This window comes from Rhea pennata, chromosome 2 (genome assembly GCF_028389875.1).
Source record: "Rhea pennata isolate bPtePen1 chromosome 2, bPtePen1.pri, whole genome shotgun sequence".
NCBI classification, from domain to species: domain Eukaryota; kingdom Metazoa; phylum Chordata; class Aves; order Rheiformes; family Rheidae; genus Rhea; species Rhea pennata.
The window spans coordinates 119,801,329-119,923,224 of record NC_084664.1 but is presented as its reverse complement, the minus strand read 5'-3'; the positions used below and the strand labels follow the sequence as shown (position 1 = coordinate 119,923,224).

At 40.3% G+C, this 121,896-nt stretch overlaps 1 protein-coding gene and 2 long non-coding RNA genes across 4 annotated transcripts; 1 reads left to right on the top strand and 2 right to left on the bottom strand.

Moving 5' to 3' along the window:
* Positions 1-15,005: 15,005 nt before the first annotated feature.
* Positions 15,006-51,114, bottom strand: LOC134136365 (uncharacterized). 2 transcript variants are annotated; one of them, XR_009957486.1, is made up of 5 exons: positions 50,950-51,114; positions 22,730-22,935; positions 19,371-19,461; positions 18,621-18,736; positions 15,006-16,834 (listed from the first exon to the last, which is right to left on the bottom strand). It is a non-coding gene; the product is annotated as an uncharacterized LOC134136365 (long non-coding RNA). The 2 variants fall into 2 exon arrangements; XR_009957487.1 differs by having other exon boundaries at positions 18,621-18,695.
* A 929-nt stretch (positions 51,115-52,043) lies between these two features.
* On the top strand, positions 52,044-81,851 carry ZBTB10 (zinc finger and BTB domain containing 10). Its single transcript, XM_062570251.1, has 5 exons — positions 52,044-53,021; positions 59,628-60,525; positions 74,531-74,704; positions 76,859-77,034; positions 79,729-81,851. The coding sequence occupies exons 1-5, from the start codon at positions 52,044-52,046 to the stop codon at positions 80,032-80,034; spliced, it is 2,532 nt and encodes an 843-aa protein (XP_062426235.1). The 3' UTR covers positions 80,035-81,851.
* A 25,525-nt stretch (positions 81,852-107,376) lies between these two features.
* Positions 107,377-111,708, bottom strand: LOC134136364 (uncharacterized). The gene is made up of 3 exons (XR_009957485.1): positions 111,614-111,708; positions 110,926-110,997; positions 107,377-109,021 (listed from the first exon to the last, which is right to left on the bottom strand). It is a non-coding gene; the product is annotated as an uncharacterized LOC134136364 (long non-coding RNA).
* Between the last annotated feature and the right edge of the window lie 10,188 nt (positions 111,709-121,896).

The window sequence follows — 121,896 nt, the reverse complement described above, 5'->3', positions numbered from 1 at the left end:
TGCAAACACTGACCCAAATGCAGGTACACACACCTGTTTCAGGGCAATTGGACTTCATCTTCTCCCTTACCCAGTATTTCTGCATTGTGTTTCCACCCAGAACTGCTTGGAGGCCCTTGGAAGAGGTGATCCAGGGAGCTGCATGATCCAAGCTGCAGAAGCAGGTATTTGCGAGAGAAGCATTAAGGAGAGCAAGATCATAACTGGGTTCCTAGCAGTACCATACTAAGCAAAAGCCATAAAGATGACTTAGAAGCCAGGAATAAGAAAGCTGCTTATGGCATAGCCCATATTTTGGGCTGGACAGGATTTATTGGCGTGAGTCACACACTCTAATCCTCACCTCAAGCCTCTCACTCATAGCAAGCATTTACTTTTGAGTCTCTCTACCGTCATCCTATAGCTAAGCAGTTACTTTCTATTAAGATTTCCAGTAAAATCTTGAGAAAAAACATTCTTCATCCAGTTTAGAAGATGGTAAGTAGTCACACCACCAAGTCAACTCTTTTTCATTAAGAGAAAGAAATAAGAATTCATGCATTTTTCAGGCAAGCTGCATTAATATTGTTAAGTCCACCACAGGACTAACTAGACCTTGGTTCGTAACAGGAAAATGCTCTTTTCTACTAATGAACTCTGAGGCCTGATACAGGGGAGAAGTCATTGAAATGTGATTTCATCAGGCTACACACAAGCAAAGCCATCAATAAGCTCATGAGGAGGTCAACAGGCCTTATGCATGCAGTGAAATTTGTCATTTATTAACATAACTCTCCATTAGCACAGCTCCAACAGTTGATCTCCCCCTCATAATTTATCAGTAACAACTGGCAGCAATTAACGTATTTTGCCTGAAAAATGCATGAATTCTCATTTCTTTCCTCTAATGAAAAAGGTCTGACTTTACACATAGCATAGACTTTATGCTTCTGAGCAGAGATCTCTTGTGTTATGTGCTGACCCTGTGGCATTCATGCAGATTTCTAGAAAAATGGTGCTGTTGTTGCCTGTCATGCCAAGTCTTTGCCAGAACCATGTCTCACCGACATCTGTCTTCTTCCACTGCAAGATTAACTCGGCTGTAAAACATGCAGAAAGATGTCAGAAAGGGAGCAAGAGAAATATGCAAAAGGACTGGTGAGCAGCGTGGGAAGGGATGATGGTTTGAAATTATGCGAATGTGCCAAGGAAGGAAAAGAAAGAAAAAGCTGCACTGTATTCTGCAGTGGGCCCAAGCCAATACTTGAGCACAAGTTCATCTCTTGGCCGTACTGCATGGAGGCAAACCTACAACTTAGACAGAGGCTAACTCAGATCCAGTCTAGAGAGGTGAAAAACAAAACAAAACAAAACAAATAATAACAACAAAACCCTCCATACTTTTGCAAAAGCTAAGTATATACCCATTTGAAGGGTGGCTTAGGTTGGGAATGCTGGCTACAGCTGTGCTAGTTAAATGCACCTGGAACTAGCTCTTCAGATTGAGGCTAGCTGTGCAGAAAGACTCAGATCCACAGTGTTAAACTCTAACTACTCTGATCATACCATGATCTGGATGATCTCTAGCGAACCATGTGGATATGTAGAGCACGTTGCAGTGAGCAAGCTCTGTATTGACTTGTGCCTTGAGTGTGGACAAGGAAATACAAATAAAGCCTAAGTGACTGCAGGCAAGACCTTGTTGGCCCTACAAGGAAAGGAAAGAAAGGATGGGAAAGAATGGGTAGGAGAAAAAGTTAAAAGACAACACGGAGTGTATGTAATGTAATGAAATCTGTGTTGCAAACAATATGAAAAAGGTTCAGGGGAACTGGTATGAAGTTCAGGTTTTAGAAAACTGTCAGCAGAGGCCATGATGAGCGCTCGCTACACAAAATGGAGTAGGTGAAGCTACACTTAAAAGATTCACGATGCTATTGGAAGAGATTTCCCTGTCTCATAGTGTTTATTAAATATCCAATTTTAGAACAGTGATAAGGTCAGACATTAGTACCTTGCTACTAGGTTAATATTTAATATTTATTGACCCCCATTCTTATATACCAGTGGAACATGCTGGAAGCTGTCATAAAAATTAGATGGAGATTTGGTATATAAATAGGGAAAAGACTTGTTGCAGTACTAATTTCTTTAGTGCTTGAGACGGAATTGACTCGCTTCTCATCTGCAGCTTAGTAGGACCTGTAGAGCATAACAAATATTTATTTTCAGCGTAACACATTGCTGCAAGTACAGAAAGGTTCTGCCTGTTTTGCAGTGCTTGCCAGCTGCTGTGACCATGGTGGTGCCATTCAGTGCAGACAAAGAGAAGACAGATAAACAGATGGAGCATTTCTTTTGGCTAACACTACCAGGTTATAGCATGGTTTTTTTCCCTCTCGATTAAAATATTCTCATGTTAAACACAGGTCTTGTGACATGCTTTAAAATGTTCTGTAGGGGGAAAAAAAAAGTTACCTATCAGTAGAATATTTGTAGAAGCTGTCACAAAATGTGGATGCTGGGTGAACAATCACTTGGTTGCTTCGTCTTATGATTAAAATCAAAAATTTTTAAAAACACCAGAAAAAGAGTTCAATCACTATATTTAAAGGGGAAAGGAGAAAGACATAGGCTGCATATCCAAAGAGCATACACGTCAGCTGGGAATAAGCGGCCAGTTTGTGAGTCAAGGCCTCAGTCTGCAATATGTGAAAAAGCCTATGAACATAAGAGTTTCAAGAAACTACGAAGATGAGACTAATGAAACATTGTAGTATAAATGTTTTTCTTTTTGCACATGCTAACCTTTTAAAGACAGATTGGAGTAGAAATAAATAGTGCGCTTCAGTGTGACAGAATGAACATCGAGGTGCTATGCATATATTGGTGAGCTGCAAAAGAAGGTGATGCTGAAGGCTGAGGTGGGAACATTTGCCAGATGGCTACTTTTGTACATAAGTGGACCTTAGATAGGACGAATTTCTCAATGAGCTGAGAGACCTGCGTGAATCATAGCATGATAACAGACTGGAAAGGTTAACTTGAACTAAATCCAAAACTGTAATAAAATAAAATGCAAGCATTTAGCTGAATGTGGTGCTTGAAATAAAGCCATACCGGGAGACTTTCAAAACAGTGTCCTCCTTCCCCAGAACAGACACCTTATACACAAGCTATAGGCGTTTCAGGGCTGAGATGGCATTTATTTAGCATCAGGCTTAAAGGAGGCTACACTCCTTTCTGAAGCCCCTAAACACTTTTACAATACACACATACACAGCAGATAGCAGGAAGATTTACCTGGATAGCTTTTTCATCACACTTGGATCTGAAGCGGCTATTCCAGGAGTGGTATGATTTCAGGCACGTGAAACAGATGAACATTTGATTTCTCTGCCCAATCAGATGATGATGGTAATGATAACAATAATAATAATAGTAACAATAATAATAACAATAATAGTAATATAAACAAAACAAGAATAGCCTTTCTCTCATCTTTACTGATACTTCCCATCCATGTTGTATTGAACAAGACACAGGAACAGCACTGCATGAGCCACACATCCTCACCCTCTCTTCTGCCTGCAAAACCACCATGCGTGTTGAACTCTGTTCTTGCAAGCAGAGCTTGTGGGAATGCTCTTATTCCAGCTGCAGCTCTACTGTCAGTCCCCAAATGCAATGGGGTCATAAGCAGTAGATACAAGCACTTACAACTTGTGCTGATTTCTTGAGCTTCCTCTCAGCGCCAGAGCAAAGGAATAGACATGCGCTCCCAATTGCACGTCACTGATCAGGAGAACCTGCCCATCAGGTAGCATCTCCAGCTTGTAGAGGAAATTTTGGTTGCTCCTTCAAGGAAGATTCAGCCAAAAATGACAGCTGCTCTGAAGCCAGCTAAGCAGAGCAGCTGTCTGCTTAGAAAAACAGAGGACAAGAAGCCCCAGGCCTGCACAACAGAGTCCTCACAGCATGCTCCAGAGTCCTTGCTTGAGTCGGAGCAGAGGGCTTCTTTGCAGTTAGACACAGGTAGGCACAATTGCTCCTACCTCGAAAATACAAATTACATAACTCATGTGTCTCCAGCCTGTAATTTTATAACACCTCCCTCCTTATTTTAGAATTCTCTTAACTCTCTAGTTCCTGGAAATAACTGATCAGATGGGAATCTCAGTTTTCACTAAATCATTTTTTCTTCATCTTCACTGAAAGAGTTTGAAATACAACATCAAAGGCTCAAAGAAGTGAGGACAAAAAAACCCCAAAGTTCTTTGCATATTTAAGAGCCTAAATAATAGTTCTGAGGTCTGATTCAGTATCTGGGGGTGTTTGAGGTTAGAAATTATGAAATCAACAAACCTTTCAAGTCGAACAAGTACAGCAACTGTAATTACTGGGAAATTTGTACAGAGATCAACTTCAGCTGAGGAACATCAGCCTTGGGGCTATGTACAGATATATGTACATATATATATGTATCATAGAATCATAGACTCAGTAAGGTTGGAAGGGACCTCTGGAGATCATCTAGTCCAAACTCCCTGCTCAGCAGGGTCACCTAGAGCATGTTAGACAAGGTTGCATCCAGGCAGGCCTTGAATATCTCCAGAGAAGAAGACTCTACAACCTCTCTGGGCAACCTGGTCCAGTGCTCCGTTACTCGCACAGGGAAGAAATTCCCCCTCATGGTCAGGCAGAACTTCCTGTGCTTCAATATCTGCCCATTGCCTCTTGTCCTGTCACACGGGACAACTGAAAAGAGTTTGTCCCTGTCCCCTTGACACCCTCCCTTCAGGTACTTGTACACACTGATAAGATCCCCCCTCAGTCTTCTCTTCCCCAGGCTGAAGAGGCCCAGCTCTCGCAGCCCGTTCCTCATAGGGCAGGTGTTCCAGCCCTCTGATCATCTCTGTAGCCCTACACTGGACTCTCTCCAGTAGCTTCATGTCTCTCTTGTACTGAGAGCCCAGAACTGGACACATGTATACAGTTTTTTGTTAGAAGATTACTTCTGATAAACCATCCTTGAATGAGCATTTAAGTCTGAACAGGCTTAATCATAATTTTACAGTCCAAGTAGGTCATATGGCAGTAGTTAAATGTTCTCCACAGGTTTCCGTAGGCAGCGCAGTGCTGAGCCTAGTTGAACCTTGTATGTGTGTGTACATGTGTGTGTCTGTGTGTGTCCGTCTGTCTGTGTGTACCCAATCTGCATGGCAATGAGCCCCCACCTGGCTTTAAACAATGGTCATTGTCACGCTGTAAAGGTCTGCGAAGTACTGATTTACTGCCCGTTCTGCAGGGCCTTCTCTCCAGTCCTGTCCTGTCCATGCAGGATGGGAGCTCCCGATGTCTTTTATTCCAGGTGAATGCTGATAAAACCTTGTAAGGTTAAACACTTGCAACAGAAAAAGACAAGAGAAACCTACCACTGATAAAAGACAAAACCACCACATATACTTAACTGGGCTAAGCTTATCTTGTTATCTCTTAAATTAGCAGAGTTCAATCTAATTAAGTGCTCACATGGAAGAAACCCAAGTTGTGGTGTAACTAATCAGATTGCAGACTCTTCTAACCACAGTCTTGATAGGGCTCTATTGTGCTACAGACTGAAAAAAGATACAATTCATGCCCCTAATAGTTTACAATCTAAAGCCTACCCTTCAAAAGTGTTTGCAGGCAAGGAGTCATTTTGTGGATGCAGTTTGTATCCTTAGAAAGTAATTTTGATGGATTATTACAACTCTTAAAACAAAATCATCTTCTGCCTGTGCCCCTTTGCTGTTATCAGCTGCATTTACTCTGCCCGGAACTGTTGACTAATATACTTAAATTGATAAGTTATATTACATCCATGGCAGAAGCTTTTTATAGCAGGTAAGACCTAGGGAATTAACTGTATTGAGGTTTATACACAGAATATTTGGTACTGTACAGCTGTGGATTTTTCCAAAAAGAAGAATCGCTCAAATATGTAGTATAAAGATCAGACTGGGATCCCAAAGCTACAGAACAGCAGATTAAACAGCCAATGACAGGCAGGGGAGCAATGTGCCTTGCATTTGTATCCGATTGTTATTACTTGCTGCTCCATATAACCGGGCCCCTTATATCTAGGTGGCTTTTAATGTAAGCCTACACCAGAACTTGAATTCACAGATCGGATCTGACAATAAGGTGCAAGTGCTCTGTCACCATGCCCCAGACGATGGATTTGAACCTGTATAGATGGTTATAGCAAGTTTTTACATCCTATTACATCTTGTACTATCAGTGAAGCTATCTGCCCATTCCCAGGTCTTGATACCTCACTCTATGAATTAGCTGAAGCATCTTGAATGCAGCATGGGCCTTGGTTTTCTCTGCCCAAGTCTGCAGACAGTGCAGGTGTTCATCAGTAGGTGTGACCAGTGCAAGTAAGATACAGTCCAGTGCTAATGAACATCATCTATGTTGCAGCACTCAGCCTCTCCTGGCAAGTTATTGGAATTTGCTGTCTCGACTACACAGAAAGGGAGCCCCGGCGAGGAGGGGAACCAGCTCGCTCAGCTGGAGAGGAAAGGGAGCTGCTGTATTACTCTCCGTTTGCCTGGAGGGGGGGAAGCCTGCAAATGAAAAAGTCAACCAGCTCCTTCATTTGAAGAAACTACAAAAGGGAAATGAAAAAAGCTGAAATTGTAAACAGCTACAGCCTCCCACGCTGGTTCACCTCAGCTACTAAGGGTTGGGGCGGGGGACGGGAAACAGGCATCTGGTCTTCCTCATTATTGTCTGTGGACATACGAATTTAAAACCTGTGAAATTCAGGCCTGGGAGGGTTTCTCCAGGGAAGCTGCAGGGAGCCACTGGGAGTGATGCAGGGAGGGACTCCCGCCTGCTGAAAGCGCAGCTATTCACACCCCAGAGCAGGCGAGAAGGTGGCAGCTCCTTCACCCCCATCCCCACCGTTGTCATGCGGCCCTCACAGCCGGAGAGGTCCGAAACCATAGCCCTGCACGGGAGGTGAGAGGTCCTGCCCTGCACAAACCCGCATGCTGTGCCAGGCTGCCCGCAGGTCTGGTGCACTATCAGAGGGGTCGGTGCGGTTGGCCTTTGGTCTCTGCATGCTGCTGAAGGCCCTGGGGACTCTGAGCACCCCCTGCCATGCAATGTCTCACCATGAGCTCTGCTGTGCAGCTGTGGCAGTCACTGGCATGCAGGAAGCAGGGAGGAGGCAGAGGAGGGGATGGCCAGGAGCTAGGCCCCCACCTTGCCTCCGGTGGTGGCATCCCTTGGGAAGGAGGAGGAAGGCACGCACACCAGAGTAGCGAGGGGCACACACATACCCACAGAGGCATGGTGCTACCAAATCACAAGAAGAGCATATGGGTAGGAATTTGAAACGTGCAGCAGTTGCCACAGTTTGTATTATACACTCACACACATATCTGTTTCTTATTTTCAATCATATCTATGAAATCACTCCTCCTCCTAAAAAGAGGCGGGGGGGAAATGGGTCAGATATGTGTTGGGTCAGCTGGAGCACATACACCCGGTTCCTTTCCTGGTGCACCCATAATCGGACAGTCTCTCCATCAATATTTCTGGTTATCTTTAAAGCAAAATAGGTCAGTGGATTTTTTTTCCCTAAATAAGTTACCTGGAGGAGCTGCCTACGGAATATGTGTGTCACTACCCTCTATTGGATGCAAACTGAACTGTTCAGCCATGGGCTGGCAGCTCCGCTCCCGGCACTGAGCATCACTCAGGCTCACTTTACTCGGCGTTTGAGACTCCGGGGGGCCTCAAGGAACTGTGTGTCTCCTACACTAGCAGTTTTTACTGCCCCTCTTTACCTGCGGAAAACAGACACCACTTACTTAAACCATCAGCTTGCTTTGGGGCCCAAACCTTGAAAAGTCATTGCCAGAGTCTGATGGGCTTTAAAGCAGATGCTGTTACTATGCAAGCTGCTGACCACCAAATGCATACAACACTGTTGCAGGTAAAAAGCACAGCAGGAATGAAGTACAGTGAAATTTCAGACATTTAAAGTTTCTTACTGTTTAAAATAACAGTGCAATCCTTTTTAGATTTACCAAAGCATGGGTAGACAGAGAGTTGGTGGCAGTAATAAATTCATGTGTTTTACATTCCCCTTTTAACAGAATGAACCATAAGCTGCTGGCACAGGATAGGTCACGTTCTTGAGAGGTTAAAATAAAACTTCCTATAAACTGATATCCCAGAGGCAAGAGAGTGTCATGACTGCCTCAAAAAACTGTCCGTCACTGCCAATCAGCAGTAGCCCCAAAAGGTTACAGAGTCACAGCCCTGTAGTGGTTTGAGTACGTGGTTTTCCAGCAATACTTCCAGCACATCATGTATTATACCAAAGGCTGCCTTCAGCTGCTGGTATTTCTGATACTTGCCTGTTATCGTGAATGTGTGTGTTGCCACCACCAGAAGCTCTGGCTGCTGCTCAGGCATGTGAAGATGAACAAGACAATGCTCTGGTAAAGCAGCAAGTGATGTTAGAGGACAAGAAATAACACTCTGGCTGCTGGAGAAAGGCAAGAAACCTCGCAGCACTGCTGAGCAACTGTTTTGTTTGGCGCTAGATAACTTGGGATAAATCCTCAAAAATCTTAGCACCACACAGAAGCTTCTAGAAGCAGTGAGAATCTAGATAAATCAGGCTTACATTAAGCAGTTTTAGCTCCCAGCACAGGCAAAACAAGCACTTACAGAGAGCTAGGGACTACAGCTATCCCTTTTGCCTCTTCCAGCATCTCAGAAAGCCAGCTGTCTTTGGCAGACACAGCCTGAGCCCTTATTCAGAAATAAGAACAGTAATATTCAGTTTTGTGCCTAATGCTGAAAAAAAATTGAATTGACTCCTAGAATAAATTATTTCCTCTCCCATCACCAGAAGGTTGACCAAAATCACAGGCGCAGAACATGTGGGTAGGTAGCTCCTGGTGTAGCTTTACTGAAAAGTAGGAAATGAAGCCGATCCAAAATCATATTATAGGCTTGGAAAAAATACAAGCTTAGGAAAACGTCATGTGATATATGTGGATTCAACAGAAACTGGAGATTATGTAACTCCAGATATGGCTACCTAAGTTATCTTTGAAAAGCCGGTTACAGTTAGATGTAAAAGCATGTGGGTTGCTCCTCTGCCCTCCCCAATGCAGATAAGCGATCAAAACAAACACATTTATCTGAGGGATCTGTTAATCCTCTGCATAAACAACATTTCACCATGCAAGTTACAGAGAGCTTAGTGTTCCTTGAGCATTGAGAAGCTTAACACTGCAGTTCAGTCCTTATCCTATGAGCACAGCCGTAAAATCCAAGCCATGTTTGTATGTATGTCCTGAGGTTACCCAGGGCACGACAGCGGGTAGGTGCAATATTTGGCCTCTCTCTGCATGAAATGCAATGCAGGCTCCCCCACCGCCCAGCTTTGCAGGACCTGAGCTCCAGGGCACTAAAATGACAGCTGCTTGAGCACGATAAAAACCAGTAAGTAGAGGGAGGTCGGCACAGGCTTTGAGGGAGGTGAGGGATATATATTCACTCTCCCTTAGGTTAGCAAGAATATTCATGCAAATTCCTCTCTCCCAAATCAAAGGTGCTTGTTAGCTCATTCCCTCAGTGCTCTAATGTCGGAGCAACCGAGCCCTCGGTAGCTGCTGGGCAGAGAGCGGTGAAATTGTCTGGCACAGCCCGAGCGCTTGCCCCAAGGGCTTCGTGGGCGAAAGGTAATCAGCACTGTTTCGGAAATGCTGCCAAACCTGAAAGCGTGGAGGAGCCTGGGCAGCACTGACACTGCAGGCACAAACTGCTCCTGCTTCCTGCACGTTCTGAAAGGTGAATAAAGGAGTGTCACCCTCCTGGGAAATCACGGCATCTCTCTTCGCAGCCTTCGCAAGGGACTCCCGTGAGCCGGCCGCCTTGTCGGCGCGCACAGCACGCCCGCGCGCCGCTCGCCTGCAAGTCTCCCTGGCTCTTCCCCTGGCTTTCTCAGGTGCACAGATTCATTCTGGGAACGTGACTTAGGCAGACCCACAGTCTGCGTCACTGCCATGATCGAAGCTGAACAGGGAAGAAAAGGTCACATGCTGAAGGGACCCTTCAGGCACAAGCAGATTTTATTTGGAACCACATTTCTCCACTCTGGCCCTAACCACGTTAGTCATTCCAGGACTTTGTCTCAGTGGGAGCTGATTTGGCAAGTTAGCTGCTAAAAAGTGGAAGAAAAAGGAGCATTTCCAGAATACAGGAGTGCACTGGCATACACCCCCAAAATACAAAGTTTTTTTAATTCTGAAAGAGGAACTTGGTTAGATCCATAGAGAAGCTGAGGGAAAGGAAAAATAAAAGACAAAGTTTCTGTATATGCCACACTGGAATATAGTAAAGGTATTGCCTTATGTGTTACCCAGAAACAAGGAGCTGAAACCTGGTAGTTGCGTGTGGTATAGTGAATGTGAAGTCAAAGAGATCTATCACCTGCTAGCCGCTGCTGGAGATGGGCTAGAGGGACAGACGCTTTGCTGAAACCACTATGTACCTTATGTTCTATGTTGCCATTTCAAAATAATTGTGATCTCAGTGAGAAAAGACACTACAGAGAAAGCACTGAACTGGGGAAAAGGAAAAAGAAGAGGTAAGTGGCTGTGGGAGCCAGTCTCCTGCGCTTGTCTGGAGACACATGCATTGCATGTGATGCCCATGAAAGGCTGAATAGGCTTTAAGTAGCTGTTAGGTAAATCTCTTCTCCCCTCAGGGTACACTCAGCCAGTGGATTGGGTCTGGCAATCAAAGGTTGCTGTCTTACGTTCTCTCCGATGCGGATGTTATCATCAAGATCAGGGAGTGGATCTTCCTCTGAATAAAAAAAGTCTATTTGGCTTTGATCCTGTGGTCTGAACTAATCTTTCTCTATAGAGCACCTATTTGTTTTTTTATTTATTCCTGTCTTCTCCAGTGCTTATCCCAATCATAGCAATGTTACATGACATTCTCTTAAGTACCTCTGCATAAAGGTAAGGTATTTTCCAAAAGTAGAAGTCTGATTCCAAGTATGGGAAAAGATGTAATCAAAACCTTTGCAGATACCCTGTACTTAGTACTCATTAAGCAAATTCCATTTATAGCCACCAAAGGTAACTGTGATAATAGGCATCTTATCCTCAATTTAAAATGAGGAAACTGAGGCAGTGAAAAATTAAATGAGTTGCTCAGGGCGACATAGAAAGTCTTAGTCAGGGCTAGGAACAGATACATTATTGACTTCCAATCCCAGGCCTCCTTAATGTCTTAACTATTTTTTCCTAACAAAGTTCAGTCTCCATTGGAGATCACTGGAGATCGCTCTACTCAGCCCTGGTGCAGCCTCATCTGGAGCACTATGTCCAGTTCTGGGCTCTCAGTACAAGAGAGACATGGAGCTACTGGAGAGAGTCCAGCGTAGGGCTACGAAGATGCTCAGAGGGCTGGAGCACCTGCCCTATGAGGAACGGCTGTGAGAGCTGGGCCTCTTTAGCCTGGAGAAGAGAAGACTGAGGGGGGATCTCATCAATGTGTACAAGTACCTGAAGGGAGGGTGTCAAGGGGATGGGGACAAACTCTTTTCAGTTGTCTCATGTGACAGGACAAGAGGCAATGGGCAGAAATTGAAGCACAGGAAGTTCCGCCTGAACATGAGGGGGAATTTCTTCCCTGTGAGAGTGACGGAGCCCTGGAACAGGTTGCCCAGAGAGGTTGTAGAGTCTTCTTCTCTGGAGATATTCAAGGCCCGCCTGGATGCAACCCTATCTAACATGCTCTAGGTGACCCTGCTTGAGCAGGGAGATTGGTCTAGATGATCTCCAGAGGTCCCTTCCAACCTTACCCATTCTGTGACTCAGTGGTCATAAAATTCTGCGAGAACAGACTTCAGAAAGTTTTCTGTATGCAGAAAACTAATGAATCCTGCTTTTCCCACGGATTTGCATTTGGAATGCCAAACTTTTCATCCTAATCAGATTCCCATGACACCACCACTCTTCTACTGAGCTTGCTAGACTCCTGCTCAGGTGGTGCATGTGTTCTGACTGAGCAGCCATGACACCAGCTGGGATAAGGGGCTGAGCTAGAACCATCTTTCTCCCAGGGAAGGACATGACCTTGGGTCTCTCTCTCTTCCATGCAGTAGTTGCCTTTCACAGAAAACTCCTAAGCAGCTTTGTCTTGAATGTGGTTCAAAAGTATCTGGGAAAAGGGGGAGAAGTGGCAGGCAGAGGAGAAGCAAAATCATAGGCTCCAGCTTCTTTTGAAAAGCTGAAATTAGACTTTACCTAAAGCATTTATCACTATCTGGAGCTGCAGAATTAAACATAGCACAAATTTTCCTGCTCAGCACCCTGCTAAGTGGAGCATTTCAGAAATGGTGGAAATTATTAGTACTGTTCCTGTTTGTTTTCCAAGAAGTCACAGCAGGGATTGACCTACGCTACGGTGCTCCATCATGGGTGTTCAGAAACGCTCCAGCTCCCTGGTGCCTGTGTGACTGCAGGAAGGCCCTGAAGCCATGACAACCCTCAACCACTGACTAGTGGCTCAATGATGACCTTATTTCAGCATGTACCTTGGGGCAGGCTTCTAGCTGCTCTGAGGCTTAGATCCCACATTCATAGGAGTGCCACTAGAGCAAAGTGCACTTAAGACCTGGATTTAACAGGAGTCATTAAAAGGCTGTTAAATCTGTGGTTGTTTTCACTGCTCTCCATACAGTATCTTGTTTATTGGCTCAGACAGGGTAATAATAGGGTAGATATAAAAGGGGGAAAGTGGTCTGGATTTATCAGCCTGCTCTATTGCATTTACCCTGCTCCAGTGGATTTTGCCTGTCTCTGGATGTGACCATGGTTCCAATAGGACATATACCTTCCTTGAATTAAATGTATTATCTTTATCTATACCTGGTAAAGGATTGCCAGTACTCTGATTTCTGTGTACGTCGTACATCCTGTTTCATGTGGTAAAACATCTGTCTGAGGCTGCTTGCTGGAAGAAGCACAGCTTTGTGTGACCTGGCTATCATGAAAGAACCTGGCCAATTTAAACCAAGTAACACAGCCTGAGCAAGAAGCCTCAGCATCTGTCTCATGGCATCAGCATGATCACTCTTCTAAAGCCCTTCTTGACCACATCAAACTGTAAAGAACACACTGTCAACAGTCTAGTCCAATGGTAGAGGCTATGACATTTAAGCCATGTTTCCTGAAAAGTACTGAACAGGAATAAATATTGAAGTGAAAAATAATGAAAAAAATATTGAACTGCCATAGGAAAAAAAATCCCCATTTCCCCTTTTCCCAGTTCAGTAGTAACCATAACTGTGATAGCTGGTGACTGAGTGTTGAAAGCTTCAAAAATTTAAAACAAAGGGCTGCGACCTGCCACTTCAGAAGCTGAGATCAACAGGGAAAGATCTGTACATAGAAGTCAACCACAGAATGACTGAGAGACATCTCTGTAAAACAACTGTGAAAAAGGTAAACCACAATCTATTGAGGTATATTCAGGAGAAAAGGGGGAATATAAATACCATATAACAAGACCTTGCTTAGACATCCTCTGAAATCTTGAGTTTGACTCATTTCGCCAGTACCTATGATTTTAAACTAGACCATACAAAGAGAGGAACTACCAAAACTCTTCAAGAATGGTAGCAGAAACTCCAGCTTGTGGGCAGAGTAAGACCTTAAACTTTGATTTATACAGCCTGGCAATAGTAGGGTCTCCCCCACCATCTCTTTTTCTCCTCCTTTTCCTCATGTGCTCATTCGTTCTTCCACTGCCCTCTCTTGTCTCTCCTCACCCCACACAAGTGCCATCTCCCACAAGTCATGCTGCCCTTCACCTCCCACTCTATCTAGTGCTATTCCCCACTAGGAAATGAGTCACTCACACAGGAAACTGAGGTCCATCATGCAAGGGGACCAATCTGGAAATGAGATTCAGAGAACAAAGAGTTTAGCAGACTCTGCTTGGGGCTGAGGGGGACGCTCGGCAGTGTTAAAAAGCCGAATGGTGCTGCCTGTGCCGTTGCATGGATGTAAGGCAGAGACTCAAGTAAAGGATGTCCACTCCTAATTCAGAGGAAAAATTCCAGTGCAAATTCAAAGCAAATACCAAATTTAACCTTAAAATTATCCTAACTTTATGAATATGTATGAGTATGTGATGGAGTTGCCAATGATAAAAAGCAATTAGATTCATTGCTGTAAGCAGTCCCTTCCATTTGCATGTTTCTTCATTACCTCTCACTTATTCTTAATATCCTCAGATTTGGGATTTTGGACTTTACCATGGGAAAAATGAAGGCTTTAGTTTAAGAGGTGCTGCCTCCAGTTAATCAATTATTATGAATAAAACAAAAGAGCAACAAAAACTCAGCCTTGCTGTTGGGCCTTTTTTTTTTTAATGTCTAGATACTTCTCTGATCCTTTCAACAACCTTGATAGCAATCAGCTCGTTATTCATCCAGTGCTTTAAAGATCATTACTAACCTCTTGAATTCTCCCACCAGAGCAGAGATCCAAGCCCCCAATTTACATAGTCATCTTGGGCTGTATTATCATAGCTGGGAAGGGAAAACTTCAGTAACAGCTCAAAGTTGAAGACACTCATAAAGAACTAAATTTAGTCATAAAGAACTAAATTATGGCTGCATACAGCAAAGCTCACCTTACAGAAGAGAGCTGCAATCCCTTGACCCATCATAGCAGCTACAAGTGGTCTTGACGGATTCAGCAGGACCCATTAGCTGATCGGTTTCAAGAGTAATCTCTTATGGCTTATTCATGGCTTATATTACTGTATAGCCTACTGCCTTTGAGGTTCTCCATAAGAGAAGTAGAATGGATAAATCTGATACATCTTTCTACTCTGAAAAATAGTCTGTATTAGAAGTGGAAAAAAACCACTCAGAATAATTTTTCCAATTACTTTATTAACATATATATATTTTTTCATAAAACATTTGACAGATATGGCTTCTTACATATCCCTTTCTCACATTTCCTCTTTGGAAATTTAACTGCCATTTTAGCAACAGTTTGTGGCCATATACTTGTTTTCATTTCCTTTTCTCGTATAAATACTAATGCTGGTTAGTATTTATCAGCATACTGCTTATGTTTTAACAAAGAATGGGAATTAAAAGAAGCCGGAGGCCCCAGGCGATCTTGAAGTGCATTTCTTTATGACTGTTTCTTTTTTCTTAGTACCTCATTCCTCCTATTTACACACCTTCCTGAGTATTTAACAAAAGAGGGTAAGGTGGTTGTTAGCACAGCTTACAATCTTTGCTTATGTTTCAGTTTTATGCTTCCTCTCCATCTGCATAAGACATGGATGCAGCATCAGCAAAAAGCCAAACGGAGCAGCTTTTGGCTTAGACATCCTGAGCTTGCCACAAACTGAATGCATATATCATTCTTGCTAAAGCATCTTGTGAATTAAGGTGGTTATACTTGCTGGTAGTTAGGCAAGTGCTTTATCAATACTGTACTGGTACGAGTACATGCTACACAGCTCTTCAGTTACCTCTCAGCTGTCACAGTCATGTAAAGAAATTAATTACTTTCATTCATTCACTGGATAATGATTTACTCATGATGAATCTTTAGCCATTTGCTGCCACTTACTGGATAACTAGACATCCTGCTTCGTAAAAGGGGAAAAAAAAGACCAGAAATGGGCTGTTAGAAAAATTCACGGTAGGCATTGCCTTAAGCCTGTACCAATGCAAGAAAAATGTCAAGGGCAAAATGAACATTAAAGTTGTCCCACTCACTGGAGGCCAAGTTCTCTGTTAATAAGTTACAACTGTAAAATGCTTGTAAAATATACCACCCTATCTCACTTCCTCCTTCTCTGTACTGCTCTATACTGGCTAACTGGACCCGTTGAATCAGGAGTGCGCAATCTGAATATCTAAGTGAAAAGGAAATATACTTCATTTGCAGGAGACCTGGAGATGAAAATAATACAAAGTGGGAAGAGAAAGTAAATTTTAATATCTCTCATTTTATTTCCTCATGATTTTATTTCCTGATGATACTAATCCTTAATGAAATGGAAAGTTCATTTTATTTTGGTATATTCAAAGCATTTTAATACAGTTAAAAAAGAACAGTAAGGCAACGAGTCACAAACAGGAGAAGCCAGGATTAATATGATGGAAATAAAGAGTATGTATTTCCATTACGATGTAGTCTTCAGTCACACGAGAACATCCTGTTTTGGTGGAACCCTTGTTTAACAGGGAACTGGAATGTGAGGCACAGCCCATGAGCATTTGATTTCTTCACTTTTCAATTCCCTTCCTTTACCTATTAAACATTACTCAAACCCTAATCCAGAGACAGAATTATTAATTTCATTTCAGGCTGCTCTGTAGAAGTGTTATCTTATTATCTAAGCACACCACAAACATGAATTATTTTTCTCAGTGGAAGAATAGAATTGCTGTGAATATCTTATTTCACAACTGACAGCTGAGACACAAACAGCAATTCCACAATGTTTGCATAAATCAAGCAACCAGCTCTCAAGTAGATAGTCCGAAAGCGAGAAATACTATCAGCAGCAACTTTTGAAAAGCCTGATTTTACAGTTACAAGATTTCTGCGACAGAGCCAAGGAGACAGTACAACTCTGCATTGCAGCATCAAAGGTTTCGCTTCTCAGCTGTGCTCATTTCCACTTCTTCAGCAAACGAGGCCAGGGTCCAATCTTTTCCTCCACTGAATAAACCTGATCCAGCCCAAAACAGGTCCATGATGTCCATCAGATGAGCTGGAATCTTAGGCAAATACCAAGCAATCACACGCTTGCAGCCTACATACTATTCTGACCGGAAAGACAGCAGGTGTGGATAGCAGTCCATGGGCAAAACACCTTGGCATTTCCCTGCATCTCACTAGCTGAAATTCTAGGCTGGCCTTTCCTACTTCAAATGCCCAGAAACCTTCTTGACAGGCCAAGAAATCCCAGGTCTTGCTCTCCAGAGACATGACCCAGTCAAAGTGGGCATGTAAGGATGATCTCAGGTCAGTTCAGAATGTCCTCCAAGCTATGCCCATATACAACTGCCTTAAAATAAACTACAAAGTGTAAAACGTGGGATACGAAAAATGACAACTTTGTGGTTCAGAGCTTCCTGTTAAACCAGGGGACTGAAGGTACAGATTAAGTTACTCTGCCTTCATGACATGACTAGTAATCCATTCCTCTGTATTTATTTCTCACATCTCACTGATTCATCCATATTCTAAATCTCTCAGCATTTTTCAAAATTATTTTTTGCTGTTTGTAACAGCAGAAAAAGCTGGTGAACAAGACAAATCTTGTTTATTTTAGGGATCGTCCCTTAACAGAGCTGTCCCTCGTTCTATTAATGTACAACTTACCTAAGCTAAATGCTAAGAAACTGCAAAAAGTAAAAACTTTTGATGAAGAAAGAAGCGTGAAGCCAATTTTAGCTAGACTTCTTTCGGACAGGTTTACATCCCTCATCCTTGTCAAATGGAAAAGCATTCTAATGATGTAACCTCAGGTGTAAATCATATTGAATTTATCAGTTTCATTTCTTCATAGCATGATCATTTTTATAAAATTTTTTAAACCACTTCACTTTTCCTGTTGCACTTGACCATAAGGAGGGAAAGCAGCAGCATGGTGCTCGGTCAGTGCTGTGAGGTACGGCCGGCTCAGAACCAGCGAAGGTCCCGGTGGTCCTCACCTGTGGCCTTCACGGCTCCAAGCGAGAGCCTGCTGCAGCAGCGTGGAGCTGCCCGCGGCGCCGCTGCCTGTGTGGGCAGAGAGGCAGCGAGGAGCCCTGGAATGTGGTTTTGGGCAGGGAAGGTGGGGAGATAACGCCAGCCACCAGCGGGCATGTGGGAGGAGGGAGGCTCCTTTTTCTCCTTGTTGTGCCCAGCACAAGGACAGCCTGGTCTATAAACAGCATTGGCTCAGGGCGGCTGTTTGGAGAGAAAACGCTCCAAGTACATTGATGAGAAAGGGGGTGTTTGACTGTAGCCACAGCTGGTTTTAACATAGTGGCTGAACTGTTTTTCAACCGTAATGTGGAGAAGATCTTACAACATGACAAGCTTTATAATTTGTTGGATGCAAAAAAAAGCTGCATGCTCACTGCATGAGATGTTGCATTTCATGCCCTACATAGACCTAATCATAATATGCGATCAAAAAGCACTATAAAGAAAAAAAGGAAACCTCAAATCCACAACCCTTCTAAACTGTTTACTTTTCTTGCTGTTTTTAAAGTAAATCTTGAGTGAAAAATGAATTGTTGCAACTCTGCTGAGCTTTATTTTTTCCTCCTGCCAGAGATGTCATGGAAAAATGATTCTTAGCAGGCAGAAGCCATGGTGTTCACAGGGAGCAATATGTCTATTGCTACTCCCCATCTGTGGTACCCTTAGGAAGTGTGTTCTGCCAATAGATGCCAAAGGTAAACTGAACCATATGCTTGATACCACATCCACTCAGTTAAAACATTACGATCGGTGTAGAAGAGAAGGCATTTATTAAAGTAGAGAAGAAAAATAGTGTTAGAAACAACCTACCTGGTTAGGGGTCTCTCTGTGCATTGGCTACATTTCAGTTTTAGATGCAACTGCAGTGGCATGTAGGCTCAGGGACTGCAGGAAAGATCCATTACGTGCTGAAATCATGTGCTGCCCTGTTGTTTAGAAGATGCTCAAGGGAGCTGGAGTCTGCAGCGGTATCTTACAAACCACCTGAAACTATTTCAGAACCGCATATGGCCTGAAACCTACAGCCCGTCTTCCTGTAGCTTAGGTGTTGGTGGCAGTCTAGCTATTATTAACAATGCAAACATCGAATTGGCTGCCATGGTTTGGCAGATGGCTGTGTACTAAAAATCCTAGACCGAGTAAGGTCAGCATGGACTAGTCTGGATACAGATCTCGTTACGGACCCGCTCTGAGCAGCAGACGCAATTTGTGCGTAAAGTTAGAAGCAGAGGGCAGAGGTAGTCAGTATGCTGCAGGCTGGACTCAGAAGCCAGGCGTGAGGGCAGGTTCAGTTGTTTATCCCTTTAGTCGTAGCATACTTGGACTCGGACCGCTATCAGACCGGCTTTGTTTGCCGGCAGGGGTGATCTGCATGCGCGGTGCATCATCCCAGCGCAGCACGGGGACCGCATACTGCATGGCTGCTCTGAGCCCGGGCAGGACTGCACCTACGCACACGCTGCTCCCCGTGCCACCAGACCGCTTCCCATGGTCCTGGACCCACCTGCGGCATTGTGTGACAACTTTTACTGCAACGGGGTGGCAATGTGTTTTGCTCACCTGTGTGTCTCAGGCTGTGATGTTCGTCTTAGGTTTTCTACTTGAGATAAAACTTTCCTCCAGCAACTGCTTTCCTTTAGTTCTAGCTGGACTGATTTGACCATAATAAAAGAAATATAAACAGAAGTTATTACTTCTCAAAACAATTCTTTTCTATTTTTTGACATTCAGGGTTTCTCCTTTTTAAACAACTTTCCTCCCCAATTTTGGTATATTCTCTTTCTTGCAAACACAAGTGTACATGTACTTATTTGTCTGCAAACACACACACACACACAGGTATACAAAATATATATACGTACATACACAAAAATTCTCCATAGTATTCACTAAATTGCAAATGATAGTTCTTTCCTACTTGTATATATACTGTCCATTTTACAGTAGTGTATTTTACAGTGCATTTTACAGTAGGGGTGCACTAAATTACTGTTGGCATTGTAATTTTTATTTTCTTAGATTTTCAAGCTCCTTCTCTTTGCAATTTCTGATTAAAGTATCAATATGCAGAACGTGCAATAAGAGGTCTGCATAGCTCCATTTCTATTCTTTTCAGCTCTTTTAGAGAAAAAGTCACTCTGAAATGTTTGAACTCTTTCACATCTTGATTGTTCCTTTTTTCCGTTTTTCCTTGCCCAAGACTAATTCCATGCCTGTTTGTCTTTTATAAAAAACCTATTAGAATTAACATTTCAGAGCGAAAATGGTCCTATTAAGGTTTTGCATATTTCTTATTTTTGTGAATTCCCCTAAGTTCATTCATTATGCATTTCTGGAAGTCATCAATTCACAAGAAATTTTTTGTTATTACAAATCTGCGAGGTAGTATCTTAATTGGCCAACAGGTTACATGCCATTCCAGTGTTTTTTTACTTGAGTGTGAACACCCAGAATCAGCTTTCTACTGCAAATTATTGCAGTTAACCTTTCAGAAAATACTATTCTAAGGATGGATCTACTTCACAACTATTCTTAGGCATCAAATTTCAAAGGGGGACGTGCAAGAGGAATATATGATCATTAACTTAGGCATTGTCTTCTCTGCAAGCATTGATCATTTTATAAGAATTTTCATTAAAAAATGAAAGCAAAAGAGAACCAATCTCTAAGTAAATTTACATCACAGGTCAAGTGTATGTGTAGAGAATACTTTTGCAATTTCTTCTAATTCTGGGAGCAAGTTCGGAACATCATCATGGCAACCTTTTGCATGTTTGTTTCTCGAAATCTCCTTACAAATAGTTCCTAACATCAACCACGCAGCTGATCACCTCTGACTTGCTCTCCCTTACGCCCTTGATCTTGATGTTTCCTTTTGATAAGACATCTCTGAAAGCTTAGAGACTCAGGTGGCTTCTAGAAGACCTGCATGTGACTGCTTGAACCAGATCCTTTTCTTCTCTAGAGGTCATTTCTGCCACATGAGTAGTTCCTGGAGGCTGCAGACTGAAGGCTGTACCTATTCTGGTGATGTTTCAGCTGCACTGTGACTGCACTATAGCATATTCATGGGTCTTGGCTCCTCAGGTACTGAGATTTAGCACCCACTGAAGCACACTGCAACTCACATTCAGCCTGTGCATTTTTGTCTTGATCAAGGGAGGTGGCCAAGGCCACCCCACGTTGTAGGGGTGTGAAAACACACCTAGGTCCTTCATCTTAGGTGGAGTCCACATCAGCGTACAGAGATGTGACCGGAGTGTCCTTGTGCCTTGGCCAGCCCCGGCTGCCCTATTTAATGTCAGCCAGAGCTCCAGTCCTTGTCTAATTGTGAGTTCTGCAATGAACAACGGCTCTTTTGATTCCTGCTTCTAAGGGTGACTCAAGCTGCAGGAACTTAGGCTTAAAATAATTCATGCTCAGTTACCTTTATAACTTGTCCTTTAATTAACTGATGCATGCAAAAAACCTGTTCTCCTAGCTATTCAAAATGTGACTATTCAACATTAATCCGGTGGTCTTCTATTATATCAACAGTCACCAGCACAAATTATTGCGGCTACCTGACTTGATCAGTTTGGAGAGAAGTAAAGTCACTGGAAATAAAGGAACATTGTTTCAGATCAGCCTCTCATGTGAGCATGATCATAGATTTAAGGCCAATTCAAAACAGAGTCCCCACAACATCATGGGATACTGAAGTCTATTAGTTACACATATCCCGAGCTGATCAGACTATCTTGAAGCATAGCTACAATTTCTTGAGCTAAACTCTGGTGAGAGCATTTGCCAAAACACGTAGACTCAACACAAACTACCGAATATTGTATACTTAGATAATGGACTTGAGACTCTTCCTTCAGGATTAGTTAGATTCTTCCACTTCTCCTTTGCTTTTGTTCATTGTTACTGAATGTTGTTAACTGGCTTTTGGACAGTGTCATTGAATGTTATTAACTGGCGATTACATTTAATTCCAGAAATTATTGCATTACACTTATGGGTGAAAAACTTATTATAGTTTCATATTATGTTTTCTTCAGCAGCAGAACTGGCACACAGGTCTGTCCAGAAGTGCCCATTCCTAATTCTAGACAGTATCATGCTGCTCTCACAGCTGTGCCAGCACGGCTGCTTGCAGGGCTGCCATGTAAACCCAATCTGTGAACTGACGTTGGTTAAAAAACCTCCTGCAAAAAACAAAACAAAACATATGCAGGGCTGTAGCACTGACAAAAAAAAAAAAAAAAGTGTGAAACTACAGCCTGTTTCTTTCAGTTCTTCAAATGTAGAGCTGCTCAGAAACATTTGGTTAGAACTTTTTCCACTGAAAAGAAGTGTGATCCACCACGTGCAGAACACAGGTATTTCTGTGACATTTTTCAATAGAAAAATCTGAAACATCTGAAACATCAAGAGAAGGTTCATCATTAGGATCATTTTGATTAACTTCATTTTGACTCATCTTTTCTACTGTAATAGAAAAATTTAAACAAATTGTTTTATTGCTTTTGAAAAAAAAAGTTTGAATGCTATTGAAAAGAATTGCTTTAGCAACCTTCCTTCAAAAAAGTCCTTGAGGAATAAAATACTGTCTGTTTCACTATTATGGCTCTGTTTTAATTCTAGTTCAGTATGGAAAAACTCAGCATGTCAAGTTTTCATATGGAACAGAAATTCCATTTCCTGATTGGAGTTAATTAAGCACTTTGAGGTCTTTCAAAGCCAAAAAGAAATAAATTTATAATGGCAAGCAATGAAAATGGTGATCTTACTGGTATTGTTTTGAACCCTTTTTCTTTACTTGTTTTTCCATAACACTTTCCTTCTTCCTCTTTCACTTGTCTTGTGGACAGAAAACATGAAAACATGATAAGTATAAGCTGGAGGTGACTTCTCCCCTATTAGATCAGTCTTACCTTGAGGAAATCTTGAAGGTTTGACAGAGCTGAACACACAAGGAAGTGTTGCTCCTCCAGCCACTCTGCTATTGTATCAAGGGCGAAGTAGTCATCAAGGGCGAGGGTGATGTTCACAAAGAAATGAGCCCAGCCTGATCTGGAGATCTTCTCCCCTCCCATCAGTGTGACTCTTCAGAGGAATCCCAGTTACTTCAGATCTCCTCCTAAAATAATCCCAGGTTGAACTCTGTAACTCTGTTCTCCAGAGCAAGCCAGCTACAGCTCCTAACTCACATCCATCTCATTCTACCTCTTCTCTCAGAAAGGACTCAGCCCTGACCTGTCCAACCATCCAGGGCCTGGCAGCACCAGGGCTTTCATCCACCCACGTCTCCTCCTGCCAGCACCCACAAATCCTCGTCATTCCTCACACAGGCCTTAGCAAACAGAAAGCAGAGAAAATCCAGAAGTTGTACCTGCTCACCCCTCTTCCCCCCATCAACTCATCCTTCAATCGGAATACCCAGCATATCCAGTAGGAACCCCTCCCCCTTCTGCTTGCCCAGTGTCACAGCTTTGGGCAGCCAATTGCCTACCATAGCTCTGAAAAGACATATTTACTACAAGCTGAAGCACATGTCCATAAAAATTATTTGCAAATACATACGCTGATTCATTCGAAAATGAACATGAAATGCCACATGGGGAACTGCACAGAATTCAGCAGCCACATAACCGATGTCAGTCTGCCTCTGCAGAGAGCTGAAACAGTATGTTAAAGAGAACTGTTCTGGTCACTTTAACTCTGAAAACTGTTGCCGCCTTAGGAATGATGCTGTAACGTGTGAGTGAAGCCCAGAGATGGTAAGGGACAAGTAGGGTACACTGAAGTCCGAGAGTGCCTTGGGCTATGTTTTGCTTTAATTCATATTTGTTGAACGTGGTTTTCCACAAGTCGTGTCCCTTCTAAGATGCCTTCACTCCACCTAATACTGGATAAGGAGAAAAAAAACCCACCACCACCACCACAAAACAAAACAAAACACAACAAAAAAAAAAAAAAAAAAAAAAAAAGAAAAGAAAGAAAAAGAAGACAAAACAAAACCGATCCAAAGGCCAGGCTTTTCAATGTGTATTGCAGACAGGAATTTCTCCATAAAGAGAACTGAGTTTGGAAGTACATCAACAGGGGAAACAAGGAACTTTTACTTTCCAGCAAGAAAAACCATCTTGCAAAGAAGTATTTAACTGTCCCAGCTTCTTTCAGACAGACAGTCCAATGTGGGTGAGGACGTGCTTATTTTGGCGAGACTCTTCTGAACTGAACTGTTTTGTGTGTGGTTAGGAGTGTTGGATGCTAGCTCAGTAATTTGCTAGTGGCATCTCGTGGTAAGTAGTTCTTGCGAGGTTGACTAAACAGCCAAAATGTAGGTCACTGGTGGGTGGAGTTCACAACCTCCCAACTCTGCTTAAGTTAGGATGCAGAAGTAACTTCTCCCACAGAGTCTGAAAATCTAATTACTGATGAGGGCTGAAAGATTGGCCATCAAATATAAGCTTTTAGGGTGGGGATTTAACTGTCATTCACCTATCTGCAATGCTCTATAATCCTCAATCTGCTCTTGGCTTATCTGGATTTTAAGAAAACTTCAGGCTATGTCCAAAGAACTACTTTATAGGGTTTAAATGTTCATGGGCATTTGCAATTAATAAATAAAACAAACTTTGTTAAAACAAGTTGAAGTTTATTAGTTATATTCCCAGCGTGTCCTTCCTAATATGCTCATAGCAATTCAGAGTGATCTTCTGACTTTCAGGCTTCAGTGGCCACTTGATAGGCAGGGCTTGCAAGCTGTGGTAGGAGCAGCCAGGAAGCTCTCCATACCTGTCTCAGTTGCCTGAACAGACACTTAGCAAGTGCAACTGGAGGGATGACACATATTTCTCAAATGGCTATTTTAAAAAAAGTTATATAGAAATGTACTAGTCCCTGTCCCTCCTGCCGCACATCCTTCAGAAAAAAAAAATCTAAATAAAGAAGCCAAAAACCACACCCTTTTATGTATGCACACCCTCCATAGCCACCTCAGCTCCAGGCTAAAGCACTTCTGTATATCTGCATAATCCTAAACCTTAGCAAATTAGAAAATAAATATATGTGTATGCATTTGAACTAGCATATTCTCCTTAAGGCTTTCTCTCTTTGTAACTGCTGAAGCTGTCTGACAGGGATATTCCTTGGAGTGCCATCACACAGATCTGTGGTGAAAAGGCTTCAGCAGTCTGTAGTGCAGACATACCATTAGGGTTGTCACTGTGATGCTTCAAGGGGTTTGTTTTTTGCTTTTCCTTTTTTTTTTCTTTTCTTCTTTCTTTTTCTTTTTCTTTTTTTTTTTTTTTTTTTTTTTTTTTTTTTTTTTTTTTTTAAGAGACAGCTGCCCCTGAAGAAAATTGCTGTGTGAGCAGGTCTCTCCTGTGCGCAGTGGCTGCACAGGGACAACCTGCCTGTGTACAATACCTCTAATACAGCCTTGCAGAGCTGCTGCAAAAACAGTCACTTCAGCTGTCTTTCTGACAAGAGTAAAATCAAGCAGGCCAGTTAAAGAGTGGACTGCATGATGTCTGTGTGAGATGTACCAGCAGGATCTATGAAGCAAAGCTGTTTAAGGCTCTAAACAAGCAGGACTTATTCCCACCAAATAGCATAAAGAGAAGTTCATGCCACAGCTTTGCGCTTATAGTCCATTATCTGACAGGAAAAGGATTAATTGCACACAGAGGTATTTTATAAAAAGGAGGCACTGCTGATACCAAAACCAGTCCTATGTAAGGAGCCATTTTAACATAAATGCCTGCACTTTCTGCTGAATCCAAGCTGTCAGTCTGCATTAGACATACTCACCCTTCAGACTAGTCCCTTCAAAGGGCATACCCAGTTCATGGACTCAAACAAAGCTGGATTTAAAACAGCAACAAAATGAACAGTGCACACTAGCCCATGTGGCTGGGGAACTAATAGATCACTAGCACCTCCAAAACTTTGCAGGTAAAAACAGAGGTGTCCAAGCAGAGGTAGATGCTGTAGGATAAGGCAGCTTTGTTGTCACTTGGATTTAGGCAACCAAATTCCACCTAGGTTGCACATCAGGCACCTAATTGTTTTTCTGGATCAGACTGCATGTGGACATCCCTGAACTTAAACAGGAAATTTGTGGTAGAGTAGGAAACTGATCTCTGATTTTCCAAATCCCAGGCCAGTGCCTTAACCTCAGACTCTGACGACAACTCTGAGCTCATATGGGTGTTACTGTGCCATTGCTATTTATATCACTGGAGTTCTTCCAAATTAGCACTGATATGAGAACAGAAATAGGCTCTTCCAACACAAAACAAACATGAAGAGCTTGTAAAGGTGAATGATACAATGTAAGTGTCACTATTCAGTGAGTAGAACCTCCTCCCCCAAATGCTTACAGCTACCGTTTACCTTCCTTAAGATCAAACTGATTATTTTAATAAGCTTTGTCTCAGTAATCTATCTTAACATTATGATTAATCTCTGACAATTATGCTAGATTAACATCCAAGAGTAATGGAAAGACTGAGGTAAAGTATTCAGAACAGAGTCCGTAAGAAGTTTAACATAAAGATGTTTGCTGTGAGAGAAAGGATTTCTATCATAAACAAGTATGCTATTATTAATGTTCACAAACAACTATCAAGGGAGAGCAAATGGGCCTTTTGCAATTTCAAAGGTTAAGTAATTAAATTATGCAAAAGTTAAGGTTTTAAATGAAAAAATTTATTGGTGCTTCTTATGCAAAAAGTGGTAAAAGTACAGCAAAATCCTGAAATGCTCTGCCTCTTCTTGTCTTCCCATCATCATCCTTGGCCCTCTCAGCCTTTGTAGTTGCCCTGCCTATCCATTCAGTACATACATGTCTGGTCAAATGTTGACTCCAACAGAATCAAATTTCATAGGATGTTCTGGTATCTAAAGAATGATGCAAGAGTGAGACAATGCACAGAAAGGAATTTAAACCTGAATGAAAAATAACAAGGAAGAACCTCTTCAGCCTGAGAATGAACAGTGTGAAGAAGAAGCAGGATACAACATATTTTAAGTATATATTTGTGTTCCATTAAACTGATATTCAGTAAAGTACTTAAATAATAATCTTTTTGTATAATAAGCTGCAGGTATTGAGATACTGCAGACTTCTTATTGAGCTGTAGCCAAAAAGACACTTGGATAATACACATATAATATTTCAGGAACAATATTCCTCAACAATATCTTTTTTTTAAAAAAAATCTCTGTTGTTTTCATTGCTTGTATTTCATGAATGGTTAAGGAGGGAACATGGTTGTGTGTGATACGAGACAGTGACACAGGCATGAATTTCTACTTCTATTGTATGGCATAACCATGTCTTTTATGTTACCTGTCTTTTTACTACCTATTTTGCTTAGTACCACAAACAAATTATTCTTCTGTGATACTGATGACAAAGCCCTATAGAATAGAGACAGGAGATATCTTTGGATTGTTATTTGCTATGATTCTTCCTAAGTTATTTAATTAAAGCATTCATATCACATCATTAATACAGGATTTCCAGTGTGCACCGGTAACTTTCAGCATTCAACCTGTGGTTCCTAAACTCCAAGTACAACGATTTCACTGTAGTTATGCTGTCAGTGCTGCCATATTTAATCCACTTTGGCAATGGATTTAATAGAATCACAGAATCACTGAGTTTGGCAGGAACCTCTAGAGATCATCTAGTCTAGGCTTCTTTCTTCCTTTCCCCCTTTACACTGTAGTTCATATTTCAGATCCTAGAGGAAACACACTGTTTTCAGACTAGAAGACTACTCAGATATATCTGGTGCAGCTGAAATTGTGTTGAAAACACAGTTCAAGTATTGCGTTACTTAAACCGGAGAATCACAGAACAGCTAGGGTAGGAAGGGACCTCTGCAGATCATCTGGTCCAAAATATCTGTTCAAAGCAGGGTCAACTAGACAGGCTGCTCAATGCCATCTCCAGCCAGGTTTTGAGTATCTTCAAGGATGGAGACTCCACAACCTCTCTGGGCAACCTGGTCAACCACTCTTAGGGTAGAAAAGATTTTATGATGTTTAAATGCAATTTCTTGTATTTCAATTTGTGCCCATTTCCTATTACCCTTCCACTGGATACTGCTGAGAAGAGTCTGGTTCATCAAGCATTTATGCACAATGGTAAGATCTTCCTTGAGCTTTCCGCTCTCAAGATTTGTTTCCTTTTGAAAACCTGGTGCTTTTCTAAATGTTGGCCCTAACTTGAGCAAGCATTTGAGTTTCACAGGACTACTCTTCTCAAAATTACTTGGATGCATTAACATTGGATGGAACAGCAGTACTATCCTTGTTAGCACCTTGCAGGATCAAATCTCAAGAAAGACGTGATGAATAAGAATATGCTATTTTAAAATAGTTTATTTTCCTACTCGCACTGAAGCCTGTGTGTCTTTTCAATACAGTAAAGGTAACTGCCTTCCTTTTGGCAAATTCTGTAAGAGAGGTTCTGCGGGAAGGAAAAACAAGAGGCGGAATATAGATGCCACTTCATCATACTTTAAGCACTTGGCCCTGGGAAGCAATCCAATCCATATAACATATTGCTCAAATGCTCTATACAATCACTGGAAAGTAACCAAGTTCAAACACTTCCCCCTCTCCTCTGACAACATACTGCAGACACTATATACATCTCCATCAGCAATTCACTCTGCTTGAGTTTGTTGTTTACTTTCACTAGCAACATATGGAACTGTGAGAAAAGTTAGTTCCTTCTCTCCACTTGGCATCAGGTCCACAGAGCCTCCTTGGAGGATGGGTGCCTGAAAGACCACCACTGGATCTTCTACAGTATTCACAGTAGTCCCTTGAGGTTCCGTTTAAGCATTAAAAGTTGTAATTTGAAGCATCCCTCTAGTCCACAGACTCTGAATCCCCTGTCAGAAGAGCGCTTTAACTACTGTCCTATGGGGATACTCTGGGTGAACATGCTCTTTGCTCACCTTTGGAAGCCTGCCAGTCAGTAATTTAAATTTGAGGGGCCAGGTAGAAAGCTGGTATCTGGGATACTCACTGTAACCTGGTGGATAAGCCATTTTGCTTATGGCAAGGCAGAACTGATGTTCAGACCCACGTTATACTAGAAGATAAAAAGCTTATTTCTCTTCTTCCACTAAAACAACATCCTGTTCTCCAAACTCAGCCTTTTAAAAACTCAAAGCAGCCTCAAATCCCTAACTCCAGCTGCCACTTTTTGGTTATGAAGCTTCCTAGCATTATATATCAGAGGCTTCTCTGCCTTTTTCTAATCCCACGTGGTTTATGAAATGCACTAACTCAGTAAGATCCAAGCTATTTAAAAACAACGTTCTTTGGATTACAAGTTTGGGCACTCAGAAGTTAGGAAACACTAGATCTGTACAATCTCAATTCTGTTCTCTTTTCAGTCATTCCATACTCATTGACAGGACAGGCTGGACAGTATGTAAGCTGCTTACTTTAATTATGGTTCTGACATTAATGTCAGCACTATCCTAAGCATGCACAAAGGAGAAAGATTTATGGTGAACAAGCAGTTAAATAATTTCTTCTTTAAAGCACTTGTCTTTGCAACCTAAATAACAGTAAACCAATCTTTCTCTCTCCCTTCCTTCTTCCCTCCCTCTGTTCTTCCCTTCTCTGCCAGAGTAAACCTCCCCATTGACACACCAGCAGAACTGGAGCTCTGAACCTTCAGTACTGTTACATAATGACAACAATTGACCTTTAGGACTAACACCAACTAGCAAGAAGGGAAGTTGTAATCTGAAAGCCACAGAGAGGTTACACAGGCCAACAAAGAGATTGAGGCCTGCCACGTTTTCTCCCCACGTATCAAGCAACTTCTGCCATCTGTGTTGCTGCCACGCTACCAGGTGGTTAGGTACCAGGAATATGGGCCATATCCAGTTGATGTTAATCTATCAGTTCTGCTTAGGAGCTGAAGATTGGTATCTCCAGTATCATATTATTCCTAGAAAAGCTCCTAGATAGGAGCATGTGGAACATGTGAAGGAAATAACGCAAAATCTCTCTTAATCTTTTCTTTTTGCTTCACAATACATTTTGAGTCTCTTTCTTCTACATAAATAAATCCAGTACTTTACGTTTGGAGAGGAAACATATATTCAATTGACAACAAGTAACTCTTCTCAGTACAGAGATTCCTAAGTACTTTTTTATCTCAGTAAATAGGCTGACTAGTTTGGCTTACAATCAAGTAAAACTGGATATTTTAAATACCTTTCCACCTCATGATTTTGTGGGACATTACAGGTTAAAAACTAAGATATATGAAAAGCCAGAAAGATTTTTACAATATATACAACCCCAGCACCCACTGTTCATTGCATTCATTATCCTACTTCCCCAGGTAGTTCCACAGTATAACTACTGAAGCTCCTTGTCCTGAGGATTTTTCTGTCTTGATCAGCTGACTTGTTTAGATAAAATTTTAACACAGTTCTTTCCTGAAGATTGTTTTGTCAGCCATGAGCTATCTGCCAAGTTCTGCTATAGGGCCATGCCATCAGGAGGACACATGCATGCAAGTGACCACACAATTCTGCTTCCATAGAAATGATAGAGTTGTATGCTGAGAGAAAAGGATGAAAAAGATCATCAAAAAGGTTTTGTTTTTGTTTGTTCCTTTGCTTTCAGGTGTATCACACACATCAATGACTCCACTGGATGGTTATTCCATTGGGAGGGTTTCTGCTGCCAGGTCTCAAACACATCACGGCCATCTGATGATAGGTGTTAAAGTGGTCCAGAACCTTTCTTCCAACTCAGATTTGTTCAAAAAAAGCTTGAAGAGGCAATTGGTGGGTTTTCATTATTATTATTATTATTATTATTATTATTATTGAAAAGACTTTTTACTGATCAGGTCTAATCTATTCTCTTCCAGACAGCATAACCATTGCTGCTCTGGGCAACTCAGCAGAAATATCACTGTGCTTTCACACCTGATCTCTTTGAGGCTTGTAGTGGGCAATAACCCACAGTGTTAATGAGAGTGAAGCCATGCCCTCATACACAGTATAGTGTTTGTAGGTTCAGATGACTCAGAGGTCATGAGAAACAAGCTCTTATTTCCAACTCTTCCAACAACTGGACAATTCTACAATCACCATCGGCAGGTCACTGAACCGCTTCACCTCCCTTTCTTAATTGTAAAATGGCAAAGATAATTACCTTTCTGTGTAATAAGATACGGATAAAAAATAGGAAGTATTGGTATTGTCCAAATAAGTCTTAGCTCCTCAGTGTAAGTTCACATGTATAAATTTGTTCAGAAGTACTTTGTTAGTTTCAGGAGTTGAAAAAATGTCACTTAGGTGGGAGTAGGTCAGGATTAACTCTCCTGAAGTTAATAACAAAACCAGGCTGAGCAAGTGCAGAATCAGACCCGCCCAGTAATGAAACACCCCAGACCCACTCTCACAGGAGCTGAGATTTCTCAATCCATTTTCAGCACTATTATAATCATCTGTGACAAAATACACCTCTGTTTCAAGTTTTCTCTCCTTCAGAATCCCCACAGATTTAACATTTCTAAATCTGATGTTTCCCAACTCAACAGTTTAATTTTCTCACCTGGGAGAGCAATTAATTCACCAATTTTTATGTACTCAATTTTATTTCCATGCATACATATTTTACAACAGGAAGCTTTCAAAATCTTCACCAAGCAAGAATATCCCACATGATTAAGTTCAGCCATTTATCTACACAGTATCTACCTTATTCGACTATTAAAGGTAACAGTGAGAACCTCAAACAAGAGTGTCAGGGACTATACGGAGGACAGTAAGCACCATCTCTAGTATCTTTCCTATCCATATAACCTTACTGTCTTAAGTCAACCAGTTCTGTTGCACATTCTATCTTCAAGGCTCCTTTTTGGAAGTGGGAGAAAGTACCACATTTATCATACAAAGTATGTCTGAGAGAATTCGTTATCAGGCCTTCAACCTCTCTCGCACTCAGCAAGAGGAAAACTCAGAAGTGTAGATTTAGCTGCAGCTAAATCACATTGCTTCAGAGAGCTGAAACATAGTAGCATAAAATAAGCAAATCTCTCATACAGGTCTTTCACAGTACGTGGGTCCTGAATAGTTTTTTATGTGTATTGTATGCCATCGCAGAAAATAAAGAAAATACTCCAATTGGATTTCTATAATATTTTTAAGTTCTTTTACAGGTTTCCTATACAACTTGAAGTTCAGTAAAAATGTCTTTGTTTTACAGGAAGGTGGGTGTCTTTTTAAGTCTGTTTAGTATCTAGCATTATTTTCTGGGAACAGTCTGGGTAATTTGTTGCTCTGGATTCTCTATAACTCAAAAGGGAGCCCATAGCATACGGTGAAGAAGTGGGAGTGCTCCAGAGCTCAGATGAGCAACTGTGACCCTGCACCAGAGATGGCAAATATTTAGGGTGACTGGCAAGAAAAATATTTGAGGAAGGACTGTATCTCATCGTCACATCACTGGACTAATCCAAATCTGCCAGTGACAAAAGGGGCTCCAGTGCCCCGAAAGCAAAGGCTAAAGGCAAAGGATAGTGAGCCAGTCCTACAGTAGAGCATCATTCCAAATGCAGTGGAGTTTCTGGCTTCTGTGCAACTCTGAGACCACCACTGCCGTAACGCTGGTATTTTATTCAGCCTCTACTGCTGCAAAGAATTCAGGTTTCAAACTGCTTTTCCCTCTTTCTCTCTCAGCTATGTTCCAGCTTTTGTGCCTTCTGCACTACAGCTGCCATGGTGCCAATACGCAAGAGCTCAGCCTTACCTCTCTTGCTCCACTGTATATGCATGGGTTCCCACTTAAGTAAGTGTCAGCCAAACTCACCTGGCCTCTATTAGGCTATTTTGTTTACAGTGAGTAAATAATGCAAGAGCTTGAGGATCTTGCATTTTGAACACAGCTGCACAACAGAAGAGCACTGATTATTCCAGCTAGTACTATGCTCTTTATTTGGGCACATGGGAATTCTTGCCTTATAAAGTCCATTTTATCTCCTACCCATGTACCCATGCAGTGTATACATAAGCAGAAATTGAAATGTTCCAGGCTCAACTGTCATCTTATGAACAAAGCAATAATATACAGCTCTGCATCTTCTCTTCATCAAATCATAATCTTTAGTTTTGTTTCGCTCCTAGTACCTAGTCCTAGTAATATATCCTTCAACAGGAATAAGGGTGAACTGCTGCACTAAGCCTGACAAAAGTAGAAATAACACTAGCCTGATAAGCAAGTTGCAAAGGGAAGCAGAGTGAGATGGTTTTAATCAGTCTTTGAGCCATCTGTAATAGCCATTTTTTGCTATGACAACTGTTGGTTGAGGGTCTTTGTAAATAAGAAATGCTCTCAAATTCATGGCAATAGTGATAGCCTGTATAGTAGCATTTTGCTGTGAAAAACCTTTAATGTGGAAACATTCTGCAGCATTGATGGGCTGAGAAGAACTACTTCAATAGGAATCAGTTAACAAAAGGCTGAAGCTAAAGCTGGACTGTTGGCATAAATCAACTGATCTGGGAGTATACTAGTGTCAGAAAGGCTCACGTAGCCAAAAGGAAAAAAAAAACAAAACAAAACAAAACACTACTGATTTTACAATATACTGACCATTTGTATAGTCCCTGTAACAATCATCTATACTTTTGTCACCTACCTGATAATAAAGCTGTACAATTTGCTTGAGGGAATTACAGATGAAGATTACCCTGAAATTTCAGCCATTACAGGTCACATCTTTCTCCTTACAAAATCTGCAATAGCAAGAAAGACCAGCATTTGGTCCTCAGCACCAACTCGTTACGTATTTCATGCAGAAAATATGTATAGGAGAAGGGCAACATAACCACAGAACTGACATGCTGGACCTCAAACTCACTGAAACACCTGAAAGCAGCAAAAAGGCTGTTGCCACAACTAGAAATTAATCATATCTAACTTCTATTCAAAACAGTATTATAGTTCAGCCTGTTAATCAAGGTGGGACTGGCTCTCTGCCCGTTTCCTCCCAACCTGTGGAATTAAAGTGCCTTAAAAGAGAAATCAGGCTTGAGGGCTTTAACACAATGCCTTCCTTTATATTAATATTAGGAGACACCTGTTTTGAACATAAAAACATTCAACTACCGGTGTTAAAGAAATACTTCTGTTCTATCAATCTGTTATCATTCATTCCAAAAAAATGTTGTAAGGTCTGTGACCTAAACTTCTCCTCGTAAACAGGGATTTAGTCTGAATATATATTATTCCCCTCAGACATATTGCTTTGCCTATGCCAACATATGTCCTGTATCCAGTTCTAATTATAAAAGTAATGACCTCTTCTATTTACAGAAGGGGAAGCTGGTCACGCAGGTGGTTTTTTTTTCTTTTTGGCTACGTGAGCCTTTCTGACACAAGCATACTCCCAGATCAGTTGATTTATGCCAAAAGTCCAGCTTTAGCTTCAGCCTTTTGTTATCTGATTCCTATTGAAGCAATTCTTCTAAGCCCATCAACGTTGCAGAATGTTTCCACATTAAAGGTTTTTCACAGCAAAATGCTACTATAACCTCCCATATGCTCCATCCTATCACTCTTGAGACAGGGCTGTTCTCAATGACTGATACTTGGAATACATAAAAATAACAGTTCAGAGGCCCTCACAGCTTACTATGGTAAGCTTTTGCTGGTTTGCATTTCCTGGATCAGGTAGGAAGTTTGCCTTCATATCCCATTAATATCCCAGTGTGAGAGATGGGAAAAGAGAAAATTGAGGCCAGAAGGGTCTAACTCCTTGCAGATATTGAGGAGCAGGAAGACTAGACCACAGGAGCAGAACTGAAAGGAGAGGAGATCTTTACATGACACATTGTTAAATGTACTGCACTTCTAAGACTGAGCTTGGAAAAAACTGTATTTATACACATATAAAGAGGAAAAAACCTTTAGGCCATTTATAACAGACTTAATACCTTTGAGGTAAGCAGTCTCAGAGGATCTATGGGATCTTTAGCCATAGGGATGAGAGAACCAAGACAAAGCTCGTGATTTAAATTTATTTTGTAGTTGCTTATTTTTCCTTAAAGCAGCCATGTCTATTCTGCAACCTAGTAAAAGGCCAGATAGCAAGCTCTGAAGAGAAAAGAAGATAAACTAATAGTGGTTTAAATTAGCAAATCACTGATAGGCACACAGACATCTATGGCAAAACTGTAAGCTCTAAGGAAGAGGCTTCAAAAGGCAAAAAAGTCTTTTTGCCAGAAGAATTTTGCTGTAAGTAAAGATTGCCTGAAGCCCGGAAGAAAAGGCTCAGATCAGGAGCACCCAGTTCCACATAGCTGCTACATTTGCAAGACCAAAACTATTTTCTGCTAAAACCTTCAGACAGGTTAATGTGGGATCTACAGTTACAGCCCAGGCTTTGCAAACAAAAAATTTAAGCATGCTGAATACAGGCAGGTAAAATTTACTTCTTAGAATGGGGAAAAGAAGCTATTCCAGAAAAAAAAATCTTTGCAGTGAGTTCAGGTAGCAGGAAGAGTTGAAAAACATCTTCTCAGTAATAGGTAGTCAATTCAGTTGCCTAAAGAAAGGCATTTAGTGCCCTTGAGCTGCCCTACAGAGTCCTGTTTGACCCCGTCAGTTGTTGCAGTACAGCATGGGTCTTAGGCCCTGCACTTTACCTATGAGTGCATATAGGTGTCTCAAATGCCATGGGAGATACTCCAGGGTACCAGTTTATGTCCAAGAAATTGACTGTGATCCCCAGGTCTTGTTAGCAGAGCGCTCATGGTAGAAGGACAGGAGTCCATGAAGGCAAAATAAAATAAAACAGAATACTACATAAGGGTACAGAAATTATGGAAAAAAAATCACAGGCAAACAAATACTAAATTCATACAATTTGATACTACTAAATAGACTTGGAAAGGTTAGAACAAAGACTAGAATGCAGTGCTGCATATAGTATGTTAATGTACTTATATGATTTAGGATCAATGCAGTTTTGTCCACGGATAAGGAAAAAAAGTTACATATTGACTCTAAGTTATTATTTCTCCTATCCAGAAATAATATTGCACAGCTGATAAGCACATAATCTATGTTTTAGTCAAGGCACTTGCAGAAATAGTATATCAACAATGATAGTGGTAGACAATGGACCACAGCTTCATTCCCTTAAGTTTAAAAATCAAAACTTTTGCAAATCACATTTTACTTCAAGCACAGGATATTCAGACTATAAATATCTTGTGGGTAGTGGTGTTAAAGAGCTAATCATCTAGAGCCATTATAGTAGGCAGATTTTTAGGGAAGCCAGATGTTTAGTGAAAAATAACTGAGAAGATGTAGAAAAAAATCGTAATAATGATAGAAAAGACAGGAATACTCAAATGCCAGCAGCCTATAAAACAGCCCAAGGAAAATCTGGGGTGAGTTAGACCAAAGGAATGTGTGTGAAAGGAAGAAAAGAGAGGGAACATGACCACAGACAAAACTTTGCCAGTGCAGGCTATTCAGAAGGACTAGTTATAGTTAAATGTAAGATAGGATCTGTGACAAAAGAGAAGATAGTCCAGCTGAAAAAAAAGGTGGACAAAAAGCAACCTATGCTAGATGGTAGAAGCTAAAGAGTTACGAAATACATGAATAAAAGAGAAAGAAAATTTATCCAAGGAAGAACTGTAAAAGAGATGCAACCACATTAGAGAAATGTTTTGAAAAAAATCTTGCTCAAGGGGATCTCCAAGAGGAAATGGTATTAAAAAAAAAAAAAAAAAAAAGCTTGAAAATGGTAAAGCCCCAAACCTGAAAAGGAAGGAAGGAAGATTAGGCAATGATTGCTCAGTGGAGGAGAGATTTGGGGAAAATGGAAGGGCTCATGATTTGACTGCATGAGGCAGACAAAAACTGGACAGCAAAGATTCAGATGTACATACAAAAAAGTTTTAAATAATTGAAAAAATGTGAAAGTTTAACAAAAAGCTTTTTTTTTTTTTTTTTTTTTTTTTTAAGGCTAAGACTCAGGGAAAAGAATAGGTATGAGAGTATTTATTGTCCATGGAGAAGAAAAGCTGCCAAAGGACACAAGGCCAAGTTCATCTTTGTATCTGACTTGAGCTTGCCACAAAACTGAGAGATACTGTGAAGTCTATCAACTGTCCTAGCAACTGTGACACAAGAACCATTTCCTGACAACATTCCTTGTGGCAGCACCCCTTGCAAGGGGCATATTCTTACAGAGACTGTTACGCTGTCTCTGCATGTTGAAGTCTTTATTAGAAGAATTTCTTAGTAACTGCAGCTGTTTTATGATTATTCATACAATAATGATGAATATGGGACTAGGACAATCAAGTAAAACACAAAGAACAAAGCCTATGTCATAGGCCATAAACAGGACAGGGATCAGACACTGAAGGATGAACAACAGCTAAAAATGCAGCAAAAGGCATTTACACAACAGGAGAGTAGAAACACAGAAATAACCTTGGAGAATAGTGAAAGAAAGGCAGAAGAAAGTTTGCAAAAATAAGTTGTATCACCATTAATAAGGCTAGTATTACTATACTCCTTAGCCAAAAATAAAAGCCAACACCAAACCTGCAAAGATGGATTTGATTTGATAGAGAGAAGTCTGGACTTTCTTCAGCTGCGTTCAACAGCCAAAGGTGTGAGCAAGATGAAAAGCAGAAACCAATCAATGCCAGCGAGTGTCACAGATGCCAGAACGTGAAACAAGAAGAGCAAAGACAAAGATCTACAGAAGTTACACACAGAAAAGTCTGCCATCAACTCAGCAGAAACACTCCATACCTCAAATCACTGTGTTATTTACAGGAAATGATATTACAATGAGGTTGATAGAGTATTTCATATGGAAGTTTTTCCAGTGTGTGGTATCATCTAAAAAGAGCAAAAATCAAATGTATTTAAATCAGTGGCCAAAAGTATAACATTCTGAAGAAATGTGGCATTTTGCTCGTGGCCCTGCAGGCCACGCACCTCTAGTGCGGGCCATAAGCTGAGCACCAAGATAAAAGTATTTTACTGGCTTCTCAGAAGACATTTTGCAAGAGCCCATAGTGAGAAAAGGAAGGGGTCGGGGAAAGGTTTTCTTTCTAGCTCTAGCTCCTGCCTTCTTCCTACACAGATTTAATTGTTCTTTTCCAGTCTTCTGACCATGGGAACCTCCTCTCTGCGGGTTTATCAGGTCAGTTCGGTAAGCATCTAACCTTACGAACCACACAACAGCTAGCGTCTGTCATAAGTTATAGTATCTGCTAGGATTTCTGGAGAAAGCATCCGTGCTTACCAAGATTAAACTAGTTTATGTTATGTGTTGTGAGAGAGCTTGTCTACCTTTGCTGATCTCAGGGCAGAAAGGTTCTCTGTCCACCAAAACAGTTTGCTCACATATGCTGCAGATTCATGACACCTCTTCTCCCTGATGTCCCACGTGGGTCCACAAGAGCAGGCTCATTTGTTCCTGCATTTAGATATCGTGTTAATTCACAAGGATATAAATTAGACACACAGGATACTAAAGAGTACATGTCAGCAATGACATACGATCGCTGAAAGCAGGCTTTGATGACGCAGTCATGTAGTTTGGTTGGGGGTGTGACAGACTGAAGACAGCTGATGCAGGTTGTGAGATTTTTGTCCATGCTAATTCCCAACTTTGGTGCAAAGTCATAATCCCAAAGAAGTCTGAGCCCACTGTCCTGCAAACCTGAAAAGAGCTAATTGCATCTCCAAAACTTTTGTGTGATGTGTATAATCCAGTCATCCAGTCTCAGAACATGCTATGCAACTCAGAAACAGCTTGCTGTTGCTGTCTGGAAGCTTGCTAACCCAAACAGTCACAGCTCAGTGGCTAACCAGTTTAGTGTTGGCAAGTCAGCTGTGGGTATTACGGTGGAATATGGTGTCTGTTTTTAAAGACACAGATCTGAAAATATGAAATGTAAGCTATGTAAACACCAATGTGTGCACTTTATACTATGATATAGATGAGGATATTGAGTAAGAACAGCAGAGTAAATACACAAGTCCACATGCAAAGCAACAAAAATATCTCAGATTCATTGCAGACTAAGAAGATGCACACAGTGATCAAAGTGCAGCTGAGCTATTGACAGTTTACATCTTACCTTGTTTGTAGCAACTTGAACAGTAACCTATACTTCAAGCCACTAATTGTATAATTGGAATGGGACACTCTAATCTGCAATTTTATTTCTATTTACCTTGACAGTAGATCCTAACAACAACGTTTATTATTTCTTGGGAGAGATATACTTGGAGGGAAAAGGAAACAGGGACCAGCTAAGGGGTTTGTAGCCTTCTTCTCTCCCCATTAGCTTCATCTGATTTAACATGCAGTCCCAGACATACTACACTAAAACATTTTTGTGACTGTGCGTCCAGCACAGATAGCAGGTGCATTCAGTCTCAGATAAAAGGACTGAGTCTGCATCTGTGGTTTTTGGGTTGCATACACTGGCCAAAAGCCTTCTGGTAGTAAGTGAAACACACCTTTCCTGGTAGGTAAGGGAGAAAGAGTAAGGAAAATTTGTATGATTTTAATTTCCTATACCGCTTGACAGTATGATTTTGTTTTTAAGACAGAGTAAAAACAAAATTGTATTAGATCTGCAGGAACATTCAGCAACAATTCTTTTTTTGGAAGTCTGAAGCAAGATTTCCACTATGTAAAATCACACTACTATTGAGTATCATTTACAGATTAGTTATGCCAAATATGACTTTGATTAGACTTTCAGGAACAATCATGGGTTACTGCAGTCATATTATGTAGTTTTGTCTTCAAGGCATTGCACTAGCATAACTTAATTCATTTGGACTAATAGGAAAATTCATCAAGTATATTTGTTAATTAAGAAAGACCTAAAGAGGGCAAGAGGTGATGTTCTGGCCAAGAAGAAAGAGAGAAGTTGTTTCTCGAACAAGCATTTGAGTAATACAGAAACTCTCAGTAAGATTCACTAATTTCTGAAGAGATTTCTAGAAACACTAGATTGCCATACCCTTTTATTCATAAATGTTTCTGTCCATTTTCCATCATAATTTACTATCCTTTTACTTTCAAAGTTAACAGTTGTTCAGAAAGAGATTAACGTATTCAAGCTTCAAACAGATCACACCAACAGAATTAATCTTATTTTTTCCCCCCTCCACATGAACATTTGGTTGTGACTTCTATGTCTGCTGTAGATTTAACATCTTGGCTTTGATGCAAAACATGCATTACTTATGAAAGATTGGACAAGAGGCAAGTTACTGGTATCATTATTGAGCTATTGCTTAAAATATTGCGAAAATGTGACTAAAATGCCCTACTTCATACCCAGATCAGCTTTAGTATGAGCATTTAGCACCTGCAAAAAGTTAAGTGATAGGCTTATATGGAAAATTTATCAAGTAAGATCCTGTTTTACAACAAGCTAAATTCAGAATCTACATCCCATAGGAAGTTAGGAAATGTCAGTATCAGTTTTCATCTAGTTTTATCGTCCCAAAGAAAGCTGACATTTCAACATTTCCTACGTAAAACTAGGACTAACCACTACTTACTCATTACCAAAAAACAGACTTCAGCAATAGATGTAAATTCCATTGCAGTTTTATTTACTGTTACACTGGCCAAACAAGTTGTTCGTATTTTTCAGCAGTGGTTACCTCTCCCACTCTCAAAGGTATTACTGGCTCTTTTGTAGTTCAGGTCAAGCCCTAGAAGTCACTCGGTATTAGTAAAAATGGACCTTTCAGCAATCCCTTGAAACAAATTACTCTGAAAAGCCTCAAGTGCATAATAATTCCCCATTTTGCCCGAACATCACCTGTTTCACACACTAGCATAATAAACCCTTCAAATGACCAACTTGTTCTCACAGGAGAGCACTGCCACACCTCACCCCAGAGGTCCTGTAAGGTAACTTTCCTGCCTCCATATTCAACATCATCAACCCTTCTGCTGGAAGTCCTAATGTCCATGAGCTGTGCTGGGACTACCCTCTGGCATTTAGCCTGCTCCTGGCCAAACTAGCACTGGCCTTGGACCTAGAAGCCCTCCACAGGCCTTCTGCTCAGCAGTTCTTCTCTTACTCAGATAGCACTTTCTCGCTCACATCTGCTCCTCTGTCTGCATTACAGATCTTTACAGTACCTGACTGAAGAAACTTGGATACTATTAGGAAGCAAATAAATAGCCATAGGAACATCAGATTATTTAAAGATATACATCACCCTGGGAGATCACAGAACACAAATTTCAAAGTTTTTGATGAGGAAACATAATGGTAGAAAACCATGCTGAAGTAATACCAAAAAAATCTTTGTTTCCATCATCTCATTAAAAAATTTTATTTTTCCCTTGTGGTAAAGCACCATAACTTGAAAGAGCATGTAATTTCAAGCAACAGTGCCCCATTCTCTCCTACAAGAATGGTATGCTGGTCACACTACATCTTCCAGAACACAACAGACAGGGTGGTAAAAGGGAAAACAGTGTGCTAGAGAGAGAGATGTAATTTCTGATGAACACCAGCCCAAAGAGAAAGTAGTGACAAAATCAAAAGTCTCCTATAAAAGTTCCCGTTTTTCAGAAACTGCATTTTCACGTGTAAAATGCAAGTTCCTACCTCACTCTAATCACCTCTAAACCCTAGACTGCTTTCTTGTCTTTATCAGGAAAGCAGAGAAGTATGCAGCAGCTGGTCTCTTCTCATTCCTATATCCTCTGCAAACTAGATCCTGGGTGAAAGACTTACTATAGGTGAGGTAGGAGCATGTGGCCTCTGTTTTCTGGTACTTTCTGGTACACCCTTCAGGTAAAAAAGTACTGTGCCTTACCTTACTCCTGGAAGGAGAAAATGTACTGTCCTGTGTGTTAACCACATTTCTGAGTCAGAATATGTCTTTGAACTCATTTTGGGAGCAAGTAATTTACACCTTGATCTATATTTAGAGTTATGCCAATAAAGCTATCCAGCTTTAATGAATTATGACCCGAAAAAAGCCCCTTTAAGTGAGCTCAATAAACTACCCTATTTTATGGTCAGACAAATTTAGAGTCAATGATTTGTAGTAATTTACTGTCTTCCAAAGTCAGGAACCCTTTGCAGAAGCAAGAAAACAATACACAAATTCTGAACAAGTACTATCTGAATAAAAAATAAATGTATACTGCCTATTGATCTGAAATAAACCTTTAATTCACACTGGAGTAGATATTTAATCTCAAGTAGAAACATTAACAAATACAGCCTTCTAATACGTATTTATTTACGTTCCTACACCATGCTCATTGCAGCAAAACCCAATTGCTTTCCAGTAGTGCATTAAGCAACATGTTGTTTGTTCTCCCTTCCTCTGCCCCAGGGGAGAGGTTTGTAGAATGATTTGCTTTGTTAATTTGCGTGCTTTTCTTTAATGTATATGTTGTAATGTATTTATGTCACAGAAGTAAGTTAAAGAAATCTTAATTGCATTTGGGTGATGGTGTCTGTGATAGCCTTCAGCTCCTCAGGGAGTTCATTCCACAATCCTGAACCAGACCTTGACAGTCTTTCATGTCCTGCATAGAGTACAGTGAGGCCAAAGAGTTTTTTTTTAATTGATTTGTATCTTGAGCTTTAGCCCATCTCTCAGATAGTTCCCTGATGACAGTGCACCCTAGCAATAAAGACTAAGACCTTGAGCTTGGATCAGTATTCTGTAAGTCAAGGCGGAAAAGAAAATAGCCGCCAAATGTACTTATAATAACTACTGTTTATGGGGAGAGCTGCTACAACCTTCCCCAACTACGTGGATTTCTCTGGTGCCAACAATCTCATGCAGATATATCGTGTGGCTGTAATACAACCAAGAGGTGGTAAGCAATATGAGAATACGTCAAGACAGATCTGTCAGCACAGGAGGGAGACTCCTGTGTTAGCAGTAATCAAACAGAGATGACTAAAGCATTGCCTGCTTTATGAACTCCTGTTCTGGTATCAGCCGAAAATCCAGAATTTCTCCCAGGTTGTGGATTACACTGACCAACTGTAGGTTCGTGTATTCACACAAAGGAAACTACAGTGAATGTGTAAATTCTTGAAAACAAAATCTTTTATGAGCATAAATTCTGTCTTGCTAAGATTTTTGACTCAAGAGTTGAGAACTGCCTAAATGAGTACGGCGATATAGCAGGCTGAGCAGCTCTAGTATTAGCACCTAGTTTCGAAAATGTAGTCTCTGTAGATTAATCAAATCAAAATATTACTTAGGTGCCATTTGTAATTTTTAAAATCCACATGTATATGTGCATCTATCCATAGGGTTTGTTTACTCTAACATAATTAACATGATACATCCCTAATCATCAGGAATGCTAACAGTTTACACTTACAGAAAGTCAAGTAGCTACTTTGATTTAATGTGAATAGTACTGTAACTCCATCCATTCTCTCACACATAAAAAACAAGATATATTTTTTTCCTGTTTAATTACACCTTCTAGAAAATCTTGAACAATTACACTGAAGTAAGCCTAAATTTTCCCTGATTTAACCAGGATTTTACAAAGCATTAGATTTTAGTAATCTTATAAAAATACCTTTTTTTTTTTTTTAGAAAAAGTAAATATGAGTTTCTGAAATGTCCATCTGGAAACAATGACGTGCCCCACAGAAACATAAGGTTGTTACCTGAGGTGGACACATTCAATACAAGAGGACAACAGCCTGTTCATACCACAGAGAAGAGGAAAACAAGGGATATTAAGAATACTTTAGTCATATCAGCCGCAGCTCACAGAAGGATACAGAAAAGGATATCACCAGCATTAGATGCTGATGCTTCCAGGACAATCTCCAAGTCCATGCCATAGTGAAGGGTCAGTCACCAAAGTTTAGGTAACACTTTCCCAGGCACTAAACAGAGTATTCTAAGGTGGCCTTGAGCATTATTACTATTATAACATGAATAAAAGCTAGGCAGCAGGCATAAGCTCATCAACATTAGATTGTGGGAACTCACGCAGTACTCTGTGCAGAGAGGAACATGTTGATATGGTTGAAGAATTTGACAGTTTGGTAAAATGTACATTAGGTAGAGGGGTGGCAGAAGGACAATGCAAAAAAAGTAGTCAGTTTTGCTGTCGACTCCTCTCTTGCTTATGCTAGCCTGCTTAGAGAAGAGAAGAGAAGAGAAGAGAAGAGAAGAGAAGAGAAGAGAGGAAAAAAGGAGTGCAAGGTCAGCGAAAGGCTGTTGAAGTGAACAGGGAAATTAAGTAAGGACGAAACTGAGTGTCAGGGCCCTCCAGGGGGGTTGGCTGCCAGGGCTCAGGGCCAACTTAGAGATAGTGCAGCTGGTGACCTCGGGGGAAAGCTCTTCCCGAAAGCTCTGCTGGGAGGCCTCAGCAAGGGCTGCCCCTCTTTCCCTTGGGAGCTGCTTATAAGCTGAGACTCTTGCCCTTGGTCCCTGCCTGAATTATACTGCAGCTGTATTGGAGTCATATCTGTGCACTGCATGTGAAAGATTAAGAGATCTGCAGCGACTGTGTCTCGCCACCAATAAACTGGCAATCGTAGAAACTGCAACATCCCATAATGAGAACATATTTAATAACATTTGAGAGTGTATACCCTGCTCCTTACTGATTTGGCATTAGCATCTTTGCTAACAGATTCCACTCAATTTAAGAAATTTCATTAAATTCGATTTTCCGATTTATAAAAAAAACTACAAAAATATTTTAAGAAACAGAAATTCTAAGATTATACGCTCACAATAATGGTAATAATTGCTCACTAATTAACATCAGGAAAGTTAACAGAGATAGGCATTTACTATGAATTTTGGTAATTTAAGACAAAGGAAGAAGGGTATAATGTGACCAACTAGCAGACTTAGAAATAAGCAAAAATTTATAATGTTATCAAGAAAAACAAGGACAACAAGTAGCTGTTATAGCAAAGAGATGACTAAATTGGATTACCTATGTGAAGTCAGCAGTAAAACATGTAGGAGGAGGCTGTATCCAACAGAGAAAGCACTGATCAAAGACCCTGAGAAAGTGTGGTTGTTTAAATATCCAGAAAATGAGCCTCATTCTCTTTTTGATTATAGTGTATCTTTCACAGCTCATTCACTTCCTGATAAAGCACATCTGTCCTAAATGTAGACTGAAAAATAGAGGAGTGCTAAGGGGAACCACCAAAAAAACAAACAAAAAAAAAAAAAAAATCAAGAAGGTAATATTTCTTCACTTAGTTGAGAGTTTTTTCATCACCATTTTTTACATCATTTTTTCAAATGTTGAGATCCGATGACTTTAAGAGCTGACCTATATTCAGAGCAAAGACCAACAGAAAGAATCAGAAAAACCCTAATGAGAAAGGCTCACAAATGTTAGGTAAAACAAGATACTTCACTTCAGAAGAGGGCTAGAACAAACAGGAAATGCTTTGCATTTGCTCTGGTCATAGCTACAGCCATAGGAACACAGCAAAAAAAACCCCACAGCCTAAGCATTTGGCCCAAAGAACGAGCAGATTTCCACTTCCTAAAGCATGCTTTAGAACAGCTTTTACAGTTCTAATTCAGAAAAAAAAAATATATATATATATATATATAAAAATGAGAGCACACTTATCTAGAGGTAAACATGTGCTCAAGCACTTTGCTGAAGGAAAAGGTACTTTTTCATTTAGGCTACAGGTGACTGACCAAAACAAGTAACAATGCTGTCCATGTGTAGAATAAAACAGAAAAACAATGGTATGAAGCTACCATACCAAAATGATCTGAAGAGTAGAGGAAGACAGCAAAACAACTGTATGAACCTACCATACCGAAAAGATCTGAATAGCCCAAAAAAAAGGGAACAACTTATTCAAAAAGCAGCCATACAGTTAAGCAGTAATAGCAACAATAAAAAAAACAGCAGTGAACAAAGCACAATTTGTTGGCAAGGAAATCTAGAAGCCCCATAGAAATACAACAAACTATTGTTCCTAAAAGCCAGAGAGATGAGGAAAACTAAAATGGGAAGAAAAAGAGAGCAGAAAACTGATTCTATGATGAATCTGTCAAATAACAACTGTTCACCAAAGCCAGCATGGGGAATCTGTGAAATGATTGAAGCTGCTACAGGTCCTGTGGCTCCTTCAGACATGGCAATGGTGCAGCCAGAGGAGAAAGCTCTGCGATGGGAAGGACAAGGAAAGATGGTGATAAGGACAGCTGTTCACAGCCAGGCAGACAAAACTGTCTTTCCAGAAGCCTTTGTGCAACAGGGTCTCTCTAGGTTTAAGAGTAATAGCAGTCATGTACATAGCAACCATGAGAAAACGTGCAAATAAACATCAGACCATACTCTGCAATGCGAGTATCTCTCCAGTAATAGAAATCAGTGCAACACAAAGCCCTGGAACAGACTCTCACTTGGCTGAGGGGCCACAACATCGCACTGAATTCAGGGCTTTGAGTGCATCTGGAATCCTTTAACAGAACAGCTGAGGTTCTGGCCCAGTGATGAGAAAATTAATTCCACAGGACTACAGTTGTTGGTATTTACTTGTTAGTCCCTTTTTATGTTGTTTTGAAGAATAAGAAGGCCTTAAAAGGGGGTATAATCTAAATCTTTGAACACTTTCAAGTTGTTTTATGTTGCCAGAGCTATGTGAAAGTACTTAGTGTAAAAGGGAATTAAGCCTGGAATGTATAACACAGAAATCATGGACATGTTTGGAAGAGAATATCCACAGTGCATGCAGGACTACATCATGCATTGGCATTCATTTTGCAGACAGGTGTGCCAGTTTGTGACACTATCATTCTTCTAGTTGTTTCTTACCACTCCTCTGCTGAGTTTCCACCCCCACAGCTCTGTTGGCAAAAGGAATTATGTGAGCACTCCCTCATGTGCTTCCAACAAGTCAGATGAATTAGTCAATGAAGAGGGTTTAAACCAACCTTGCTCACTTTGCCTGAAGCAAATTAAAGGACTCTTAAACAAACCCTTTTGCCAGCAGAGCTGTGGCAGTAGTAACCACAACATCAAAGAGGTAGCATATAACCGCAGAATGGGAAAACCTTCAAATGGTAAACTTGCACCTGGAACACAATGTCTGTCCACAGCTTTACAAGTAGGCACAAGCTATAGCATCTTATATGACACAGTATCTGTCCATGTGTATCTTTTATTTGGCAGTAAATACACAGTAATGCAATTAGATTCTTTCACTGTGTGCTAGGTTAGGTTGCATTATCTCATAACTGCTGTGTGCTAAGAGTGTGCAAGGGAACAGTTATCAGATGATGGATGCTATGTTTTAATTTATGATACCGTCCTATCATGTCTAAGGTCAAAAACTGTGATTGTGCAATTAAGTGACTCGCTGCATATCCTCATAAGCATTATGATTTATCTTTCCAAGTATCAGTTATTAGGAATTTCAAGAGAAATAACTGTACAAACTCAAAGTGATTCAATTTACTACAGTAACTGCTACCAGTTCTTGTCCAAACATTCTACTGACACTTAACAAACCTGTGAGTTTCTATTATTGGGAATTACACTTCCAAAAGTTTTCTCTTAACTAATTTGAAAGCAAGGATCGTAACATGAACAGATGTGCCTGTGTTAGCTTGGACAGTAACGAAATCTCAGCTTAAAATCCTTCCCACAACACTCAATGCTCTCTAGGCAACCAAACCTAAACCACCCAAGTCAGCTCAGGTAGGTCTACCTCAGTTAAACCTGAGAATGCAGCATAGACATAACCTCAAATGAGTAGCAGTATGGAGGTTCCTGAGTCTTTGTGAGCTTCAACCATCGTTTTCCTTTCTTGGTACTTGTTCTGTGGAGTAGCTCTGTTTATACTACTTATTTTCTGTTACAGTCAATTTTTCCACTCTGGGTGTATCATGACATATGCGCATTCACTTCTGGCACAGTAGTAAGGCTCTGATTCCCACACTCCTGACTTTAATGGCTGCCCACAGCAAATAAGCCTACTCTGCAGAGTAAGCTTTTACTAGAGGCAAAAGAGCCCCTCTCCCATCAGTGAATTTCTGGCTTCAAAAATCCCTCTGTATGTAGGAATATCTGAAATACAACTTTCACATGTCGAAGAATATACATTTTCAGTAATACAAAATGCATGATACTGGAACTTCAGCTTAAACCACTCAACTCCTGGTTCTTTTTTTAGGATTCACCTGCTTTATGGCATGAACATTTACTGCAGAGATATGCTCTAGGAATTGGACAAATCACATCAATTTTAGAAGCTATCTTGGAAGAGTCAAACTCATCACGGAAGTGTTTGTTAGGTCATAGTAAGAATTCGGGGACAGATAATACATCTTTCCCTAGCTAACAAGCTGCTAGTGTCAGCACTATTTTGCTTAAACGCCCACACTTTAATTAAATATTGGACGTTTAGATCCTAGAAAACAAGAATAAATGACAACTGATGCCTTCATAAGGATGCCACACAAAGTAATCCCAGTGACTGGTAACTGCACAGTTTAGACTTGGGCTAGTGTAAAATGCTATGCTGCAATTTATATATAATATAATGCACTGATTATTAATTCCACTCTCTCATGTGAGATTGTTTGAATCTGCAAAAAGTCGAATTAGTTCATGACTCTTTCCCAATGAACCATGGGAGACTTTCATGTATTTCTGTAAGGCAGGAGAAGAAAGTGGAAAGAACTTAGGAACTGTATCACAAAAATATGGAAGCTGTACATTTTGTCTGGAGAATGAGAATTCACATTGAACAAAACAGCATTTGTTACCTACAGAACTAGGACAGCTCACTGCTGAAAATTTCTTTTTTATATTGTGGCATCAAAAAAGGGAAAAGGAAAGACGTTCTAGTTGTTGTACTAGAACGTTTGTAGTAAATACAATCACATCTCTCAAGAGAATAGGGGGGAAAAGGTATCCTAAAAAATTATAATGAGCCAGTGAGTTGTATATCAGTGACTTCTTTCAACTGTGAACCTTAGCAGCAGGAGGGTTTGATAGGGGAACTAGAAAAGACTTGATGAAGAAATAGTGAAATAATATTACCACAAAATAAACACAATCATGCTACAGCATTTAAGTCTGCTTGTTGAAATATTTAGTTCCATCAAGAAATAATATAAAACCTCATTTGCAACAAAACAATCTGAAAACAAAAAAAAAAACTTCTGCAACAGAAATAAATCATCTGAAAATTTTTGCAAATTACTCAGGGACAAGAAAGAGTTACACAAAAGTCAAGATTACCAGGTGATGTTTGTGTCCGTGAAGATACTCAATAAAACTGAATGATCCAACACACCAACGCAAGCTCAATTCTGGTGTCACAGAGCCATTACGTACCAATTAAATTATCCACAAAAGATTCAATTAGGTTCCCCATGCTGAGTGAACTGAATGAAGGAGGAATCCATTGTAGCAAGCAGGCAAAGCAGGAATGTGACAAGATTATCTTGGAGAAGCTATTACTAAAGGTCTTCTGAACAAACAACTCAGGAGTCTGAGACGCTGACCCCGAGTAACCCAATGTAACTCTGAAAGTGGCCCTGCTTTAAACAGAAAGAACTCCAGAGGTTTCTTCCGATCTGAATTATTTTATGATTTGTGATATGTTTACTTATTTGTGAGCTGCACTCCAATTACATTTCTTTCCACTCCAAAACACAGAGAGATGGTAGCACACAGCTCGTTATCCTGTAGCTCCTATACATTCTACCCTAGTTTATTATCTAGACCTCCACTCAGTAGGTTTTAACCTACAACCAGAACCAGTATCTTTACATGGCCACAACACGTCTCCTTCATAAATGTGAACTCTGTAGGGATTCTTATTAAAATTTTCTGTATATATTCACTGCAATCTGTAACAGCTCACTTAAGAAGTAATTTGCAATACCAAACACTTGCTTAAAAACAGTATCATTTCAAAAGAGGGAGCAGAAATACTAATGCTGAGGTGCAGCAGTCAATTGAGAAATACTGACAGGCGTGGATTAAGCACCACACGAACACAGAAACACAGAAATAAAGCACAAAGCCCCAAACTTCTGAAATACTAGTCTGTTTTGCATTTTACAGGGTCTGTATTCTGGGAATCCTTTGCTTTGATGGACCCAGATTTGGATCGCTATCTCCACCCTGTGCCCCAGTGAGGCACAGCAAATTTCAAAATTCTGTATCTCCCATTACTCTTATCTCCTTGTCTAAATTCACATCATCTTTGCTCTTCTCTTGGAAATCTGACACTGCCTTTTATAGTTTCTAAGTTTCTCCATGACCAATGCTCTCCCAACTACACCTCCTGAAATGTTACAAAGATATTCTTCATCTCAGTCAATAGAAGCTATTTTTCTACCTAAGGTCACTTTTCCTACAGTAACTTTTTGAATGAAGAATAGGACATTCCCGTAAATTCTTCTCAAAAGTTTATTACAGTTCTCTCCCACTGTCTTTCAGGATGCTGGAAAAGGTCAACTGTCCAAGCCCTCCTGCATACTTCCAGGCCAAATTACACAGAATTTTTTTTCATTATACAATGTAGTCGTAGTGTAATGCAGCTATATATACAATACAGTCTTTCTTCATCTGGAAGACTCTATGGCCCTTCCTCTCTGACATCTTCTGTTACCTGCTCAGCATCTCCTATTGCTCTTCTATACTTGTCTGGATTCAGGCAGTCTCAACTACTCTCTTGTACTTACAACACTACATTTTACCATACCTTTTTGACACTATGATCAAAGAATCTACAGAGCTATAAAGATACGCCTCCAGCTTTCAACCCATAAGCAGAGGGATCCAATGTATTTACAGAACGGACGAGTATTCGCTTACAGTCCTGCTTCCGAAGGGAGCTTCACAGGTTCGGTTTATCAGGCACATTTAACCGCTCTCCCTTCTCCATTCGTTTGTTGAACTCTCCGCGGAGAGCGCAGCAGAAATTCTCGGCTTTCCCCCGCGAGTTAGTTACTCGAAGCGCGCTGCCCCGGGGACGAGCCCACTGCGCACGCCGCGCCCGCGGTGCACGTGCACCGAGCTCCGACACGGCATGCAGCGACAGCCCGCACTTACTGCGCACCCAGCGGCCCCCGCCGCCGGCGCCTTCGAGGCCGCCCTCCTCCAGCGGGGCTGCCCAGGCAGCCAGCCGCCGAAACGCCGTCTCGCACCGCGCTCGGCGCCGCCGCCGCCTCCCCGGAGGGCGCAGCGGCCGCAGGACGGCTCCGGGAGAGCGCACGGCGCCTCCTCCTCGCTCGACGCCCTCCCCGCCGACACCGCCGCCGCGGGGACACCCGGCAAGGCCGCGCCGCAGCCGGGCGCCTGTGGGCGGCGCTGGGGGCCGCGGCGCAGCGCGACCCGCCCCGCAGCGCGGGCACGTGCCCGGCCCGGCGGTTAAACTGCCGCCCCTCCACGGCCGGCGCTCGCGGCGCTCGTTGGCGGCGGCCGAGGCGCGCGAGGGGCGGCGGCCGGGCCGGGCCGGGCCGGGCCGGGCCGGGCCGGGCCGGGCCGAGCCGAGCCGAGCGCAGCCCCGCCGCAGCCCCGCAGGCGGGCGGTCGCGCTGGCCGCCTCGCGGCCCGGCGCGGCCCTGCTGAGGGGCGGCCCCCCCCTCGCCCCCCGCGCGTGCGCGGGCGGCGGCCGCAGGAGGGGGGCGGGGGGCGCCGCGCGCTGCCCCCCTCCCCCGCGGGGCGGGGGTCGCGCAGGGGCGCGGCGCGGGCGGGGGGGAGGGGGGCGCGGCGCGCGCCCGCGCGCGGGGGCGCGTGACGCGGCGCAGCTGTGGCGCCCGCCCCGCCAGCCCCCCGCCTGCCCGCCCCCCGCGCGCGCTCCCCCTCCCCTGCGGTGGCGCTCCCGGTGCATTGTGGGAGCAGCCCGTTGTTCATTTGCCATTCGACCTGATCCGGGGCCTGTCGGGACGGAAGCGCCGCCGAGCCGGATCCATTGTGGGGAGCCTGCGGCGGTGATCTAGGCCAGAGCCGGGGGGGGCGCCGCGCCGCGTCTCGCTTCGCCCGGCCGCCCGCCCCCCGTTTCCCGCGGCGCCCGCGGCGGGCCGGCCTCTCCTTCCCCCTCCCCGCGGGCAGAGCCGCCGCCGCCGTCGGGCGGGCGGGGAGCGGCGGGCGCGCGGCGGCGGCGAGGGGCGCGAGGCAGGCGGGCGGGCGGGGGGCGCGCGCGCCATGTTCGCGGAGATGAACCGCCGGACGCTGGCGTTCCGCGGCGGCGGCCTGGTCACCGCGGCGGCGGCGGCGGCCGGCGGCGGCCCCGCGGGCGCGAGCAGCGGCGGCGGCGCCAGCGCGGGCGAGGCCTGGGACCGGCAGGACCCCGAGCAGCTGAACGGGCGCGGGGCGGACGAGGAAGTGGAGCTGGAGGGGCTGGAGGCCGAGGAGCTGGAGACCCCGGCCGCCGCCGACGACAAGGAGCTGCTGCTGCTGCCGCCGCCGCCTCAGGACGCGGTCTCGCCGCCGGCCGCCAGCGGCCCCATGTTCGCCGAGAGAAACCGCCGGACACTGGCCTTTCGGGGCGGTGGGGGGCTGCTCGCTGGCCCCGCCGCCGCCAACAATGGCTGCGAGGCCCCGACCTGGCCGCGGAAGCACTTCAATGGGCGGGGGGCAGACGAGGAGATGGAGCTGGAGGGCGCGGAGGGCCTGGAGCCGGAGGCCCTGCTGGAGGGCAAGGAGCTGGCCCAGGACGGGGGCTCCCTGAGTGACAGCAGCGACGACGAGGAGGACGGCGAAGGGGGCAGCCTGGGCGACGGCAGCGGCGCCGAGGGCGGCAGCTGTAGCAGCAGCAGGCGGTCCGGGGGCGACGCCGGGGACGAGGCGGAGGGCAGCAGCGTGGGCGCGGGGGAGGGGGAGAGCATCAAGCATTTCCCGTTAGCCAGGCCCAAGTCGCTGCTGCAGAAGCTGCACATCTCCTTCCAGGGCTCCTGGCTCAAGGAGTTCCCATGGCTCCACTACTGCCAGGAGACCGGCCTCATGTCGTGCGCCTGGTGCACCGCCGCCACCGCCCCCGCCGCCGAGCAGCCCGCTGCCGCCCCCGCGGCCGGCGGGCACGACGAGCTCTGCAAGGGCACCCGCAACTACAAGCGGGCCCTGCTCCTGCGGCACCACCTCTCCGCCGAGCATCGCCTCAACGAGCCCGTGAGCGCCGAGCAGGTAGGGGACGCGGGCGGGGGAGCGGCCGGGTTCCCTTCCGCAGAGCTTTTCTTGCCCACGTGCGGGAGCCGCTTTAACCGGCTTCCTGTGTTTGTTACTGCCCCGCGGGGCGGGCGCCTCCCGCTGCCCTGCGAGCGCGGCCGTGGCGGCGCTTTCCGCGCCGGAGCGGCTCCCGCGGCGGCTCCGCGCGGGCGCGGTGCTGGCAGCGCCGCCGCCCCGGGACGTGCGCCGCTGCCGCCCGCGGCTGTGCGTCGCTCGCGTTGGCCGGGCGCTCGGAGTGCGCGAGTGGCGGTCTCCTTAGCGATAAACGGGCGATGTGGGAAAAAGTTGCGTATGAATGCTAGTGTGACTGCACTGATTTAAAAACACTTAGTTACAACTTCCTCCTGCGGTACTGGTAAAGGGAGGGCAGTGTCCGGCGGACAGCTGCGTGTGGAACTAGTGTTTACCGGCATGAAATTAGAAGTATTCCGCTGTTTTTAGCCGTACGGACTTTGTGCATTAATAGGATAATTCTGTGTAGTCTAAACTTGCCTATTTAAATCCTTTTTTTTTTTTTTCACCTGAACGTGTTGCTTTAGATTCAGTTACTTTGAAAAAAGTCTGAAATTGCTTGGTGTACGTTTGAGATAAACATGTGGTTTCCTGAAAGCCATGTCAATATGCCAGCTGTCCTGTAATGCTTTTGAACTAGTGAAACTGTTTGCTTTCCTTGCCGAACTTAAAATTATCGTATCTCTTGTCTGCCTCTTACTTATGAGGCAGGGCTAACTGTAGACCTTGTGCAGATGAAAATCGCTTAAAGGATACTTACTCATGTTGAATCACTAATGTTTCTGTAGCCTTTCTTACTAAGGATATCTGTATTACAAAAGTTAAGTCGATTAACTCAGAATGGATGGATAGAGTTAACTTACCAGCAGACCAAGCTATCGTGCTTCTGTAGGTTGAATTTCAGCTGTTATCCTGAACTAAAATTTCTGATCAGTCTGGTTTCACTATTTTCATCTGAGTTTTGATTAAAACTCCTGTCTTGGTTGTATAGATGTAGTTAGAGTCAGAACTGGAGGGCAGGGCTTAATTTGAGCTTATCACTTGAGCACTTTCAGGAGCTAAGGGTACCTTGGACAAGAGCTGCTATTCTAATGTTTGGGCAGGATACCAGGATGACAGATAAAATGTCAAGTGAGCATAGGCTTTCTTACAGCTAGCTGGAAGAGGAATACAAGTTTTATGCAAGACTTATACAGGATTGCAAGCAAAACCTGACCATAGTGCATGAAATACTGTTTTAGATAACAGATTATTTCAGATTTATAAATTATGGTGTTCGTCTTTAAGACAAGTAATACCTTTTTAGTAAGTGTATTTGTGGACTGAATTTCCAAGGCAGCTATTGTTTCAGACATTCCGTGGCAGTAGGTCACTTTATCAATTTCCTGCAATCTGAGGTTTGCTATTCACTCTGAGCATTTTGGCCTGACTTGTCTTAAAGTGATTTCAGTTTCTATTTTGAAACTTTTATTTTTAATTTATTTTATCTCATTATGTTTTGAAAATGTTCCTCTTTGTTTAATGTTATTGCGGTGTATTTTTTATCTTCTTGCTTAGTTTATAACTTTGAGTTGTGAGTAATTACCATGTAAAATGTCCTGTCACTGTTTAGTCTCAGTGTCACTAGATACTGCTACTTTATGTCACGGCTGAAAGTTTCACTCCTATGAAGCCATGTGGAAATAAACATGTTCCAAACAATTTTTTTTTTTTTTGCTAAAATTACTATTCTTCTTTCTTCTGAGCCATGGTCTCTCATAAGACTATTAGATAGCTGATGGCATTTTGACTTGCATGTCACAGCAGCCTAAAAGCTAATAAAGGTATCATTAACATTTGAAGATTAGCCTTTTGTTGTGGGGGAACTTCTTAAAAAATGAACCAGTACTTCTGTACCACTGATAGCTTAGGAAAAATATTTGTGGAATCTTTCAGTAATTGTAATAATGAATTAAACAATAGGACAGATGAAGTGTATCAGTGGCTCTTTTGTACTATATTAATAATCAGGCATGAAAAAAGCAAGCTTCTGTAAAGGATTCTTAGATGGTGGTTTCAAGTAGAAAACAGTGCTGTCTGCATCCCTGTGTTACTACATTTTGGTTAAAGACTCCTTGCAGTGGAAGGAATTGCAGTTTTCAAGAATCAGTGTAATTTTACTTTGTAATGCACTTTTGGATTACATGTGCTGTATTGCAAATATGATGAAGAATTTTCTCTGCATTTTCATGTTTCATTTCCATGTACTTTAATGTTATTGATAGCACTTCCATTTTCTTTGATCCATACGCTTAATCAAATACAATAGCTCATTTTTTTTTCTTAATGCCATCATACCAGGTAGTTGGAACAAAAATAGGTGATTTGTACCCTGACCATGTTTTCAGTGTACATAATGAGGTGGCAAAGCCTTTTAGATTTAATTAAACTTGGGGGAGACCTTTTGGTCTTTGTCTTAGAGACAACATGGGTGTATTCTTGACTTGAGAAGCTTCAAGTGCAGGGCATGTTTAGCAGCTGCTAATAAACACATAACATGGCATAGTGCCACTGTTCAAGTGTGAAAAGGAAATTGTAGGTGTTAGACTGTAAAGCAGTGGAAATTTCTATAGGTCTGTTGGATATTACACTCATGAAGATATGAGTGGTGTTTTCAGTTTATTTTTGGGATATGTTTAATTTGGGATGCTGAAATACATTACAAGTGGTTGCAGCTGCTGTAATTCAAGGATACTGAGCTGTCAGTTGATGCTTCTTTCTAAGGCACAAATCTTGACTCATTTCTTTCTGTTTTGATTCTTAAAATAATCTGACTTTGTTAGAGTATAAGGAAAGGTGTGTTTTGCCTTGAAGCTGCCTTCATTTTTTAAGAAATGGACTCTTACATTGAAATAATCTTACAAACTAGACCTTTTGTTAGGAAAGCATAGCAATAGATCTTTAGTTCTGCAATGGAGTTAGATCCATGACAGATCATTACCAATCATTACAGGTTATTGGGGGTTCTTCCCCTTAAAGCTGCTTCTCTCTCTGTACATTGTTTGAGCTTTGGAAATACTGGCAGAAAAGCTTTCTCAAGCCTATCAGACATGTTGGTTTAAAGCAAAAGCTCTCTAAAAGGAGGAAGGTCTTTGATGTGATATTATTTTTTCCATATGAATGATAATTGTTTGCTTTGCATAAGCAGTGCTGAATACGAGTTGTGCTTCAGATGCAGAAGTTGTGTTACAGTATTAACTGTATTAAGAAGTTAACTTAACTTCTTCAATTACTCTTAACGGGGAGGGGGGGGGAAGTTGAGGAGGAAGTCAGATCTTCAAGGCAAGGACTGTTATTTACTGTATTTTTACGTAGTGTTTTTACTGGATCTAGAAATACTTCATTGGATGTTAGCCGTCTAATGTAACAATTTTAAATTGGCTGAGTTTTGAGTGATGTGCACACATGCATGTTATATAGCATGTAAGACAACAGTTGAGCATCATGTATGCAGCTGCCATCTTCTGAGATAATTTTCCTAGTTTACTGCATATGCTAACAAAAGTCTTGTTAACTCTCTTCTGCTGGAATCCACTCTTACACTGATAATTTTTTCCCCTTTTTTCTTCAGTGTTCTTCCTCCCAGGAGGAAGTATCCCATGACACAGGAGAGAAAAGCAAATTTCTAGTAGCACTTCTAGATTATCTGTATCTTCCACTGTTATTTTTTGGTACATTTACTTAGTAAATTATATATACTAAATAGTCATTTACCTTCGGATGTATTCAGATGAGCCTAGTTATTAGTTTCTCTAAGCAGTCCATGTTTTGTTAGATCATTTTAAAATCTCATTTACAAAGATAACATGAGAAGCTTTATAAGCTTACTATTCTATGGATTCTATGAGACTGGAGGAGTCCTGACTCTTATTCAATATTTCTTTTTTCTTTTTCCCTTAAAGGATAAGCTTGTTTGGTGTTGAAATAATATATGCTGGGGAATATTTGGTTTATATTCTTAAAATATATTAGCAAAAAAATCTGAGCAAATATTCTTTGAAAATCTTGTTTTTATCAGAAAAGTAGTGCTCTTGTGATTTCTATGAGCATGACATGAGTAACACAAGTTTGAAAATATACTTTCCTGGATTTTCTGTAATTATTTTCTGACTTCATAATGAATTATATTGCCCTTCTTCTGTACAACAGGGAGATGTTAAAACTCTGGGTTTTTTATTATTGTTTGTTTTGGGGTTTTTGTTTTTAACTTTTCTCACAGTAAATGTTAATTCTACTTGTCAGTTGATTTATGTAGACTTGTTCAAATGTGGGGGTTTTCTTTTGCCTGAGGTGCAGCACTAAGGTTAACTGCTTCCAACAGATAGTAATTACCTGCTGTGTGCAGCAATATGATTTATTTAAAGAACCAGTACTGTAAAGCTTTAATAACTCATCTCTTTCCATACCATCATCAAAGTATTTTGGACATTTGTTGCTTACCGCCTCTTAGTTTTACTCAAACTTCTGCTGTTCTTTTCATATTAAACACTTTAGTCTTGTTTTCTAGCACATAACTCTGCAAATCATTCTTACCTTGTTAGTCTGTAGTTTTCTTTAGTAAAAGGCACATTGTAATCTCTTTCTTTCTACCAGTTTGACTGGATACATAGGAATCCTCAGTTTTACTCCGTTGCCATCCTTTAAATTTAAAAAATAAACTGTGACGGGCTTTTTCTCTTTATAGATACCTGATTAACGTGTTGTGTTTAAACGTATTCTCAGATAATGGAGCTTTTATCAGATGTCATAGTAACTAACCTAACATTTCTTGTTTAAGGTACCACTGATGGTTAACTTTGAGTGTTGACTAGTGACCACACCTCAGGGTACAATCACTTTTGTCTTAATCTGATCTAATGTCAGTGTAATTGGTGTTTTGAAACTGTACAGTGCTCTGTTGCCGGAGTGACAGAAAAGTTGGTTGAGATCTGAAGTCTTCTGAGAACTTAAAGATATCAGACTTTGTTGTCATAAATGTGGGTCGTACTTCCTGTTTCAGATCTCTCAGCTTGGGGAGTACTTGGATATGTCAAAGGGCACACAAAGTAGTAAGGCAGGCTGGACAGAGATTGATGCTTGTTTTTGCGTGAACACCAAACTGTTTTTATTTCTACTTTTTTAACCAAAGATTTTTTTTTTTTTCTGAGAAGGGTAGAGATATAGAAGTAACTTGAATATGACATTAAACTGAAATTTGTCTGTAGGAGATACTAGAATAATACAGGATTTTTTTGAGTTATGCTGGGCATTAGTCACTGCTTATAGATGTAAAACTTCATTTTAGAGTATGTAGTTACAACCTCAGTTGTCATCCCAGTGATCTGCATTGGGATCATAACTTGAGGTGAGTACTGATACAGTGCACTAATTCCTGGTTGGTGGCAAATGGTCACTTTATGTAATCAGTTTCTGCCATAGCCACTTCTTTATGTCCCCAAAATAAGGGCAGTACTTTTCTGTAAGATATATTTTAGCTCCAGTAGGCTATGGGCTTGTGAGAGGATTCGTGTACCTGTATCTGACCTGTACAGTCTAGCTCAGATTTTTGTTACTTATCAGTATCTCTCTATCTGAACTAATCTTTAATAGCAATTTGTTGTTTGATGTTGGACTGCCCTGTATTACTCTTCATTAGTAAAATTTTCAAGCCACGTTTGAGATCGCTTCTTGAAAAAGCTGTTTAAAAACACTATAAGTACATATTTTCTGTGTAATAAGAATGTACCAGTTAAAGATGCTATTGCTGTGAAGTTTCAATGAAGTTTATTTGATTCGGGATACTTTTGGTTAAATAATGTAACTGAAACTTAATTTCTGTGGTTGGTTGCTTGAAGTAATCACTTTCAGTATTTTGTCTACTTGTCTTACAATACTGCTATTTAATCCAGTGTCCAACGCAATTAGAAAATAAAACTTAAATGCCTAACTTGTAAAACTGTGTAAAAGTGTGCCTGCTATTATAACTCCTTTATCTGTTCTAAATGAAAATCTGTTAAAGCTATTAGATATGATCTGCATAGTATATTTATAAACTTGGAGATAGTTTTTATCATTTTCTCATGCTGAGAGATGAGTCTGTAAGTCAGTTATCAATGGTACGTTCACCTGGAGATTTTTATGGAAAAAGAGAGAATGGATATGTGAGAACCACCTAGTTAAAGCTTAAGAGATTGTGGAATCTTTAATGTATGTGGGTTAACAGAAACACATACTTTACACTTGGCCAAAAATCTTCCCTTACTTTTGGCCCAAATTTCACTTCCTTTGTCCTTACGGGAATCCTGCTAGTTCTGTTTTTGTTCCAAACTTGGGGGGTGGGGGAGATGAGATCTCAATTTTTAGTTCTCAAAAATACTTTCTTTTATTACATATTCCAGGCTGCCTTTGTGACTAAGAACAAATCAAAAATTTAGCGTGTACAATGCTTTAAGTTTATTTTCATATACTGCTGATGGTGTTAGATAAGTAAGGAGAACACTCATTAAGAACTAATTATGTTTTTTCTAATTGCAGGAGTCAGAATTGCCATCAGAACTAAATAATGAAGGATACTGTGATTATAATAGCAGGCCAAATGAGAACTCTTACTGCTATCAGCTCCTGCAAGAACTGAACGAGCAGAGGAAGAAAGGCATTCTCTGTGATGTCAATATTGTGGTGAGTGGGAGGGTCTTCAGAGCTCACAAGAACATCCTGGTTGCAGGCAGCCGCTTCTTTAAGACTCTGTATTGCTTTACAAACAAAGAAAGCCGTAACCAAACCACTGTTACCTATTTAGACGTTGCTGCTGTTCAAGGTTTTTCTGTCATCTTGGACTTCTTATACTCTGGTAACCTCGTGCTTACGAGCCAAAATGCCATTGAAGTGATGTCCGTGGCCAGCTACCTTCAGATGACTGAGGTTGTCCAGTCCTGCCGCAATTTCATTAAAGATGCCTTAAACATAAGTATAAAATCTGAAGCTCCAGAGGCTGTTGTAGTGGATTACAACAGAAGATCTGTTAGCAGGGATGGTATGTCTCCAAGGGATCAGAAAGTTGCCACCTTCTGGGCAACACGAAACCTTACCAACTTGGCAAGTAGCATACAGACTGAAAACGATGGTTACTCCATTGATGAGGGCCAAATTGAAAACTACCAAATGAATGACTGTGGTTGGGTCCAGGACAGCTCACCTGAAACGGCTGAAAATGAATCTCAAGGTGAGGGAAAAGTTTTTGTGTGGAATGACATGGGCTCACAGGGACAATCAGTTCAAGAACCTGGAAAAGCAAGAAGGAAAAACCAAACGACAAAGAGATTTATTTATAATATACCACCTAATAATGAAGAAAACTCAGAAGATTGCTCAGTGTTGCAACCATCAGCCTCATATCCAGAAGAAGATTTGCAGTTCATTAAGGAGGAGGCAGGTAAATATTGTTTAATGTGAATCATGTCATTTGAGAACTAACTACTGAATTAAGTACATGACAATGCAATTTTTTTAGACGTATGTTTGATAAGATCTTCCAGTAAAACCTGCAGACAATTAGGATTATTTGATGAGCTGATTCTCCACCTTTGTACAGCAGTGTATCTTGCAGTACAGAAAGGAATGGCTATGCCATGCCATATGTAACATGCTATTTGCAAGTAGTGCTTAGACTGGGGATCCTTACCAGCTGGTACAAGCTAGAACCCTCACAGCTACTTTTAATGTGCTTCTGCAATTAGGCACACAATCAAGGAATGGTAACATGTGGTCACCCATAACTCATTAGCCATAACTCATGGCTAATGATGCTAGCTGGTTGCACAGACAGGAAAGACCTTTTTAATTCTTTTCCCTACACTAGAATTTTTTTTGTAGTCCTCTCTCTGGCCTGGAAGACTAGACTTTTCTAGAAAGTTGTGTTTTTTTTTTTTTTTGTAGGGGTGTCTATGAAGCAACAGAATAGAGTATTCCTGGCTAATATTATATTAACTCCTAAAGCAGATAGATGTGAGAAGCAGATGGGAAATGATGCCACAGTAGCATATAGTGGGGAGAGAATCTTTTTTTGTATAACTATTCTTTAAACAAATCATGAGAGATGATTTTGTTTGTAGGGTTTTTTTTCTTAAGGACCATTTGTTAATGTAAATGCTAAAATAAGATTAGTTATTTTTAAACAAAAGTATGGTCACAAAAAATTATTAGTGGACAGTCTACAATCTATTGGAAATTTGGGGCGATGTAGCTCGGTTGTTATATTTCAACTATTTATACCATATATAATATGGTCAAAGTATTTCTGTTTACCTATATTGGTTTTACATGAATTGTCAGTTGATTTGAAAAATGACTCCTAAATAGGGCCAAGTTAAAGGTAGATTTGTGGCATAGCTGTAACCAGGTTCTTTAGACATGTTCATTTCTAAAGCATGTAAGAATATGTGCCCCCTTCAAAGTCCTGAAAGGATTGTACATGTCCTTAGCTTCACAGATTTGAAATATGAGTGTAAGAAAGGGAGGAGGGAGGTATGTTAACTCATGGAACTTTCATCTGTAGGTATTGAATGTTTCTAGATCATTTTGTGAAAGTTCCTGGATCATTTTGTATTCTAGTGATTAAACTGGAGATTTGAAGGCAACCTTTCCCAGCTGCATTCTTGGGAGAATGTAGACATACCTTCATTTTGGTGGAAGGACAAATAGTCTTAGTGTTTTCCTGTATGCTCAGTCTTGCTTAAAAACAAAGCCAAAATATATCCTTTCTGTAGTGGCATGGGCAGGCCAGTTCTGCTGGGGCTATAAATTCCTACCTGCAGTCTCTTAGAAATCTGTCTCTGTGGCTGGTAGTTACTGAGGTGTGAAAAGGAAGTATGTGAATAGCAGTCCAGCAGAGGGCACATGGCAACTCTGCGGTGTTGTGCTAGAATATGTACATGTGTATTGTGACTATGTGTGAGAGCAGAGTAACATGGCATGGAGCTATAAATGTGTACTGGTAGAAGCATGGGAAGATGGTACAGGATATGTCTATATTGTTAGCAAGTAGTGTGGTGCAATAGGAGCAGCTCTGGAGAGAGAGAGAGAGAGAGCTATGCTGAAGAACTAATTCATTCTGTAAATGCTTTAGGGGCTTTGCTTCAGCTTAGCTTTAGTTTTTTGTCCCTGAACTCAATGGCTACGTCTATGTTAACTTTTCAGTTCAGGAGTGTGCTTCTGAAGTGAATTTCTTGATGATCTTCTCTTACTATACTTTGATTTACATTGTGGAGCTGTCTTGGTCTACACAGAAAATAAAAATTGGGTAAAATAAAACCTGGAAGCTGTGTTTCAGTCTCATACCTAGTATGTGCCTTATAGGTAACAAGCCTTGAGTCTACAGCACCAGGTCAGACCTAGTCTTAAGTAAAATGTCTTTAAATGTGTGTAGTGGGGATGTTCAGTTCTCAGCACCTGCTCTACAAATCTGCCTATGCTGGGCTGCACTGCTTGCTAACACACATTTAGCCACAGTGGTGTGAAAAAAGACAGCAGAGTCTGGAGCAGGAGTAGAGGGCCTGAGTTGCTCCAAGTTACACAGACATAAAGTTTCTGACTCCATTTGGCCTGCAGTTTCCTACTTCTAATTTATTTGGGGTAGATGGTACTTTTTTTACTGTCTATCACAGAGATCAAGCATGCATCTGTTAAATGATGTCTGCAGTAACAGAAATAAGTAAATGTTTGTGTTCCACAGAATTTGAATATATCCTGTGGAGTTTTCTTGTAGAAATAATGGAGAACATGGGCAGTCTAATAATGGTTGAATAAGTTTAATCTTTGCTCAGTTTGTTCAAACAGACACCAAGATTTCCGGTTATTAATTATGATAAAGAACTAAATTAAAAAATACACCCATGCAAGATCTTGAGGAAAAGAGCTGTGTTAGAGGCCAAACGAGAGGTACACGGAATTTTAGCTGTGGTGTCTGTCCAAAACTGTTGAAAGCTCCGAGATTGTAAAGGGAGATTAGTTTATTATTAAATTATAAAATAATGTCAACTAATAATCTTCTTTGGTGCTTTCAGACCTTGTCTTAAGTGGTCTCAAGTAAATAATTGGATTTTCTATCAGTTGTAGAGCTATTTTTAAAGCCAATGCCTAATATTTGTTATGACTTCTAATCCCGTAAATTTTTCATGTGTGTGCACGTTGTTTAAAACACTAAGAGGTATTGGAAGTAGAACTTGGCATAGCTTAATTTCAGCCGTAGTCTGTGCTTCAGCAGTCAGTGTTCTTTCTCTTCTGCTGCCATCCTACTATTTCTTAGTTCAGTAGATTCTGCAGGTGATTTCTGTATTTCTCTTGTAAAACACACTCTGCTTTCTCAGTTGAGCTGTTTTCAATTTTCTTTCTTCTACCTCCGAAGAAAAGATGTGAGCCAAAGAGGAAGAAGGAGTGGAGAACTGGAAGAATGACAAAAATGGGGTGTAGAGTAACCTGCGGGTTATATGATAACTTTTTAGTTGTGGATTAAATGTGTAGCTAAGACAAACTGCCAAAATTATTAGGCAATGGGAGTAAAAAGCCAAAAGATAAGAAAATATCTTCTGGAATAAATTTAAGACAAGGCTGTGAGAAGAAAAAGGGAGAATAGTAAATACTTCTGATGAAAGCTAAGCAGTACACTTTCCCTTTGATTGCTAAAAAGGAAAGAATGAGCTTCTAGTATTACACACTTGTAGTGTGCTGATGGGATAACTGTAACACTAGCTGTGGTTACTAGATATCACATTGCATGCAAAATGAGTTGTGTTCTTGATTATGGTTTTGGGTTGTTTGGTATTTTTGTGAGGCAGAAGAAACATCATAGTTGGTGGAAGGGAAGCCTATTTAAACACTGTTCTCCTTCCAAAAGTTTAAAATCAAACCAGAATTCAAGCTAGTGGTTTGGGGTTTTTTCTATACAAAATAGGCCTTCCAGTTGGGGTACTACTGCTTAAATATTAGGTAGTTCAACAAACTTTTATTACTGGTTATCTGTTTATACCTTTTCTGTCTCAGTAAAGCGAACATGTTAAACTACTTGCTGAACGTAAGTTTTCCTGAAAGTATTCACAAGCATGTGCTAACTTCTCCTTCCTTTCTCACCTCATGTTCCACTGTCATGTTCCCCTCTCAATTCTGTGTCCAATTCTGGGCTCCTCAGTACCAGTGTGATATGGAGCAGCTACTGTTGGGAGTCCAGCATAGGGCTACAAAGATGATTAGAGGACAGGAGCATCTTCCCTGCGAGGAAAGCTGTGAGAGCTGGGCCCGTTTAGCCTGGAAAAGAGAAGACTGAGAGGGGATCTTATCAATGTCTATAAATACCTTAAGAGAGGGCGTCAAGAGAATGGGGCCAGACTCTTTCCAGCAATGCCGAGCAGGATGAGGCAATTGGGCACAAACTGAAACATAGGAAGTTCCCCCTGAAAATGAGGAAAACCTTCTTTCCTGTGAGGATTACAGAGCCCTGGAATAAGTAGCCCAGAGAGGTTGTGGAGTCTCCTTCTCTGGAGGTATTCAAAACCTGCCTGGATGTGATCCTGTCTAACATGCTGTAGGTGACCCTGCTTGAGCAAGGGGGTTGGACTAGATGATCTCCAGAGGTCCCTTCCAACCTCAGCCATTCTGTGATTCACCCCAGATTGTCAGTGAGTTTGTCTTTAACACTATTCATGTAAAAATAGCACTTTGGAGGGATTCAACAAACTCGATAGATTTTTAGATAGATTTTAAATTGCATATCCCATCACTTAATTTACTTCTTACTGAAGCTCTCAAGCCTTCTCCAGTTTTAGCTATATTAGTTAAAATAGCTGGTTTCCTTCCCACTGAATGTTATTGTCTCACTGTTTTCGCTTCTAGTTAGTAATCTGTTAAACTATCTTTACTGTTTACAGCCCTGATGCATCCTACAATTAACCATTTACTATGTTGAAAATTTACTAAAGTCCAATCAATCCGCTGCTTTTAGCCAGTTTCTGATTCATAAGAACTCAGTGGTTCTAATTCATTAAATTTTTCTTGTCTACTCATGGTTACTTTATATATATATATATATATATATATATATATATATATATATATACACACGTGTGTATATATACATAATTTAATCACTTCTTGAATTTGTTTTTCATATTCATACTCAGTTTCTGGGCAACTTCTTTTTAGAGTACAAATGTCTTATTCTCTGGCTTCAGAATACAGCGGTGAAGTGCTATTTATGTCTTCTAGGGCTAACCATACTGATTCTTACGGAGACTTGTATGTCGTGTCCTGATAGTTTTAAGAGGCTAACACTAGATGATTTGTTACCATGATTTTCAGGTTAGATAAGGGTGTGTTGTATATTGGATTAGAGGGGACAAGTGCGGGATGAAAACAGAGCAAGAAGATTCTTGGATAACTTTCTAGGAGTCCTTAAAAAAAGGATTTGAATTCAGTCTGCTGTGAAAGCAGCTGCTTTTCAGAATAGTTCCAGTAGCATCTAAAGCTGTCTACAAAAGCGCAGTGCTGGTAATGGAACAAATTGAAAAGGGGAATGTCATAGTTTTTGTCATAAGACAACATTAATGTAACTTGGTCAGGACTTTACTGTAAAGATGGGTAGCTCTGTATTTCAGGAATTCAGGAATGAGATACTTACCTGGAGATTATACATACATGTGTGTGTGTATATAAGTATGTATATGTGTGTATATGTTTATGTATATAAAATTCTTATAAGGGATAAACTCACTTAATTGTTTTCTGGTACTGTGACTCTCAATCAAGTCCTCCTCAGACCTCCAGTTGTTCTGATTGAAAGACTTAAAAAGTTAAATGGATCTTTAAGCTTTTAAATTACCCTATTTCCTGTCTAATTTGGTATTGAGGGTTCTACAGGTTTCAAGTCATCTAGAGAGTATGCTATCTAGGAGTCAGTCCCTTTCCCATCCATTAAACTTCTCTCTCTTGGGGATGGTCCAAAAGATGGATGGATTCTCACTTTCCCATGGAATGTACGACCACTAACCTCACAACTAAAAGCAATCTTCTGTCCCTTAATATAAAAGGAAAGCAGATTTGGGGTGTCCACAGAGGATTGGACACGACACGAGGGAAGATTCTCACTTTTGCCATGTTGTCTAACTACCACAGACAGTTAGAGTTGAATTTTTTTTGCTTCTACGTTCTGCTTTGAGTTTTTTTTTTGTTTGTTTTTTTTTTGTTTTTTTTTTGGTCTCAATGCAATCAAAGCACAGGAAATACATTCACTTTTAAGAAATGATTATCAATTCAAAGTGCTCATTTGACCTTTCAGCTTCCTTACAACTATTTATGAAATGGTGGTGTTGGTAGCAACAGCTCTATAAATAAATAAAACCGGGGTCTACATTTTCTTAGTTGATTTGAGGGCTGTAGCACAGCTAATTTCTGTGGCTGAAGTTATTTCTTCAGCTAGTTTTCCTCCTACACCTCAAAGATCTGACTCAACAAGTCAAATATAATTATTTCTGTCCTATGCTAGTTGGTGAAAGTGTTTTTGCTCCAGAAGTTTCAGCGCCTTTTGGATTGTAGATGGTTTTCAGAATTACCCTAGAAAGTCTGGTTCTTTTTTTCTGCCAGCAGCCCCCCCCCCCTTATTTCCTGCGTGCTTTTCTGCACATGTCTGGTTACTCTCAGAATATTTATGAAGTTGAAGGAGACAGGTCAAAGCCCCCCCCCCTCCCCCCCCCCCCGATCTTCACTGGTGTATGGCACAGACAAAAGAAAATTGAGGCTTCTTATTTAATCTGTAGGTTTTCTGCATCAGTAGGCTTATTCACTTCAGTTACACCACCCTCTTTCTGTGTGGGTGTTTTTATGCTAGAGTAACTCTTCCACATAAGTTTATAGAAGTAAGAATTGGTCAATTGCTGTTCAGCTCTCCTGAGTTGACAAGCCTTAGTCTTAATTTCAGAGGGAAGGAGTAATGCAACATGAGTGTTGGTAGCTTGGCTTGCTTCTAAGTTGCATGTAGCCTGCCTAGAAGATGGTTCCTTCAACTATATTTTCATGTTCTCTTTCTTTACTGAGCTGCTTTACTTGTTGCCCAATTTTTAATTCTTTGCATATTGTATAAACTCTAGGTTTCTTATGTACAAAACTTGTAGCATTTTCTGTTTGGTGGAAATGAGACAGGCAGTTTCTTGAGCTAGTTTCTAACAGATACCAGTAAATATATGAAAACATTCCTGCTGTTGATAATGTAGAAAGTTTACATTATGTGTAGAATACTACAATGTAGAAAGTTTATACGAAGCATTTACTTCAAAGTTTATTGTGATACCTGTCCCTCCAGGGCAAAAAAAAAAAAAAAAAAAATAGCAGACACTCGCATCAAGCACTAGTCTTCACTGGTACAGCTTTTGTCAGTTATAAGCTTTAACTTGTCATATGCAGCAAACAGTACAGAGGGGAGTGAGGAAGTTTGGAATTACCCATTTTTACAATGAAATTTTAACCTTAATTGGGAAACTTTAGCCATTTCTCATGTTTCCAGGGCTAGGCGTTTTCTGAGGGGATGTGATCAGTAAAGCTGGGAAAAAAAAAAAAAAAAAAAAAAAAAAAGCTTTAAGGGGTGGTTGTCTTTCAGAATCAGGTAGAAGGTATGAAAAGTACGAGCTGTATAAAAATTTTGATTTTTCCACTTTTGTTTGCTTGTGACTTGAATTGATCCCCTTTCTAAGGAGAGCATGACAGCAATCTATAAACTTAGTTTATCTTGCACTCCCAGATCTTACCATGTGGAGTTTTGGAAGTATTTGGGAGGTTTTCCAATGGTTGGAAGGGGGTGTTCTTGCCTTTTTTTTTTTTTTGTATATGTATTTTAATGGAATTGCTTCTCTGTCCTGTGCCCTACTTTTCTATGAAATCCATTGTAAAGGCAAAAATTTCTCAGTATTCCAGAGGAAAGCCAGCCTTTGGCAAAGTCTGCTAGGAATGAATGATACTGAAGTGCTAGTTTAACACTGAGGGGTTTGGTTAATTATGCTGCTGCTAAGACTGCCTGCAAAGACTGCCTGCAATTAGGGAAGTTAACGTGAAGTGAAGATCTGCTTAGCACTACTTTTCAACTATATAGCATACAGTTGTTCTAACAAAAACAGTCCAAACAGACCACAATAATGGTATCTATGCTTATGTCTTTACATAAAAATAAACACAGATGAAGGCCTGTACTAGTTCTTGGTGTATTTAGCTCAACTACAATGGTCTTTGACATGCATGGTGATACTTACTTTTTCTGTCCATCAAGCTGATGTTTAATTCCATTTCTTCAAGGAAACATATTTAACTGAAGGTGATGTTACAGCATAGTACTGGTATTCCCAGACAGGATATGCAGCTGGTAAAAATGACAGCAATAGCAGCTCTGCGTTTGATGCAGGAAGAAACTTCTGACTTTACTGTTCAGAGAACCTTTGAATTAAGGCTAAAATGGACAGAAGTTTAATCTGTTCCCCCCACCTGCTTCTGATGCCTTTTTTCCCTCTTATTAGAAAGAAAAGAAACTGGCAACCTTTATTTCTTTGGATTTGTTCTGCAATTGCTTTTTCAGCCAAAGAGGTAGCAAGAAAATAGGAGCAAACTGTAATGCCAAGTTAATTTGGTAACTATTTAATTTGATTACTAGCGTATCTAGGATGGTTGGTGCTTTTTGTCAGATTAAAGGGTCTTAAGCCTAAATACCAGTTGGTTTCTAGAAAGTTTCAGGCAGCCTTTCAGGTGCATCTCTCCTTGAAAGTCTATTTCTATTAAAGAGATTTGATGAAAAGAGGATGTGGAATGTTTGTATTAGAAAGTCTTTGAAGTATCAATAAAGATGATACTTGAATACTTTACTTGAGAAAGTTCTTCAACTTCAAATCCTTAAATTAACCTGTTTACAGCATTCATGATTTAGCCCTTGAGCTCACAACATAGTCCAAAAGTTTGAGTGAAAGAATCTTCTTGATGATAAAGTCAAGAAGGGCAATTTCAGCAAATAAGGCTATTTCAGCAAAATAGCGTAATGACTCTCATACTGTTGAACATCTTCATCAATGACTAGGGCAGCAGGACAGAAAATATTATCAGCAACTTTACAGATAACATAGAACTGGGAGAAGATAGTTGATAGGCTGCAGGGACATGGCTGGGCTGCTGTTTAAAAGAATGTCAACAAAGTATAGGAGCTGGCCAGCAGGAAACCTCGTGAGGCTCAGAAAAGACTGTCAGGTCCTGCATCTGGAAGTAACAGGCCTCAATCAGTAGAACTGACCACTTACTGGATGGGTGGCAGCTGTACAGGAAAGAGCCAGGGCATCCTTTTGGACAGCAAGCTGAACGTGAGTCAGTAGTGCATCCTAGCAGCAATGAAAGCTAAGCATTCATTGAATGGTATTAGCGTGACTATAGCTATCGGGCTGAGGGAAGCGATAATTCTCCTCTACTTGGCACTGGCAAGACTGCTTCTGAAATACTGTGCCAAGTTTAGGGCAGCCCAGTGCAGGAAAGGTATCAGCAAGCTGGAGGGAGTCCAGTGGAGAGCTGCTAAGGTGATTAGGAGGCTGGACAACATGTTGAAAGAGAGGCTGAGGAACTGAGTTTCCCTAGCATAGAGAAGGCCAAGAGGGGATCAGAATGCAGTCTTCTGCCATCTTAAGAGGATTACAGAAAGGATGAAATACTTTTTGGAGATGCTTAGTGAAAGAATGAGAGTCAAAAGTCACAAGCTGTAGCAAGGGAAATTCTGGTTGGATGTAAGGGAAAAACTCTCTTGACTGTGAAAGTAGTTGTGTAGGAATATATTGTTTAGAGGAGGTATAGAATATTTACCCTGAAGATATTTGAAATTTGACAAGGCCCAAGCAACATACAATCCCACTTTGAAGTTAGCCCTGCTTTGAGTAGGAGGTGAACTAGGTGACCTTCAGAGATCCTTCCAAACTTACGTTTTTTTTCTTTTTTTTTTTTTTGAATATGTGACTGTTACTCTTCACACAAGTGATCTAGATAAGAAAGGTTCTCAAGTTTCACTGATGTGGGCTTTATTGAGAGATCAGTAAAATAGCTTTCTAAATAAAGGCATAATGAATGGTAGCTCTTTGTCAGGAAGCATTTTTTTGAGAACGTGTGATAAGCAACTTGAAAAAGCCAATATTATATATTTGGCAACAATTGATGGCAGTTGGGCAGGAGCATTTGATGACAGATCTGTCTTTATCATCAAGGTAGTAAATAGATTCCTTCATAATTGGGAAATAGTAAAAATTAAGAGCAATTTAGAGTGGCACACAGAATAATCAGAACAATGGCATGGACAAAATGTCTGAAGTTTGGCTGAGACTTTTGTTGCAAGAGGCAGTTCAGAAGTGATATTCTTTGACCCTTTTCAGAAGTAAAGTTAAGGATGTGAGTAATACCCTTGGAAGGTGGAAGAAAGAAAATACATTGCATTTGGTTTGTTCCAATAGGTCACTTGTGGCAGTGGTCTCTCTCTTTTTTTTTTTTTTTTTTTTTTCCTGTCATGTTTTTTTTCCTGTCATGTCATCCAGAGAGCTGGATTTGTTGCTTCAGTAGATTGTATCAGTAGATTACCACTTCTCTCTTTACAATGCTTAATAGCTATGGCCTAATTGCTTAATCTGTTGTCTTCTAAATTGACCTGAACAAGCACTAAATGTCAGAAAACTTGGTGAGGAAAATAGTAGTATTCCTTTTCCTCCTTTCTTTGGCACTGTTTTTAGTGATAATTAGTATAAAGAAAACAGCTGAAAGTCCATTACAGCCATCTATATCTACTATGCTCTTCTGTGTCCTTTCCCTCAGTGCACCATACCTCCATATCCCTTTCTACAATGACCTATTCAATAACTTCTATTACACTTTTTTTTCGCACTGATCTTCCTTTCACTATTCAGTAATGTTTCTTTTATTTCCTGGAAATTCTGCATATTCGTAGTTACAAAGAAAGAGCAAAACTCTTCAAAATGAGGGTGTTTCTACTTGCATGCTTTTGGTCATTCTTTCCTCGCTTGCTTCCCAGTACCACCACCACAACCTTCAAAAATGAAAATCAGCATGTTTAATTCATGGTTATCTTTCTTTCACAGAAGGAACAAATTAGAATATAAAAGCCTTCCATAAATTTTTTGTTGGTTATGTAGAAGCCTGTATAACTACTTTAGTAAATTTGGAACTGTATGCGTCTTTGCTTAGGCTAACATCTTGACTGTTTTAATTCCAGTAGTAACCATTTTATTTGTGTTGTGGTTTATTGCATGGGGCAGCTTTTTTAAGGTTGAATTACAGATATAAAGCTTTTCTATGTAGGGTAGAAGTGTGGGGCAGATGTTGCAAGCTAACTGACATGTGAATCATTAACTTACACCTGTTTTGGGAATGACCTAAACTGTAAAAAGGTATCCTTTGATCAGAGGAAAGCTATGGTCACATGAACTGTCTGCATCTTGGCTGGCCTAGAAGATTACCGCTTCTCCATTACCCCCCCCCCCCCCCTTTTAGAGCTTTCTCGGTGCTGTCTACGTTCTCCCTCTCAGATCTGCCAGCACATCTGTGTGTGTAGTTGCTTCCAATCTCCCATGAAAATCATCTGGGTTCATGTTTATTTGATAGGACCAGGTTAGCCAATGGCCATATCTGCTGTTGGGCAAGCAGGTTTGAGAGGTGCAGTACCTTGGGAGGAGGAAATGCTCTCTGTTGGGTTTCATATCCTCCTTTGTCTGGTGAGCTCCAGTGAGAAGCTGGTCAGGCGGTATGCTGGATGTCCACCTGCGAAACTAACGGAGGCTAAATGTTGCACTTTAGGTTCAGTCTTTGTATAATGTACTTGTCTTTCCTGTATGGATGAGCCATTAGACATGCTTTTTGTTGTTGTTTTGAACATGTTATATGTGGGCTTAATCTGAAAGGTAGCTTGCTGGATCAATTACTCTTTCTCAAAATAAGTATTAAGTTTAGTTCTGATATGCTTAGTCTTGTATTCTGCAGAGTCTGAAGTGTCTGTAGCAAACTCTTATCTCTTGTGGTATCTATGCCAGTGTTCTTTCGTGTTATGGCAGGTTGTCTTTTCAAATTGAAGGTAGAAGGATTTGGTAGCTGTTATTTATATTAAACTAAAACTCCTGAATCTCTCTGACTTTATCACAAGTCTTATGCTGAGATCTTGATCTAACCAGGGATTTGAATTTCTGACTTACCTCAAACTTCAGTACTAGCTGTGAGCATAAATGTTCCTGGTGGAATTTAATTTATGTTTTCTTAGATCCAGAAAAACTGTCAAAGTGACCAGTGCCATAATAAATGGGCTTAGCTTGGTAGATCTCTTATGGTCAGTCTTCAAAATATGTTTATTTTGAAGAAAGCTATACAATATTGCCTGTGCACAGTGTATATGTAACATATGTGAGCAGCCAAGGCTTGGTCTGCTGATCTTACGGATATTCCATATGAAGAAAAAAGTGATCAAAATACTTTGATCTTCCACAGTTCAATCAGAGATAAGGACAGGCCTTTTAAAGGGGAACATTTATAAAGAAAAAATCTTTAATTTTTAAGATTATAGCAATTGTTTTATTTCTCTCTGCTAGCGCCTGAAGTCATCTTTAATTTGGAGACTTTTATTCTCTATGTCAAGTCATCTTTGCTCATACCCAAAACTGCACAGTGCTGGTTCCTCACTCATCCTTCCTTGTATGTTAGAGAGGTTTTACTGCTCACCTCAAAGGAATGTGTAGTTCACATGTATATAGGATATTTGTGTTCTGTTGTCTGAGCTACTGTGAGATGCCATTACTGGAGTCTGTATCTCCAAATGAGTGCAAGGAGTTCTTTCTTCTGCTGGACATAATAACAGCTATTAGAATCTGTAGTTTAGAAGAACCATTTTGGGGTCGTTTGTTTTTCTTCTTTGGCTCTTGAAGAACAGGGAGGCTTAGTTTGTTTACTTCAGTTCCCTTTTGAACTGTTGCCTTGTAGATGCAGCTGCTCCTGCCAACCATAAGAGTGGCTGAGCAGTAGAATGAAACTAATGTATATACCTAATGCTGTAAGAATTTATAACCTGTATCTTTTCCTAGAAGAACTGAGAAGATGACTGGTTCTGTGTGCAATTTGTCCACCACTAGCTTTGTGAAACTGTGGTTTGTACAAAGAGCTTAGCTTTCACAGAAAGAATGAGCAGTGTAAGGGCACATGAAAAATTCTTAAGACTATTTAAAAAAACAGACTTTTGAGTTTTGAAAGTAAAATTGTATCTATCTGTTAACACTGTTCTCAAGATCTTTGGCAACAGTGATATTGGGAATCCAGTGTGTGGAGGACCTAAGCACCATCCAGACAAATGGAAGGAGATCTGCCAGTTTTCATTGCAGTTTGTTTATTTAACAGCTATGTGTGTGTGAAGAAAGTAAAGGATTTATGAGTTCATGTTTTCCAACAAACTCCTGTCTTGGGGATTGGCGGCAAGGGGTGGTGGGAGAGGGGAGGAATTGATTTGCTCTTTTGTCAGAAGAATCTTTGACCCACAAATATGATTCTGTCAAATGGCTAGTGCAGCTCTGTGCTATAATATTCATAGTTCTTTTCTCTGTGCTTATATAATAGTGATTCTGTATTCACTTGTGCATATTATTACTTGTGACAAAAGCATAGAATTAAAACAAGCAAGGGTCTCTCTTCTTTTTAAGGCATTGTTAACTTGTGAATGTTTTCTTCTTTGGAGGAAAGAAAAAGCTACAAGGACCATGCAGACTGCATGAAGGGCTTGTCTGAAGTGTACATGTAAATAAGCAAACTACTGTTATACTCTGGTATATTTAAAGTAATTGCAGTTTCTTGAATTGATGTGGTTATAGAGTAATGGAGATGATTATTCAAAAAAGGATTTAGACATAACTGTAGGATACTTTATAAACTGTTCTGCATACATTTTACATATACCACTGAGATTGCTTAAAGCAATAAAGAAAATCGTACCTCCAGTAGAAATGTGTACTTTTGTACCAACTAGACTGCCTGTGGTAGACCAGATGAAGTCACTGTACAAAGCAAGAGAAACTAGTGGAAAACTTTTTAGCCCTGTCATAATGATAGTGAGGCTATAAAGATACTTACCATGAAAGTTACTGTGGAATGGGAAAGGCTTTGACTTGTTCTCAGGATGTGGAGGAAAAGGGTGCTATGAGAAGTATTTCAGAGATCTAATTTTGCTGAAATTAGGAATGCATTTTCCTCCTCATTTCAGTGTTGAAGAGCATGTGAAAAACAATTATGATAGTTACTAAGTTAAGATTTTAAACATTTTTAAAAAAAAACTCAAAAAATGCTTTGAAATACAGCTTGACTGATTAAAAAGCAGGAAAATTAAAGTAACTCTGTATCTGTAATAGGTACTTCAAGTGACTTCAAGTACGGACTGATGCCGGGTACTTCAAGTGACTTCAAGTACGGACTGATGCCGGGTACTTCAAGTGACTTCAAGTACGGACTGCTGCCGGGTACTTCAAGTGACTTCAAGTATGGACTGCTGCCAGAATCTTGGCCAAAAGAAGCTTGGGAAAATGGCAAGTATATCTGATAGAGAGGAGGTTGGTTTTTTGCCTCAGATATGAGCTTTTTATTTTGTGTCACTGATTATGTATAAGCTATTTGATTAGCTTATACATAGATTTATAAGATTAAGTGTTTATATAATAACCTTCTGTCATACCATTTGCGTTCCTGGGTAGTATAAGTAGTACTGTTTCCTTGGAGAGAGAAAAGGGAATTCAAATGTATGGAAGAGTTAAAAGCAACATAATTTTTATCAGCTCTTGTCTCATGCCTGAATATGAAGATACCTGAAATTTCTGATAATGTAGACCCCCCTTCAATAAGCTGACTAAACTTCTTTGATGAAAATATAAGTTTAAATATAACTTTAAAAGTATACTAGATCTCTATATGTATTTCTCAATACATGAATAAAATCTTTATTATGTTAGAGGCTGGGAATTCAATGCAGCTGTAACTAAAGCCCTTTTCAGTCAGACCTGTGTTGCATGGCCTAGCTTCTTACAGTTTGTGCCTCACTTAGATAATTGTGTGCTTGAATTATTGTAAGTCTTCTGTCTGAAATCACTTGAAAAATACAAGAAAATATTATTGCTATATCCTTAAAATACACAAAACTTTTATTAATAGGAGGATCATAAGGACATATGAGATTGGGTGATAAGAATGCCTATCTTTTTTTGTAGTACTTAGAAATTACTAGGATGTGGTTTGTGTTTACTTCTAATATTTTTATTTTTACAAGAGAAGAAATTGAGTCATAAGAAGGTGAAATGCATTAATGGGCCAGATGTTAACACCCAAGTCTTCTACAGTCTTCCTGTTCTTGAACCGTTAAGTTGCTGTATCTGTTACAGCCCCAATGGCTAGGTCATACTTGCATTGATGGATACAAGACTACAGTTTGAAACTCTCTTTGAATTTCTTACCTTTCTGTTCATATAGGCCATTGTATTGTTACATAGGTGTGTTGACATTCAGCTTCCGTGAGTGCTCAGAAATAGCAAGGTAAATTTCTTGTATACTAGCAAAACTTCCATCTCATGATGAATTTCGAAGCTTTTTAACTGGAAAGTGGTGTTTTATCTTAGATACAGGCATACAGGTCTGTGCATATGCATACAGTTATTTTGGCTTTCCTCCTGCCAGCGTGAACTTCAGCAGCTCTTGTACATATAGTCACATGGCCTTATCCAGTGCTTTTTGAATCCTTTCTTTTGTAGGCAGTTACAATTATGTTCATAAGTTTCTGCGTCAACTATAGTAAATTGATCAATATCTTATCCTCAAAATAATCCGTGTATTTCTGTGTGACCTTCTGTATAACTGTCACACCATCCCATGCTTCTTTTATTTAATGCAATAACATGCTCTGATGGTAAACCTCAATTTTACACATATCCTTTGAGCAAGCTGCATTATTCCTGGTCCAAGGATATAAATAGCTCCCTTCCCTCATGAGAAAGATGAGATATTGCTACTTCCAGAAGTTATCTGCCCTCATTATTTCTTATTCTGTTAGACCAAATTAGATTTTGAAAAGGGTATAGCAAAGATGTAAGCCAGTAACTTTCTTTTTATAGCTGTTTCAGAATTATGCTACCTTTTACCATCCTATTCCTTTTGTCAAATTTATTTATTATTTGATTATATTATCCTCCCCACCCTCGTCCTCTGCAGAGTCAGATCTTGTCAGGCAGTTCCTATATGTAAGTCTCATTAAAATGTTGGGGGAGAAGATCATAGCTGACTAAATATCATAGACACCTAGAGGGTTTCTAATCTAGAATAAAATGTTTTCTAATATAGGTGACCTCTAGAAAATAGAATAGTGCTGGAGAAATTATATGAGAGATTAATCAGAGCATCAGAGAACTCTTCCTATTTTTAATTAACTTACTGATTCATGAAATCAGACTTCCCTCCAAAGAACTGATCTGTACTCTTGTACTAAAAATTCCTGGTTTACTAATAGGTATTTTTCTAGCAGAAGTGTATGTACTGGACCTACCAATTTTTGTGGCTTCTGATTTGGCTGATGAAAAGTAGTGTGGGAACTTTTGTTCTGGCACCTATTTGCTGCTGGGCATCAGGTAGAACATATCAAAATAGTTCTTCATTTTTTATCATCTTTTTTTTTAAATTAATGGCTTGTTTTCTTGTAGGCGATTCCTCTGCTTTAATCATGAACAAGTTGAAGTGTCCACACTGTAATTATGTAGCCAAGTACAGAAGAACACTAAAGAGACACTTGCTTATTCACACGGGCGTGAGATCTTTCAGTTGTGACATCTGTGGGAAGCTGTTTACTCGAAGAGAACATGTAAAGAGACATTCCTTGGTAAGTAACAATAAATACACATGTGTATATGTGTATGATTGTATGAGTGTATAAATATGAGCTTTTTAGTGTTCTCAGATATTTTAATAGTTTGCATAAACACTGTTCTCATTTGTCACCATATAGATAGCTTTATCTTAATCTAAAATGGATGAAGATAAATACATCTGTGTGGTAACTATCCCTCTTAATTTTTAATGGAAAATGCAGTATCGGTTAAGACAATCTGTGGAATTCTGATAGAGCTAATTTCAAGATGATTTAAAGTGACATGTAAAGAAAGGCAGTGTATTTAAATATTCTGTAAATAATAAAAGAAAACTTTGGCTTAGTATTACAGCTATAGAATAGCACATTAGTTCTGTGATGCTATACCACCATTTTCAGTGTGGGCACCCTGTTAATCAACTGTATAATATCTTGAGGTTTTTCTGAAATACTTATTTCACAGGCAAATGATGCTATAGTATAAAATCTGCTTTAAGATTTAGGTTAGAATGAAAAATATTCAAGATGCAGAGAGTAAATGTCCTCTTGCTAGTATCCTGCCAATATGAAAATCAACGCTTGAGTTAAGCCCGTACTGTGCATGTTTATAAATTGAGATTTGATTAAAGTTTTCTTTATCTGAGGATCCAGAGACGTATACCTGTACTGAGTATTTTGTAGGTAATTTTTATCTAGTTGATAAGGAAATTGATGAGACTTTTTTTAATTGTAAAAATAATAAGGTGTTTTTTAGGGGAGTAATGAAAGCAAGGTTCAAGCTGTGATCTTATGAAACTCGTTTTGAAAAATGTTTTGCAAATATTCAAAATAAGTTAGTATGTGAATTTGGATAAATGAGCCTTAGTTGTTTGGGGATTTTGATAGTTTTCTTGAACTCTGAGAGTCCATGGACCTCCTTGTTCCCTTATGAAGGTATTCCATAAGATCCCCCTCATCTAGTTGGCATTTTTGTTCATTGGTGAGTAGAAAGGAGCAGTGAACTTTCCAGTTTTAATGTGGATGCTAAAAACAACCAACTAACTATAACCCCTGTGCAATCACAAAACAGTCTTTCAGTTACCCAGTGATGTTTTTCTTACATGTCCCATTGGACTTCTCTCAGCTTAAATATATATGCTTATATTCTACCACTGCTGCTCTTGTCCCTGCTCTCATACCACTTGGTAAAGACTTAGATGCCTGACAGGCAGGAGGACCTATGGTATTAGTGAGTCTGAAGGACATTTTGTTCTATAGTAAATGTAGGCGACTGCGGTGTTGGAGGCAGTGATAGTACAGTGCAATTTCTCTTACTGGGCAGAGGGGTGAAGGTAGCTATCAGCTTATTGATGAAGTGGAGCAGCTACTCTTCTTCCTTTGTAGCTCACTAGAGAAGACAACCGCCAGCATTAGCAGAGTGAAACTTCAGGTTTCTATCCTGTAGTACCTGATCAGGTCTTGTAGCTGAAGCCTCTTTTTCTCCAGGGAAAAAGGTGAAGTCAGACAGATTTTTAAATAGCTATTGAGTGAAGCCCAGCCCAATCCTGTGCCTAACGTGAAGTGTTTTCATGCTGGATGGGTTCAGAATACTTGTTGTTTTTCTTCCATTCAACAAATACTTCACATAAGAATTTTGCTTTGTGTGTAATGTTATCATAACAAGTCTAGACACTGAGGGGGGGGGGGAATCCACAACTGGCCCTACAGATAATACAGAGGGATTGAAGTGACTGTATTTTGACCTTATTTTTTTGTTCATCTGGGTAATAATTTCCATTTTATTTAAAATGGCATCTTTTTCAACACAGTCTCAAGTGAGATATGTAAATACACAGCTGTAACTTGTTGGGACACCAGATGCAAGAATTTGTTCAACTTAAAAATTCTTCCAAGTTGGGTAACTAGAATTCACATTTAAGCTCAGTTAAACCAGTATATCTGGCAATATTCCATGTAAATAGCATTTCTTGTTAGAGCAACAAGTCCACTTCTGACTTCCTTTTGTCAAGTCCATTTCTGCCTTTTCTTAAAATGCATTTCTCAACTTTTTTGTAACAAGTATATTATTAGTTAAAGATAAAATTTATGATTGATCAAACTGGTGAACAGCAGTCTTCTAACTTTACACACAAACCTTCCTTACATACAGGACAAAAATAAAACTCACCAAAGTGAAGTGGAAAGGTGTTGTGGGGTTTTGATTGGTTTGTTTAAGAGTGAGTTTCAGGGAGGAGGGTGTTGTTTGGTTTGAGTTTTTTGTTTTTGTGGAAGAGTAATCTTTCTGTTTGTATAGAATTTAAACTCTTGTTTGTTCTTAATGTTTCTGGAGCTTAAAATTATAAAGGCAATTTTCTACATAAAGAGTATGTATGTACATATTATGTATGTACTGTGTGCAGCATAAGTGCATATACCATGCTTGTTGCCTCTGAGTCTTGTTCTGTTCTGAGTCTTGTTCTGTACAGTGTGAGCAGCCATGAAACGGTCACTGACCTGTTTTGAACACTAAGCAGGTAGTTTGGATGTGGGCAATAGTCCTGTTGTATTAATGGATCATCAGTAGCACTTCTCTTTCCCTGAACAGTGTTGGGGGTCTCTTTCTGTAAGGTTCAAGAAAATGTTTGTATCACTAAGTAACTAGCAATACTATTTTATGTGCAAATGCAATCTGATACAATTCCAGTTGTTAATATTTCTCTTTCTTAGGTGCACAAAAAGGATAAAAAGTATAAATGTATGGTGTGTAAGAAGATCTTCATGCTAGCAGCCAGTGTTGGAATAAGACATGGATCTCGACGCTATGGAGTTTGTGTAGACTGTGCAGATAAATCTCAACCTGGAGGGCAAGAGGGAGTAGATCAGGTGCAGGACACAGATTTCCCTAGAGATGAAGAGTATGAGGAAAATGAAGTGGGAGAAGGTGATGAGGAGCTTGGCGATGATGTGGAAGAACAGAATGACCAGTCTCGATGGGATGAATCTGGGGAAGTTTGTATGCCTTTAGATGACTGACAGAGCATATGGCTTCAGTGTGCCGCAAATGGACACTATGTGGATTGACTATTTGAATTTTTGGACTGAAGGCTTGCGAAATATGGTACAGGCTGGATGGTAGTTATGTTGCTGTGAAAAATATAGGGTCAAAGCCTTATAGCAAAAAAGGATTATTAATTTTCTATGATATTTGCACAGGACTGTACAGCATACAACCATTTGGTTGAATTATACAGAGTCCTCACATCTACAGTCAGTTATCAAAAGAAAAAATGTATTTTTTATTATTTATAGGATATAGCTATTTGGGTCCTAATCAGACATAGTAGTAACTGTACTTATTATGTTACACATTCATGTATCTGTTAACATGAATGAAGAAAATTGCAATTTGGTATGGAAGTACAAAGACCGCTTCCCCAAATCCAGTCATAGTTTGTCAGTGAACCAGTGAAGCTAATTTGGACTGATAGCTCTTGTTTCCATGAGCATGTCTTTGCCATACAAACCTTACCTCTCCCTTACTCAGATAGGTGAAAGCCAATCACTTAAGGATGCATCATGGATAATGCCAACTCCATACTGAAATTTGGTTTTTAAAAATTTTGGCTCTAAGCCAGCACGTGGTATAGGTGATAAGCACTGGAGAAGTTGATAACGGCATTAATTTAGTGTCTGCTTCTTCACAGTTTTGAATTTTAAAGGTTGTTATTGTTTCATCAGTTCCAAAATAATCTTGCAGAAAAAATGACCAATAAAAGTAATAGCTTGCCTAGAGCATGAGTAACTCTTCTCTATTTAGTCAGAAGAGATAATCATGCTGAAAAGTATCAGACTGTAGTAAATCTTCCCTTCCCTGTCTCACCCCTTCCCCCCACCCCCCAACTTTTTGACTCCCCTGGTGTATACCTCAGTCCCACAGGAAAAAAAAAATGCAAGGAATGGAGAAAGTGTCATATTAAACAACTCTTTGGTTGATAATTTCTTTCTTGTCCGCTTTTTGGCTAGTTTGTGATATGCATTGGACACTAGGCTATTATGCCCATTGTTCATCATTAAAATGAACACAAGATATTTTTTATTCTTTTGTATTTAATGGGTTGTTGCTAGTGTTTAATATAAACAAAATACATTTAACTTGTTGAATTAATTTGCTGGAACTTTTTTAAAAAACAAAAACAAAGTCCAAAGCAAAATAATGCTTTGAGTTGTCTACTTCTCAGAATGATATGCTCCCTACACTCTTTATTTTAAATTTTCAGTAGTCATTGAAACTTCAATTTTTGTAGCCATGCAGATTTTTTTTTTCCCTAAACTTATATTGTACCAATGATTTCAGACTTCTTTCATAGGGAGGGGAGGGCGTTACATGTTCAACTCCTCTGCTTTGTCTAGCCTAAGGCAAACAAATTCAAGTAATCATTGGAACGATACCTCTGATGTACTATTATGTCACAGTGAGTAAATACACAGAGCATTTATCATAACACATAGCTAGGCCAGTGTGACAGTACTGTATTAAAAAAAAAATTGAGGGTCACCGTATTTTTCAGCTTTGTTTTAATTTTGAAATAAGTATATTTTTTCCTATTTTATATCAGGTAACTAAATTATGCTAGTTGTGTGGATAACTTTGAACTATGCTTTGACGGACAGAATCATAATGGTGCTCCATCTGATCAAAGTTGGTATGTATTTAAAGAGACGAGCTTTACTGTTGTTGTCTTTTACATCAGTAGAACAGTAACGTAATGTTAAGACATTGTATTTGCCGATTGCAGCTGAGAAAAGTTGAACTACAGTTATTTGGGAATTAAAATGCTTTTTTTAAATCATCCATTTATTTCATTGGTAGTTTCCACATCATTGTAAACCAGACAGATAATTAGTTTTTCTTTCTTTCCTTTTTTTTTTTTTTTTTTTTTGGGGGGGGGTGTGGGATGGGAGGAGGTAGGGTTTTTTTTGTTTGTTTTTTTTTCCACTGAAGCATACATTTTATTCTCATTGTTCTAGACTGAAATGAGTAATGTGTAATTCTGGTGGGGTCCAAAGTAGAAATTAGTTGGACAAAGATGATATGAATGAAAAGTATTTTAAACGTTAAAGTAATGTTCTGCTTTGTGAATATGTAAGTATAGCATAAAGATTTTTCCATCCCATTTATCCCCTTTAAAACCATAGTTTACAATTGGTAGATCTGTCTATATATATAAAAAAATATATATATATATATATATATATATATCTGAAATTCACCTAAATCTGCTTTATTAGAATACTGCTCACTTAATGCTTAGAAACTGGACCTGGCTCTCCATTCTTAATGTATTTTCCTTTTTTGTTTTGTTTTTTGTTTTTTTTCCTCAAGATATGAACTTTTTCTCTTGCAACTGAATCTTCTTTTACTACTTAAATCATTTATGTATATCTGGTAAATTATGACCAAATTTGTTGTTAGACTGCATACAGTAAATTGAAATATACACTTGGTACACTACAGAATTGTTGTGCTTTTATTCTGGTTATATTTCGAAAAGCAGGATCCAATAGAAATCAGTGTTATTTATGACAACTCGGATATTATTCATTGGCCTTAATATTCTTTTGCATTGTGACAATCATTGTTTCCTTGGTAATACTTAATTGCTTGCCTTTAGGAGTTGCATGTAATTACCCTTGATGTAGGGTTGGAGGGAAAGGGATGACTATTTAAATGTGAAACTAGCTCTTTAGCCAATGGTGTGAAATAGTTTAATGGAGATCCACTGTTCTCATGTTTGAGAAACAGAAGAATTTGTCTGGATGCTATCTGAAGTCTGGGTTCTCTGAGCTGTTTGTTCAGAAGTTATTTTACATAGATTACTTTATGATCAAGTTAGCTCTACAATAATAAAAGTGAATTTCCTAAGAATTATCTGAAAAAAGACAGCTCTAATTTCTTTACTGTTACAAAAAGTAGGAGGAAATTTCTGCACTAAGAAGAGTCTTCCTCTTAAGAACTGCTGGAGTTATGCTGTAGTAAACATGGAAGTGGATTTTAGTAACAAAAGACTTCTTCTCTTAATGTGTCTCCCTTACAAATTAAACCTTCTAGAAAGCTACCCAGTTTTTCATTTTGTCTTCTGATGAAATAATTTTCAAAGCACAAGTCTGATATTGGCTCATTTGGTGTAATGCGATACATGCTGCTTTTTATAAAACTATTGTATTACAAAGACAAATGTAGAATTTTAATTTTGAGTTTCTTCCCTTTCTGTGGCTATCTTAATGTAGAGAAATGTGGAAGCAGTAGAGTTTTTGTTCTATTTTTTGCAGATAATGATTACCTTTTAGAAAAAAAAATGCACAGAGTACTTTTTTGGCAGGGAATCGTGATGCAGGAAAAAAGTAAGTAAGCGTGTGTATATTTTCATAAGGAAGTCCCTATCACAGTAGATGCATTTCAAGAAACGGATAACTTAAAATATAAGTTGATCGTTAACCTATGTGGAATTAGTTACTATAGTGCAATATCAAGCGTTTTTTTCAGTAGCAAGTCAGATGCATCTTGAATGCAAAATAAAATTTCCTTCTGTCACTTGCAGGTAGATCTCATAGTTAAATTCATAAAAATGGATCTTTTAGTAGAATTATTTTCTGAAGTGAAACTAGTATTGGAAACCAAAGCTGATAGTTGATTACCAACAAAATGATGCTTCACTAAGGAGCAAGGGTTGAAATTATTGGTCCCACTACTAAGTAATTACATTTTGAAATGCATACACTTATGCAAATGCACAATTTTGAGATACTATTACAATACAGTAGTTTCCCTTTCTTTTGAGAGGAATGAGCATTATCAGATGAAGAAAAGTTTGGGACAAGGGCACTGGTATCTGATAAGCTTCTGGCTGTGGGTTATTGGAGTAATTCTGTAAATTGGAAGGCACTTTCTTTGCCTAGCTTTAACTTGGTAAGCCTTTTAATAGGGTTTTCTTTAGTGAAGGTTGTCTCTTGAGTTTGAGTTCTGCATTTTCCAAGTTTTGTTTCACTATTTTTTTTTCCTGTTCTTGCCACTAAACAAAGCAAGTCTCACAGCTATTCCAAAATATTTTTGGAGTCTGCTGATCCTTACTGGTGCAGAGTTCTGTTTGCAAGAACTGCCTCAGAAGCTGGTTCTTTCTACTTCATCTATATTTAAATGACTTTGGAAACTACTAAGAAATGAAAACAAGATAATTCTCCACATACACTGAAAGATTTACAGCACCAAAAGAAAGCGGAAAATGGAGGGAAATGATGAATGCAATGTGATAGGAAAGAGACTTTCGGATTTGAATTGCTACAATGTCTCTTACTCTGATTTACTACTTGAATGTTTTGGACAATTGACTGTTCCTATTTAGTACAATTTGTTGACAGCCTTCTAATGAGGAAAATATCAAAGAATCCAATTTCCATTTTTAGTGTCTTCAGAAAGTACTTCAGACCCTGCAGAGATAGTACCCTGTGATAGTTTTCTGGAGATATTTTACCGTATATGCTTCCCTTCGCATCACTCCTCAGAATGTCATCTGTTACCTACTTTTTTTTTTGGGGGGGGGGGGGCAAATATGTTTGCTCTTTGGAGCTGGAATTTCTTTTGTATGTTATGATTACACATTAATATCTTTCACAAAAGAGTATACATTGACATGTTGGATGAAAGGAAGTAAATTGGTTTTAGTATAGTATTACTTTAACAAAGCTGTAGTAAAATACTAAGCATTTTGTAATAAAGAAAATATAGGTTTGAAATCCATGGGCAGGAGCATAGCTGAGCACTTGTTCCTTGTCTGGATCCCACATATAATTCATTATGGGGGTTGTTTTTTTTAATAGTATGTGAAGAATGGTGATAACCATATTAGAAGTTTCCTATGACTTAGGAAACTAGAAAATAAAATTGACTTAACAAGTACTTTGTATTAACATTATTGGAGTCTGAAGCCAATGCTTAAGAAAATAAGCTATAAATATGGAGTTATATAAATAACGAGGTTTGGTTTTCTGTATTTTTTTTTAATTTACCTGAATTGATTTGGATTAACCAGTTTAAAAATACAGACATAAATACTTTCTCACTAACACATTGGTATGTAAACGTAATTTCCAGAATTATCATAATACATGCACCAATCTTAAATTATTTGCAGTATGTTGTCTTTATCTGTGCTCTCTCCTTTTTCCCTTGCTCTCCAGACCAGGTACAGAGAGATTTCTTTGAGTGTCTTAACATTAACATACAATCCTCTGCTGCAAATGACTTAATATTAATAGCAACTAGTTGTTTTAAAATGATCTACCTTATTATGATGTAGGTTAAAATATAGCCTTAAAATAAATTCTAAGTACTAGCATCCCCAAAAGGATGTGTATACCTAAAACTGGATTTTAGACAAATGTTCAGTGCAACATTGTACAGATCAGTTAAGGGATACTTTAGATATAATCTAATGTGTGCCGAAAGGATTGGAGCCCTTACACAACGCACTCATACTGTCTGTGCCTGAAACACTACTGTGGTGGTGTGTTTCCTCTCTGCAGCTCATCTGATCTCAGACACTTGGTTTTGATGAGAGGATGCCCAGCTTTCACTTGGGCTTCTTAAAAGCCCATCAGCTAAAAAATTTTGGAGGAGAGTTTGAACTGATCATTGGGTTTCAGTCATCCCCCTAAATAGGTGTTACCTTCTGGTAGGTTATGCAAAAGTGGGTTCCTTGAGCAGCTGAGTTAAAAGGAAATAACCCTTTTTCAGTTTTTTCAGGGACAGATACAAATTATTGTCCTGTAGGGAGAGTTTAAATTTCTGTATCTGTATAGATAAAGTCATCTCGCACCTCTTGACCTGGATAGCAGTATTTTGTGAGGACTAAGGCCTCTCTATGAATAGCTTTCCCTATTAGCTAGGGTTGCATAGCTTTGTATTTGATATGAAGGGTGAAACTCGTGAGAAAATCATCTTCTGGGTGAGAATAGCTCTGTTTGGTAGGGCCTTGTAGACAGTTAAACTTCTTCATTAATACGGCAGTTGGTCACATACTCTTAAAATCATCTGAACAGTGTTTGTCAAGGAATTGTTTTCATGGTTGAAGAATGTTTTCAACTTGTGAATTAAGTAGCAAGTAGGTAGTAGTTATAGCTAGAAAGAAGCAGCAAGAAAGAAATATGCTTATGTGAAAATTCAGCAAATTCAATCAAATTATGTAGAAATTAATATTGCTGACAGAAAGCAGTTGTAGGAGAAAACTGCAAAGTGCCTTGCTGGTTTGTAGTAGGGTCATGAGAAGATTCAGTGTTGAATGAGATGGTCTCTGCCAGTTTTCTTAATGGATGTTAAGTCTTGCTGCATTCGTCAAGAACAGGAAAAAATACTTATCTTTACAGTATCATTGAGTTAATGTTATAAAAATCTTAAGTCTTGAAATGCTGTCCTTTTCAAAGGATAACTTGTACTGGAAACATTTTAATTTAAGCAGTCAGCCTCGTTTTAGCCCCTGAACTTGAAAACACATACAGGATTAACAGTTAAACTTGTGCTGAGAAATGGCCCAACTTATGTTAGAGCATCTGTTCACTTTCTAGATCCAGCAATATATGAATGTATAACATCCACCAAACAGTCATGAATAACACTACCTGTTGTACAGTTCTGATTTAGGTCCTTGGAATTCTATCTCTGTTTTCTGAAAGATGCGAAAAGGGACAAGATATGCATTATGTGTGTTGAGGGGAAAAGACTGTTACCCAGTCTGTGAGAAAGCATTATATTCATATGACACGTCACCCTAGAATTTCTTGCATGTTCTTCTGAAGCCTGAATGATAGAAAAAGGATAAGGCAGAATTCATCTGATCAGATACAGTAATTTTGGTATTTGTACACCATTTGAATAAATGAAAAGAGGATCCCCTTATAAGTAGGGCTGCACAACTCTAACTCAAGTTGTCATTGTTTGCACTGCTTAAGTAACAGTAGCTATGGAAGTTTTGTAGTCTGATTACAGCACTTGATGTTTTTGTTCATTTATACCATGGCTTGTTTGGTAGTCTTGGAAGTTATTTTACCCTTATGTATGTCATTTCTGAGTTATATCACCTTTTTTTAAAACTGAGATACTTCAGAAAGCTCTCCAAAGTAGTGAGAAAAACACTATCCAAGAGCTAAGCATTACTCATATAAATCTGTGGCATATAATGAGAATTATAGAAGATTCTTACTCTTTGATGTAGGTTTAGAAAAGAATCTAAAACTAAATGTGGTTTTAAGTTACCACATCAAATGATTTAACCTGAGACTAAGGTTAAATCATTTACTTCACTGTGATGGAGGATGACTCATTTCTTTATCATCAGAGGATAAAATCTCAAAAAACTGTTCTCCAAGAAACACTTTCTCTATTCATGTAATAGAGAAATCTCGTGCCAAATCATTTTTTTTTTTCCCTATTTGCAGATTGGAAATGTTCGGTTGAGCTCATGAGTGTTTTTTTTGCTAATTCTGTTAGCTGATTCTAAAATTAGCCAGATCTGAAGATCCACATTCTTTTTTTCTTGCTGGAGATGTAAAAACTATTGAAGAAGTTAATGGAGTTTGAGCATTACAGACACAATAGTTCCAAAGTGAGCTGACAGTTGCAAAACTTGCCTGACTTTCTCAATGCAGTAATGCTAATTAAGAAGTAAATGGTGGAAAGAATTACAAAATTCTTTACACAAATATCTTTTACTACTTACTTTCCTTTTTATGACACTATCTTGCATTTACACATGTTAATGAAGGTGCTTGGCTTTCCTCAATGCCTGCTGAAGGTGGTTATAGTAAATATTTAAACGACTACATCATGGATGATGGCCACACAACACTGACTGTAAATTGCCTGCAAATTGTTGAATCCTGAAGATAGCTAACGTGATGCAGTTCTTAATAAATGGTTTGCAAAGAGACAAAACAAACCTTTTAGTTTTGAATTTGATACTGGTATCTTATGAGCTGCTCTTTTCAATCATTTTAGATGAAGCATTTATGTAGTTTGGGGGGCTTTATGCAACCTGTACTTGGAACTATGTTGCAGTAATTACAAATGACTTGCAGTAATTTATATTTCTATAACTTGATATTGGGCTGTCAAAGCAATATGTTTAATATCTGCAAGTAACTATGTGATTGCTGGAATGTTGACCTGACATAGAGCTGGCTAGTCAGGTGGCTGGTGAATAGCAGGAAAGAACAGAGAATATCATAGGAGAGGGAATCCTTAGCTTTTGCACACAGCAGGGAGGAGGACCCCTGCTTTAAAGAATTCCTTTCACAGTAAAACTTCGTGGAATTAGATTTATGTACTTTGGAAGGCGGAAGGACTGAGTCAGCCTTATTGGAATGTGAACTTTTGTGCTAGGGCATCTCGATACTTCAAGTCTGAGCTTACACGGCATCCCTTTTAACAGTTCTAAGAGTTATGTGAGTACACTAACCATAAGCCTGCAACCTGTTGTTTGTGAATGTTAGGTTTTTGTTTTCAAGCTCTCTAACTTAAATTCTCAATATTTAAAACTTTATTTAAAGCTTCTTCCACGTTAGCATTTGGGAGTCTGTTGTCTGAAAGACACTGAGTCAATTCAATATTTAATGCAATTGATATAAAAAGGTAAAATATGCAATATTTTTTCATGTGCAAACAAGAGCTTTGTCTCATCATGAAGTTGCTCCTTCAGATAAAGAAGCTTAAGTTGAAGTTGCCTTCCTTACTGCTACTCAGAGGCTAGCTCAGAAATTAGTTTTGAAAAGCAGCTACTTTCCACATCTTTCAGCTTCATTTCCTGTACCAATCAAACAGCAAATTCTTCATACTGTATTTAGCTTATTTGGTAAGTATATAATTTTAAACTGGATGTTTTTCTAAATACCAACCAATTTCTTTATTAAAAAAAATAAAAATCTACACCAGAGGAGTGTTTTCAGGTGCTCAGATAGAGGCTGGTCCTGGACTATTGATCTCGGTATTCAGGATGGCCACAGAAATGTCTTATTACTGTAATATTAGCAGCTTTGCTTCCAAAGCACAACTACAATCATTAATACGGTGCAAAATGCAGTTGTACTATAAAAAATAGAGCACATCTTTTTGGCGGATGAAGTGGAAGGTGAAGGTGCCACTAAAGCTCAAACTATCAAGGCAGAAAACTGTCAAATGCAGCATGGCGACAAGATTTTTCTGAAAGTTTGTTCATGTCCTCAGTGTTTGCTCTTTGCCAAGAAGCAATACTGGTTTTATCTAGTATATGATTTTTCTCCTTACGATTATCCCTGAGAGATAAAATGCTAATGCATCAGATCTTTTTCCCCAGGAAAAGGGCTATTCTTTGAGCTTACCTTTGTTTAATTTGCAGACGTCTTTAAGCAGTGTTTGGAACTGTGTGATGGTGGTTGACACTTAAAATATTTTACAAATTGTATGTCCTGAGAGATTGTATATATACGGTTTTTTGAGTTTGATACGGAGCGCTCTCCTTTCATAGAGATCACGTGACACATTACTACCCGTCACTTCTAGTGGAGTCAAAGAGTTTGATTCATTGGTATCCCAGATCATTTGCTATTATCAGCTAAAGAGCAAGGGTCAGAGATTAAATTTCTGATTTTAAATCTTCTTTTTTTTTTTTATGATGTTTGCCTGCTAAGCTGCCAGTGCTAATCTACATTATGAATAAGCTTTACCAACTTGCTACTATTGTTTTTAAATCTAAGGATGAATCAGCTCTGTCATGACTTTTAGGAAATAATGAGGGGATTGATACAGATGCTGTGAAGAGGACAAGTCTGTTTTTACTCTTAGATCTAGCTTGTTTAGAACTTAATGTACTCAGATACCTATTTTCAGGATAACAAGAGTTATCCACAGATGAAAATATATCTGTGCCTAGTTTCTCCCATAGTCATGATCAAATTTTTTTCATTTTCCAATAAAAAATAAAATAGTTCTAACTTGTTTTTTTTTTTCTAATCCTTTTCTCTAGTCTTTTTCATTCAGCCGATATGCTGAATGCTTTAGGAAAAAAATGATCAGTTACTTTCTGGCTTGCAGTATCTGAGATGGTAAAAGACCTGGGTTTTTTGGTTAGATGTCTGCAATCTTCTGCCATTTTGTTGCTTAGATATTTATCTTCATCACCTGAAGGTTCTTTATGTCTGAGCAGTTGTCTGAGGTTTTTCGGCTTCCTCACTAAATGTATAATCTTAATTATAAACCTGAATGATGTATTTTTCTGAAAATTATAGGATTCAGTCTTCATTGAACTCTACAACTTTGAAGTTTGGATCAATTTTTTTTCACTTTGTGGTGGCAGAGAAGTGCAGTTTGACTTAGAATTAAAGTTGCAATCATTCGATTTTATTTATTCAGCTTCTCTCCAAAGACGTTTTCTGAGAGGCCTTGGCTTGGGACATTTTTGTTAGTATTTTTTTTTGATATCTTGGGCCCCCAGCTGCATGTTAATAATGCCACAGAATTTTAGCGTAGTGATTCTTGAACACTCAGGATTTGTTAGGTGTATTTAGCACTTTAAGATAGATTTGGAACAATTATTTCAGATGTGATGTAGTGCACCAGCATTCTTTGGAAGCAGAGTATAACCCAATAAATAAGACAGATTTTTTTTTTTTTTTTTTAAATGCTGAAGGCAGGGATGAAGAAGCAAAGATACCAAGTTTTCCAGGTGTCTTTTGTCACTGACAATAATTTGAATATCTGAGATTGGTGCTGGAAGAAAGGTGAAGATTCTCCAAACAGTTCCTACAAGGAATGCACATCACATGAAACACTCATCTTTGCAGTGCCATGTGCTGTCTCTTGGCTGATGAGAGACCAGAAGACTGAACTATCCTTTCTCCTACAGCGTCAAGGTACAGGCATTTCAGGTTGTCAAGTCTGTTTGGATAAAGAGAAGGCACCATTTTCCACTGCAATCAGTCAAAAACTAAGTAAAATAATGCATCTGAGTAAAACAATGATCTAGTGTGTTAGCTTGGATCAGTAGTTCACTTTTGAAGCAGAACTCTCCATCATTCCTACTTGCCCTGCTTTCATTTATATTGCAGAGCTCTCAAACACTTTACTGAATTCCTTCTGGGTGAAACTGAACTTGAAAACATACTTCACGAGCACTCCTGATGTGCTTAAACCACTAATAAATCACAGTCCACGGGACCAAGGTAAAGTTAATTCACAGGAAAACTACCCCAAAATAAGTATCATGTGAAAAAGTGTTTACAGATCTATTTTTATCAAGCCACAGTGCTTACAGATGTAGCTAAAACATCCCCAAGTAAATGTTACTCTTGAGTTATGCTGCTTTTGCTTGCATCAACTGTACCAAAGACCAAAATGAGGACACAATGTTTCTTAACTTCCAAAGTAGTTACTTAAGTGATTTGCAAGCGCTGATAACTACTGGCAGTTTTTCCTACCCAAGTTCTGTAGCAATATGATGTCGCATAGACTAGGAGCTAGAAAAATATTTCTCTTCCAGCTGATGTAGTGTCTGCAATCTCATATGTTCTGATCTATTTTTCCTGGTGTTTCAATATCCTGCTGTTGCTGAAATTTCTGATGAAGCTGAAACCAACAAAACGTGGTGTTTAAAATGTTTACTGTGTCCTCAATTTCTTTTTAAAACTTTCCTTCTAGTGCAGCATAGGCACTCGAAGTAGAGGCAGTAACTGTGAAGTGAAAGCAGCAGTGCTCATCGCAGAACTAGTTCTCTGCAAGTTAGAGACCTAATTATTCTGGCCACCACTGCTCTTTAATAATAGCTGTGTGTAGATTGGTGAGATTTTCTTTAATACTGTGGAGCTTGTTGTGGAAAAAAAATTGTCAACTGCTATCCCAGTGTTTTCTATATCACCATTTGCTATGAATAGGAATGTATGCTTCTGTTCTCTTAAGGACTTGCAATGTTCCTCTGGAAAGTGTTAGATAAATTCTGTCTCTTTGTGAATACTTTCAGTTTGCTGAGCATCTGGCTGGAGAAGGCTGTCTAAGAACAGATACCAATATAATGGAGATACTGATCCCCCACTGCTATGTTAAATACTTTTGAAATTGCACTGACTGAGCATTGGATCAAGTCATGGTACTCCCTTATCTCCTATTATCTTAATTTTGGTAGAGGGCACAACTTCAGTTTTCCTTTCAGTCAAGTACACAGGAAATCTCCAGATGAGACTTTCAAAGCCACACGAGGAGTTACCTGACAGTGCTTGAATCCTGGAGGGTTTTTGCTGTTTATCACAGTCCAAACTGGGGAAGATGGAAAGAAACAGTTGCACGATGAATCTTCGGCACAGAGTTGAAGCTGACTAAACTCGAGGAATTTTTAGGCCCCCAAATTAGTTTGAACCTATATAGGAGGTTTTGTTTGTTGGTTGGTTTTGTTGCTTTTCCTTTGGGAAAAGTAGGGGAGCCATTGACTTTTATATCCTTGGAAAAAGTACTATTTCCCAAGCCAAGAGAAATACTTTACTTACAACATTGCAACTCCCAGAATAGTGTCCTAGAAAGAATAAGTTACTTAATTAGGTATTTTGATAAATTCTCACTTAACATAAAAGAATAGATCTGTGTTGTAGTACTTCTTCAGAGATCATAACTTTCTATTATGTTAAGTGCTCAAAATAATGTTGAATATAAACTTACTTCAGTCTGATTCTACCTTTCCCAAAATTGTAAAAGTTAAATTTTAATAGACCTTCATTATTGTCTATGAAGCATATTCGGAGTGTAAAAATAAAGATGACTGGTAATATGAAAAATTAAGCTATATGTGATTTTTCTTGCATGCAGTTATTTAAGATATAATTGTGCATGCTCATAGCTTGGAAAATGGTCTTAATTATTCTAGTGTTCACAAGGATACTAATCAAAACTTTAGTTCTCAAAGCTCCATTTTAAAAGGAATATTTCATGGCCTTGGATTGTTCATATGTTACGCAGATCTACCAAATCACAAGTCATAAATTTTTTTAATCCTTTACATCCCGTTTTCCTCAAAAAAACGCTTTCATAACTTGTTCAAAATCTTTTTTAAAGAAAAAGTCCACAACAGTAGTAATTATGCATTTTAAATATAATCTCCATTTCAAGTGTAATCCCCAAAATCTTACTCATCCTATTTAATTAAAACTAAAAATCAACTCAAGTTTAAAAGCTTGTATATAATTATTATGACTTTGATGACTGTTCCTAGCTACATAGGTCTAATGATTAATCATGACTATAGAAAGAAATATGCATTATTTTTACCTGAACTTAAATAATGAATCATAATAGCTGGTGACTGCTATGTTTTGCCTAATAAACTAGGCAAAGATTTAACAAGATTTTTTTTCTTTTTGGATAATAGAAAGCAACTAAAGACTTTTGTGTTTTTTTGAAGATTAGATTTGGACAAGAACATTAAGAGGGGAAGTGACACATCAGACACTGTCAACCACAAGTGAGGGACAGAGCTAAATCAGAGGAAAAAAATCACAGAAGTGTATGAAGTGAGACTATTTTGCAAATAAAAATAACTTGAGGGTTTTTTTTGATCATGCAAAGAGTGAAGCTATATTAACAAAGTTTTGTATGCATGTTTTAAATGTGTGGCAGCAAACTAGCTGCCTTCCAGAGATCATGTTGATTGTATCATGATGATGCCAAACAGGTAGCAGTGGTACCCTTCTTATAAAGGGCTGAATGTCTACAGCCCTAGAAAGCAGGTTAATATCTTTTAGTAGCCACTCTATTTGTGTTGTGTCACAAATTGCTCCCTTTGGGGTACTGACAGTTTTTTCCAGCTGTCTAGTGTGTCATTTTTTCAAAATTTAATTGCTTTGAGATTGCAAATAGATGCTAAAGTAATGGTGGGAGCATCCTTTATGTACCAGGATCACAAGTCCTTCTCCCCCAGAGATACCAGGCTAAAGCTGAGTTTTGATTAAAACAGGGCTTTTCAGTATTTTTTGTTTCAAAACAGATATCTCAGGAATGGACCTTTATGTGACTATAGATGAATTTTCATCCCTTGATTGACCCATACAATGGGTGAGGATTGTGCTTCAGACAGGTTTTCAGTTCAGAGAAAATCCAATTCTTAATTCAAAATCTGTTTCTTAATTTATGTAAGTAGTTGGGGATCTAACCTAGTTCTATTTATTGCTGAGTATGCTGAAATATTGTCCACCTCAAAAGAAATTGCACAGAACTGAATAATGAAGTCTTACTTAAATATTTGCTACGAGTTTTGGGCATTTCTTGACAGTCTTAAGAGTATGCCAAGTCTTTAATATAATACAGAAAATGTTCTAATGGAAAAATGAATAGAATGTAGAAATCTGTCAAGTGATGCAATAAAAGCTTTTGTTCTCTGCTTCCTTCGTGGGCTGGCGTGTGCGCCCCAGGCTGAGCATCCCATTTCCAACTCAAAAATCTGTGAAAGCCTAGTACAGGAATTAAACTGGCAAAGAGTTGCTTGCTCCATTTTTTCAGAAGCCAGACGCTGTTCTTTTTCTTTGACAGAGTTGATGGTTTTGTGTCCTTCTTGGGGGACCTGAAGTAGTTCTGTCTTAATGTCTTAATTGGAAATATCAACCAGCTTCTTCAGCCGTGTACCATCATCCATTCATGATAACCTTTTGCTGTTGTTACGCTGTTACTGCATTTGCATCTGTGTGAAATAATCAGTCATCCAGATAACTGTTGCATAGATTTTAATCTGTAGTCTTTAAATTGGCATGAAGAGTTTTCAAAAAAAAAAAAAATTAAGATAAGATGAATAACACTTTGGAAAATGAGAAGGAGGGGAAGAAAACCACAACAGTGTTTGTGGTTGTATTGGAATGTGTCAAAGAATGATGAAGCATCTTCTTTTCAAGTCATTTTTAAGAGTGAGTTTTAATTGAATAAATTCCTTTACATAGATTGAATATATCCTTGAAGTCCCACTCTTCCCTTTCAAGCATCTCCTTAAAACTTTTTTATTTTTATTATTATTTACTATTAACTATTATTATATTTTAAATATTCTTTGAGAAGTGAAGTAACTGCATTTGACTGTCAGGAATCTGCACAGAACTAATCTCTAAGCAAAGTAACAAGGCCCAGTTCTTCCCTTCCTCCCCGTTTTTCCCTTAAACTTGAAATTACAAAACAGTTCCTTTATCCTTTGAATTAATACTGGCATTGGGTGGAAAATGAAACTAAAGTTTAACAATAGTTAAATTATTAATTTATTAAACATAATGCTCAGCATAGGGAAGTAGCTCTAAAAGTTAACTTGGCTACAATGTCTGAAAATGGTCTCAAATTCTTGCCTATATCCTAAGCACCTAGGTATAGCTATCCCATACAACAGCTCAGCCACATCAATGGATAAGCTAGAATAGTTTTTCTGGTATAGATAAAGAAATGTTGACTCACACTGTCATGTAGCTCATATTTAGTGCTGTCTGTTTCTCTCCTGTCCCTGAACCACTAATTAATACCTAATTAATACCTAAAAATACCTAATTAAGGTATTTTGCTTAGGTTAATGCTATCTACAGAATGACACCTTAATACCCGACAGACTTTGCAGATATTTTCACACAATTTGATTTTCTTCCGTCTCTAAAACCTTAGCGTGGCCGTCATTCTTTCCAAGTTTCAGTGGGACATGATTCTTGAGAGCAGCACCTAAAATGGATATTAAGAATAAAATTCTGTGGTTTCTCTTTGAGTTGTACAGTCAGGAGAGGAAATCCAAGGCTGCTCCTGGAAAGAGGCCAGACTTCTTAACAAACAACAAACTTAAGTAAAATGAACAAAGAGAGAGTATACAGGTGATAATTTTAACTGAAGAGAAAAGAACCCAGTTGCATGTTGTAATAGGCTAAAATAGTTAGTTTTTCATTAGAACTAAGAATGTAGCTGCTAAATTTCTTTTAAGATGATGTATTCTGTATGTATATGAAACATGGAATTTCTATTCCTAATACAGGCTTTGCCAGCCAAACAAGGGCTTATGCAAGACTTGAGGCAGCACCAGAGATTCATCTTACCTAGATGTAGTTGTCTGTGTTCACCTCATCTGTTTCATACATCTGCTTTAGAACAAGATGGACTGCACCTAGAAGGTGCTTGTGTTACAGAAGAAGCCCTATCAAATGATGGGGGTTAGGGCTCAATTCAGCTGCTCAAGCAGATGCCAATTTCAGGTGCTCAAGCAGATGCCCAATTTCAGATGAAATACTGGGGTATTTCATCTGGCCACCAGCTACTGGTCAGGAAGAATTTGATCCCATAGGTCCTGTGTGGTATTTGCCGGTCACATAAGGATGCCTTAGAAAAGCTGGGCACTGAATTGTTTCTTTTTGATGACGCTTGATTGGATATGAGTGAATCATTGCATCCACTGCGCTGGAAGCCCAGGCACTTGGCTCAGATATAGACTAGAGACCTGTTTAGCTGACAAGCCATGAAAAGTCACTAAGCCTGGTTATAGGTAGGTAGACACTTGAATTTCGTGTCTTAAATTGTAGCTGAATCCTAACTTTTTGGTTAGATGTTTGTATATCTCTTGATACGCCTATTGCTTTCTGGAAGTTCATGAGGCAAAACAGCCAAAAGAGCAGGGCACCTGAAAGCTAAAAGAGAACCCTAGACAAAACCGAGAGCAGCGCTGGGTGTGTGATCTTCAGAAAGGCCTCAAAGAGGTAGGTTACTAGCCAAATATTGGCTAAAAAAGGATGGAAACTGTACAGTGATATTCCCTCCTGACTGTTTCAATGATTTTCTTCTTTTAAATTTAGTAGTTCAGAGGACTCCACTTTTGTTTGCCTCACTCTTTGGCTCAGGCAGCTATCTTTATTCTTCCATTCAAAAAACAACATGGCATAGCAACTTTCAAAAGTAAAGTATATGAATCAGTCACAGCAAACCAGAGAGCTGCTGAAGGCTGGGCAATCTTAAGTCTGCTAAGGAGATCCTCAGATTGGAATCCAATTCTTCAGATAAGAATTTCTTTGAAAGTAGTCAATTTATAGCACTACAATGTACAGAATGTATCAGAGTATCTTTGTGTGTGAGAAGCTGTATTCACCTTTTGATATGTTCATAAAGTATAATAGTTAAAGGGTGTCTGGAGGTATGCAGAAGTTCAATGAAGCAAACTGATGCTGACATACATAGCTAATGTCAACTGATGGCATTATGAATTGTTTTATAATTAAAGCAAGTCTGTACAAACTTTAACTTTTAGGAAACTATAAAAATACATGTAGCTATAAAGTTGCATTTAGATACTAATTTCTTGTCAAGTCTGTCATACCTTCTCATCAAATTTGTAATTAAGAAGATTCCACTCAGTTTAATAACTTTCTTCTAGAAGCTGCAGCATGTAACAGCACAGTCCTATAACACCAATTTACAACTGTAAAAAAATATATATATATAATTTTTTGAGTTTTCCTTCTGTACATCCTCTTCAAGTTGAAATACAGTTGTTACAGCTTCAGTCTCTTAAAGGCAGGAAGATATTTATAGGTGACCAGAGTCCCACTGACACTGCAAGAACTTGAGGTTTTATAGTCAGGGATCTTTAGACTGGGAACTGAAACTCTTGGTTACTGGGATTCTTCCTGAATTTAATTTCTGTTCTGTTGTCAGAAAATAAATCCTAGGACTTCATAGGGAAAATAAATAGTGATAGGTGTTGAGCCCTGAACTATCGTATAATTTTTCTTTCAGATCTTGCACACATAGATATTGCATACAATACACAGATATCTCATGACAGACATTGAGAGGCTGGTGATGACTGAAAGCACACTAACAGATGTATAGTAATAAAAATATTCAGAATAGAATAGGCTGATTACACTTTGTGATTTTTCAGAGAACTAATACAGGGTTCTTTACACCCTTCTTCAGATTTTGGTTGATTGATATTTTTTCAGCATCCTGCTGTACAAGGTATATACAACAGATGGGTTACAACAAACATCTTTTGCTTTGGGTGTTTTCTGATAATGTTGAATAAACTAACCAGAGGAATTTATGTAAAACTGAACGTATTTTATCTGCTGGGTATAAACAAGAGACATATCACAGATGCAGAAATGGCTGAATTGTCCGTTATCAAATATTCCTCAATGTTGAGGGTTTTCTGAGAGGATGGGAGCATTGCTGTTGAATGGCTCTTACTGCAGCAGTAGGTCCCTTTCACACAAATGTAGATTAACATAACTTTTAGCATACCTTGAGCTATGTGATATCTTTTTTTTTTAATAATAAAAGTGCTTGGCTATCCAGTATATCTTCAATCATAACACTTCTGAGACTACACCTGGCGGGGGGGGGAACAGAATTTCTAAGGATATGTTCATTACTGACCTATTCTGTACTCTTTTAGTTTGCAACTGCTAATGTTATCAAAACTTGTGCTAGAGTAGAATAAAACAAAATGGATAAAATACATAGGAAAAATAAATGCTGCCAGTATAAACTGCTTTATGGCTTACTTTATGCAAGCAATATCTCTTCACCAGGAAAATCCTTCTGACAGTTAAATGAACCTTAAGGTGCTTTGGGGGCTGGCACAATTTTACTTCCTTTGTTTTTCTCATGTGTTATTTATGACCTGCCAAGTGCTTGTAAAAGGAAAGTAAGGGCTCTCTCTTAACATCTAACAATACTCTCATAATTAGAGCAAATAAGTTTGAAACTACCTAGGGCACTTCTCTCAGTAACTTTTAGCTAGAGTACCATAAAAAGCAATATAAACTTAAATATTAGTATCTGAAATAACAGTATTTTCTTCTCCTGATCGTGGTGTTATGAAGATGTATCAACAACGGTGAAAGGCTATGCTGCAGCCACGATCCAGTGAAGGTTTTTCTTACGTTTTGTGTGTGTAAGGTCAAATTGAAGCGTGCATGTAAGAATATGTACACTTACTGGAGCTTCTTATGTATACCTTTTGAAAAAGGACTGGTGTTATCAGTTCCACCATAAGCTCCTTGTGAGTTTCAATCTTATAATTTGTTTTCTAAATTAAGCAGAGCCCTACAGTGAGTTTAAATAGTCTGCCGTACATGTCCACCACTATTATCTGCTAATGATCTTGTCCCCCTTTCCAGGAACAGTGCCCCTTCTGCTGATGAGTTTGGAATTTGCTTTAGGAGAAGGCTTAAAGGCTGTCATTTTTTAAAAGATGGCTGTCTTAATAAAATGAAATGTCAACATATTTAAAAACTGGGAAAACAGGGACATTAAGGGCAAAAGAACAGAGAAAATTGTCTGAATGCCTGTATCTTCATACTTCAGCTTTTTGGTATCCAGAATTGGAGGCTGCTTGAATTGGACTCTTTAGCCTACCTACTTCAGTTTTCCAGCTGTAAAGTAGTTGTAATTGCTGAAATGGAAAATCTTGAGGTTTATGATATATATATTGAAATTGTTTATGATATATATAGAGAGAGATTATTCTGCAGAACATGCTTACTGGTATCGAATATTAAAGTCTTACAGCAAAGGTGCTTTTGATGATCCAGGTCCTTATATGTGTCACAGCGAGATAACTCTGGTAATCGTTTCAGTTTCTGTATTCGAAAGCCACGATGCAGCTTGATATAATAGATGCAGTCTGGACGTACTCAGAGTACTTATAAGGAAGATCAAGCTAGCAATCAGATGCCTCCCAGCCCTAATCACAAACTGCCCAGCCTATGCCAAGGGACTTGGAGATACCGGAGGCATTCAGTAGAACCACACCAAGGTGTTGCGTGTAGTTAAGTTCAGCAGAGCCCTGGTCTCGCCCCTGCAAGCAAAGAGCGCAGTCCTGCTAGAGTGCAACACGCGGCCGCGGTAGCCACTGCCTTGCTGGGACGTGGACTCGCCCGTCTCAATAGTCTAAGCTCACCTAAAGAACTGTGGATGGGAGCAGCTCCGACAGGAATATAGACTCATTCTGCTCTACCTGTTGTGGGGAGCAGTGGTCTGTGTCTCCCCCAGCCAGCAGGGTAAAGTAACCTCCTGCATTACACTCACTGAGATGCTATAAACCAGCTTGCGAACTCTCCACTCCACATGCTTAAATTTCAAAGGAGGAGCCAATCTCCACAGTGAGTAGGCATGCTGAGTTAACTGCAGCTATGCAGCACATACAGCCCTCAGTAACTGTGGTTCACATCCAGGCTTTTCTTCGGTCGACATGCGTGCGCAGAAGCCAATGCTTCCGACTGTTACCTGCGCAGTAGGCAAAAGACGTTGTAATGGGACTTGCTCAGTCCAGCCACCAGGCAAATGTTTATACAACTTGCAGATATCGTAAGACTTTTAGGAAGATTTGTTAGGGGATGCTAAGTTACTTTCAGTGATGCTTTAATCTAACTCAATTTTATTGAAAGAGCTTTGAGGCAAGCACAGATATGCCTCAGCTAACTTAAACATGGTAACTCAAGTTACTTAGGTAACTTCTTAAGCATGCAAACATCACTGAAATCATGTCATCATATATATCTGCATGTATGTGTCTCCATAGATAAAGCTTTTTAGTGTTAGGATGAGGAGACCAGGAGGCAGATTGCCGTAACATTACAGCAGCTTATTCTGTTTTCTCCTTTGCATTATGGCAGCAGTCTAGGATTATTGTTTCTGCTTTTTCACAACAAATTCCCACATTTTTAAAAAGAACCCTAGAGCACAAAACCTATTATTTTGGCATCCTGCTCATCTGTTTACACTTACAAGCATTTAAAGTACTTACGTGCTGTGTTGCTGTATTTTAGTATATTAATAATGTCTCTCTTCTCAGCTTTTATTTATGTGCAAAATCCTCTATTTTCACTTTGTCTGTTTATGGGAACATGTTAACTATTTCCAGAATTTAAAAAATCTCAGTATCACAGCATGCTAAAACATTTTTAATCTCTAACCATTTAACCTACTGGTATTTTCTTGGAGGAGAGCTGAATCTCAGTTGACTTTTAAAATACTCTGTCCCAAAATGCTCACAAATACGAGGTGCTGTTAAAACTGGCAGCTCCTTGTTAACTAACTGTCTCTACCTGATCTCTTGGAATTAATGTACCCTAGTTCGTGCTCTTTAGGTGTGATGTGGACAAAGAAGAAGCTTTACCCTGAAAAAGAAAAGAAAAAAAAAAGGGGGGGGGGGGAGGAAAATTTGGTAACATTTGGTAACATGTAAAAAAGGTATCAGTCATCACCAAAAATGGTAACATTTACTACACTTACTTTACCTGTTTTAGTCTATGCAACCTAAAAGTAATTCACAGAGTTCCTATGCATGGGCCAACACGTGATGTAGCTCAGACCTCTGCTTGCACCGAGGCTGCTTGGCAGTCTGTGGGAAGGAGCGAACCAGCCGTGCTGGGTTGGGCTAACGCTGCAGAATTGCTCGGAGACTCCAAGACTCCCCCAGCCCGGCTCCTCCTGAGCGCTGCCACCTCCTCCCCGAGAGCCATTTCTAGCAGTCTCCGTCCTCCAGTCGCAGAGTTAAATATGGTATGTGGTGTACGGCTATTGATTCGTATGAAGATTTTAGTGACTGTGGCTGACTGGCCATACCTGGGCTAGTTAGAGGTATTCTTGTGGTCAGCGCTCAGGACTGTACGTCTACGTTTCTATATGCAGGCACGGACAAAATTTACGTTCCTCAAGCACAGGAAATGATAGTCCTGTTTCAAATGCCAAGAAGCGAGTGGGTTGATGAGCTTAATGGCATAGCTATATGGCATAACCATGTAAGTACAAACCAGTCCCTATAGGTTTTTGTGGTTTTACGCTGGAGGATGACAAATGATACCTGAAGTTACATGAAATTAGATCAGTGCAGCAAATTGGAAGCGATATCTGGTTTAGCAGTGACAGTTACATCTTCAAACCTTCTCTTCTAAAGGGTTTACAATGGTTTGGGTTCTGTGGTCACAGAAGTTTTGATATGTATCAAGTTCCTTAAAATCACATTACGTATCTAGTGGAAGGGAAGCCTAAGAGCTGCAAGGTACTAAACTTTCTGTACTTTTTTTTTCTGTGCACAAGCTGTGTGAGGGGCAAATATAATACAACGTTCATTCCTTTCCGTTGGTTTTGAGCTCCATCCTCTTTTCTAGTGTCTCAGCGTCTGACACCCACAGGACCAGTATTCAGAATGGCCATGTCACCAGGTGGAACTGGGAGACGAGGACTCAGCTCTGCTCCAGATCATGGCAGAGCACTCTGCGTGGAAACTGCTATGGGCATATGAGGTCATGTTTAAAGTATAAAATAAACTTTATTGGGATCAGTTTGAGGGAAAATCCTCCAGCAATTTTCCTGAATGTAACAGGCTGCAATATATTTTTCCTCTTTGCACCTCAAGAAAAGGGAGGGAATGAATTCTTCCAGGCTATTTCATCCGAGGGAGTGGAAATTCACTGTGTACATTTGGATGAATGTTTTTACTCTCAAATTCTTTACAGAATAATAGCTTTGTAGCCAGAATTATAAGAGCAGTAACTGTAACAGTTACTAAATAAATGAGGCCAGTCAGGCTGGAGTGGCTGGAGGTGGTTGTACTGCCTTGTCAGACTGGTTGGGGAGGAAGGTGCAGTGTATCAGAGGGCAGCTGCCAGAGCACCTGCGTCTCTGGGGGAGCGAGCTGCGGAGCCGCGCGTCACAGATTTAATACAAGCTGAAGTTGTAAATATTTAGACAGAATTCGAAAACTACCTTCAAGACTTTTTTATGCATGAACGACGATTTTTGGTTAGATGCTGGTAGCCTTATTGGTCTGCTCTCGTTATAAATTACAGCTAAGGAATTGTTGGCTTGGTGACAGAGTAGCACAGGTTCAGTTTTTCCAAGGGTCATGTGATAACTGAAATCACATATTAACTGCAGTCGTCTTACTTTGGGCTAAAATTACAAAATATTTTGATACAACAATTAATGTGTATAGCTACTGTTCTCATCTTGCAACAAACAGAACACCACGTTCAGCCTCCAGCCTGGCAGGCTTGTGTAAGCAACGCACAGTGGGGAGCTGCCAGCTCCTGTGGTTTCTCTTGCAGCTCATTTTATCCTTGATTTTTGTTCTGGAGACTTGAGGTGCAAGAATTGAGGGATTGCAATAGAACAGAACTTTTCTTTCTTAGGAAAAAAAAAAAAAAAAAAAAAAAAAGGCTCTTCAGCTTGCAGAGTGCTTGGAAAATGTGAGTCAGGTCCATCTTCAAGCTCTGAAACCAGAGAGCAAATAAAGAACCTAACAATATTGCTCAGAATAAATAACTGCGTTGTGGGGCACCAGACTGGAGGGGAGGGGGACAGCTCTTCATTTTTTTACTCCTCAAGCTTGGCACATCTGCCACAAGGTAAATAAACAAATCATTACTGGAGTCAGGAAAGGACAAGCTAATGTAAAACAGGCTGAGGACATAAATTAGTAGTCCAAGTGCTCTGCTACAGGTGAGTGCTTGTGAGGGGAGTGACTTAAAATGCCAAATAAACCCTTCTGCTGAAATCCAGAGAATATGTTTATCCTGCTGTTTTATTTTAATCTAAGAATTAGCAACAGCTACTACAAAAAATGCAAACACAGAAAGACAAACACTGCAGACTGTTACTGGTAAACAGAAAGCCCAGCCCCTGTAAACCAGAAGATACCAAAACTTTAAGCACTGCTTTGTGTTTTTCAATTCTAATGGCTTTATGGGATTAAATTTCTGCTTTTATTTTGCAACCATGAGGATTTTCAATGGCAAAGAAAAGAAAAGGTGAAATTCTTGCATAATCTCAATTTCAGCAACTGAGATTTTATGGGGAAAAGCGGTGCACGACTAAGGATAAAACAATGACAGCTGGCAATGAGTAAATGTGCTCATCTCCAAAGTGCTTTCATATTCCCAGAAACTGTTAATGCAAACTCTGCCAAAACTTGTCAGCAAGTGTCACATTATTGCTTCTTATTTATTTCTGGGGTTAGCACTGGCTTGTAACATTTCAATCTCAAGACGGTACATCAGGTTTAAGAAGATGGTCATATACGCACCGAAGAAACTGTTAAGCTGATGTCTCACTCACTAGCCCACATCTACAAATAATTAACATCGCCTAGCTTGAACGAGTGAGCAGACCCGGTCGAGCAGACACGGGAACCTGCACTCGGAAAATAACCGCACGGGGGCCGTTTCTGGAGTGCTTGAGGAGCACAAGGGCAACGTGTCTGTCCTCACAGTCACCTCATGCTTCTCACTTCAGATTGCAGCTAATTGTTTAAGAAATTACTTTCGTCTGAAGTGAAGTGAAATTTGGGGGGAAAAAAAGATCAGTCCGTATTGAATGAATAGTGTGAATTTAGATTTCGTTTTAGGTGTAAAGCCGAAACAACGATCCCAGAAGCTTGCCTGACTCCTTGTGATATGGGCTGTTTGGATATAACAACAAAGCAAGTTCATGCGACGGCTGTATTAACAGAGCTACAGAGCTTAGACAGCAAATCTGTATTTAGATGTAATTGCTGCAGAATCTAATTAACAGTTGTATATGAAAGACTCCAAAGTCTCTGATTGCTTCTGAAAATCACCGATACTGCCAAAACTAAGAACTCAATAATCATGACACTGGCTTACATCGTGAGACTTCTGCACTCAAGTCATTTATTTGATTTCTGCTTAACCATGAAGGAAAAAAATAGCTTTCATTTATAAAACAACAAAAAAACACAAATGTGATTTAAAGGCCCAGATTTGGGAGAAAGCATGAAATATTGCAAGAGCAAGTTATGAACAACCTTGCCCTAGCATAAGCAGCAGATCACTTAAGTATCTGTTAGATAGCATATAGTTTTGGAGAATTTCACACTACCATTAGGAGGCATCCTGAAAAAGTATTTTTATATTAACTACCAAGTTATAATGGCAAAACTGTGTCGCCAGTATGGGTGGGTACAGCCCTACTCTGCCTGGCTGCCAGGAGTGGGCCAGTAGCACAGGGCTCCACTAAGGGGACTGTACATGTTTTCTCACATTTCTCTGCAGCAGTACAGATGCCACTCTTTGATTCACCTGATCTGATGTGCAGACATGCAAAAAAAAAAAAAAAAAAAAAAAAAAAAAAAAAAAAAAAAAAAAAAAGTTGCAATAATCTGTTGGAAAGAAAGGAATTAAGAGCAACTGGAAATGGGTCACTTATAAGAGGGATTTTATATCCCTCCTCCCTTCAAAATCCATGGCTGCTGCATCTTATGTTATTTCTATGCATGTAACTTTTTTTTTCTTTTTCTTTTGTTCATCCTCTTTTCATTCCTATGCTGTCACTATAGATGACTATTTCCCCCTTCAGTCCTAGGAGGGACTAACACTACAGGGTGGCCCCCAGATGTTTCAGGAACAGCTTTTTATTTCATCGGGGGAGACTCAGCCGGACGCAGAACGTGCAGCCTCTGTACTCTTGCTCACCTTGTTAGTGTTGGGTGCAGCTTCTGACCACATCCAGAACGAGCACGAGGCCTATGGTTTCCTTTTATGCATGTAAAACGGTACCAGAATGGGATGAAGATCTGTAACTTTTCTTCTTCCGTTACATAAGTTTTTTAGATCTAAGGGGGGATGTGTGACCATGACTGCTATATCAGTCCACTTATCTGCGTGACTTCTCACTGCTCTCGCAACAGCAGTCTCTGCCCCATTTCTGCTACTAGGCTCTTAGAAATGTAGATTCCCCCCAAGAACCGTGACAGCCATATGGGGAGATGTCTAAAGCCCAGAACAGCAACATGCCCATCTTCAGTGCAATTCAGGCTAAGTCACACAGTCATTTCACACATGTCCCCCACCACTTCCTGACGAGCAGTCAGATGCAGCTATCCTCCTGTACAGCAGAAATGGAGAAGTCAGAAGCATCTGCAGGTTAATGGGACCATAAAAAAAAATATGAACTTAGTCATTTTCTTTCCTTCCGCATGGAGGTCTCACATGTTTTCTACAGTTTTTCTCTGAATTTCTTCTTTTGCCACAGAGCAGAAGGGATTATTAGCCCTCTAGAAACAAGTTTTGCAGGAAGGTCTAACTACACACATTACATTTCAAACCAGAGCACATTTTACAGCCCATTTTGGAAGAAGCTACTAGCTATGGTGCAGTAACGTTTTTTTCCAAGTGATAACAGGGATTTTTGCATCTGACCCGACTCCTGTCTTATTGCTCTATTACAAAGACTTTTGCTTTTGCAAAGTCTGATTACGCGTTAACTCAAAACATAAATCCTAACAAATTTTCCATCTCACTTTGACATTCTCTAGTTTGGTCTCTTGCTTAAAAACTCTATTCTACAAAATTCTATGCTGTCACTTTTGTGAATGAGAAACACTCTTGGAGCCCTGGTAAATAAACTTTTACTCTGAGACTTAATTTATTCCAGCTGTGCTATTCCCATCTGTTGCTATGCCCTTTATTTACCTAATCAAACCACCTGTTGTTTCAGATAAATTGCCAAAACTATTATCTGTCTATTTATTTTAAGTTTAGGATCCAAACAGAGAGGACATAAAAATAACATGGTCATTCGCTCTGTATTCTCCAAGTAGATAACTAAATTCAATAGCCAAATGAAAGACAAATGTTCAGTTGGACAGAGAAGCAGCTGAAGGAGCTTGGTAGACTGGATTCCTAGTGGGAAGAAAGTCCTTTGCCTTTAAAATCTAGTCTGCTCTCCAACACAGTCAGGAACACACCCTTAGGAAACAGCAAACAGATTCTCCCAAATAAGGGGAATTGCACACAGTTTCCAAATAAGGAACTCTCTGTGCAGTTTTAAACAAAGGAAATCATCCCCCCTTTTCCTACTGTAAGTCAAATGAATCACTTTTCCCCTAGAAAAATCAAGTATCCTTTCCTAAATGAACACATTCACTCCAGCATTTTGAAGTTCCTATGCTTTCAGTTTTGATTTTGCAAAAAGATATAAAAAAGATGTCTTATGTTCCAGTAGGCGGATTGTTTCTATAGTTTCTTTATACTCTCTGCTTCAGCTGACTTAGGAGAGCCTGTCTGTCTCTGCCAAAATGCAAAACAACTTTTTAAGACATGAATTATCTTTCAGAAGTCTGCAGAAAATATTTCATACAGCAAATACTTGTTACTGCTCCGAGAGCAAAGGGACCAAGCCCATGTGTTTGTAACTCACTTAAGAAAGCAAAGAAAAATACAAAGCCACTTGTCTAATCTGCATTTTCTCTATTGGTCTTTTACTGGGTAACAGGCTTTAGGAACCTGCTACCATCAAGGCCAAAGATTACTACATTTACATTTGAGGGGAAAAAAAAAAAAAAAAAAAAAAAAAAAAAAAGCCTTTGAGCCATTAAGTGACATGCTCTTGCCTTCGAGTCCCAGAGAAGCCATCTCCACCTCTGTCTGACCTGCAACCCAAACCTCTGATCTCACAGTGTTATTTACGTGCAAGTTCAGAGTTTCTATCTGGAAATCTGATTTTTCTCCCATGCTAGTGCTTTATATCAAATTCTTACTTGCAACTCCGTAACAGCTGTTTTGGCCCACAGGCAGACCACTAAATTAATTTTGCAGGGTGTCCCAATAAAATCAGGACCTAATTAATGGTGATTTTTTTTTCTCCCCCCCCCCCCGAGAAGTTGGCAAGCAATTGGATTTAGTGGACGCATGTGCTCTGACTATCGTATACTCTATGTATTGTCCACATAGCCCAGTGGACGTCAGTGGCTCCAACCAACTTGAATCACTGAATGTTGCCAATGTGCCTCCTAATGGTGCCCTCTCAGAGCCGGCCTGAAGGTGGGGGGGGGGGGAGTGTTATACACTATAAAGAAATCACTGCAGCTGGAATTTCCATGCACGTCATCTGGAAAACCCACTTTTCATCTCTAGGCTGAAGACTGGGTCTCAGTTTAGACCAGTGGGGTTTTTGCTCCTGTAGAGACTGTCAGAGTTCTGACAATACCAGGAGGAGAGAAAAGGTTATTTTGGCTTTAAGGGTATAATGCCCTTATTTTATGAAGTTTCCTCTTCCACTTGGAGATCGGGGGGAAGGTGAGGCGGAGCAGCAAAGGGGAGTCGCGTAGCTCCGGTTTCACGTCTCTATCCCACAAAGGAGGCAGTTGCGTTCCACATCTGGCCCTAACAAATTGTGTGCTGGACGAGCCCCGCTGCAGGCACCGCAGCTCAGTCGCACCCTCCCTATCTCGCTGGCTCTCAGCTGAGATGGTCCCTGGGAAGGCTCTCGCTCACCAGGCCTGGTCTTTTGCCTCCTCCTCCCACCCACCAGAGTTTCCCTGGCAGCTGTGTCTTAGCCCTGAGGATGTCTCCACCTACCACTTCCTGCTATGAAAGCCCTTTAGATTTATACCACATCTGCAAATCTGGATAACGAGACACAAAATGCTGAGCTGTATCACCTCTCAAAGGCACAGATGGGGGGAGGGACACAAAAGTGACTTCATGCACCTTGGCAGCTATTTTTCTACTTGGATTCTAGGGAGCCAGCGCATATCGAACACTGAATCTGTTTTAGCAGCCCTCGAGTTCCTTTAAGTAGTTCCAGCAGTCCTCAGAGCCCACAGCTGCCACCCTCAGTGAGCACTCCCCACACAGCAGCTAGCGCGTGGGAGTATTTATGATTAGCCCACGCAGCGCTCGGATAAGCCAGTTCTTTTACCACCGTTGTCATCCTTAACGCTTCCGCAGCCGCAGTGACCTGGCTTCGATGTGGTTCTCTGCAACAGGTACGAGGGTGAAGAAGAAAATGCGGCTTAACTAGGTGTGGAGGGGGTGTAAGAGCTTTTAGGACAGATCGGAGCTGGGAGGTGAGAGCTGTATAGCTGCGTGGAGGGTAGGAAAGGCGCTGCCCAGGGCCTCAGTCCCTCGGGAGGAGATCTTCCCCAGGAAGCTCTGCAAGCGTGTTCCAGGCTTCCTCTTGACAGCTTTTTGTTTTGTTATTTTCCTGCAAAGAGGAAAGAATTAGTACAAAGCATGCTTCTGTAAGAGGTGGCTTGTTTTGTTGGCTCCCTTCCAAGTTATTAAAAATGGAAGTACCAAAAATGAAATCAGTTTTCCAAATTTGGTGATTTCCTCCATTGGTGACTGAAAAGAAGCATTTCTACATTTTATTTCTGGCCTGTATTTCGTGTGCTGTTGTAAAACTGTAAAGCTTGGGCTATAAATGCTTCAGGGAACTTAAAAGAATACTATTTTCGCTGGATCTTAAATCACAAAAACTTTTCTATTACTTTGAATTTCTTGTACCTTACCAAAATCAACTTTTGAGGCTTTTAAACCTACCTCTTTATTTACCTCAGAAGTTTAGCAGGAGATGGCTATATACTATTATATTAGTATATATACTTTTATAATATATTAACTATTATAATCCAAATTCTGTTGGAACAATGAATGTCAAGATTCCTGAAAAGAAAACCTGTAGTTTAATGACAGCAGGTTGCAAGAATAGAGAGAAAGGAAGACATAGACAGAGAGATGTCATGCATTAAAAATTGAATGTTATACAGAAGCAAATATAGAAATACATTCTAAAACTGTGTGCAATGAATTCTTCTCAACCTCTCAAGACTCGTATGTGGAATGCACTATGTGCCAGAGGCACCAAATAAGGAGGGCACACAAATAATTCAATGAATTAATTTAAAATACTACTGGATTCCTGTATGCAGCATGAATTATTCCGACTGCAGTTTCAAGGTTCTTTATGCTTGAAGTAAAGGAAAGGAAAGGGAAAGCCAGTTAGTTCAGAATATAGGAAACTTAGGTTGTAAAACGAGTGATGTTCATCAAAACAGAAGGCACATGAGAATTCTGAGATTTTGCTCTGCTGCATGATAAATTAGGCCTTTCTCTCCTTGCTTTTCCTGGCTTTCTCATATTAGGGAAACCTCAATGCTCACCAAAAGCAATCTTTTCTCCCACAAGAGACTAATGATTATAACATTTTCTATCCAATTCACATTCCCATCCCACCTTTCTTGGAGACTATTACAGTCCACACAGCTCCAGCCCCACTGCCCTGATATAATACTATGTCCTGTTCAGATATTTAAAGTCAGAATAGGATCCAAATCCAGGACGGGGCTCATGACTGTGATTCAGTTAAGGAGATAGATGCTTTCCTCCAATCCTGACTCAGTTAACTAAAATCCTGAGCCTCAAAGATTTAGATGTCTATTTTGTATTTAAATTACTAATTACTTTTAAGAATCTGAGCCTAAGTCCCTCGGGCTTAAGCTGTGGCTCTCACCTTAGCATTTCCTATAGCTCTTTCGTAGAGATCCCTGTTCAGTTTGCTGGCCCTAGGTATTTCAGGAGGGAACAGGCATCTACCTCAAACCTAAGAGCACTATTAGGTAGCAGAGACTTTATTAAAAGCTAAGGTGCTGCAAAGCTATCACTGGCACTTTCTAAAACCCCATGGTGAATTTAGCTTTTTGCTCCCCTGACTCATCTTTGTGCACACCTGAAACCCACCTACTGTGCCTGCCCCTTAAGCTTTCCACTTTCTACGTGCTTAAACACAGCAGCTTCTTCCCTGAGCGCTCTTCCATGAGGCGTGTGCTGCCTTCCTCTAAGAAGCAATAGCATTTTTCTTTCCTCTACTGCTTTGCAATATCCTTGTTCTGGAATCCAGCCAGTTCCTCGAGCACACGGAGTCACAAGTGCTTAGTTCAGAAGGGTATTAAATAAATAATAATAATATAATTAATAGCCCATAAATATAACCTTAAGGGGTTTCTATTCTTCACACGTGCCTGGAAAGCAACTTTCAAAAAGTATTTAATTTGGGTGAGAGTTCTTAGGAGGAACATAATAAGCAAAAAATCAGTCTGTGCTACTCACTTGAGACTGGGCGCCAGGCTGCAGGAGTGAATCATTTTGGAAGCAGTGGAAGCAGCGCTTCTTTCACGTTTCCTGAAATAAGAGAGGACATAATATACATGCAGTTGCGCACACATGAGCAATACACTATTGATGCCTATATTTAGTGGTCTTGAATGTTTAAGTTCAAGGATGTCGTATATAATGCCTGGTTGTCGGTCTCAGCGGCTGGCCGGGGGGGTGTTCCCACAGGATGCCCCTCTTCCTCCGCACGCAAGCCCCAGGGGCTCCGGCCAGGAATCACGGCCGGCTGGCGCGGGGGGACGTTATCCGGCCGACTCGCTTTTCAGAAGCTGCCGGCGCGTAGCGAGCGGCGCGGGGGACTTCTAGGAGGCTCGGGATGGGCGCGGGCGCTGCCGCTAGCGGAGCTGAAGCCTGCCTTGGCCCCTGCGGCCGGGCTCCGCAGCCGCTCCAGCTTTTGCCAGATGGCCGCTGGAAGTTGCTCTTTATTTCTGGGATGTCCAACCTGAGCTCTCACAGCTAAAGCAGGAAACGCTGGAGTTTGAGTAAAGCAAGTGCCCAAACATGCTAAATATTGTAGAAAAAGTAAGTGAAACAAAAGGTTATCGTTTTCTTTTCAGACTGAGAAGCTGAAATAATCAATCCCTTGTTCTTACTCTTTACCAGCCCGAAGATTTAGTTATATTACCACTTTCTGCGCTGTCAAAGCTAAATGAAGACCTTTCTGGGCCCCCGCAAGCCGCGTGCCCCTGCGCCGGTCCCTGCCTCTGCGCGGCACTTCCCAGCTCCCCCAGCGTGCTGAGGCAGTAAGTGTCGGCGGGCCCGCGGTGCGGGTGATTTACAGCCCGATCTCCCGAGCGCTCTGCGTCAGCACCGCTCCGGAGGCAGCGGGAGCGCGACTGGGCGGCTGCCGGTGGGGGCCGAGAGAAGGGGAGCTCGCTGAACCGCTCCTGCCGCGAGACGAAGCTTTCCCCTAACTATTCCCCGAGCTTCTCGTCGCCATGAGGGTGAAAACAGCGTGAAAAACCTGCCCCTCACCTCCGAAAGGCACGTGAAGACATGTTTATTAGTATTAGTGAGGCACTCTGCCGTCTGAGCCCTCCAGCAGCACGGGTGAACAACTCTCTGTGCAGACGGGGGTTAGGGCGATCCTCAGTAAATACAGAGAGACCCACGCAGAAAAAAGGAGAAGCCGGATTATCGACCAGGAGCTCACCGAGTGGTCACTGGCTGTGCTGCTCACCAAATGATTCAAGAGCCCCGTGGGGGGAAAAAAAAAAAAAAACTAGAACATCACACGCAGTTAAAGACTGCCTCATCACACAGTTGTGCAAGGGGCTAAACGAAGGGTGAAGCTCTTGACCAACACTTGCCTGAGATGTCCACGTCCTTTTAAACAGTCTGCTCATCCACAAATACCTTTCTTCCGATCTCCCTTTACTTCGGTCCCGCCACGTCTGCCGGCCGGCTGCTGGCCGTGTCAGAGGAGCAGCAGCGAGGGTCCTGCTGCCGCCAGGACGGCCTCGCTCAGCGCGGCCCCTCTCCTCTCCAAGCCAGGCAGAAGCTGCTGCACCCGTTTCCCAGCCGCGCGCGAGGCGAGCGCAGTGCGGTATCGGTGTGCCGCCTCTTGCCGGGGCGCAGCCCGAGCCCCCACCCAGGGAAAAGGCAGGCTCGCGGCCGCAGGATCCGTTTGCTGCGGTGACTCTTGCCAGAGGGCACCGAAAGAAGAGGGCAGCTGGGTGGTGGAAGAGGACAGTTTGCCCCGTCAGAGCCCAGTCTGCTACAGGAGACTGAGGAACTGGGGCTGGTGAAGCCAGAAGTTAGAAGGGAAAAAATTTTCTTTACTCCTTCTGTCTTCCAAAAAAAAAAAAAAAAAAGGCAACAAGGAAGTCACAAGTTTAAGGATTCTGTCCCTGGATATAGGGAGACGAATAACTTTGAGTAGCACAGCCCAAACCAGCAGTGGCAATTTTTTTAAAGACGTTTTTAATGTTGGCTATAGCTGAGGAAATGGTGATTGCTGAGGGTGGGGGACCTAGAGTGTTTAGTGCAGGCTTGCTGGGTTACTTTTGGTTTGAAATAAGGATAGCTTCAGGGACAAGTAGCCGAGTTCCCAAGCCAGTATTTTGTGGTTTTACAATCACACTTTCAAAAATGTTTTTTCCTTCCTGTTGCTGCATGGAAGATCCACCAAAATAGCCATGAAGATGGCCACTACACCATGCAAAAGAAAAAGAAGATATCGTTAATAGCATCTATTAACTGTTTTGCAGTTTGTGTGATATATGCCACGAAGAGTCAAATAGGTTGGAAATTGAAGTGTGTTTTCTACTGTTTTAAATTTGATTTAAAGTGACTTTTTAAGAACATAACATTGCCTGCAGAGTTTATTTTACATTTCCCAGTAAATAAGAGTTAGGTTGCCAGGCATGATTACTTTGGGGTTTTTTGGTTGTTCCTAAAATCATGGTCTACAAAAATCCTAAAACGCAGAATGTGGTGTTCAACATTTTTGGAAGAATTCCTCATTGTGTCCCTTTAGCACTCCACAGTCTGCTTTACTGTTGCATCTCTGCCTATAATCTGTAGTGGAAAAAATCTTAATTCACAACTTTGTAATATTTAATAAGAAAATATGAAAAGCACGTCCCTGTTTCTTTTAAATAACTATGACACTAAAATAATAACGACATAGCTCTTTCTATCAGCTGACTGGTTTATGGGTGAACTAAACAGGGCAAAGAGCACAAGCAATCCTTGGTATGCGACTGTTCATGCTGCTAGTATGCTTTCTGGGATGGCTTTGGTCCATGCTGTCAGTACTTCTCAGGCAATGCCCAGGCACGAGCCAGAAACCATTCCCAGTAGACAGCAAGGACTTCTTTCAGAAGAGGAGGATGATGTTGCCACATGGTTGCAAGCTGGGCAATGCCAGCTCCTAGGGTTGAAGGACAGCACCAGACCTGTTTAGGTTACTAATACAGCTATAACTGAAGTGATTTAGAAAGGAGGCAATTCCTCATCTTACAAACGGAAAGTTGAGGAGCAGATAGTGAGGTGATGCAGCCAGGGCCAGCGGTGGTAGATCCTGGAATAGAGCACAGATCTTTTATCCAAGTTAGCAATCCATTGGCAATGGACTGCTGGCGGTCCCTGCTGTCAGGCCATAAATCCCAAGGCTGATGCTTCAGCCAGGCCTGTTTGAATAATCAGATAACTTGTGTGAAATGCTGCCACGAGTCTCAGCTTCACTACGTACTTAGCTCTCCTGCACCTTCCTTGTAAAATGGTCCTGATTCTACATAGAGCCCATTAACAGGATCTCAAACCAGTGGACTATGTAAGGTGCATGGATCTGTTTGCCTAGTTTCTTCATGGAATGGGTAGTGATTTAAGTAACATGATGTAGACCTGAATCACATTTCAACTGCACCAGTCTGAGTAGTCTTTTAGTCTGAAAAATATGTATTTACTCTAGGATCTGAAGTATGTGCTAGAAGGTAAAGGGGGAAGGGACAAAGAAGCTGGATACAATTGTTATTTCTCCTACTAGAAGTCTGTAACCTCCAGCAGTGGTGTTGTGACAGTGGAGTACGTTAATGCCTTGGGAATTATTGCTAAGCCAGCCAGCATTTGTCTGGGAGAGACCACAATCAGTTTGATGGGGAGGGAAGATGTTGGGTACCTGTCTCCTTCAGCATGCTGCTTCAGCTATGTAACCACTAAACTTAGGGTTATGGCAACTGTTAAAAACCAAAATATATTCCAGCTTCCCTTCCCCTCCCTCCCCAAACCCCAGACACCCTGGGCTCTCCCTAAATAATGTCTGTGGTCATGTATTCAGGTTATTTGCAAAGTTTCCACTGACCTCAGTCATTTCATAGGAACATTCATAGGAACGAATGTGGTCCTTCAGCCCTGGACAATTTTGTGATAACGAGAGTAGGTAGGATAGAAAGGGACAGGAAAAAGACCAGAGGAAAGTAGAGGCCTAGGCTGGTACTGCCTTTTCATCATCAGCAGAGCCCAGGAAGAGCTGGGTGCTGCTTCATCCTGAGCTATCAAGTCAGTTGAGACTGAAAGCTACTACTGGCAGATTCACGGGGCTGGGGTCATGCTTAGAGCTGGCGCGTGTTTGTTCAGGCAAGAAGGCTGTCTGGGCAACAACCCCGAGCGCTTTCGATTTGCTGGCTTCACGTGTTGCCCCCTCTGAAAACAGTGAAGTCCAATTAAGTTTGGAAACAAGACAGGGGGATCTGTGTGCATCTTAAAACAGCTTTCCCTAAATAAAAATAAAAATAAAAAAGACAGTGAAGGCCAGCCCTCACTTTTAAAACGTCTCAGCTTTAAAATCTCTCGGGTTTTGCTCCTCTCTACTCTTGCTGGGATGTCTGAATAATTGGAGAGTTTAAGTCACAAAGACTTTCAACAGAATATTTATCTTGCAGGCTTGAAGCTTCATCGGTACTTCAGTCTCATACCCTGGAACAGCTGTCTGTAGAAAAACAGATGAGCTTTTAAAATCAAGTTACAAGCTCACCTTTTACATACTTAAAACAGGTCTATTTTAATGTGGAAATATTAAGGGAAAGGTGATAAACATGCACATGATGAAGAAGGAGAGCTGTTTCCAGCACGAAGTTGGGTGTATGTGGAATCAGGATGCACTGATCTAGATTTGTACAGATAATGCACTGAATAATTGGAACAACTCCAGCCGTTGTGCTTTTTTAAACTGTCTTTCAGATATCACAGGTCCTCCTTATCGGAGGGGAGGACTTTTACTGGGTCTTACAGGAACTTCATCCCAGCTTGATGCAAAGAAATTTGCAGTGCTTCTTGAACAAGGTATCACTGCTTTTGTGTCTCTGAAGTCCAAGACTTTCTGTGCTTGTGACTATAAATGTCAGAGCCCCCTGACTTACACAAGTCTACAGCCACAAGACTGTGTATTTCCCTTTTTATTTCAGTCTCTCCTCACAATTGTACTGTACAGGAAAATGGTAGAATTTCTGCAGTTCCAGTTATCAAATGTGAAAACTATAGAAAATCCATAGGTGACCTTAGATGAAAACTTGTAGAAAATTCAAGTGGTGTTTTCTAAAGCACTTTTTAAAAACTATTAAGTTGCTAAAAATGCTCTTGGTCTTTGGAATTTCACATGAAAACCACTTTTAAAGGAAAACATACTTATTTCTCCTTTTTCTCGGTTCCTGGGGCACTTGCCACAGCTTGTATTTTATTCTGGTAAAACTGGTGTATTAGTCATTGAACTGAAAGAAACGAAGGGACAGAACTTGTCCTTCATTCCTCCTTTTTGCTTGTTTGCTTCTTGCCTTTGAGGGGCAAGGCCTATCACTGTCCTAACCAAAACACACCTTTCTGTGGTCACTCCTCCTCTCTCAAGCCAGCCGCCCCTTGGAACAGGCACAGTTTAGAGGTTAGCAGCCTCTTGTAGATCAGCTTTTGAAAGGCTGCTGGACTCTGGGAACTTGTCAGACTCCTCCTGTGGGCTGTTATGCCATGTAAGGAGACTGGGAAAAAGAGAAGACATGAACACGTAAGACATGAACATGTAAGGAGAAGAAGTACAGAGCACAGCAGTGCAGCTGACAGATACAGGGGATGGCTAAAGAGGCAGAGAAGGGCTGAGGAAAGGGAAAGACAGAAGAACTTTTGTAGATGCACAAACACTTTGCTGAAACAGCGTCTTCTTTGTGGAGCTGTTTTGTGGCATCACTTTACAAACTTTCAGCCAAACCTTTAAAAAGTCTTGGCCTCCACCCTACTCGTTTATGCTGCTCTCTAAGCTAAACTTTCCCCTGGCTCCCCCTCCTTTTTTTCCTTTGGGATCCTTACTTGCCACACTGTGCCCACACTTACGCTCCGCACCCTCATTGCTTCCAGGTCCTCCTCTCTCTCTCTCTTTGCTCCACAGAAGATGCTCATTAGCTGCCCCCCGTTTCTAGTCTTTTTCATTTCCATGCTGGGAACTGTCTGATCTTAAGATAACCTTAAGCTACTTTCTAAAATACTACCTTAAAATTCCTCCAGCTTTGAACCCTTTCTGTGATATTACCCTCAAGCATATATTGGCAGAGATCAAAGAGGCAGAAATCATTGTCAGCTTGAGATAAACCATCTCCATTGAACCAAGCCCTGCTATATGATGGGCAGAGACTCTCTTATCTTTTCTGTGTCCTTTTCTTGTGACTGTTGTCCCTGCAAGCCCATTCTTCAGTTCCCTACCCCACTTTGTGCCAAAAGTGGGTTTCAGTTGCAGAGGTACAATGAAGGACATTTAAAGGGCTCAGAAGTTTATCTTTACAGCAGGCCAACAAGCACCAGCCTTTCAAAATGAAGTATCAACAACAGTGTGCCTCCTGCCACCCCTTCTTAAAGCAAGTAGAGAGTTGCACAAAGGCATGAATTGTACTCATATGGATGACACAAATTGAGTACAAGGATTCTCAGCGTAATAATTGTGATTACCCCCAAAAGACAAGGTAGATATCTTGGACATCTAATCCAAACCCTGTTAATTTGGATGATCACTTTCTCTCCAACAGCCTGTGTCACCTTCCATGAAGATTTAATTCATCAAAATGAATTGTACTTTAATAGGAACAGATCAAAGAAGTTTTCCCCAGATATCTTTTTCAGATGTAAGTAAGTCTGTTTTTAAATCAGAAACCGGGTGATGTAAGAAGTCTGGTGGTCTGTCCCCAGAAGCAGGTGAAACTCTTTCTCAGCTCACAAGGCAGAAATCTCTGCCCACCCATCCTGGAACAAGGTCATAACATCCTCAGAAATGGTTTACAGAGGTCTGAGGTTAGGCTCTGCATCCTGGCCCTGACCGTGCTGGAACCAGGCTGGTTTAAGAAAGTCATGTTTCCTACTTGCTTGGAGACGTGATCCTGCCACACCTGGGAGTTTTTTCACAGAGGAAGAGTTCTCACCAAGGGGAAATCTTGATCAGCACTTGCTGCAGTTTGAGCAATGCCAGTTTGCAGAGGCCTTGCAGCAACCAACATGGTCTTCGAGGCCCGTGGGTCAGCCATGGCATGCCATTTCCCCCTCCCTTTGGAGTACAGACTTTAACCCCATGCAAGTGCTAACTCCCAAATGACTCAGTCTGTAGACATCAGAGGATGTGTAGGTGGGGAGCATAGCCTGCTTGCCTACCTATGACAGTGTCCTGTCTTGCAATGCCTTGTAAGCAGAGGTCAGCATGAACATTGCATGAGGCTGCTGCTTTACATATTCTGTCAGTGTTCAAAGAAAGCGTATGTGCAATCCGACATCTGCAAGAGGGATGAAAACTTCCTGGCGGGGCATGTTACACAAACATGAGAAAACATCTTTCATTTAACTTCTTGTTTACACGATCCATCATTCAGGTAGGGCTTTCTTACTGTCGTAGTTACCATCGGTGGTTTTAGAAGCTTTGACTTCATCCGACCTCAATGAGAACTGCAGGTGTTTTGCTGAGCAAGTCAGAAATCGGAACACTCGAATTCTGCTATTTCAATGCTTTGGGTTATTTTTCCTCATGTTTGGGATAAAGAGTCAACAAAGTATAACCTCTCCTAACCCCCCAGCAAGAAATACTTAATTTTTATTGTCTAGAAAACAAATGAACTTCTTCATAGTTACATCAATTAGAGCAGCTATATAACGTAGTATTTTTGACAACTAGCCAGTTACTTAAAAGCCTTAATATAGATTATGGAAACCCAGACTCACCTCTTCAAAGCTTTGGCTGGGAAAGAACATGTTAGAAAGTTTGCTGAAGAGGACTATAATGAGCTGGATAAACTTCTACTGTGATGTTAGTAGAAAGAAATATCACTTCAGACTTGTTTCTCTTCTGATTTTGATCTTCATCTCCAGTAACTGAGTTTTTCCTACTGCAGCAAAGAAAAACAGTCCTGTTGTGAAAGAAGGAAATTACACAGCCACAAGTTCTGGGTCATCTCAGAATAAAATCGAAGTCTCAGAAGAACGACTGAGGTTCAAGATTCACCATTCATAGAATCATAGAATTAGTAAGGTTGGAAGGGACCTCTGGAGATCATCTAGTCCAACCCACCTGCTCAGCAGGGTCACCTAGAGCATGTTAGACAGGGTTGCATCCAGGCAGGCCTTGAAGATCTCCAGAGAAGGAGACTCCACAACCTCTCTGGGCAACCTGTTCCAGGGCTCTGTCACTCTCACAGTGAAGAAATTCGCCCTCACGTTCAGGCAGAACTTCCTGTGCTTCAATTTCTGCCCATTGCCTCTTGTCCTGTCACATGGGACAACTGAAAAGAGTTTGTCCCCACCCCTTGACACCCTCCCTTCAGGTACTTATAGACATTGATAAGATCCCCCCTCAGTCTTCTCTTCCCCAGGCTGAAGAGTCTCCAAGAAGCCAGTCTGGTTTGAAATGGGCTAAAAGACAGGGAAATATTACCAGCGAATTGAAGCAGAAGTCTGTACTGCATCTATAGCATATTTTCATCTTTTGTCACAAGACATTAGGCATATCAGTTTCTGTTCAGATCACTTGACTGCTGACTGTACTTCAGAGAGATTAATTCTCTTTCCTAGTTTTACTGTCTTTGTCTATGCCTTAAGACAGCTGCACTGAATTTCCTGGTGACACCTGCAGCTATGACCCTACGATGGAAATCCAATAATTCTTCCTGTCTGTGTGGATGAAGAGCTAGATGGATGAAGCAAGTGTTTCTTCTGAAGCCCATCCTTCTCTGTCCTCCCCTCATATCTATGCACCAACATGGTGTTTGAAGTCATCGGTCAACAACACGCACCGCAGGGTCTCCCTTCTGAATTTTGGCATTGTGGTTGCCAGCGCTCTCCCCTTCCCTCAGATGCTACCTGGAGTAATGGAGAGCAATCACAGCCCTATGCTCTGACCAGCTTCCACTCTGGATAATTACAGAGTTTTATCTTGTCTATATCCCTTTGCAGATTTAATCAGAGGCAGTGTACGATTCACTTCCCATCAGAGCATGCTGTGTAGTTTGCTAAGTGGTTAAGATATACTTCATCAAGAAGACGGTGGAAAAATAAGCCTGTGTATATCTGAAACATTCTGAAGTCCTTCCGTATGAAGCTAAATATAGGCTGGGGGCATCTGAGAGAAAACAAGGAGAAGGCAGTATTTGAGGAGCCTGAAGAGAGCTTTGAGTGTCTAAGCTACGAAGAAAGGAAAGCCCTTGCATATGCTACTGAAATCTGATCCTTGATAAAATATGCAACACAAACTCACAGTCACATCTTAAGATCAGAAGAGAAATAATCACCAAAACACAACGCAGACTTCAGCCTGTCTGTCTAGCACCTCACCTCTCTCCCTTTAGGACAGGGTACATCAAAGTCAGGGAATCAGAATCCAGGCTACTACAAGAGATATAGCTATTAGGAGATTTTCCTGCACACCGCAGCTCTTTGCTGCTGGCAGCAGCAGGCTGGCCATGAAGCTCTGACATCCCAGGAAATCTTGGCTGCCAAAGGAGCCTGCAAGAGCCCTTCTGAAAAAAATGAACAAAGATCTCTGGAGCACAAATCTTGTTAGAAGCATCAAAAATTGCCCCTAATGTGTCTCCCCTCTATGAATTGCAACCACATCAGACAAAGAGCACAAAGATACGCTTGCACATGTATTTCATCTGTGCTCTGTACACTGTAGCTTCAGCTCTGCAACCCCCTCACAACTCGTTGTTAATGTCTGTTAGCTGACTGGCCTTGAATTATACCTTTTACCAGCCTACTAACATCTTATTTCTCTCATAAAGCCTAGGAGATTAGAACTCCACTACCAGCAAAAATAAACCAATAAAGACCATAGAAGACTTTAATCTCCCAAACAAAGAGCTTGCTTAGTCTCTTCCCAAACTTAGTACCTTTCAGATGGAAGCCTAGCCCTGTGACTCAGTTCCTATCAATCAATCAATCAATCAGTTGTGTCCAACCATGCTTACCAGGAGGACCAGCTGCCCTTCAGAGGTCTTAAAGGTCCTCCATGGTCAGTTATGCATCTCCTGTTTGCAGTGGTCTCCAACACTTGTAGCCATTTGTTGGCTTGTTGATGTTAATATTCTCTGAACTCTTAGCAGATATATTTATTACAGCAGTTGTTTATGTTTTGGGAAGGCATTGGCTGGCTTGGGCTCAAAGGAGGACCACAAGAATGAAAAAGAAGGTTTGAAGGACTTTATTTCAGGTGCCTGACTAATGCACCTTACAAAGGAGAAGGTTCAAAAAGGCAGCCTAATGAGCTGATGCTCTCAGCTGCAAAAGGTGTTTTTAAGTGCAGAGCTTTTTAGTTTTGTACAGTCTCTTACTATTGATATTAGAACCTTTAACAGTATATCAAGTGAGCTTTATTTCTGGGAGGCATGTAATTAGTCACTGGGGTAGAGCACAGCAGCATCAATAAACTAGCCATTGTTTGAGTTTTTAAAAAGAGATTAATTAGCATTTTGAAAGATATTCTGTACTGCATCATCAGCGACAATGCCAGTGTGCAGAGGGTAGTACGGCATGTGCAGGCTGTGAAGTAGAAAGATCATGAGCCTGCTCTTTTAACTAAATACATTAATTTGTGCTTTCTAAATATAAATTTGTGTTTCTGTAGCATACTGTGTGAAGGCAACAATGCAAAGACATATTCAAGGTCATGTTCTCATCTAAGAATGCTAGAAAATAAGGTAGTGCAACCCACGTTATGGTCAATGGACTTACTTGAATGCAGAGCAGCATACATATATATATATAAAAGTGGTCCTGTATGTTTCCAGAGAGACAATCTTGCATGTGCAAGAGCATAAAGCAACAAAAATCCAAATACTTTTTATCATTTCAGTCTCTGCAGATCCTCTGTTCAGTGGTTACTAGTAAAAAAAATGATGTGAAGGATAATACTGCTCCTTATCCATTGTGAATAACCCTCATCTTCACAAAGAA

Bases quoted from the DNA above. Each gene is read 5' to 3' on its own strand.
- ZBTB10 (XM_062570251.1), top strand. From the start codon at position 52,044: ATGTTCGCGGAGATGAACCGCCGGACGCTGGCGTTCCGCGGCGGCGGC. The intron at 53,022-59,627 runs GTAGGGGACGCG...TTCTAATTGCAG, and splicing joins AGCCCGTGAGCGCCGAGCAG to GAGTCAGAATTGCCATCAGA. The intron at 60,526-74,530 runs GTAAATATTGTT...TATCTGTAATAG, and splicing joins GTTCATTAAGGAGGAGGCAG to GTACTTCAAGTGACTTCAAG.